General features: G+C 44.9%; 1 protein-coding gene across 1 annotated transcript; it reads right to left on the reverse strand.

The window, feature by feature from the left end:
• Window positions 1–24,530: 24,530 nt before the first annotated feature.
• Window positions 24,531–74,452, reverse strand: PIK3CB (phosphatidylinositol-4,5-bisphosphate 3-kinase catalytic subunit beta). Its single transcript, XM_062498897.1, has 23 exons — window positions 74,336–74,452; window positions 61,303–61,489; window positions 60,062–60,287; window positions 57,241–57,464; window positions 54,358–54,540; window positions 53,935–54,105; window positions 53,387–53,464; window positions 50,485–50,736; window positions 50,064–50,160; window positions 49,126–49,256; window positions 46,207–46,260; window positions 45,306–45,494; window positions 40,478–40,599; window positions 39,446–39,589; window positions 38,349–38,448; window positions 35,946–36,124; window positions 35,190–35,299; window positions 34,816–34,894; window positions 29,228–29,395; window positions 28,675–28,798; window positions 27,498–27,643; window positions 26,575–26,707; window positions 24,531–26,100 (listed from the first exon to the last, which is right to left on the reverse strand). The coding sequence occupies exons 2-23, from the start codon at window positions 61,453–61,455 to the stop codon at window positions 25,963–25,965; spliced, it is 3,201 nt and encodes a 1,066-aa protein (XP_062354881.1). The 5' UTR covers window positions 61,456–61,489; window positions 74,336–74,452; the 3' UTR covers window positions 24,531–25,962.
• Between the last annotated feature and the right edge of the window lie 69,727 nt (window positions 74,453–144,179).

Consider the following 144,179-nt stretch of genomic DNA (forward strand, 5'->3'; position numbering starts at 1 on the left):
GTACTAGAACAGACTCAGAGACAAGCACCAGAACCAAAGCACAAAAAGAAAATTAAAAAAAAAAGTTTTAAATTAAATGAACATTTGGCTAGTCACTGTTTAGGTTTTGTTAAATATTTAATATTTTGCAATATTTGGGGGTTTTTCACATTCACTCAGCAAAGTAAGTAAGGCTTAATTCATTGGGAGTTACCTTCTGAACTACTCTTTGCTACCTTTTATTTTTTTTTTTTAAATTTCATTTTATGCAATGCTACTGCAGCACCTCATAGTGAAAGCACCTTGTACAGAATGATTTAGCTCTGAGCTGAGCCTTATCCAGAGCCAGTAGCCATGTTGCTTCTGAGGATTTTGGATTTAACTTCCTACACAGATATGACTTTCTGGACCCCTTTTCCCTTTGCTGCATAGCACTTCATCTCCTAAGGGACTTCAGTACTTGCAACCGCTCAGTGCTACCAGATGTAGGATTCCTGGAGTTCCCTCACTTGATGCAAGACCTGCAGATTCCTCCAAGACTGCAGAGAGTTACTGAAAATCCTGGTGCCCCTTGCTCACTGCCAGCCCACAGTAACGGGGCTGTTCTAGAGAGGAACTCTGCTCAGTGCCTTCCCTGTTTCCTTCTCCAAGGTGCAGGCTCTCTCTAGATTCTTATGCACAAACACTCGGAGCTGCTCTTCCTTCTGCCCAAATATTTAATGTTTGACTCCAATTTTACATTTTACTCCAGGTGCCTTCTTTCTGCATGACAAGTTTCATCATCCAGGCTGCTCATGGAACAGGAGGGGCTGGGAGAGGCAGATCGGGACTGAGCAGGTTTTATCTACAAAGCTGTGCTGGTGAAGGAGCTCTTGAGCAAACAGCTCTCTGGGAGTCAGCAACAAGAAAAATACCCATTATTGTATAGTGCCTAACTGGCTTGGCCAGGTGAGGGTTAAACATAAAAAGCACCTGTCAGCTGTGATTTCTGTTAGGAGATCGTTCTGCTTTACTGCTAACACATCTCAGTCTGCACAGAGCTTAATCAAATCTGCTCGTTCTCCCCTAGAGTCAAGTGCATAAAACTGATTGTCACTGCAAGGACAATGAACATGCTGATGGAAAGGTCTTTGCTTTAACGTTGCTGCTGCTGAAGCCACGTATCAGTCACAAAGATGAAATACAAGAGACCACATGGCTTCACATACAAGAAGCAATGGAGACTGATGTGAAAAATGTGATTCCTGTCAGCATGCCAAGATGTGTGGGGCATATTCTGCCTCTTCACTCCCTCCCCCGTCTCCCTAAAATGTCCAAAGCAAAGAAAAAAGCATCAAGGTGTTAAGTGACTTGAAATATTTTTGTACTTGTATCATCTAGTAAACAAAGTTGCTGAAAAATGTCATTGTGTGATCTTCACATGTGTGTGGGAGACAGTGTCTCAGCTGTCAGGGAATGACTGTACAGCTCCCTGCTGGAAAGAAGAAGTCAAACATTTCACAGGCAGACTTTTATAGCCTGGTGGGATCTCTGCGGAACACTTGGGATATCCAGGCTGTCAGCTGCTCCCAGGAAGACACCTGCTGATTCATCCTGGCAGTTCCCATCCCAAGTGAGCTGTCCCCAGATGCCAATCAGCAGAAAGGCTCCCAACCACAACTCTGGCACCAACTCAGTGAATTCTGCCTTCAAATCCTCGGGTGAGCCAGTGGGATAAAAGTCCTCATCAAATCCCAGCTACATTTTGATGTGCAGGAAACAATCCAATACCCAAAACTCTTGGAAGGGCTCTTCTGCCACTCAGTGCACTCGGGATGGTTTTGCTGCTATTGATTAAAGCTCTTTGTACCTTGGCTTCCCTTCCCCTTTCCCCACCTGAATTGTCACCACGGGTGACAGGTGCTGGGTGCAGGTGTTTTCTCTGTGAACACCCTGCAAGTGGGTACTGCTGGAGATATGTGGAGGAAAGAGAAAGGGGAACCACTCCCTGTCAGAGCTAACAGCAAACCCAGCTGCAGTTCAGAAAGCTTTCCCACAAGTCAGCCTAAAAGAGGGGGGAGGAGAGAGGGGATGAGAGAGTTTTGTCTCTTCTTTTAGTGTTGTTCAGGATCACTGACAGCAATAAGGAACATACAGACTTAGAATCCCCCTCTAAACTCCAAAATAATGTACAAAACACTGACCCGTGCATTGGTCTGTGCTGCCAGCAGACCAGGTTTATGCTTTCCAGCAGCAGTGCCCTTTGCCTTACTGCAGCACACTGTAGTTAAGGACCTGCACAGGGCCAGCCACTAGCAAGATAAAGACGAGCTATTTTTGTATGTGAATTCAAATGAACAAATGCAATTTCTAACCATTAACCTCCTGAACTAAGCTTTATCAGCATCCTGATACTTCTAAAATGCTGACACATAGCATGAGCAACAAGTACATCACACCACTCCCAACTCCCAGAGCCAGCACCCCTGGCCTTGTGTGTGCAGGGGAGGTGCTGAGAAGCCAGGACAGCCAAGACCTTTCCTTCATGGATGCACACTTGCTCTTACATAGGCTCCATGCTTCAGCAGAGCTGAGTGCTTTGGGTGGATCAATCACAGTGAAGGTTCAAAGATTGATTCCAGTAAGAAATGCAGTTTGCATGGGAAACTCACTGCTCACCTCACTTCTAGAGGTACACAAAATCTAGTATGAGGAAGGAGATGCCTCTGGAGAGGCAGGGAAGATGCCAGGCTAGGGATCCATTCAGCCTCTGATGATGCTTTAAGTTTTTAGCTTTCATATTTTTCAGATCTTGCGCTGCATGAATGCATAACTCTGAACTCCATTCAGTGTGTTGGTGAGGTCTCTTCACATTTTGGTCAGACAAAACAATCCTTGCAGGCCTGAGATCCAAGGACACCCCATAGCCTCAGGCCCTAAATGTATAAACAAAAGTGAACTGGGAGGAGCAAACTGGGGGTAAATGACTTCATTACCTGAAGCTGTCATTGTAGGATTAACCCCTGATATGTAAATAAACCAAACTTGTATCTGTCTGAAAAACTCGTGACCATTGTCCATTTTGGGTGCAGCCTCTGAGGCTTCTGACTGCCCAAGGTGTATCTATTGAAGGCTTTTAATAAATGCCCACTTTATTCTCTTAACCTTGTCCAGCCTCTGCTCTAGGGAGCCACCCCAAGGCATCAACTCCTGCCTTGGGCAGCACACCACTCCTCACTGCTGTGAGCACCTCTCATGTGCTGCACGTGGCAGGGAGACTTCTCCTCTGGTGTGGATCTGAACACTCCCACTTGATATAAACATATATGGTTTTATTAAATTAATCACTCTGCTCTACTAAGGCAGCATTTACAGAACAGCACAATGGCTTTTTCCAGATTCTAAGGGTCTGGTGAGACATGGTGTAGAGAGCTAGGAGCTGACACCAAGCTGGAGAAGACTGCAGTGAAGATGAAAGATGAGAAAGCTCACTTGCAGAGAGTCTGGGTTTTGTTCTTTGTGGGAAGAACACAAACTTCTGCATTCAAGACAAATTTAATAATGCATTCCAGTGATCTGCATTTTTCAAAGCTCCTACATTCCCTCCCTTCCTGAATACCATAGGTTTTCCCATTCTATCAGAGGTGGCATCCACTGCCAATGGGTTGAAAATCAAAGTTATCATGGATGAAACATGAAGATCTTAGATGTTTGGGAAACAGCCAAATGTTAGTTTAATTAACTCAAACATATTCCATTTTGATTGACCTTTTCAAACAGAATCAGAGAAGCACTGGGGCTGGAAGCAACCTCTGGAGATCATCTAGTGCAACCATCTGTTCAAAGCAGAGCCCACTAGATGGACTTGCTCAGGACACCATCCAGTCAGATCTTTTATTATCTCCCAAAACAATTTTCAAAATATCTCTCTTCAACATAGGCACTGTGCAGTTCTTCAGGAAGTTATTTCAAACCAAATTTTGCAACGAAGAAGTCTTTTGACAATTTTATAACAACACATTTTCCAGAATAGGAAATAAAAAAAACACTTTTGCTACAGTGACTAATACCGTTTGCTTTTCAAATTTCAATTACCAATTAAATATTTTAAATTTCAATCTGAATCTTGTGTAAGCATCTTAAAAGAAAGCCAACACCTGTCCAGTATCAAGCACTAAGAAGAGTTCAATACAACACTTATCACTGTGTCTTTCTTCTCTCCAACTCTTTTCTAGACCATGTAAGGAGTTTTGGAAACTCTGTGGACATTTTTCTGCCTACTTGGACTCCAGTACATGGAGACAATTGGATGAGACAGGACCCATGAGAGCCTCTGGGTTGTTCCCACCACCCAGCAGTTCTGGTTCTGTCTCTGGGTTGTTCCCACCACCCAGCAGTTCTGGTTCTGTCTCTGGGTTGTTCCCACCACCCAGCAGTTCTGGTTCTGTCTCTGGGTTGTTCCCACCACCCAGCAGTTCTGGTTCTGTCTCTGGGTTGTTCCCACCACCCAGCAGTTCTGGCTCTGTCTCCAGCTACTTGCAAAGGCTGTTGTGGTTTCAACAGGTTTCAAAATAATGAAACCTCCAGTGAAGGTCACAGCACAGAATCCTCACAAACACAAACTTTCTGCTCTCTGCTCATTCCAAATACGCCTTGACCACATATTGGAAACTACTGCAATACATCTACTGGTTTACACTGAAACTGCACTGCAATAGATGAGAATGTACTTAGAAAACAAAACAAAACAAAAACAAATCAAACTAAACAAAACACAATTCCTGAAACATTATGGGATTTATCTTCTAAAAGGTGATCATAGGAGAATCTCTACTTTCCAGAAGAGTTCTCTTTTTGATGCTATGATACTGAGTCCAAGTGTAAGATAAAACACATGATAAATTAATTTTTTCTCTCATTTATTCTGAAATATAAATACTTTTATTTTTCTTATTAAATTTTTCGTCTGAAATTATCAAGAAACTGGACCACGTAATTCAGATTATTTGGTCAGAAACTTCCATTCTAAGTATATCACCCAGTCGAGAAGCAGCAATATAACTGCAATCAGCAAAACACTTGCAAAGGTACAGATAGCTGTATTTCAGTGAGTTACTTACTAATTTACACTGAAAAAACACAAAGTTGTCATAGCTGAGCAGTTAAACCCCACCTTGCAATCATTTGATGAATAATGGAAGAGGGTTTAGAGTGCTCAACGAAGAAAAGGAATTGCATCATTAAAGAAACCCAGGCCAGTTAATTGCAGGTAATGGCTACGAATAACGACAGCAGAGAGTGCTGAATGACGTAGGATATTATGTCTTTGAGTTGTAATTGCTTAACACAAACATTTTGGTCAATCTGAACCTGTTTGTGAGTGTCTGTGCTAGGACTGTAAACATTTGGCTAAAGCTGTCAGGGAACAGCTTCCATGGGTTCTGTATCCCACAGATGGTCACCAGGGAGCATGTTGGTTTTCAATAGTTCTGATTTCTTTGTCTGGTGATTAGTGACTAGAATGCATAGTTTGTTGGACTGGTCGCTCTCTCCTTTATCCTACTTCCACTCTTTTTCCCTGGATGTGGCTACTTGGTAGAAAGCCCAGTAGCAGTCAAGGAGAGGGAGAACATTGAGTTCCTTCCTCTCCTGCCCTCAGCCCTGCCTGTCCATCCCCCCACCCAGGAATGTTCTGTACACACCTGCACACAAACATGGCTTTGGCTGATGGTCTACAGCCTGATCACTGATTCTTCAGGAAGACATTAACTATGGAAATAGCTCCCAAAAAAAAGAGAAGTGTTCCTTTGCCAGACCAATTCGTCATCTACTGCAGCCACTCTCAGTGTCCTGTGAGTCACTGACCAGCTGGAACTATCTGTGAAAAATGCCTGGGAGTCAAGGGGAACAAACTGTGGCTGATGCAGAGCAGAACAAAGGAGAGCTAAGTCACAGGGAAAGGGACCACCAAACTGCCTGTATTTGAGTTTCATTACTTAATATTAGCCTGTTTGGAAAAATGTTTGTTAGGACACATAATCTTTGCCTGTACTTGTCACATATCATTCCCAGTAGCTCCCTATCTGAGATTGCTTTCTTGGCTGAGGCCCTCAAGACACCACACAGCTTGATTTCTACACTTTCAAACACCCATCACTCATCACCCAAATATCCAAAAGATTTATGACCTACTTGGGGCCACCCTTACCTCAAATGTCAAGTTGAGTGTATCAGGAATAACACTTTGTGTGAGCTGGAAGCATTTATTTCTATTGCAATATGAAGTTGATCTGTGTCTGCATGATGCCACAAGAGAGCAAGTGGAGGGAAGCAAACAATGAATAAAACACATGAATCCCTCTGGTGATGTCTCCAGGCAGCATATTAAACAGCAGCTCCTATTCTTACACCCTTACTTCAAGCTCTTACTCAGAGCTGTGGGCCTCAGAACCAGCACATATGTCAGAAGAAAACTGCTGAAAATGGGGGGCTTTCCACTTCTCATCATCTTCTTCTCACACACACAGCCCTGCTGCTCTGAGAACAGCCTGGTTATTTTCACTACAAGCTCCATTTCATCCCTTAGATGAGAAGAGCAGCCCACCCCTCCACAGCCATGGTTGTGTGAACAGAGCCTCAAACCATCTGTCCCTCTGGCTTGGCTGCAGGGAGGAGAGAGAATGCCAGAAAATGTCACTCCTGACCTTGGCCTGTCTGGGTCTGAGGCAGCTGCCACCAGGTGGAAAACCCCAAGAGCTCCAAGGGACTCACATCTTCCTGCAGAAAGGATTTACAGAGCTCTTGTGAAACATTTCTTAGGGAACACAGGCACAGCATGGAACAGCTGCACCATGTAGAATGTGTTCCCCTCCATTTCATGATGGTTGGACTTTCCTAGGACATGCACTGGCTGCATGCACTTTTGTAAGGCACTGAACTCCCTGAAAGCAGTAGATCAGGACTATGAAGAGGATTATACTGAATTGCTTGTCTCTGCTGATCAGTACAAGAGAAGGGCAGGGAGATCTTGACAAGTTCTATAAAATTATGCCCACAAAAGCAGGGCTAAGTACTGCTACACAAACAACAGGAGACAATGGTCATGACGTTCTTCTCAGAGAAACTGAATAAGACATTCAAGTAAAACAGACTCATTGCTACTTCTGCAACCATTTTAATCCCACCCATCCCCTAATTGCTGCTCTAAAACAGGCAGAAGGATTTTTAGGGAACTCTAACTGCTACCCTAGGATTGAGATGCAATTTTGCCCCAGGGAGAGCCAGGTGCTTTGCTTTGCTGCTTGTCTCACAAAAGTTGTTCCCTGCAAAGGAGCCCATTTGTACTGGATTAATGCAATCAGAGGCACCCTACTGTCTGGTCACTGACCTGGCTGTAAACACCAGATGACACAATGCCTTGAGCAGCTACTCTACACAGTTACTCGATGGGTTGTGACCATTGTAAACGAAACAAAACCATAAATTTACCTGCTGCTGTTGGCGTGTTTTCCAGCAAAAAACAAAGTTCAGAAGCACCTCAACTTTGAGCACCATTTTGACCTTCACTGTTTCTCACATGTCCTCCAAATGAGTTTGTGTGCTCTTCCTTACACCTGGAACAATTTTTCCAGCTGTACTAGCAGTTCTAACCTTTCTCTGTTCTTGCTTTAAAACCCTTTCATGTCCTTCTCCTTTCATTCAACCTTTTGAAGTTACTCTTTTGAGCTTCCTCTCCTCTGCCTGCATAAATGTGAAAGTTGCCTCAGCGAATCTCACCTGCCCTGGGTGGCGCTCACCCTGAGAGGCCACGGGGACAAGATTCCCACCTGATGTGAATCACGTGGGTCTGCTGGGGTGATACACAATCTTGGATCACGGAAAACATGGTGAATAAGGAACACTGTTCTCTGGCTTCCAGTACAAGCATGAGATCAAGCAGAATCTGCTCCAAACCAACAGGAAGCTGCTTCCACACGCTGTATGGTCCAACCACAGAGCTCCTCACCCCAGGACACTACAAACTGAGCACCTGGACACCTTACTGAGAGAACAAAACCCACTGGGAGCCATGAAACACAAAGAACTCTCCCCAGGTCCAGACATTCCCTAAGCTGGAAGTTGGGAAAGCATTCTGGGAGTAGCTCGCACACCCACCTCACTCTTCCTGAGCAAACCCTGCCAGCTGCTGCAGGGGAGAGCACACGGGTGGGTGGGACTGGCACCTGGCCCAGGTCAGGAGCTCTTTATCCCAGCAGTGAAGTCACAGCACCGTGAGTGTCAGTGCAGGTCTGGACAGGCACAGGAGGAGCCCAATACTCCCACAGGGGGAACAGCAGGAGAAGGGACCTCTAGAGTATTTGGTGCTCACTCACCTCTGCTGTTCAACACTAGCTCGGCAGTCCCTGGGACACCACATTCATGAAGGTGTTCGAAGGAAAGGTTCCATCACAACAGCTGGCAGTGAAACAGAAGCCAACTGACACTGCCAATGACAAGCGGCTTGTTTGTCTTGGCTTCCTTTCAATTATCAAACTGAAAGTCCATTTGGCCAAATTATACAAAAACTGTTTTCCTGTTTTCCTCTAATTTTTGTCAGAAGTCTGATGTAAAGCCCCTACAGAAGTATGACCAAGTTATATCAGTATCACCCTTTCTACTTCATTTACAAATGCTCTCATAAAAACCTACATACACCAAGACTGAAACACACACAGGTTATGTTAAACATTACCTGATTGTTGCTTAGTGTCAGAACAACTCAGGTTGTATAAAAGTGAAGCAGCAAACTCATATATTAATCATTGAAGAACAGCTCACACACAAATAGAAGTGTTTGATGTCATAATCTGGCTCAATAGAAACACAGCTAGGCAACAGGAGCCTACAGTGAACTGGCTTTAACTGACAGACTTTGGTGTTTGCATAAGGAATCTTCTATTAGAAAGTTATTTTTATGATTTCCAAGGAGTTCCTTGCTTTGTAAATATTTGGAAATATTTTGGACAACACAAACACAAGCTTCTTGTCTGAGATATTATATAGGAAAGAACATTAAACGCAAAAGCTAACATTTCAGAATATGTGATTTTAGACTCTATTTTGAAAATGCCTCCTGAAGAACAGTTGGTTATTGGAAATATTTTAGAAGTAATTTAATCACAGACTTCCTAGACAGTCTGCACTCCTCATGTTCTCTGAATCAACCAAGCTCCAGTTCTTACAAGATCACCCAGTACCAGCACAAATGATGGTTTGTTTGAGACATCTTCTTGGGTTCTCCCTTAAGCATCACTAGGAATGAACAAGGAATTGAGGCAATAATAAAATGATGCACTCATCTCCCTGAATCCTTTTGTGAATGAAGAGGGGTCTGATCAATTCGTATTTATCTCAGCAGACTTTCAGAATGGACTTCGGGGGTTTCATCACTGCCTAGTAGAGAACGTTAATGCTTCCCTTAATGTTCCATATAAAAATTTGGAATGCATATTTGGAGAGATGGGAACAAGAAGGAACAGATTACTATGAAGCACTGCTGACAGGAAGCCACTGGCACTGGAGAAGGCGAGGCTGGACTGATCAGACAGAAGCGTCTGAGAGCGAGCGTTTCATTGAGCACAGAAAACAAACAGGACCCGCTCGCTGTGGAGCAGCAGCGCTCTGTGACTCATGCTATTGAACAGCCCTGACTCGAACCTGTTGAGGATCTTGGCCCAGCCTTTCCTTTTCAGCACGAATCCGACTAGAAACCTGTCGGTAACCCCCTGGGCTGCTGGATAACCACAGAGAGAGCCCATCCGTGCGCTCAGGTGCTCGGCAGCAGCCCCAGCAGCAGCCCCAGCAGCCCCAGCAGCAGCATCAGCCCCAGCAGCCCCAGCAGCAGCATCAGCCCCAGCAGCCCCAGCAGCCCCAGCAGCCCCAGCAGCAGCAGCAGCCCCAGCAGCAGCATCAGCCCCAGCAGCCCCAGCAGCAGCCCCAGCAGCCCCAGCAGCAGCATCAGCCCCAGCAGCCCCAGCAGCAGCCCCAGCAGCCCCAGCAGCAGCAGCAGCCCCAGCAGCCCCAGCAGCAGCATCAGCCCCAGCAGCCCCAGCAGCAGCCCCAGCAGCCCCAGCAGCAGCAGCAGCCCCAGCAGCCCCAGCAGCAGCATCAGCCCCAGCAGCCCCAGCAGCAGCCCCAGTAGCCCCAGCAGCCCCAGCAGCCCCAGCAGCAGCAGCCCCAGTAGCCCCAGCCCCAGCAGCCCCAGCAGCAGCAGCAGGTCAGACGGGCGGTGCTGCCGCAGCTCCGAGGGTGGCACCTGCCGAGCCCCCGGCCTGGGAGCTCTGTCCATCCCCGGCCCGTGTCCATCCCCCAGCCCTGTCCATCCCCTGCCCGTGTCCATCCCTGGGAGCCGTGTCCATCCCCGGGAGCCGTGTCCATCCCCTGCCCGTGTCCATCCCTGGGAGCCGTGTCCATCCCCCGGCCCGTGTCCATCCCCGGGAGCCGTGTCCATCCCCGGCCCGTGTCCATCCCCGGGAGCCGTGTCCATCCCCGGCCCGTGTCCATCCACGGCCCGTGTCCATCCCCGGGAGCCGTGTCCATCCCCTGCCCGTGTCCATCCCTGGGAGCCGTGTCCATTCCCCGGCCCGTGTCCATCCCCGGGAGCCGTGTCCATCCCCGGCCCGTGTCCATCCCTGGGAGCCCTGTCCATCCCCCGGCCCGTGGCCATCCCTGGGAGCCGTGTCCATCCCCAGCCCTGTCCATCCCCCAGCCCTGTCCATCCCCAGCCCTGTCCATCCCCGGCCCGTGTCCATCCCCGGGAGCCGTGTCCATTCCCCACCCCTGCGCTGCGGAGGGAGCAGCAGGTGCCGGTCCCTGCAGCGCTCCGGGCCGGTACTCACATGGCGAGGGGCGAGGGGCGAGCGGGCTGCGCTGCCTCCCTCTCCAGCAAAGATGGCTTTCGGCTCCGCGCCTGCTGCCAGCCGGCTCCTACTGTTGTAGGCTCTGTTCTTGGGAGAGGAGGGGTAGGCACCGGCTACTGAGCATGCCTGCGCCTCGCATCACAGGGTGGGGAGCAGAGGCTCGGCTCGGGGTGCCCCCTCCCCACCCTGCAGCCGGCGGGAGCAGCCCCGCACCCGCCCGCGCCGAGCGGGGACAGCGCGCTGGGTGTGGCCCCGGAGCGGGCTCCTTGCGGCCGGCGGGGTTAGGTGGAAACCTGCCCGTTCTCTAAGCACCTTCTCTCTGCCTCTCCTCGCTAGACAGAAACATTTTTTACATTTTTTCAAAGGAAGAGAATGATGGAAGGTGTTGCCATTCAATCCCGGCTGTCGTGAGTGAGAGCTGGTGAATGAAAACCCCCAGAGCAAATCCAGACACAGATAAGATACCAGATCAAGTGCTGATTCTGGAAAGGTTGTGTCTCAGATGAAGTACAGCCCTTGCTTCTGGCTTAGACATCACCTCACACTCAACCTCAATCCAGGCGTCCAACCTCACCCTCCACGAACATCCGTGAACGTGCTGTTCCTTGCATGCCCCATCCCCCTGTGACTCTGAAACAGCACGTGTTCCTCTGCATTCCAACCAAGGCCTTCTCACACTCTAAAGAGAGGTGAAGGAATAAGTCTGCATGGTTTTTCAAGAAGTGGCATTTAGCACTGCTGTCCCAATGATACCTTGTTCACTTGTAAAAAGATGCTTCACCTTGTCACTGCCTTCACTCATTTTCCATGGGCAGCCAGCACTGGCCACTCAACCAGCTTTCACTTTGGGTAAGACAACTTGCTTTTCTAAGTATCTAGAGCTTAAATTTTGTTGGGAATAAAGTGCAACAGCATCATCAGATCAAATTGGTGTTTTCTGATGTGGAAATCTAAGAAAAGGAGGATTCAGGCAAAGATTCCACAGTTACTAGGGGTGAGGAAGGCATCAATCCTAATTTCTCTACTTGTTATCAACCAGATGAGTATTTTCATGCAGAATGTAGCCAGGGAATGTGACAGCACCCAGAACACAGACATCAGGACACTCAGCTATTGCCTGAATCCTGGCTCAGATGTTAACACAGGCTGATTCAGATGTAAGCCATGGGCTGTCAGCTCTGAAGGGATCCAGCTCCTTGGGGAGCTATGGAACTTCCCAGAGTGACAGTCACAGGAACCTCTCTCCCTTCTCTGCTGCCTGAGAGCTTGCTCACTGCATTAAAGTGGTACCTCCTGCCACTGGAGGGTGATTCTGCCTCTTGTGCTGGAGCCAATTTTCTGCACAAATTAATAAATGTCCCTTTGGGCAGCGCTTCCAGCCTTCATTTTTTTCTCACATATCACACTCATAGGAGCCTGGTCCTGAGAAACTTTTCCTGATGGAGGTAGAAAACACTTCAAACTGTGTTTTCTCTATGTAAAGATGGAGTTTCAACCAATTGGTATGCCCTGATGACAACCAGGAGATTCCCAACTACCTTCAAGTTTTATCTACCCACAGATTACTTAGCTCAGCACTTCTCATCTGGAATTCCTCTGTAACACTTCTCTCCCAAGGAGAGTTTACTTTTCAGATTTCCTCGACAAAGATACATTTATATCATGTACTATATGTGTCTGATAATTTATATGATACGTTTATATGATTATTTATGTGATGCCACAGCATCACCCACACTTAGACCTGCACCAAACACAGGCACTACCTGGTACCAGGGCCATTCTCACCTCATCTTCAAACCGAAGCCACATCTGAAGATTGAGAAGAGGACAAGTGATGCCTGGCTTGTGAGGCCAGGAGCTTCTGGGACAGAGAGACCTTGCACTAGACCTTTCCACCCTTTCTGTTGTCTCACTTCCAGTCATAACTTAACTGCATGCAGGGTGGAACAAGTACTGATGCTAGACCAAAGCTCACAAAACTCAAAACACCCAACACCAGACAAAAACCCAACCAACCAACCACCACCAACAACAAAACCCAAAACAAACAAACAAACAAACAAAACCTGGAAGATTCCAAACCCAACATAGTGAAACATTTTATTTTACAAACTATGCAGAGCAAATGATCCAGTGTTTGTGCTGACCCCATGCCAGTTTTATCCTGATTGAAGGGGAACAGAAAGTATCCACACAAGCATAAAGGTGAAATGGCAGTCAGGAAAATTAGAAATCAGAAATTAGCAGAAGCATTACAATACAGGGAAAATACCTCAAACCCTGGGAGCACAGTGCAGAATGAGCTGAAGCCATGGCCATAGCTCCCTCCAGAGTAGTACCAAAGAGCTCTTAAAAACAAACTGAACAACATCATTGCACCGTAGCTGCTAAAGAAAAAATTCCTACCAGCTAACGAAGGCATGACCATTCCAGTCCAAGCAAGGATCCTCAAGGATCTTGAGGAAAATCCGGGGGACATGTCCTTTAGCTCTACATTCCCTGGAGCTTGCAGACTGCCATTGAAGGCCACCAAAGCCTTTGGTGTTAGAAGAGTTGCAGAGACACCCTGTGGTGGCAAAAATAATAAGACCAGAATTAGTTCAAACAGCTTAAAATTCACTTAAGTCACAGAACTGAATCAGAAAATCTGCATCCTGGGGACTCAGAGAAATTGTCCCCCAGTTGCTATTCGGGTTCTTACCTCTCTCCAAACCTCCTTTCCTGTCTGGCATCTTTTGCTCTGTCTGTTTGCATTGCCACAAAGATTTTCCCTCTTATTCTGTTTGGTATAATACTAACAGCAGGATCAGGCTTCAGTTGGAGGGATGGCTATGGAAATGCTCCACTTTTGGAAAATAAATTACTGTATCTTCACCCTGCCCCTCTTGGGCAGGAAAACAGTCAGTCTGCTTTGTAAACTGTTGGTTTTCTACCTCATCCACAGTTTGTATTTTGTCCTGAAGCAAAATTTTGTCTATGGAGTCAGTTTCAGAGCCACCAATAGACTGCTGAGGATGTCCAAGAATGAAAGGCACCAACAACCATCATCAGTAGAAATCAATTCTGCCATCTGGAGTCTTGCAGGTACTAGAGCTTGCTTATAATTATCTAGGGACCACCTGGAGATAGAGCACTGAGGCTCTTGGAAATGTTCTATACTGCTCTTACATGATCTTCACCTGAGGGAAGGGTATTTTCTCACAGATCTGAAAGTAGGATCCCCATTCAGAAGAGTCATCACGTAGGTTTATAGTCATCCATAGGTTTATGGACTGCCCATATAATAGAGTAAATCTCAGGGCCAGCCACAGTAACACTGGTATTGGTCACTTTGGCTCACAAAACACCATTAGGGCTAAATAAGAAAGCTGAGAGCAGTTCATTGGTTTATAGACAGCAATGGTAATTAAGTTTCACAAGATTTAAGAAGAAAAGCAAGCCAAATAAATCAATTATTCAAAGGCTGCATTTTCAAATCTTCTGATCTGGCAATGCATTGAAACAAAGTATAGGAGGAATTCCCCCCAAATCATCAGAATTTATGACACTGGAAACTCAGCATAGCCAGACAAATTCATCTTTAAGAGAGAATCTAAATTCTGTATGTGTCCAAAGTACAATTTTTAAAAAACTATTGTCTAAATGTATTAAGAAAATATCTAGTCTAAGTATCTTCAACCCTTTGTCACCAAGTTTTACATGTTTATTTTCAATGCGTCGTTTTCTTCTCTTGATTTTTAGACAAGTGGAACTGAATGACCCAGCCTCCACAGCTCCCCTCTCAGAAGTAAGACAGATTCCTGCCTGCCCAGTTGCTGAATTTATTAGCCACAGGTGGTCTGTTTTGTAAAGCTTCACCTCAGCAGCATTGCATGCCTAAAATGGATCTGGAATTTGCAGATTTTTTTTGGTCACAAATTAAAATCCAAAATCTGTAATTGTGGAGTGCGTAATTTTCTTTCCCTCACAACTTCTCTTCGTTCCTTCACCGCGTATTAGTGCTTTAGTGATGTTTTCTTTTTACAGGTCAGTGAAGTGTTGGTAATTCCTTCCATAAATTGTCTTTTCTGTCATTTCTGTGAGACATCCAGGTCCACCTTACCTGGGTCCTGGTAAAACCCTGGGTAGCTCATTACCAAGCCAGAGTAGCAGGGGTGACTCCTTGTGACCCTGTGCTCCTTCAAGGTATTTACAGTTCCTTGTTAATGGGTATTAATGGATAATTTTGAAAACTTTGCAAGTGTGATCCTGCCAAGCGTTTGCACAGTGAGGCCCAGTCCTTCCTGCCTGTGTGTGTCCCTGTGGTAAAAACTGGGTACAGGGAACTCTGCTTAAAACTCTGGAAGGGGCTGAGTAGGGAGGAAATGAAGAATAAAAGGAGAAAAATTTAAAATGGTCACAAATTTTGTTTTTAATCCTACAGACTTTGTGTGGTTTGTTTTAGAAGATTTGTGGAAAATACTTGTAGCAGGCAGGAACAAGACAACAGACAGAGGAGGGGGGAACATGACCCTCCAAGTCAAGTAACCAAAAGTTAACATGATTACCAAATATCAAATGTGGAGCAGAGGGACTAATTCGATCAGAGAAGCCAAAGGGATAATTCTTGGAGACAAAGCATTGCAACGCGGAAATGCAGACTAATCAACTGCTTTATCAAAAGAAAAAGGAAACAATTTCCAAGCCTTAACTAAAATCCCCAGTTGGTTCTTCATCTTTTCAGGGGTCTGGTTTTTGCCTAGCAGTGTTTGTTCCATCTCACATTTATTTCACTGCTTCTGTTCCCTGCACAAAGTTGTTTCCCCAGCTCCTCTTTGCTGTGTCAAACAAGCTGCCTCGAACTCTTGGTTTAAGGAACTCCTCAGTCATGACAGAGGGAAATATTCATTATATTTAATGTCCAAGCCTACTTTCCATAATTACGTGGAACAGAGCAAGACTATCCAGAGTCCCTTTGTGCCTGCAGGATTTTTCAGAGCAGGTATTTCCTTCATCTGATGGCAAGCAGCTGCTCAGTGATCTCCACTGAGCTCCTGTGTGACCTGGACCCTCTCGGGGTTGCAGAGCAGCACATCCAGACTTCACCAGGAATAACCCAGCAAGCAGAGCTTTCCAGACTCAGACTCCTGTTTCCAGCTAAGCAGGAGCTGTTATGACAGACAAAATGAGCTGGCACAAAGAAAAGAAGGAACTCCCAGAAGAAAGCACAGGAGATGGAAAGCACGGCCGAAAAAAGCGAGAGCGGTTCTTCAAGAAGAGATTTTCTCAACTGAGCCTCTTCTCTGGGTCTCCCAAGAATAAACTGTAAGTACCCAAGATTATATTTTGCGTACATTTTCAAACAAGAAATTTTGTGAGTACTTCCAGAGCAGCTTTGGAAGAGCCACAGACCTGTTAGCTCTGCTGGATTAACAGTTTCACAAATGAGGAAACAGAGGCTAATTAAACAACTTGAACTAAAAACCAGTAAGTGACTGGCAGCACTAGAGATGAAATTAACTCCTTCAAGTCTTGTGTGTGTGTTTATCTTAAATCCATTTCCCTATGCTTCCAGTAAGAGATTAGCAGGGGAGGAATCTCTGTTTCTCCAGGTACACACCAGCACTGCCACTGGCACAACCCCACTGATTACAGCAGAAACTTTGCTGCAGTTTTGTTGCACCAGACCTGTAATTCCAGGGTGCAATGGAAAATGCCAATGCATGGGCAGCAGCAAAAATCACTGTTCAACAAAGTTAACGATACTAAGTGTCTTAAAATTCATTATTAATACTTGTGCTCCTGCAATAGCTCCTATATACTTACTCTTTTCAGTTAGAAAGGGAAACAAAAAAGACAAACAAAAAATAACTGTTCATTTTTTTAACCAAAAGTAAGCAGAGGCAAAAATTATTTTGAGCTTACTGCTTTGTGAATGTATTAATTTTGAGTTATTACAATCATTCTTAGGGGATTTGAAATTCTTTTCTTGGGTCTTTCTCCCTGGTATTATTCTTCCTTAACATGAAGTAAACTGAGTATAGGCTGAGGAGGGCTTTCCAAAAAGTGTCTTTTCTCATCCAAGAGCTGTTTTCCCTACAGATCTCCTAAAAGGAGTCTGTCTTTGGTAATTATCATGAAATTACTGTCTTAGCAGGAAGTGCACGCAAGTCTCCACAATTACTCAGCTAACTGCATTAGGCTTGATAGCCACAGCAGCTGGTTGCAGGCTCCACAGAAGATTAAAATACACTACCAAGAAATGAACCTGAGAGCCAGATTTTTCCCTCAGACTGATCTAATTGCAGCACAACTAATACCAAGGGCTTGGTTTTCAGATTTTTCTTGCTGCACTGCTGAGGAAGTGAACTAGAAATGCAGTCAAACATCCAAGAAGTGAATTCCTGCTGCAAATGTTCTCTGTTCATAATTTCACTGAAGAGTGCATTCAGGAGGCAGACAAATACAATTGAAACAGTGAAATCATGCTTTCTGAACACTGATCTTTATTTGTATGTGATAAATATGAATATCCCCCAGTTTGAGCTAAAAGAAAACAAAATTAAAAATTGGTAAGTAATCTAGTAACCTTCCATGGTACTCTCACATTAATGGAGAGAGAGTCAGCCTTCAGATTTTACTGGGTCTATTTCTACAGATACTGCAGGGCAGGGGTATTTAAATGCCATCAGGGTTCACAGAACTTTAACAGTGGTGTAGCCAAACCAGATCGTCTCTACAGGGAGCACTGGTTCACGAGCTCTGTGTAGGACTGTGTAGGTAAAAGGGTCCATACTTTGATCAGGAGACCTTTCCTCCTTTCAGCTCTTCCACCTCTGGTCAAGGCCAGTGCAAGGTTGGCCAGTGCTGGCTTTACTGGCCAGTATTAGTGTGCATTGCTGGTGCCCACAAGTGGGACAAGAACCTTTGTGATGATGTAGGGGAGCATTGGGTCAGGCACACAGAGCTCTGTGGAGTTTGTCTTCATGCAAACACACGAGGCTCATGCCACAGTCATGCACAGAAGAGTTGCATATTGAAGATCCTACCCTGTTAGCTGATGCCACTCTCACATGGTTTTGTTTAACAATGAAAATACTTTAATAATTCTGTGCTCTGAAACGAATGGCTTGCCACTGCCACCACAACACCAGAGCCTTTTTGCTTCCATCCCTGTTTTTTCAGGTGGCCACACCAGGCACCCACTCGTATCATGTAGAGCCCCGGGAAGGGTTCATCAATCACTCACTAATTGGCTGCCCTCTTCCACCCAGGAGTGCGCGGGCTGAGCTTGTCACCTCTCTCTGTCCCTGTCACCCTTCTCCCTGTCCCCTCTCTCCCTTCGCCGTCACCTCTCTCTGTCCCTGTCACCCCTCTCCCTGTCCCCTCTCTCCCTGTCCCCGTCACCCCTCCCTGTCCCTGTCACCCCTCTCCCTGTCCCCTCTCTCCCTGTCCCTGTCACCTTTCTCCCTGTCCCTGTCACCCCTCTCCCTGTTACCCCTCTCTCTGTCCCTGTCCCCTCTCTCCCTGTCCCCTCTTCTCTCTGTCCCCCTTCTCTCTGTCCCTGTCCCCTCTCTCCCTGTCCCCTCTCTCCCTGTCCCTGTCACCTTTCTCTCTGTCCCTGTCACCCCTCTCCCTGTTACCCTTCTCTCTGTCCCTGTCCCCTCTCTCCCTGTCCCCCTTCTCTCTCTCCCTGTCCCCTCTCTCCCTGTCCCTGTCACCCCTCTCCCTGTCCCATCTTCTCTCTGTCCCTGTCCCCTCTCTCCCTGTCCCCTCTCTCCCTGTCCCTGTCACCTTTCTCTCTGTCCCTGTCACCCCTCTCCCTGTCCCCTTTCTCTCTCTCCCTGTCCCCTCTCTCCCTGTCCCTGTCACCTTTCTCTCTGTCCCTGTCACCCCTCTCCCTGTCCCCTTTCTCTCTCTCCCTGTCCCCTCTCTCCCTGTCCCTGTCACCTTTCTCTCTGTCCCTGTCACCCCTCTCCCTGTCCCCTTTCTCTCTGTCCCTGTCCCCTCTCTCCCTGTCCCTGTCACCTTTCTCTCTGTCCCTGTCACCCCTCTCCCTGTCCCCTTTCTCTCTCTCCCTGTCCCCTCTCTCCCTGTCCCTGTCACCTTTCTCTCTGTCCCTGTCACCCCTCTCCCTGTCCCCCTTCTCTCTGTCCCTGTCCCCTCTCTCCCTGTCCCCTCTCTCCCTGTCCCCTCTCTCCCTGTCCCTGTTCCCTCTCTCCCTGTCCCCCTTCTCTCTGTCCCTGTCCCTTCTCTCCCTGTCCCTGTCACCCCTCTCCCTGTTACCCCTCTCCTTGTCCCTGTCCCCTCTCTCCCCGTCCCCTTTCTCTCTCTCCCTGTCCCCTCTCTCCCTGTCCCTGTCACCCCTCTCCCTGTCCCCCTTCTCTCTGTCCCTGTCCCCTCTCTCCCTGTCCCCTCTCTCCCTGTCCCTGTCACCTTTCTCTCTGTCCCTGTCACCCCTCTCCCTGTTACCCTTCTCTCTGTCCCTGTCCCCTCTCTCCCTGTCCCCCTTCTCTCTGTCCCTGTCCCCTCTCTCCCTGTCCCCTCTCTCCCTGTCCCTGTCACCCCTCTCCCTGTCCCATCTTCTCTCTGTCCCTGTCCCCTCTCTCCCTGTCCCCTCTCTCCCTGTCCCTGTCGCAGCCCCCAGGGAAGGAGCCAGCTCTCTGACGACCAGCGGAGGTGCTCTCCCAGGAAAGGCTGCGGGCGGCCGAGGGCGGCCCGGGAGGAGCCGTGCCCGCTGCGGCAGCTCGGGGCCCCTCCTCGCTCCGGGAAGATGTGTCCGAGCTGCGAGATCCTGCTGTGCCGGCCCTGCGGGACCCTGCACTCGCAGCGCGGCTTCATCGCCCACAGCCTGCTGGAGCACTACGACCCCGCAGCCCGGCCCTGCCGACCGCTCTGCCGGGGGCTGGGAGCTCTGGGGGCCTCCGGCACCTGAGCGCGCCCCAAAGCCCGATCCCCAAAGCCGTCGGGATGACGGATCCCGGCCCGGCCCCGGCTCCGTGCCGCTCCGCAGCTCGGGCCGTACGCAGCAGACGCGCTCATCTAACCAGCAGAAACCCGGCAAACACAGCTGCAACATAAACATTTCTCAGCTGTTAAGGTCGGGGAATTGTTTCAAAAATATTCTCCAGAGCTTTCCTTTTCCTCTCAAGGAAAAAAAAGAGCATCCCTTTGAGCTGCAAAAGCAATCATGACTACTACATGCAGAGAGACACTTGCAATGCCTTTGTTTGCTTCAGCGTTGTTTGCGGTCTGGAATATTAAACGTTTTATTTTTAAATTAACTACCTCAGAGATGCAACTTAATGGGGGAAAGGGGCTTCTAGCCACAAGGATTGCAGCTCACATGCCAATTCCCTCCTAGAATTGCCAAACTTCCACAGGCTTTCAACATCTCACTTGAGATCCTGCACCTTGCATTAAAAGGAGCAACAGCAATCCCAAATCACAAAGTATTTAAGCCTTCTTTGAGTTCTTAAACCCAGACCTGTATTTTTAAGGAATTCTTCAAACAGTGTAGTACAGCTCCAGACATCAGGCCGAGGCTCTGGGGCAGGGGTGGGTGGAATTAGGGTCCAGGCACATAAGACTTTAGCACTGTGGAATTCCCAAGTACAGGTTGAAGTAGCCTTGGGAACAGATGTTCCCAAGCAGCATGCACCTTCTCCTCCCATGCCAACAAATCTGTGTGCAGGATTAATTCCTTGCTCTTTGGTAGGGAACAGGCTAAACAGACTTAGTCTCTCACAGCCACTAATGTTAAGGGTTCTTTTATTTAGCCAAGCAGAAGAACACAGACTGGAACTTTTGGACCTTTGTTTCATCCCTCCTTTTCCTAAATTCAAAAGTAACAAGTCCATAGGGAAAAAGGACACACTGTCCTTCCCACTCCTCTTTTGGAGCTGTTCCACTTTTGTTCAAATGAATGTTTGGTAAGGTGACTGGAATCGACTTTTTCTATCCCTAGGGAATACTTGGACTGAGCTATGACAGCTATTCTTGTGTTTTGTTTCCACCCTCCCAGGAAGAGTTTCAGCAGCAGGAATTCAGAGCCACATAAACAACATTGCTGTCTTGAACAATAGTGCTCAGGTCCCTTTGCAGAATGTCAGACACTCAGTGCTCCTCATGCAAAATGCACAGAGAACCAGCCTGAGCTGCTGGAAGCTCCCAGGGAAAAGCCCATTAGGAATTTCAAGTAGGAGAAAACCTTAGGCAGGATTCACAAACTGGAATGAACTGCTGCCAGGTTCCTCCCTTCTGCCCAGACTTCACTGGTTCTCCACACTGCCAGCAAGTGCTCAGGCTTCCTGCCCAAATGCAGACTTCTAAAGTCAAAAATGAGATCTTACGAACATCATTCTGCTACAAGGACCGTAATCCCTCCAAAACCACATTTCCATGGTGCTTGATTGTCACTTCCATTCATTTTTAAAAGCCAACCAGGACCTGGCAAGCCAGAATTAACCTTTCACACTTCTCTGGGACTGCTATTCCTAAACTGGGACCCCTCACAGCTTTCCCAAGAGTAAGCTATACTAGTACTTTAAGAAATATAAATTCAACCCCAGCCCTCTTCATCAAGCAATCCAGAGGAGACTCCTCCAGACAATGACCTAAGGTGACAGACTGAAAGGATGAAGGACTAGCTCATCACAACAGCATTATTTTAAATCCTGCAGTCCTATACAGCAAAATCAGTTCAAATAGGTCACATCTGAGCCTTTAGCCAAGTGTTCCAGAGGGGACAGGACAAGGAAAGTTCTCTCAGCCTCTGCCTGGTAGGATTTCCTGTGTGGCTTGCTAAAGGACACCACAAGCCCCTCGTGTGGGTTATTAGGCTGGAAAGGCACCCAAATAGCTGCAGTGTGCAAACCCAGCTCATTGAGGAGAGCAGCTCTCTCTTGTCCCCTGTGAATGTTCAGCTGCTGGGGTCTGCTGTCTGAAGGACAGCTGGCAACGTGGGCAGGGTGAATCCATGCTCCTGACAGCAGCACCTCCCCTCTCCTCCATCAGCCATGAAGACACGTTTGGGGAGAGTAACTACAACGTTTTTGATATGCACTGAGGCAGTACCAACACTTTTGTACCTCTTTTCTGAGCAGCTGGTGAATTGCTGCACCTTTCCTGCAGCGGCTACCAAAACCTGCTGCAGAGATCTGCCTGGTGCTGCCTTTGTTCCTACCACAGCCAGGTTAATGTGTGTCCCATTGAGGTCAGGCAATGGAAACACACCTCGAGCTGAGCCTGGCTTTTCTCTTGTCAGCCACACCACAGTGAGGCCTTTTTGTCTCCAAAATCCCAGAGCCCCAACAGCACCAGGGCACTGTCCCCTCATATGCCAGCACCTGCTGACACTTGTGCACTAGAACAGCTCTGCTCCCTCAGCTCTTGGATTGTCATGCCAGACAAGTCATTTTAAAAATTACTGTATCTTAGCAGAAGATTTCAGGCTTAGATTTTAAAGCTGGCTCAGACACATAATTACACTAATACACTATATTGTGAAAGAATAATAATAGAAATACTGATTACACATTTAAAAGATTTAGGCTTGAAACCATCCTACAGAATAAAGCTATGATATAGCCTGACATACCAATTATTAAGAACCTCTACTATTTAATTATCTGATTTCAACAGCTCTGGGAGATTAAAGAGGAATATTGGACTCTTTTATATTAAATACAAGAATGGGCTCTGTCCAAGGCATTTGCTGGAACGTGAGTGACTTGACAACCAACAACACCCCACTGCCAAAACAACCAATACAAGCATGAGAGGGAAACGAAGCAGCTCCACAGCTGAGAGGCAAATCCACGGGAAATCTTTCCCTGGAAATCCAACACAGGACAAGCAGGAGTGTAAAAGCTGCAGTTGCCACTGTTTGTCACAAAAGAAATGATTCAAGGTAGAAAGCAAACCCATCAAGTAATCACGCAATCAGTAATAAACCAGAACAAATAAAGATCATTTACACACTGCATACACCCAATTTCAGCTGTGGTTTGAAAGCCCAGGCCAGCTTTCCCCTCTGCCAGATACAATGAAGGCATTGAGAAGGAAAATTCATTCTTCCAATGGACATATACAAAGAAAGGTAATTAATATGAGACCATGTGAACTGAAGGTTCAACACAAAATCTTTAAATTCTCTTATAATCTACCTGTTTGATGACTTCTGAATTCAGAGACTGGTCTAAAACACTATGTTCCAAATCAGCCCAAATTAACTTACCAATTTAGTATTAGAGCTGGATATTTAGAGGAAAGTAAGAAATAATCCATGGACTGATGTGCCAAAATCCAGTCTTCTCTTGGATGATAAACAGTGGAGGACATTCTCTCTCCTGTGACTTTTCACAAAGCAGTTCATTTATCTAGTTGTTTGTTTCCTAAATGAATGTCTGTATGCCACAGGCTGTAACAAGTATGATGAAAACCAGGGAAATTGGTGGTCTATGCTCAAAACTTAACATGAAGGGATCAAAATCAGCTTTGGTGACCTGGTAAATGCTGCTTCCTGCCAGGTTCAGCCCTGAGAGGTCAGCCTGGGAAGCACCCCTGTGAGATGGGATCTCTTCTCAGCTATGTGAAGATCAATTCACAGGAGGCAAACGCTTCCCTGTCTTTGCTGCCAAACACAAAAATAGACCATTTAACTCGGCTCTAACTTTCTTTCCCCATTCTTGTTAATTAATTGCCAAGAGTAAACACAGAGAATGTAAAGAGAACCAAAAACAACACAGCCACTGAAGGGCTATTAACCAACACAAACACTGAGCATAAGCAACATTTCTTAAACACCTCTAAATGTTCCTCAAGGAACAGAGGCAATGGGGTTTTCTCACCATCTCGAGTGCTTTTATAACCTGCATTAAAGTCGAATCCAAAATCCCCTCAACCACCACAAAACGTCTTTTCTCAGCGAGGCAGGGAAAGTGTTCCTACACCTGGAGGTCACAGCTCTCACCTGTGGAGCAGAGGGGGAGTCGGGCACAGCCTGAACCACTCCTTCAAGTCCCACAGGAAGCCTGGGGTGGGACATGGAACCCAGCTGCCCTTGGAGTGATGGAAATAAAGGAAATCAAGATGCCACTGTGCTCTCTCCTGGCAGAGCCCTGGCACATCAGCCCCAGGCAGCCAAGCTGCTCTCTCCAACTTCATCTCAAGTTCTGGAAAAGCTGATGTCTCCCTCAGCATGACCAGAGATATTCAAGTGCTCTGTCTCACAGAGAAACAGAATGTGTCCAGGAACAGTTCCTTATGCAAATTCACATGCTGTGAACTACCTGAGGATGAGATTAGTTTTTTCAGAGCTGTCACCTGCAATGTTGTTTTTTTTTTAACTTTCCTGTCATGTGCTACAGAAATAATAATTTTTTTAAAAGGACACAACACACTTTAAATGCTATTATATTGTATATACAGAAAACAGCCCTAAACCCAACAAAACCAACACACATACCACTTGTTACTTTTAGAATATTCTAGAAGTGGAAGTCTTTTCAGATAAGCCCATAGGGTGAGGACAAGAGAATCATTGCCCCACCCTGACTCCGGGTAATTTCTTAACTTCTAAAAGAAACAAGGAAACCCCAAACCAACAAAAATAAAACACTCCCAACAAAGTAAAACCAACTTTTAATTAAATTCCTACATCATCCGACATTTCTATGCAGAACAACTGTTTAGTCAAAAAGTAAATATATATGTTTAATTCTCTTTCAAAAGTCCAGAAGAATCAAGAGCTACCAGTGTTCCTCGGAGAACAAGCAGTAGTTAAACCTCTCTTGCTGATGTTCAGGAATGGTTTGTTACATCTTTTAACCAGCAGTTCCCTATTGCACGTAACAAATTTGCTCTCCATTTAAGCACCTAAAGCCTGGTACCTCACTAAATAAATTAAAACAAATCCAGTTTCTTCAGCAACCATCTTCAACATATATATCTTGGTAAAGCAACATTACTGCAAGCTTTTAATAAATACAGAGAGAAGATCAGTGACTGCAGTGGTGTTCTGTGGAATGACCTTTTCCCATAAACTCTTGCTTCTCCAACTGGTTGAGGTTTTTGGTACATATGCTCTAAAAAATCACTTTGTGTAGTATATTTGATGAGAACATCCCTTACAAAGGTCAGTACATTTTGCAGGGAAGGACTGATTTGAGATAGGGATTTCAGTGTAAGGCTGGAAGGAGCTCCTTTTTGGAACCAAACCAAATCGTGCCTCCCTGGGAGCTGAAGACAAAGCCCCAGAGGCTGAGTGGGAGGGAGACTGTAACCAACTAGGGACTCTCAGGCACGTTTGGAATTGGCCTAACCTTTCTCATTCTGAAAGGCTTCTTTTAAGTCAGAGGAACAAAATTGTGCAACCCTGAACATCTGGATGCTGCATCACATCTGTCGGAGGTCTCTGCCACCCTGCACACACCCACCCTTCCTTAGGCAGCAGCACAGACATGAAGCAGGTCCCTGCAGTACAGTGATACCATGGCTGCTATTTACAGTAGAATTAATGCATCTGTGGCAGTAGGGCAGAGGTCATGTGAAAAATATACACAATACACTCATTTTTTTTAGCCAGATTAAGATATTTAAAAAAATTTACTCTTCAAGTCCTAACTTTAAACACAGAACAGTTCTGTCAGAGGTCCTCAAACCTCCCAAGGATATGTTAGAGCACATTACCCTAACGTATAAAAACAAATATTTACACCTCCATAAAGTACCAAAGAATTTTTAAAAATGCCTAGTAGTTTTCAGCGTGCAAAGTCAGCAGGAACTGATTATCCAGGATGTTCACGAACTGTAGAGACAGTCTTGGAATCAAGCATTCAGAAGCAGAGTGCAAAAACTCAGGAATTATTTCAATGAATTTGTTTTCGCTGTCGTTTCCTTTTTTGTTTTGGATCAGTTCACAGAACACAGAGTGTGCCGAGTTGGAAGGGACCCATCAGGACCAGAGTCCAACTGCTGGCCCTGCGTGGGGCTCCCCAGGAACCACCCTGTGCCTCAGGGCCTCGTCCCAGCCCTTCCTCAAGTTGTGTTGGTCCATACAACAGAAACCCTTCACAAACACTTATCAAGGTAGCCTTCAGCTTAGTGCAAATGCCAGAATCTCCTAGGACCTGTAATCTTTTCTGACAGTGTGAGCCATCCAGTTCACTTTAGTAGTCCAACTTTCCCGCAGAGCTTCATCAAACTTCTGCTTAAACTGTTTGAGTGCTTCTTCCTCACTCTTCCCTAAGGCAAGGGAGTCCTAAGGCAACAGGGAAACAAGCACTGTTAGGAATTTTAGAAAGCACAGTAAAAACCTCCTTCACCTTTGAACACAAGCCACAGTGTGCTTTCTTCTCCTTTGACACTTTTTTGCTTACTACTCATTGAGCAATACGTCAGTTGGTTTAAGTAATACACCGTCCTGGGTTTAAAGATGAAACTGAAAGAGAATGAAGCAAAAAAATTTCACCTTTACAGGTCCATGCTTGTGCATGAGCCAAGATGTAAAATACCCCTGACATTACTCCATTTAAGCTGCATGGATCCTGAACTCACCCTTTGAGCACTAGGACTGACTACAGACCTTGTTCCACAGAGCTGAAAAAGAAAACTGTGTGGAAATCTTGACAGAAATGGAAAACAATGAAAATGTATTAATCTTGGAATAAAAAAAACCTGGAAACCACAGCCTGGAGAAATGCTGAGTCCTGCTGAGCTATAGCTCTTACTTTACCTTGAGATACTGGATGTCCTTGACAGAGGTGAGCTCTGGCAGCCCTGCAGTCAGCATCAGTGCAAAGAGGGTAATAAATAAGTTGCCGTGCTTGCGCAGGATCAGGTAGGCTTCCTCACAGTACTGCCGGAACCTGTGTGAGCCAGGCACACGCAAGGAGCACAACAGGGAGAGTTACACACATGGAAACCAGAACCTGTCATCTGGTCTGACAAATACAAATGTGGAACACAGCACAGAGAGGACAGAGATGCCTGCAGAACTCCAGTGCAATCACACAAACACGTCCCGTGTCTCCCCGGCAAGCCCTCAGCACAAAACACCACCAGCTGTTCTTCAGAAAGAACAAAAGTGCCAGAGGTCATGGTCCCACCTCCCTGAGAATTTGTTAGGTGAAATGCCCTGATTATCCTGTAGCATGGGCTACAGTGGAAAAGCCAAAGCTTTATTGCAATCCCTCTAATCTCTGTCATTTCTAATTCCTTCTGTGGTCAAAACTGAACCACCTGCCAGGGCTAGTGGATCACAAGCACGTGGCTCCTCGTGGCCAAGCATCCAAGCAAGGCCAGCATGGGCCAGCACAATGAACATGCCCTGATGGACAGGAAGGAGCCTGTTCCTAAGGGTAGTGCTTGAACAACAGTCTGGAAGCTGTGCCTGGAGCCCAAAGCTGCTGCAGGCAGAGCTGAGCCCAGCAGAACCTGCCTCCTCCTGCTGTGGAAGATCAAAAGCAACTGCGGAGCTGCAGCTTCTGTTTCTGAAGTAATCTGTGGACATTCCAGCTCATGGAGAGCAGCAGACAGTCCTGTAAATGTGTGTTGGCACACTTCCACACAAGTGCAAATGAGCAAACCAACTCCAGGTACGTTCTGGTACACTGGAAATTATCATCTCAACTACAAATAGATCAAAGTAACACTTACCGGCCAAATTTTTCAGTGTTCCCTGTTTTTCCTTGTTGAATAACATGAATGAAATCATAGGTGAGTATGAAAGGTACCCGTTCCCTTTTAATTCCAAACTTGGACTTAAAGTTTCCAAGAATATGCCCAAAATCTATGTGAAAGAGCTAAAAAAGGAAAAAAAAGTGAAAAATAATTTCTCTAGTGAAATATGTCCCTCTTCTTATACCTCAACAGGATGCTAGTATCAAGAACATTAACTCCTAATGTGACTCTCCAAAACCCTTTGGCAGTATTTGGTTCCAAAACACTTCAAGATTTAAAGTGTTTAAAGATTTAAAGTGTTCATCAATGCACTTATGAGTGACCACTGCAGCATAAGATTTGCTCAGGTTTAAGCTGTTGCCACCATGAAACATCTTGGTGGTAGTATCAGACAAAAATGAGCCCAAGGATGAGCCCACAAGGCTCGACATCATCACATCCAAGGCCTTCCCACACAAGGACAGAGGCAAAGGGAGCAGACCTGAGCTAATCTGAAGGACCCTGTAGCAGTTCCCCAAGTCAGAATTGAGCATAAGGGCATTCCAGCTTTCTTCCAGGAGGTACAGACTTAAAAGAACACTGTAAATGCCTGCAAAACTCTCAATTTTATGATCCTTGCTGGTTTTTCAGGCAGAATAATTTCAACAAAATTTGACAAGTTCCATTGCAGAGTGACAATTAAGAAAGAACATGTCTAGGAGCTCCCCTAGGTTCTGAGCACACAGCATTGTGCTGGTGCTGGGTTCCACACTGAGCATTTCTGCAGGGCTGAGCTGCACAGCAGACTCACTTCAGGGAAACCACACTGCTCCAAAATGCAATTCATGGATTTTTAAGGGCAGTCTCTTGCAAGATACCCAAAGACCACTTTTATTCAACGCATCTGAACCATTAAAAGGCCTCTTGGATGTTTTGTAAAAGCTCTGCAGAACAGCCTGTCTCCATACAGAACTGCTGATGGAACAGGCTTTGCTCTGTCCTTCCCCCAGCATCACATTTCCTTTCCTTGAAGATCATTCCAACCCTCAGTGAGCCACAGACATCACTTCTAAGCATGCTTGGCTTTCCTTTCAACAAGGCACTAAAGAAATTACAAGTTCTCCAGAGGACTCTTGCACACCAAAGGCCTTCTGCCTACAGAAGGGATTTTTACCTGCCCGTTTTTCCTGACCATGATATTGTCACTGTGTCTGTCACCAATTCCCAGTACATATGTAGCTACACAGTAGCCAGCACAAGACAGAGTAAATTCTTCAATGGCTCGATCCAAATCCTCCCTGTAACCACAGAGAAAATGGTATTAGTGCTCACTATTGGAATTCATGTCACACCTTTGCCTCAAAAAAGGATTTTTGCTTGTTTAAACCAGAAGTCCATTAGGACGCTGTAAAACCAGAATTACTTGAGAAAAAATACTGTAAAGGTAGCTATGGGGAACAAGCAATATGGAAGGTAACATCAAGGCTTGAGACCCATGCAGTTTCCTTGGGTTTGTTTGTGCTGCCAAATCTGATACAACTTACTCAAACAGCACACAGCCAAAATGCTGCAAATGCCAGGCTCAAGGGTACCATGACACTCAGGCAGAATTAGACACACTAGAAAAACAATTAGCAAGAAACCACACCTTCCTCAGCACTGAAAGAGAAACTTCAGAGGAATTTTGTAGCTTATACTATCGGTGAGAGAATAAGTGCAGAAATTACCCTAAATTGTATTCCTTCAGCCAGTTCAAGAGTGCATCCTTGTTGAAGGCAGCAGCTGCAGCAACGTTGCTGCTGTTTAACTGAATGTCAGCAATGGTTTCTGAACTAGAAACAGCCTCAATGAGGCCAGAGTGATCTCCAGTTGCTAAACAGCCATAGGGCAATATCCTGCAAGGAAACACAGAATCATGTCAGAACCTCAAAGAGCAAAGTGATCCTTTAGTGTACTCAATTTTTTGGAGATGGCTGAATACTCATTTGAACAGTAAACTCGCAAAGATTAACATACAGGAATTGCTTGCAAAGGTAAAAGACCAGCAGAACATTTAAAATGTTCATTTTTCCTATTATGTGCATAGATGCAAAACCCAGACATTTTAAAAAGCCCAATTTCTCCCTTTTATTGGAACCCAGTTTCTTGTAACTCCCCGGGACTTGCCACAGAGGGAGCCCTGTGCCTGCATTTGTGAATTCCTGCCCGGACAGACCCTGACACTCTCCATTCCCTGTAAATTATTGCTGGAAATGCAAAGGAGGATCTTATGCTTTTCCACCTTCCTCCTACTTCACACGAATATGCTAGAAATCCTTCTAAATATTAAAATAAAGAATGTTTTCCTGCCCCTACTTTCCTGAAGCATAGAAACCCAATGGAAAACAGGAATACATCTCTTAACTGGCCTGGTATCTCAGAACACTCCTGTGCATTCACACACTGGGGCCAGTGAAAATACCTCTTACCATGTCACTGCATTATGAGACACAGTAAAGATGGGAATCAAGGAGAGTTGTGTATGAATAGGTAAGTGAATTTTTTTCCAATGCATTTCCTCCCTCCAGATGCTTAAAAAGCTAAACAGAATGGCAACACCCCATGAGATGGGAGCTCAGCATGTGCAATGGAAACTTCAAGTACACTTTTCAAAGGAAATGCATCAAAAATTCAGGTCTCTGCTTTTTGCCAGGCAGTTCAGGACAAGAGTATTATCTCAGTTATGGTCATGGTCCATGGGTAAGAGAATGGATACCAACAAAAATCTGCACTGAAGCACATAAGGTATAGACCAGCATTCACTGACTTACAGAGCTGCATAGAACAATTGCAGGACATATTAAAATTGATGTGTTTGTCTTCAGACACACATACACACATATATATGTGTATATATATATATATATATATATATATATATATATATATATATTAAAAATACTGCTGGTGAAGCTGTCATTAGCATTTAAATATATATATATATATATATATATATGAAGTTTAATATAAGATATTAAGTTTGATTGCTACAAAGCATAACCACTTCTCTTAATTGACACAGCATATTATCCCAAGCCATGGAAGAAAAAGAAATAAAATTCCTTACAAAATCAAACACAACTATTTTGCCTTATAGCTATTAGGGAACTGAGCAGTTTCTCCACCAAAGGGATAACACAACTGAAGTGGTGCAAGTAGTGATGCATTGGAGTGGTACCTAGAACAGAGGCTGGACAAGGTTAAGAGAATAAATATTAAAGGCTTTCAACAGATACACCTTGGGCAGTCAGAAGCCTCAGAGGCTACACCCAAAATGGACAATGGTCACGAGTTTTTCAGACAGATACAAGTTTGGTTTATTTACATAGCAGGGGTTAATCCTACAATGACAGCTTCAGGTAATGAAGTCATTTACCCCAAGTTTGCTCCCCCCGATTCACTTTTGTTTATATTTTTTGGGGCCTGAGGCAGTGAGGTGTCCTTGTGCTTCAGGCCCAGAGGGATTGTTTTGTCTGACCAAAGTGTGAAGACAGTAACTAACACTTTATATGGCGTTTTAGACATATGCACTAAAGTACAGGATTTGAAAAATATAAAAGTTAAAATCTTAAGGCATCAGAAGCAGTAATGATACAGGCTGGGATTCTTCCCTAGTGGCAACAAAGTGCACTGAAAACCAGACAGGTTTTTCAACAGGGTATTTCAACTTCAAAACAACAGCAGAAGTGCTTTGAAACGTTCTTCCCGTTTCTATTTGGAGCCCTGCCCAGTCCCAGGAGCAGAGGCTCTCCAGGAGCAGGAGGGTGGCTGGGATTGCCCCTGGGCACAGGGAAGCTCTGCCCATCCTTATCACCACAGCACAAATGGGAGCCAAAGCCGGCCAGGTTAAAGTGCACGCTGGCCTCCTTGCAGAGCACTGCAACCCACCCCGCTCGCAGCTGAACGGGCACGCAGCCAACAGCTCCCCCTTCAAAAGCCAGCAATGATGAAAGCCTCCAGCCCCTGGAGGGCTGTGTGCTTACAACTGCAGGAAAAAACATCCTTGTCAGAGAGACAGTTTGACAGGAGTCAACTTAGGGACAAATCCTCTGGGCCCTTTCCATCTCATCCTGGTCTTTCTGACTTCAGCATCTGTCAGCAGGATATGCCCCCCGCTTTTTAAAGCCAGCAAAAGCCATGGACAGATCAATACTCAAATCCTGGGTAGGACAGAAAATTCTCTTCACTCATTTAAAACTGTTCTTTTAATTCACCAAAGCAGTGCCCTTCCAAACACACATGAAATACTGGTGATTTATCAACACATTCTCTGTAACTTCAGGTCCAACAGTTTTAAAAATGATGACATGTTTAAGAGTTGTAACAAATACATTTTTCAGTATGTGTGTGAACTCTGATTTCACTCACACACAGCCATGGAACCTCAGATCTCACACACGTAAGGGAAAACCTTACACACGAAAATGAAAACCTACTATGGACAGGCACTGAAACGAGAAAGCGTTTTGGACAATGTTCTGGTCAAAAAGTAACCAAGTATTAAATACTTTTATGACAATTTACCACAGCAAAGGTGTTGTGGCATAGATCAAACTCCTCAAATTCATGCTTCTCCATTGCTCTTACTTTACTTGTTTCTCCACTAACACAACTTTGATGCTGTAACAGAGGTAAAGCAGCCCAAACACTTAGTGACACAAGGATTTTCCTGAGAGGTGCAGCACCACAGGCTCCACAGCATCCTTGGGAAGGCAGAGGATGTGCTCCTCTGCTGTGACATGTATTGTAAATAGGCCATCTATTTTCTGCTCAGTGTTCAGGTGCAAGTTTGGTTTAGAAATTAAAGTGTGGGGATTAACTAAAAAGTATACTTTTTGCTTTGTTCATTTCTCTCTGCTACTTGGATGATGTTTGAGGTGAACTGACCCAAGGCAGACTCCTCCAAGTGTCAGTGTGTCTGGGTGCTGGTCCTGTTCTGAAAAGCAGATCCATCCTACACCCCAGGCTTTCCTCAGCTGTGCACATGCAGGAAGAGCCCAGGATGAAGGACCTACATGAGCACATGGTGCCATCCTCCTGCACACAGGTGTCCCCTCTGATACACCCCCTGCCCTGTTTGCCACCCATGAGACAAAGTAGTTGGCAGTTAAACAAACAAGAAAACATTTCTCCTCTTTCAGCTCTCAAAAATCAACATATATTTGGTGTTCCTCTTTAGAGCTGAGAAATCCTACCAGGAATATGGTGCTGGCTTCAGACACAGACTTGGCTAAGGTTTCATTTTCAACCACTGCTAGAGAACCGAGTGTGGACTGTGGTGCTTTTGGAAGGGAACTAATCATGTCCCCAGCTCAGTGGTGCATTGCCTGCCATTTGATCCATGCCCCATGGAAGCTGGACAATCTGCTTGTGGCAAAATACGACTGATGGGGCAGCAGTACTGACACTACTCTGACACTACTGGCATGAGTGAGGAGCCTTGCTTTTACTAGGATGGAATTACCAGACTCTCTGCAGTGGAAAAAAATTGAAAAGTGAAAAATCCATTGTGCATCCACAAATGCAAATAACCTCAGGGAAACTAAGGATGATACAGGGCAAGAAGCAAAGACTGCACTCATTAGTATGGGCATATGACATGGTATTTTTCAGGAAAGCAGCTCTTTGACACAACTTTTTCAGCTGAGACCATGCCTCTCACCCAAGCAAAACGTAACCACCGAGTTCTGTCTCATGAACGTGGCAAAAACCTCATCTCCACCACTGCTGGCTTGTGGATTCTGGAGTTGTCTCTCCTTGAGCGAGATGCAGGCTGTAAACATCGAGATGCCAAAGCCTCACCCTCATGGCTGCACCCTCATGCCCTGGGTGTTCTGAGTGCTGTTTTGTCCAATTCTTTTCCCAAGGAAGGTCATTTAGGAGCCTTCCCTCAGCAAGTGCCTGCTCAATCTCTTGGACGGACACTGAGCTGTAACCCTGCCTCAGTCCCAGGATTTTATTTCATAATGGTAACTATGACAGGATGAATGGAAGGAAGATGCTCCCAGTTAAGCAAACAAATCGAAGAGGCCAAATATAGAACTTCAATTCTCACTAGGAACTTCCCCTTTCTACTTTTTTTTCTTTGCAGAGTTTTAAGAAAAATCTTGGACATTAGAGCTACTTTTTGGTTTTCCTTTGTTGCATTTTGAAAAAAAAAATAAAAGCCTTAGTCAGGAAAAGCATATTTGATGACTCTAATCACTGTTCCTGTTTGCTAGGCACGGTGTGTGGTCTAGGCTGGAACCACAAACAGTTTCTGGGAAGACAGCTACTGAGGAATGCCTCATCTGGGATTCCACAGCTGCCAGAGGCTGTCCTTGCCCCCAAATGCTGGATCAGTCTCCTCACAGTCAATTTATAATAACATAAATGACCCAAGGGTTCCTCAAGTCAGTGTTCCACTACACACACACACTCAACCATCTCATCACAAGTGGACCTTCCCAGAAACAATTTGTAATTCACATTCCCACCTTTCCTTAAGCACTCAAAATAACAAGTTGATAATTTTACTTACCTGTGCTGATATTAGATGCCCCATGTAGTTTCCACTACTATATTTGAACCATAAAAAATTTGAAAAGAGCTCCAAGAATCTGAATGAAGTATTTCAGGCAATGTTTAAATATAAGCACTTCTAGACTTGTAAACAACACTTAAACAGAGGATTATAGCTCTTGCACAGGCATACAAAATTTAATTTATGGCCAAAAATGGTGTCTAATAATGTGGCACCCAGTACCTTCTTTAGGATTACTTTCCTAAAGTGCAACCAAATTTGTGAATTATATTACCTAAAACTGGTTCATAAATTTGGGTGGAAAAGTTTCCCTTGTACTGGAGGGTTATGTGGTAACAATGACTGATACTGCTCCTCTTAGTAATACTCTAGTATTTGTTCAGTCATGTTTACCTTATCAAGCATACGAAAACAAGAAAGCTGCTTTTCAAGAGATTTTGGAAGATACAAAGATATTTCAGGTTGGGAAAAATGCATTCTGGCATCCAAACAGTGTTTTACCAACAAGAGAAAGTGACTTCAGAGTTGCAGGTGTTCCCAGTGGCTGAAAGTGCTGAGCAGCAATGAGAACTCTGCTCACAGCAGGAAGGAGAGGAGGGAACACTTCTCACCTTGGCCATGACAGCTGAAACCTCTGGGTACCCCAACAGGTGCATAGAAAGAGGACAGTGGGGAAGGTGCTAAAAACAGGAAAGCTTTATTTCTAAAAGCAGACCCTCCATCCAAACAAACCAGCCCCTGGGAGATCCTCACCGGAGATCCAGGCCAGCCTCTTTCCACAGAATGTCCATCAAGCGCAGAATCTGGAGTGTCAACATGTCCTGTCGGAGATCTGCAACCAAAGGTGACACCACTGCTTCAGTTCCTCACCAACCCCCTCAAGTTTCCAAGGACTTCAGAAAAAAGGGATCTAAAAACACTCACCCACCCTAAGGGTTATTAAAGTGGTATTAATCATAATTACATCGTCCTGACCGGCAGTGTCTGTGTCAGAAGATGCTTAATTTGTTCACTGATATCAGAATAATCCATATTTACATGATGGCAACACAGAATAATACAGCTTGAGTGCAAACATGCCAATGAAGAAGGAAAAGGAAAAACTGAAAGTTTCTAGCATTGCTTACCATCACCATTTTTGAAGATGATCCCTACAAGATCTCCTCCAAACATTTTGTTGTTGTACACTATCCAGAGAGGCTTCATTTTAGAATCCATGTATCTACACTTCTCAACGCTAGAAGAAAACATGACAGAAGTTTTAGTCAAATAGGAATAATTCACCTGAAAAGATCTAAACAATGTTCAGAACATAAGAAAATAAGTAGATTTCCAGTCTGGAAGTACTGAAATGCTCTCTCTGTTTTCATTCTGCAGCTATACCACTCAACATGCACTCACCAAGCAATGAACACATTTGTTACATGTGGAATGTATTTGATACTGACTGGTAAATTAATCTCTACTGCATAAATCAAGCACCCTCATTTTCAGAGAAAATTGTTTTCTTTATATCCTTTCCCATAAATACCTAGACTTTACATTTAAGTGCTGTGAAAAGTTTTAGTGGCCTTTGTGGTTATTGTTAAAAACAGGAGCCAGGAATGCAGTCAAATTCACTTTTAGGCTTTCATTAAAATATATTTAGCCATGGCAATACATTGACTAATACAATATTAAGATCATGGTGAATCACAAAAATCTTCTAATTTAACTGGTATCTTAACCTCAGAAGATGCCCAGCAGAGCTTCTGTCACTATAGGAGAAGTGCCCTGTGCCACGTGCTGAACAATGCAGCCAGAGGAAGTTCAGGCACAAATGTGCTCCTGCTCTGCTGTTTCCATGCAAAGCTACAGTGAAATTGTGCTCATTTTTTACTTACTGCAATTCTGAGAGTATAACAGAAGGATTCAGAGGAGACTGGAGGTCAGAGAGTGCTTCTCTGTAAGCATTTTGTTTCAAACATGTATGCATTGCATCTTTGCCTTTTGCTTTGCTTTGCTTCATGGCATTCAGCTTAATTAGACTGTTTAAAGTCTTCATTTTATTGAGGGCTTCCACCTGAAAGAGATGTTTTATCATTAAGAGTTACTGCTCTGTTTTGAGATGTAGCATATTGTGAAATCCCATTTCACAACAAAACCAAGTATTAAATAATTCTACAACTTTTTAAAAATGGAAAAAATGGACAGAAATTAAGTCACTCATGTTTCATTTTCATAACTAACAGAGACATGGATGAGATGAAAGCTCTTAAGCTTTGAGTCACTTTTAAAAGCATGACTTAACATTTCCAAAAAAAATGAATGGGGCATTTTTAATGTATGACACACTAATACAAATTCCTTCTTCAAAGTACAATTTTTAGTTCCCTAATTCCACAAAGCACATAACATAGGTGTCCCTGGGCGTACTGAAGTAACAGAAATACTGATTATTTCATAGTCTAAGACATTACTTGAGCTGTGGATGCACATATTCCATTGTTCACATTAAGTTGCATCCAACAAAGCACAGCCACGTGACCACTTGCAGACAATTTTCACAGAGCAAAGTCTTAAATGTGTGTCATTAAAATCCTGCTGAAGTCAGGCAGAACACAAAAGCTTTAATTGGCTCAGGTGTTCGAAATCATAGCATCTCAATTAAGCAAAGTTTTAACCCTAGAAATGTATAAAAAGTCAAGGCAATCATTTGTAAAAATACTGGTGGGTTTAACTTCTTTTCCTTGTGTTTTGAAAAGTTTCTCAGTGTTCCAGAATCTCTAAGGAAACTGGTAATGTAAATGTCTAACATTGACAGAGCAAAGCCCTTTGACAAACCTGGATAGCACATACAGCAGATACAACTTCTGCACTTAAGTAACTTTTGGACCAAATAGTTCTTCTAACAATCAACTGTGTTTGCACCAGTAAGGTGCTGAGCAATGCACAGGTTCTCTAGCAAACAGCAGCAATGTAACAATTATGAAAGCTCTTTTCTATACAAGGAAGCTTCTGCCTGACTTACAAGGTGCTGAGTCAAAACTCACCCCTCCCACAGCCTGAACCCTGCCAGGCAGGATGCTGTGGAAATTGTATGGAGTTTGATTATATAACTGGGCAATGGAGAGCTGCCAGGTCAGCCATCTGTCAAAACCAAAAGCGCTCTGCTTTTCCACTATTCTAGGAGCTGTATAAACATCAGTGACAAGGGAACAAAATGGAACCTGTGTTGTACAAACAGGAACTTTTTGAAGTATTCCTACTTTGAATTTCTTCCGTGTTTGCACAGTTGGGATTTTTTTTGCCCCTTCTTTGATTGTACTGACATTTGCTTCCTGTGAAGTGCACAAAAACTTTACTGACCTTACGTCTATTGCTTAAAGCACTTCACCTCTTACTCTTTTCATGATTTTGACAATGCTAACAAGCACACATGGAAGAGAGGGTCTTTTCCATGTCCTGTGAGCTGCAGCAATAAGGAGCACAACAGAACATCCCTGTTCCACATGCTCCTAAAGCAGCTTCAATGCAGACAAATACCATCATCAGTTACTCATCCACTGAGAGAATCTCTGTGGTCTGATAGAGTAAATACTTTAACTGCAGAGAGAGACCATATTTCAAATATTTTTAAGATCACAATCTAAATTAACTCACTAAAGCTGCATTAGAGACTTCAAACATGATTTGTGAGTCTCTCTTAATGATCTGCTGATACAATCACTAGCACTTCCAAAAGCAAACCTCTCCTGCTTATTAGGGTACTTGAAAGCAAACATATCTCTCCTTTGTTCTCTGTGTGTGTGTGTGTGTGTGTGTGTGTGTGTGTGTGTGTGAAGGACAGACCTATATTAACTACAATGAGTCTTTGGGTGATTTGTAGTACCTTTTATTTAACAAAAGCCAAAGCTGCAGGAAGTAGTACTGGAGTAATCAAGGTAAAATTTAGAACACGCTACCCTTACAGAGAGAAAAACTTGAAATGCATAGAAGCCCTTCTTCAGTTAATTCAGAGAGTCTCTGTTGTGTCCAGAATACAGAGACAGTGCTGAAGGTGCCTCACAGCTCTTAGAGCACTGGAAAACCAGCTCCCTGAGGCCCCACAGCCCTGACTACCTTCTATGCCATGAAGGCTGTTCCATCACTCACTGCCCTTTTAATTGCCTGTGTCACTCACGCCACCTCCTCCTCAGCACTGCCCAACTTGGTCAAGGCAGCCAACAACCCCCCAGGAGCTATGGAATGAGGATGGGATCTCCAGGCTTGGATAGGTCAGGATGCCAGCAAAAGGAAGTCCCTACCTGTTTAGCCAGCACCTTCATATGAGCCACACTGCCCCTGCAATAAGCCTCCAGTATCAAACCAAACTGCACCGACACGGCGGGGATGTGAACCTCCGACCTGCAAGGGGAAAAGCTACTCATCAGACCACAGCACCTACCCACCTGCATCACTCCAGCCATTCCAAAACCCAAAACAAACACCCCCCCCCCTCCCCCCCCCAAAATAAGCATTGAAACACCTCGTGGTCACATCAAACATTGAAACACCTCGTGGTCACATAGCTGAACAAAAAGCCAGATTTCTTCGGAAATGCTAGAACCCCTCTGTGCAGGAGACAATGAGGACAGGCCAGGTTGGATGCAGGATCCTTGTTTCAAGGCCCAGGACAGCTCTGGGGGCAGCAGTGTCCATGCCAAGAGGTGGTGACTCAATACCTGCCTCAGGACTCCCTTTTATTCAGAGCAGCACTGAGAAGTCACTGAAGGGCTGACTTTAAACCACACATTCTCCAACCTTTGTAAGGGAAAAGCCCCATTTGCCTGAAGGGGAACACTTTGAAACAAACCACTGAACTTTGTATCAGAGCCAATTATCCTCCAAAACATTTTCATGTAACACTTGCTCTTTTTAGCTAGAAATATTAAAATTCATGGTGTTCTAAAGACAGAATCAACCAATCCAGTCTTTTTCAGTCCATTCTGCAAGGCTTCTGCCATTCATGAAACTGCTCATCAAAAGTAGCAAGAACACACAGAACAGCTTTTATTTTCTGTTAGACTTGCAACAATAATTTTTTTCCCCAACTGTGAGGTATAAATATTGTGCTTTTAGTGCACCCACAGCCAAAACAAACACATGGGGTATTTACAAACCTAACTCATCAGGTAGTGGGAGCTGAATGCAGTGTGGAATACTTCCATCCGAGGGTACATTACGGACCGCTCTAATTTATTTTTTAATGAGAGGTCTGAACTATAGATGCCAAAGATAAAGAAACAAAGGGGAGTTGTGGGGCACTATGATAATGGCTATTTTAGAAAACTTCTCCAGAAAGCATATTTGAAAGTCCAATCAAGCCCAATAGTTTCAGAAAGATGAAAGGAAAATCTCCTACCTCAGGTGCCAGAACAACATCTGTCCTATTCTCCTGTTGCCAAGTGCTCTTTCCAGGAGAAACCTGGAGAGTGCACAATCCAGAAAAGGCTCATACTTCAGGACTTGCACAAGTTGGAGAAGATACTGAGAGAGCTCTTCATCACTAGAAAGAGATACATAAAAGGAGTTAATAAGAGAGTAGCTAGATTAGTGACACCCCAAAAATTCAGGTGCATGAGACAAACCCAACAGTGACAGGATTTGGTTCAATACCAAGAGTGTCTCCCACTTGTTCCACCACACAGAGAAGGACAACACAAAACTTAGTGCAAGTTCCAGATGGAAATAATTCCAGATGCATTCTTAGGAAAGCCCAGCAGTCAAATTCCTTGTTTGGATTTGAAAGAAGTCCAAATAATTTTTTTTTTTTTTACCCCAGAAGTCTATCCTTGACCATTAAAAATTAATCACTTAACTATTCACCACAGAGAATTCAGAATTCAAGGACAGGAAATGTGCAGTAATGATAATGTTACACAAGTCCTACCCTAGGTTACAGTGGAGAGCAAATGAAATAAGGGAAGAACTGCAGAGAAGGAAGGCTCCTGTGAATCAAAACCAAATCAGTAATTTCCTCATTATTTATTACATGCTGCAGCTCACATTCCTATTCAATGGTACAGCCAGAGTGGAGGTGGCTGGGTGCCAGGTGTTACAGTATTCAACTCCAGGAATATTTCTCCCTTTGCTATTAAAATGTTTCTCTCAGAGTTACTTGCTCTCCTTTGCCCAAGAAAGGGATGAGCACCCAGCCCTCTCTAGGACAAAGGTGCATTGGTTCTCCTTGCAACACAGAAAATAATCATCATTTTCTGCAAGGTGTCAGAATAAGATGGTTTTATTTAGCTGCCAGTGTGCCTATCCAGAAATCAGATTGCTTTATTTGGCCACCTTTCCATGGCAGGCAGTGTGTTCAGCTCTTTCCTCTTGGGGCTGTTTTATCCTGTGAGCAAACAGAATGAAGTCTGGCACCCCAGAAACCCTCACCTACCTCATCTGCCTCAAACACCCCACTGCATATTCCCTGACGTACTGGTCGGGGTAGTTGAAATCCAGCAGCTCCAAAGCCTCCCTGGGCAGCAGCTTGGGCCAGATCTGCAGGAGGGCCTGGAGCTGTTCCAAAAGAAAGGTGACAGGTAAGGACACAGGTGGGTCTCACTACTCATAAAGGCACTCAAATGAACAGAAGAGGGTGACCAGTGGCCATGGGGGGTGTGGGCAGAAAGGAGAGAAATAACAGGGGTAACTGGGCCCACTTCTGATTAAGTTTCTCACTCTTTTAAATGATGCTGATTATTTTTAGTGTGAAGAACCTGTTTCTTCACATGCAGACACTGCATAATAAAAAAATTAATTAACAATTAATTAGTTTTGTTAATAATTAACAAAAATTAGTTAACACCAGATATGCATGGTTTAAAAACAGACATTCAATACAAATATGATGTTTTGTAAGTGGTCTCATAGATATATAACCATTTTGATAACAGTGAAAGCTTTCTACTAAGGATAAAAAAGAGTTTTTCTTGAGAGAGCTTTCTTTATCAGAAGTATCTGTCCACCTCAGCTGATGGAGCCTTTTCACACATTTACTGTGGATAGTAATGAGCTTAAATTGGAGAGAAAAAAAAAAAAGTCAGGTTAGATAGTAAAACAAATATAGAATTATGACAATAATGTGCTGGAAAAGAATTACAGAATACCGTGATGTATCATTTTGCACTACCAAAAAGAACAACATTTAGAAGTCTCACAAAACAAACTGATTTTACTATATTGTTATGAAGCTCACAGCTACCTGCTGAGAGCAGTATGTATAGAGTTGCAGCATTGAAACAGGGCACTATAAATACAAACACTTCAATGCACATTAATAGAAATGCAGTGTATCAACATCATAAGATTTTTTTTTCTGTAGGAACAAGTCATGACAATAACACCATTCCCTATGGATTAGATAACACAGGTTATTTCATATTTCAATAGCAATTTATAAAATCTGAATAATTAAGAAGATCTTGTTTTTCTCCTGATTTCATAATGACTTTGCAGCAGTGAAAAACCTTTATTTCTACTCTCTCACACATCAATTCCTGCTTCCAGTTTCAGTATGACAAATACAAGTTCACATTCTCAACCCACATTTCAGCCCACACAGGCATGTCCATAACACCATTTATACACCTTAGGGGCAGGTTCTGAACTGAGTCATCACTTTTGTGAAATCCAGAAGGCAAGAAATGGGCACGAATGACAGCTACGGCTGTGCTGCAGCTCCAGAAGTGGAAGAAAGGATCAGCTCAACTGTTTCCAAGGGCAAATACAGGTATGGACACATGCATAACTCTTGATAATGTAAGGTAAAACTAAAGGTGTTTTAAACACAGATGTCACAGTCCCACAGAAAAATCCAGTCCAAAATCTACTGACTCAGCAAGGCTCAGCCAGCGATGCCAGTCCTGATGACAAGGACTGCAGCCACCATCATTTCCATAGCAGGAACACTGGCACTGAAACTCTGCAGGAAATACTAACCCTGATCACATATTTAATACACAGAGCAGACACTGAAAATGCAAACAGCAGCTCTGCTCGTCAGACAGGCACAGACTCCAAAACAAAACTATCAGAATTTCTACACTATCTACTGTAAATCAGATGCAGAACCAGCAAAAAATATAGAGACATTTTATTAATACTGAATGATTGAAATGGAGAACCTGAAATAGTCTGAAAAGATGAGTTCAAGTGGCCCCAAATGCCTCATATATCAGGCAGTGAAAGTCATGGTCCACAGCATGCACATTTACTGGGAAGATAATTTGAAAATACAGAGCTCCTCCCTTGACTGGAATCATTGACAGGTGGTTACAATGAGAATGAGCAATGCATGTTTCAGAAAAAGCTCAAGTTTGGCCTCTGTGTATCAATACTTTCTTCTAAAAAGAAATAACCATCATTTCTTCCCTAACAAGGCTATATAAGACAATATAATTAAGTACAGGCCAGTATTTTTATTCTAGTTATTTCAAGTATTTCAGTTGTCCTTTCTCTACTTCTCATTAGTGATGGTATCACTTCACTGAAAGCAAGTAAATATTTTTTAATATATTTTAATTTTTAAAAATTCTGCTTTGAGAATAAATACTGCCTGTAAATTATCCTAACAAGTTCTGCCACCCTGCTACTCTGCTGAGCAGGGAGGTTATGGCAGCAGTAAGGGGAATTCCTTCTGTGCAACCATTCTTCTAAAATCCTGCAAATCCAATGAAGGCATGGTAAATAATTTAGGAAAGCTGCTTGACTCCACTGGACATAACTTCATGGACCACTGAACTAACAGATTAAAGACAGGGTACAATCAAATACGAGAGAGTCCATTTCTAAAAGAGCCTTGCTATTTTTAAGCTGCATTAATAAAAACAGGAATATTATTATTAAGTGCATTTGCTTACAAACAGCAGGTGTTTGATTACTTTTTCTTATAAACAGCTGGTGTTTGATTGCTTTGGGTTTTATTGTTTTGTTGTACTGTGTTTGGGAGTTCTTTAAACTTCTTTCTTGAAGTGTCAAGACTTTTACTGAAATACATCTAAAAATGGGCACTAAAACAACTTTCAGTATGACACCATGAACGTTGTAGCAGACAACCACAGCTAGTACAGCAAATATTTAATTTTAACAGGAAGTGAATTATGAATCCTGACCATTTTTGAATGCCCAAAATTCATGAGGCTGTCTTGCCTTACCTGAAAAGGTAAAGCATTAGGAGTACTGATATGTCTATGTACTACAGAAATATTCAGCATATTTAAGGTAAGATCTTATTTTCAGAGAGACTCTCCACACTGCCAAAACCAAGATTATGATATAAACTGCACTATTGTCTACAGATAAGCAAACATAAATACTATATTCCTTCCAGAAAAGTACCAAGACAACATCTTCAGCCATCCATTTCAACAAAAATGTTTATGCATATATATAATATTCAATGTTTCCAAATGTAAAGGACTTTGAGCTGTCAGCTAATACCCATACTCCAAATAACTTTTCAAAACTGCCACCAAGCACCATATTTCAAAGCACCAGCACTGAGAATGCCTTTTCCTTCACATATTTTAAGGAGCAAACAAGTGCCTGCTTGTATTTCTAGTTTTGATTTCCAGATAACTTTTAATAAAGAGCAATAAATTCAGAAGTAATAGAACTACTAAGGAACAGGATTCTTGCATGTGAAAGAACACAAGTGGGCAAGGAATGTGTGGGTGCTCTATTTTGATAGTCCAGTGTTCATGGCCTGGACAAGAAGCTGGGGTGAAATTCCATCAATTTTTAGAAGATCACAGAACATATATACTTAGCTGGTAGGAAGGATGTAGCAGAAAATGATCTCTCTGCTGGAGGAAACTAAGAGTCTGACTGAGTGGATAAATACAAAAACCATATAATGGATAGACAGAAGATGGATTTTCATGGAGTGGCTGCCTTTTCTTCCAAGAACACGGAGCTTGGAACAGGTGAAGGTCAGAACACTAAGGCCCAATAGAATTTTATACCATCAGTCATAACCCTTCACAGCAAATGCTTTTTAGCTCTTAGTTTATAAAAAAAATTTTAAAAGGTAGTTGAAAATTTTTAAAATGAGACTCAGGGAAAGACATAAACATTATCTCTGTGTAGTGGTCTGCAAGAAGCTGAGCATCATTAATATCTGAATTCTGTCAGGAAGACCAGAACAATGCCTGCTCCACCCTTGGAGTGAGTGCTGTGCTTGGTAGCTTTGGCCACACGTTTTAGGTCGGCCCAAACTTCACTGTACACAGCCTGGCAAAAACATTCCAAGACCAATCCAGAAACCTGTTATTTTATTACTTTTAAAATCAGTCTGTCAAGCAGGGATGGTCTTACTGTGAGCTCATACAATTTTTCCTGTGTTGAAGTTCAACCTGTTCCCAAAAAGTGTCCCAAGAGTTGGATTCTATTTGGGTAATATAGCAGCAAAAAGTAGCAACACGAATTTATTTACAGAGTAGTGAAATAACCTTGCACATCTGTGCAGCAAACCTATGAAACAATTTTACTGAAAATGCACCTTTTATCACAGCACCAGCCTCACATCCTCAGAAGTTACTTTAAAGAGACTCTATTGGGTCAGAGACAGGATGAGAATGATGTGTTTTGTAGCACTGGTGGGTCTGACATCTCTTTGAACAAAACATCTGTCTGACTCGGTGAGGTTTAATTACCCAGTCTGAGAAGTGGATTTCATAGCATTTGAGCAGCTTAACGATTTTTACAAGAAGTTTTAATTCAGGTCTTGATTTACAAAGTTTTTGGTTTTTTTTAGAATAGCTTTATATAAACATTCTTGCTCTGAGAGGGGTCAAGCACTGGACTTTGTTGCCCAAAAGCCTGTGGAGTCTGCAGTGGTGGAGACACTCCCACCCCAGCTGGACACAGCCCAGCTCAGGCTGGCCATGCTGAAGCACGAGGCTGCACTGGACGACTCTGTGAAATTCTTCCTTTCAACCTCAAATCTGAGCACAGCATTCACATTTTAACATTAGTCTTTATAAATATTCACTGTGCTTTTCCCATCATTCAGAGGACCTCTGAAATGCATTTTGGTTTTGGTTTATGGGGTTTTTTTTGAGAGATTAAGTTCTTCTTTACATGTCCAGGCTGCAGAAGTCATACACTGAACTCCAGCTTGCACAATAGCATCATTTCAAACGGGCTGCACTTGGGAAAGAAATCTGATTTACTGGTGATTTAACTGAAGCCTTTTTCCCCACCATCACTATCTTTTCCCTTACCTGTGCAACATCTTCAAGTTTGTTCCACTTTAAAGAGAGCAGCAGTTTTGGCAACGATTGTGGGAAATTTTCACGACAGTCATATCGCAAAGTCCAAATGAGATCCATTTCATTTTCACAAAGCTGAGATAAAGGATCTCTTTCCATTATATCTTTTAGCACAACATAAAACTTCTTACCACCTCGACCCTAGGAAATGAGAAATGTATGTGATAAATTGAGTAAGATTCTGGTATGGCAGCTCAAATACCAGCAATCCTAGAACAGAAAGAATATTAAATAAAAACTCATGAAATGAAGGGAAATTGCCACTGTGCCTTTCTTTCACATTCCTTACTGTAGGCACTGTAAGTAACAGATTTCAAATCCAGTGTGCAGAACTTTCTGAAAAGATAACTCAACTTTAGAGTTAAGGACACTAGATGGCAATATTTCTGTTTTCCAACTCCAACATGGAGCACACTCTCATCTAGGATCCATATACTTTCTCCTTCTATTTTTCAAATGAGCAAATTCAGACACATGGATAATTATTTCGTTTCATTAGGAAAAAAAAATGCTTTTGCAACAATCAAAAGAAAACACATTTGTCAATTAGACAAACAGTAATTTTGGTCTTCTAGTCCTAAATTGTTTTCCAGATCTAATGTAAACCTTAGCTGTCTTCAAAATCCAGAGTAAGTCCAGCTTTTTGACAAAATATAGACAAGACCAAATACACTGGAAAAAGCACATATATGTCTGAATTTTAAAGCAGTTCATCAAAGTGAATTATATAAGACAGAGCCAGTAGAATTGCTATTTGAGCAGTTGACTTATTTATTTCTAGATTGATGCAGAAAAATAAGAACCAAAAAACCCCAGAAAATTAATTCTGAAATAGTCTTTAGATGATGCTCACCGCCATTGCAGCATTGTCACTGTTCCTTGCAATCTCAGCTGCCTTTTCAAGTATCTGCAAGAAGATGGTTTTAAATATATCAGATTTAACCCCAAATCGGATTGCATTCCTAATATAAGCATTACAGAAATGAAGCAGATAATGAAATGCTGCTATCTTTAGGCAGTTTTATATATCCAGAGATATAACATGGACTTGTGTGCAGTGTCCCTTTTCTCATCTGCAGGACGAGGGAGATCAGGAACAGCAGTGCTCATGATTACCTCAATTATTTGCTTTTTCATCACTCATGGACTAAATTAAACAGCCTTCCTGATGACATCTCGCTTTCACCTCCTTATTTTTCACCACAGTAAAGTCAACTCTAAGTTATCCTTTGCTTTCTCACCCCTACTTGTGCAGTTTCCAAGGGCACCGTTTCCATGCCCATGAATCCATGCTTCCAGCCCTCAATCCCAGTAAGAATGTACAAGCCCAGTCCTTTCACCATGCTCTCAGACTGCCCATATCATCTCAATCAGTGTGTCCAGGCACTTCTCTAGATCTTGGACCTCCCCTCCTTTTTCCTTTTGAACATTTTACTTGGCTTTTGAGGCTCACTCAATAGCCCATAATGGAGAATTAAATCTAGAAGTAAAGGCAGTTCTTCAAAGTGCATCCTGCACATTACTGCAACCAAACCAGGTGTTGCCAGGTATGTCTATCTACAACTGCCAGGCGCTGCTGCTTCGAGGAACAAATCATAAAATAAAATCTCAATAAAGAAAAAAGTCTAAGGAACTCCAGCATCTTCTTTCCCTGAGAGCTCTGCCTCTCCCATCACCCAGGAATGCATATGCAACCCCAGGTCCAGCAAGACTTGCGTTGTCTTTACTCAGAAAACATGAGAAACAACAAAAGACTGCAATAATCACAGCATAAATAGCCAGCAGCTAAAGTTCTTAGAAAGGCATCCTAACTTGTTTTATTTCTTTTCTTTGTATGAAACTCTCATTAATATCATGTATTACATCTGCTCCTTGGCTACAAAGCTTATTTACATACTGTGTGTAAAAACATGCATAAACAAAACCACAGTGTCCTAATTCTATGTTTGATTCTTGCCTCCCCGTGCTTTGCAGAGTTACCCTGTTTGCAAATAAACTTTCAAAGTCTTTGCAAGTCCAGCTTTGTTCAAGTGAACCCTGAGCCCCATGATGTGCCTGCAGCACTGGCCATGGACCAGCCCCACACATGGCTCCTGTCTCAGACAAGTTTCTTTTCCACGGTCCAAGCACTTTTCCTCCCTCAGCCCCAAACAGCTCCCTGCTGTGCAAGCAGGTTGATGATACGATCAAAAAGATTAATCTATTTTTGCACATTATGTTTCTCAAAACAAAAATCTGGCATCTCGTTCTTTGTTTTCTTGGCAAAAACCAGCAACACCACTAGGAAAATGAGAAGCAGTCATAGAGCAAGCAAGTCTCAGCTGGAGCATTGTGAGAGACAGATCCTCAGCTGATGCAATTCCAGCAGATGCAATGTCACTCCTCATCCAACAGAAACTTCACCAAGAGAATCTTTAGGAGATTGAGTTGAATGAAGTTGGAAGTTACAAGGGATGAAGACCATTAGACCCTACCTTAATGTCATTACTCTCCCTGTCTCATCCAGTAAAATCTATTGGCTGCATTCTGCCCAGGGTTTTAACTTCCTGAGAACTTGGTATTGCAGGGACAAAGAAAAGAAACACCAGAGCCAGAACAAATACATGATTACTAAAGAGACACACTTACTTAGCTTGTCTGTAATATGTACACCAAATTTTTTCTTTAGAAATTAAATACATATAAGTATAATGAGCAAAAGAAAAGTATTACAAATAAAGCAATACCAAAACTGAATAAAATACATCCACTATGAAGCATTAATGGGTCAGCCATAAATAAGGCAGCAATTGGTCAGTACTGGTTTGGCTCTTACTGTATTTCCATTGCTGTTTGAATAAAAGCAAAAGTACTGTACTGACAAGGAGGGGAAAAAACAATTAACCCGAACTGAAACAAAATAAACCCTATCTTGTTATTTGGATTTCATTTTTATGAACCTTAAGTCCCAAATCTGCCCTTGAACAAGATGATAAAACTTGGTAATTTTCAGTCTTTTTGTTCATGCCCCCCAAAGATGCAAAATTCCCTAAAAATAGTTTAAAAACAGGCAATTTCTCTAGGTTGTTATCGACTTTCCCCATACCAAAATTCAGACTAATGTGCATATGTGTTTAGCCTGACTCTTATGAAGTATCACTAGCAGACTTATTTCATTAACCTGTTTCCAGGGTTCTTAGCTTTTTTTTCTTGTTGTTTCTGAACAACTTTCTGTCTATCTTTCACACTACAGGAATAACCACATGTATTCCAAATATACACTTCCTTTCTAGACAGATCCTTATCTTCATCTGTAGAAAACTGAAGGACCACTTCAGGGGGTTTAGTCCAAGAGCAGACCTTCAGAAATCCCTTTGCACACAGTATTAAGAGTCCATTTATTCTTTAAAGGTCTTGAGCTCTCAGGGAAGTGTCCCAAAGAGTGGGTGGCACACATTTGTACCAAGAAAGAACAGACCTTTATAGATCACAGGCAAGCACAGTTTGAAGGTTTCCATAAATTTAGCTTTTTTAAAGATAAATTTAGCTTTTTTTAAGATCGTTCATATGGGAAACTGATTTGCTTTTGGTCTTCCAAAGACCACTTTTAAAAGTGTGCACCTTCAGAACAGACCCTGAAGTCAAGCACTGCCACTCACTTGGTGCAAGGTGAACAAACTGCAGTAGGGTGACTGAATAGCAGGAAGAGAGGAATTCTCTGGAAAAGGCAGTGTTGAAAGGACAGAAGAAACAGCTATTTCTGCATAAATGCTCATGACTGGTCATCCCTTACCTTATCAAAGGGAGGGTAATTAACAGACTGTTTTGAATATTCCTGAAATCTAATGTGCAAAGCTGTTGCATTTTCAGTGTAAGGGTTGGTCTGGACGGTTCCCATGGGATTCAACATTTCTTCAAGTTCATCTGAAATACAGGCAGAACAGTTACTATTACAGGCCAGGCATGCAGTAAGAAATCACTTCCTTATAAAATGGACAGAGGTCATTTTGCTGCACAGCACTTTTAGTGCAACGCTCTGTACTTCCAGCATAAACTGCCTCCTACATTCCCAAATGTTGGATTATCACTCCATGAGAAAGTGATTTCCTTAAGTAAACATAATAGTCCAGGGAAGCTGAACTATCCCTACGCCGAAATGAATCTCAGTGAGATCTACAGCTTCTGCAAAGCAGGAGACACCCTCTGGATGGAAGGAAGAGCAGAGCTTCAGGCCAGCCAGGCTGGGACAGCATTCCTCAGGATGGGAGCAAGATTGCACGGAGGCTTCAGACTCTCCCACTAACTGATCTCAGGATCAGAGAAGAAGACAAGATTCTAATTCACAATTTTTGCTACTGCAAATATTATCACTTACATTATAACTGACCTATTCAATTTGGGGTACATGGCAGAGGGACCAAATGAAACCTAAACTGTACCTTAAAAGCAAGGAACACCAGATATAAGCATGCATCTATTTTATGGGGTTTTCCTTCCATAACAGATGGAACTTTTAGAACACTACTTCCAAGCAGGCTCTTGCTCTTCCTCTTTCCTGCTAAACAATACTTTCAGGAAAGAGATTAAAATGTCACATATTTATCCACATAAAAATTACAAGTAATAAATAGATTATTACAAGAGAACTGAACATGCACACAGTAAATATTCTGCTATTGGATCCCACGCTCTCCCACACTTCAAGTCCAAATCTGAAAAGCTGAGGTTTACCAGGAAATGATGACCAGCTGTGCAGTACCAGTTCTCCACTCCTCAAGTGTCCTTTATAATCAAACACCATGGTATTTACCCAGGCTACAGGATAATGCTGCCAAGGGAAACAATTGTTACATGGAAAGGAAGACACCAGCAAATGTTACCACACAGAAAACACTGCAATATACATTAGATTGAGAGGGTGGCTCAGGGGTTTTTTTTAAATGGTGATACCTTTCAGAAAAGCAATTAATTACTGAGAAGTATCCAAAGTTTTCATACCAAGATGTGCAATTCTTAATACATACGCTCTTTTTAATACCTTTTCTTTTCATTTTGCATTCTTGAGCACTAAAGTGAGGACAAGGAAAGATTTCTGGATGCTCATGTTGATATAATTAGGAGGTCAATCCAGAAAAACAAATTAAATAATTACCACTTTTCCTGCTTTCCTAATGGTTTGGTATTTGGAAGGATTCATTGCCTTGGTGGACTTTTTAGTTTTCATCTTATCCATGACAGCATAAACAGCAAAGCAGAGCCTTGCCATCCTTGGCAGATCACAGACATTGATTTCAAACTCCAGCACTTCATTCCAAACGTGGTCACTTCTCCCAGATATTTCTGTGCTTACAATAGTTTTACAAAGGAGCTCTGTGCCATGGAAGAGACCAGCTCTAACATGAACCTGGCATAAAAAAATGAGAGATTTTAAGTTTGTTACAGAACCTACAGAATTCTGCATAGAATAATGTACAGAACATACATATGTATGAATTTCACCAAACAAACAACTAAGCAGAATGAAAAAGACTAATTTTCTAAATACAAATTAAAATCTCCAGGTAGAACCAATTTGTGCTTCTAAACAAGAAACATTTGCGGGTTTTTTTCAGCTTAAGAAAAAACTCACTTTTTATCTAAACTGTATCTAAAAATGTATAGAGGGAACACTGCTGACCCTAACATCAGGGTAATAATAATGGCATTAATAATAATAATAATAATAATAATAATAATAATAATAATAATAACCCTAACATCACTTGCAATATTAATGGCAATGTATGTGATTTCCAGGGTTTGTTTTGTCTTTAATACCAAGAAACCAATAAAACCAGGTATCTTGAACAATGAAAATAAGGATCAGTTAAGGAGAAGGACAACTAGACAAAGAAGCTGGATTTACTGGCACTAAAATTAAAGTAATTACAGGTCAATGATAAGATGTTTTCCTGTTCTTTCTTCACTTTTCTGTTTCATTTCTACATTTCTGTTCAATAACATATACACACAGAAAACTGCAGAGTGAAATGTGCCAACTTCTTTCAGGTGGCCTTCCAAAATACCAGTGTGGGGAAGAGAGAGACAGAGAGAGAAAAATACACAAATGTAATCTTTTGATCTACACCAAATGAAGGTCTCAATGATAAATGTTAAATGTGTAAAAGTGATCTGATGTTTCAGGTTCCCTCGGCTCCTAAATTGACCTTCCCCACATTCCCTTTAAGCTATCATGTTATTGTTGAGCACTGCAAGGGAAAGAGAGAGATATTAAACCTGATAGTGGTTATGGGTAAAAAAAATAATTCACCTCTCTAATTCTATGACTTCTGATCCTGTCAATGTAACAGACTGGATCCCAATTTTTTTTCCCTTCATTCTGACACGCTCCTTTTATGAATGAAATGGTGTGTACTGATGGGGTGGCCAAAGACCAAGACAAAAGGAAAGCAATTTCCAATGTCATGTATTTGGAAAATAGGGTGTTGGACTGCTGGTGAGGTCCCTTGTGCCTTAGGTGGATGTCCCCAACCCAGCTCACTCTGGGGCAGTGCTACCCAGCTGGCAAATGTTTTGTTCCCCACCACAAACACTGCATTTATGAACCTTGGTGGCAGTGGTTTCAGCAGAAATGGATGAACATTGGCTTATCCACAGCACAGTGGGACTAAAGGAACAATGGCAGTGAATTAAACAGCCTTAGAATCAGGACTGGAAAACAAATACATTCTCAGTAGTGACAGTTGTGTAACATGTAGGCAGACAAGGCAGGGAAACATGCACAGGTTTGCAGGGTCACTGCATTCATTCTTGTTCTAGGTTACCCACAGGACTTTCACTTTTTCAAGACTAAAAAGCATTCAAAATACTAAATAACATTTAGATGGTGCCCACAGGTGCCAGTACAAAAGAACTGCCCATTTTTCCTGTTTCTTCTCAGGTTTAGAAAATGCTTTGATTGTTTTTCCCCTAAAAGCATACTGAAATTAACCAAAAGTCACTTTTCTAAGCATGAAAAAACCACCTTAGAAACTCCTGATAGCTATGTTGCTTCCAGAATCCACCAGCTCTTATATCTTTCCTTCTAAAAACTTACAAGTCTACAGAACAGTTAAGAAGATCCCTGACCTAGGTAAATGATGATTTAGACAAAGAAGAGGGAAGCATGTGGTTTTATAGCCATCCATTTCCACAATCACAGTGTCTCAGGTAACTATGTATGTAACCACAGCTCATCTATCTGTAATGTAGAACTTCTTTTTGGTGTTGACCAAAACGTAGGAGTGCTAATGTACAGGGAGGTTGTAATGACAGTTTTGAATGAAAAAAAAACCACACCAAGTATCCTGAATAAAGCATGACAACAGCAAGTATTAATGGTTAACTGGTATTTTCTATGTCTACAGGAGTGGCCACACAACTTACTGATTTTTAAACAAAATAAAGGAGTTTAATGTTGTTCCACCTCACAGGCAAGTGTTTTTTAAGGCATTAAAGTAGCTGTGCAGTGAATTCCCATGTGTTAACAACTTGTGGTCTGTACAGCAGTCAGTAGCCCAGTCATGTATATTTTTACAGGAAATGATACTCCAGCTTTGTGTTCCTCATATGTAGAAAATAAAAGACAGATTGTAAAGAAGCACACAGTCCAAGTTTAGACATACAGAATATATTCAGGACTACAAAAATACCATGCTGCACTTTAAAGCATTTAATATTTAATTCACTCGTGTCAGGTGTTTATGACAATCTATTTTAAATGAGCACATTTCACACCACTATCAGCACTTTTAAGAAACCATGTTTTAAAAAATCAAATACCAATGAACACTAATAGTATATTGCCACGATGATTGTAATGTTCCAATGCACATAGCCATCTCCAGGCAATAAAGGAATATTTTAGCAATAAAGCCAGATTTTGACCAATTGGGAATTGATAAATTTGGAATAAATAAAAATGCTGAAATCTGTATGATTTTAAGTTCGCTTAGCATTGAATATCATTAAAATGATGAACAGAATGTCTTCTGATACCAGACACAGTTACTTACTTTGGCATTTTCTTCTGTGTTTAGTTTATTACCCTTCAATAGAATAATCTTGAAAGGGTTGGAAATATCCCACACACTCTGAGAAGAGAAACAAAGAAACAAGTTCATTCTTCACCACTGTAACATTGAGACCTATTTTGTAAGCTAAGCATTTTAAGTAAAAAACATCAAACACAAACCAAAAAAATGCAATTAAAAATATAAATTTGAAATCTTCAAAGATAAATTAGTTATCATAGCTACAAGAGGAGACAAAGTAAAAACTCATCTGGAGGAGAGCTGGGGGTGAGAACATACATCATGGGCTACATCCTGTCAATTCAAAACTTATTGTTCATTCTGAATAACTCCAAAGTGTGTAACAGACCAAAGATGTGCCCACACTTCTGTTTCTGGAGGTAGGTGTCCCAAGCAACAGGAGGCTCTGAGTGCACCCAGGTGAGCCACACTGGACCCCAGCAGTCACAGCACAAATCCCAGGCACTGTGATTTATATCCCATGAGTCACTGTTTCCTTTGGGTGTCATACATTCTCCCCATGAACTTACAGTTGTTGCTCTTGTTTTTTTTGGTGGCAGAGGAAGAGGAAGGTTGGAGGATTTTCGGTTTATGGCAGCTTCTATGGCAATCATCTCCTGCTCACACATCTTCTTTATGGTGCAGCACTCCACCAGGGTCAGCTGGGGAAGGGTCCTGCTCATCACACAGCTGCGGATATACTGGAAGCCCAGGGAAAACAGCTGTTAGCAGCCAGCACACTATTTCTACAGCAGCTTCCAAACCAAGGAAACAAAGAATTTATTACAGACATACAAAGGGAATGGTGCTCGTGTGTTCAACAACTGCAGAGGGCTGCAGACATGAGGAGGGAGGTGGTGCTGTTCAGTAATGGGATGGGAGGGATGGGAGGAAGCACCTTTGGCCAAGGCAGTAGGGAACTATTACATCAAGTTCCAAAAAACTCTGTGTACCTGGAACTGAATTAATGGGTGATCACCAAAGACATATTCCAGCCTTCCACTAACTTGCAGCACATAATCAGCAGGATCAACTTCCTCATCTTCTTTTCCATGGATAGTCAAACGTTTTCGGATTGCCAGCTCATTCAGCTTGATGGGGTTCATGTTAGGAGACACCTGAAAACTAAATACATCCTAACAAAACACAAACAGGAATACTGAAGGTCAAACTTGCCATAGGCAGACATGTAAGGCTAAAACTGTAGCACACATAATAAAACAGATAGAAATAATAACTGTTAAATCCAGACTACTTTAACAGTTAAAGTCTACATGTTGAGGGCAATCAAAATAATAGACACCCTAAAAGCTGTAATATGTTAATTCCCAGACTTATATTATCAGACGTACATTCAAAAACATCAGTTTAAAAAGAAATCTTTATTTGATTTAGCAAGTGATTTAAAGACTACTAGAGAAATGTATTGATCTGTAAGGTTGTATTTTGGAACGTTGAATGAGGGAGACAATAAATCATGATGCATTTCAAGGTATTTAGCAGTACTAGATGTGTTAATTTTTCATCTTTCTGGCCACTAGCAAATTATCCTCTTTCTAAGTACAACTGAACTCAGAAGAAAAAGCTTCAAGTAAGAAAGTAGAAGAAACTGTGAATATGATTTATGTAGCAAACCATCACCACACTGGGAGAAGAGCAGAAAAGAGGAGTAGCAGCCAACACCTGTAGCATTCTGAACACAACATAGAAAGACTGCATTTTTAAAGAAAGTCTTTAATTAAAACGCTTAGAGGCTATCAATCTATTTCCAAAGTATCTCTAATTTTAATGTGTTCTAAAAAAGATGAAGATAGGAAGTTGCTCTCTTTTGTAAATTAAAAAGAAGGTTTAAATTAATTTAAAGTTCCTAAAGTACAAGATCTTCTGTGAAATCTTTTATCTCCCTTCATCTACCACATTATGCTTTATACAGGTTTATTTGCAAAGGTTGATTCCAGAGGTCCTGGGGTTTTATTGTTTTATTTTTTCAATAAAAAACACACCCAGTTCTGAAGATATGAGCATCCTAAACCCAGTTATTGACAAATGTGAAGTGTTGTCTGCTTAGATTCTTTTGAGCTTGTGCTTTATTTATATAGACTGGTAAGGAGCCTACTGCCCCAAAGGAACAAACAGAGTCTGCAGAATCACACTAAATTAATTCTGTGTTTTCTCAGTTTCTGCCTGGTTCACAACAGCTTCCCCCTTTCAGAAAGCTGACAAAGTGTGAAGGCTTTTTTTCTCCTTCCATAACTGCTACTGGTAGACAGGGAATAATACTTTTTCTTCCCAGGAAGCTGGTGCTCTCTGACAGCTGCCCTGCTCCCCAGATGATCCTAACAGATATGTCACAGACATGGGGAGCAGTCTCTCCTGCTCCAGAGACAGCCACAGAGCCCTTACAGCTCACCCACACTTTCCAGACAAAAAGTACTTTAGTATTTCCTTGCCTCAATCTTGCAGCTGCAAGAATTGACAGAACAGTCCTCACATCTTCCTTTTTCATTCTCCTGGGATGACTCCAGTGCTCAGTGCAAGGAGTAAAGTCTGGAAGAGTTTACTGCTCTAAAAAGCAGCTCAGATGTGAACTGTTAATAGCTCTGAAGGTCAGAGCTGGCAGCAGAAGCATTTGAAACATTTGAAATGTCAGCAGCCTAAGCTATTATAGTGGCAGGCAAATACATTCTGCACCAGAAAGAACTTTTGCACTGTTTTTGTCCTGTCAGCATATGCATATAGATGCTGCATTTAATCAAGGGCTAAAGATAATCTCACTCCTGGATAACACAAGTTCTCTGGTAAGATGAAGAGGACTGGAAAAGGTTTTGCCATAAAACACCTACGCATCCAATGTCAGCTGGGGTTACTGCTGACCAAATTTAGCTTTTACCTCTACATGTAACGTTTCCAGGGTCAGATGTGTGCACCATTTTAAACCTTTAAAGTCTAAAAGGACAGTGCTAGAAATAATTCAGCTCTGTAACTGAAATAATCTGAATCATTAGAAAATCAGCCTCTTGCACCTGGGTCAAAAAGGACACCAAATTCAGCCTGATGTATTTACACACATGTAAGATTCTTAAGGTTTCAATGCTGATCATTCATGGTAAACCAAAAGAACAGAGTGCAAAAAATGGTAATGGGAATACTGGATGCAAGCAAAGTCAGAGCAACTTCAACATCACAAAAACTGATGCTAAAACATTTCTGATTTTCCCAGTAGAAACTAAAGGGAGTTTTATTTTAAAAATAAATTATGGCTTTGCTAGCCTAAACAAAAAGCTAACACTTAAGTCTCAGTGTTTAGTCTTCTATGTACATTTCTGGTAAAGAGAATATTAATTCTTATTTCTTAAAAAAAATAATTTCTCAATCTATTAGCAGATCAAAACATGAACCCCAAAGATGTTCAGTGAGCCACACACAGAAACAAGTGTTTTGAATATGGTGCTTCCCAATTACCAGCAATCTCTGATAAATTGAGCTTAAAACTGAATGTAAGTGAAGCAACACAGGAACAGTTGGCCAAAAAAAAAAACACCTGACAACTTTGAATCACATCTTACATTTAAACAAATGTGAAGTAATCTGGAAGATATAAGTTGTACATTTTGCCTTTAGAAGTTGAACTGTAATTAGACGTTAGAAGTTCAATTAGCCATAGGCTCACATCCTCACTTTCTTTCAAGAGTCAAGAATCCTGGTGAAAGACTTTGCATTTTAAAACAAACACCATAATGCAAGTGTTCCATTTCATTTGTATCCTTGAGCAATCCATGCCAATTCAGATCTGGATCAAGAAAAGCTTGTGAAACATGATGAACAACCATTCCTACCTGGCAGTTATCAAAATGAACAGCCACTACAAGGTTTCCACTGTAGAGCTTATCTTGGAAGCTCTCTGGGATAACAGGCTCCTGTTCTGGTGGGTAAGTGTGCTTCAACCAGTCCATCCAGGAGAGACCCACAAGTGACTGAATCTTTTCCTCACTGATTCTCCTCATTTTAGCTCGGAAGTCATTCACCTCAGGATCTTGTAAGGCATCGAACTCATGGAGACCTGAAAGAATTCAAAGAAGCAAAAGGATACACAGCTGTACAAAACCCGCCCATCCCATCTAAACCATTACTAGCTTTAAGTTAGGGTGACACAGGTGGTTTCTTTCAGACATCCCATCAAAATGGGTGCTCACAGTTGAGTTGGGTTCTACATTGTCCTGGACACTGGTGGACTTCCCAAGGTTACTTGCACAACTTCCATGCAAGCTGGCATGAGTGTTTATTTTAAACAAGAACCAATGTATCTCTTAGATATATGAAGTGGAAAATCCAATTTTACATGACTTCAAGGTAGTTTGGAAAGTTTAAATCTCCCCTCACAAGAGCAAATTTTTAAAAAGCATAGCAAATGCATCATAAAGAGCATAGAGCAGAAGTGCTTGCAAGCTATGGGGTTTTCAGAAAGTTGACATCATCCTTTTAAATTTTGCTTAAAAGTCAAAAAAGAAAATCAACTACTCAAGTAAAAATGACATGACTGAAATTTCTGCCAATTCAAGATCAGTAAAGTTCCTTTTCCCAAAACATTTAAAGAAAGAATACACAGGGCAAGTCCTGCCTGACCAACTTGGTGATTGACTGACATCAGTGGACAAGGCGATGGCTGTGGATGTCACCTACACTGACTTCTGTAAGGCCTTGGACATAGGCACCATGATGTCCTTGTCTCTAAATTGGAAAAAGATGTATTTGATGGTGGACAGTTGGGTGGGTGTGAAAGTGGTTGGATGGTCACATCCAGAGGGTCATAGTCAACATCTCAGTGTTCCAGTGGACATGAGTGGTAAGTAGCGTCCCTCAGGGTATACTGGGACCAGTGTTACTAAATAGTTTCCTTAATGACATGAACAGAGGGATTGAGGGCACCCTCAGCGTCGCTGCAGATGACACCAAGCTGAGTAGCATGGTGACACACCCAAACGATGGGATGCCAGCCAGAGGAACCTGCACCAGCTCAAGGTGTGGGCACATGGGAATCCCACTGAGGTTCAACAAGACCAAATGCAAGGTCCTATACCTAGGTCATGGCAACCCCCAGTACCAACACAAGTTGGGAGAGGAGCAGATGGGGAGCAGCCCTGCCCAGAAGGATTTGGGGGTGCTGGTGGATGAGAAGGACAGGACCTAGCTATGAACACTCAGAGCCCAGAAAGCCAAACGTGTCCTGGGCTGCACCACAAGCAGTGAGGGGATTCTGTCCCTCTCTTCTGCTCTGCTGAGAGCTCACCTGCAGTGCTGCACCCAGCTCTGGGGCCCTCAGCATATGGGGGACAGGGACCTTCTGCAGAGACTCCAGAGGAGGCCACAAAGAAGCTCAGAGGGCTGGAGCACCTCTGCAATGGAGATGGGTTGAGAGAGCCTGGAGAAAAGCAAGCTCTGGGGAGTTTTTCAACTAAAAGAGGGTAGATTTGGATTAGATGTAAAGAAGAAATATTTACAAGGAGAGGGGTGAGCCACTGGCACCAGCTGTCCAGAGAGGTGGTGGATGCCCCATCCTGGACACAGTCAAGGTTGGATTGGACAGGACTCTGAGTAACCTGGTCCAGTTGAACCTGATCCTATGGCAGGGAGGTGGAAAGAGATGACCTTTAAAAAGGTCCCTTTCAACCCACACCATCCCACGTTCCTATGATACAATGGAAAGCTGTGACTTTTTGGTACTTCAGGACTTGTAGGGCTTGCAAGAGTCTTTATCTTTACTTGTGAACTTTGTCCAAATCACACAAAGCACCCAGCACCTTTTGAGAACAAAGCACTAAGTTTAGAAGCTCTAACAAAAGCACATTTTTGATTCTGCTAAGGTACAGAGTAGGGGCTGCATAAGGCAGGGTCTCACACAGCCCTGATAAACCAAATATTCAATCACAGAATGTGAATCTCTGCGATTCTGTGAGGATCTGTCTGAATGGTTAAACTGACCAACTGTTCCCATTGTCAGCTCTAACAAATAGGCAGACAGTGTACTGCTGAAATCTAAACAAAACCTGCAGTCTCTGTAAGAGACCTAACAATGGTTCATTGTTTTAAAACAAGAGGTATGACCTCATATGACCCTGTCAATCTTGATTGTATAACCAAGCAGACTAGATTTGAAAGCTGAAAATTCTGAAATAACATCAAGAATAAGTTACTGTGAAACCTTTAAAAATAGCTTTTCATTGTTCTATGAAAATCAGTGTCATTATTGAGACAAAAACAAGAATTGTTGTTAACCAACTCAAACACCATGTATAATCAAATCATAATTTCTAGTTCCTTCTGAGTACCCAGTTTGCTAACACTGCTCAAGGATTATACTGTTCTTCACTTCGTAATAATAATATATATTTTCTCCCCATCTACAAAATAAAATTTGTTTCTGACTGATGCGGCAATACAATGCTGAAATGCAATACAGAACATAGCTTTAAACAACTCTCATGTGTTTCATCTTGAGTATTTTAATTCTTTCCAACTATTTCAGTATTCGTTTGACAAAGGGAAATATCGGATTTTATTTTTCTTTTTTTAATAAATCCAATCCACCTGCCCAATTAAGACCCACATACACAACAGTTCAACCTCATTTAAAAAAAATAAATAAATAAATTTAATTACCTTTGCCTATAAGGACACCTATTTTGGAATCCAACTTTTCTCCTGGATCACAGTTCCTCGTCACCAGTTTAAGGACTGGAAGAAAGGGTCTAACATCACAAAGTCTCCGTGTTTCATCCTCTAATTCTTCATGTACAGCAGTCTGATTCACACATGAGAACATGTAAGAGTCAATCTCCATGAGGAGATGAAAGAGTGGGTAGGAATGTGCCTGCTTCCATAACAGCTGCAATGAAAACAAAGAAATACATTTTTTAAAAACCCCAGAAAACAGGGACATATCTTAAGGCATTGACGGTAATATTTATTTCCATTTATGTTCCCAAAAAATAGAAAAGAAACATGTTTGCTAACTTGGTTAATTTTTATCACTATACATCATTATATGTTTATTTGTCTCACTTTTAGTCTCCACTTGAGGAGGTACATACCAGCACCAGGTACAGTTCCAGGACAGACCTCTGTAGTTAGCATCAGCATTCCTTTTCTTTGGAAAACAGCTAAATATAAACAGTACATGCTTATGGCATGTCAAGTTTCCATGTGCCACAAGCAGCAAGAAAACCAGACAGTTTAGTTCAAATCACTTATTGCTGTCACTTACACATTTGTTTTTAAATTCTTTACTAGAAATCATTTACTATATTAGGAGTAGGTTAGTTGGTGTTGTAATTCATTCACTGCCTCATTCCTCAGTAACTTTTTCCAGTGTCCTTGGTTGGCCATTATCTAATCAAAGGACAGTAGATTGTTTTTTAGTATTTATGGTCATTTCCTTACATTCTCCCCTCCCTTTCATTTGGATATTCCCTCACACTTTAAGCAATGCTCCAATCTGTACAAAACCTTTAAGAAGAGGCAGATGTAGTTTTTACAGCAATTATCTTTGGTGCCAGTCAACAGAAGCAGGAACCCAATCTGTGACCTCTGCACTAAAAATCTAATCAGAGAAATGTTAGATCAGCAAACAATAGACAACCAATGTGTTAGAAAAAGGTTCAGAGTAGCAATACAGCATTAATATAGAGCTGTTAGGATAATCTCTGCTGAACTGTAACTTCCCAAACCTTGCCCTCGACCCAAACCCCCTCACTTCTTTATCAGTCAATCTGCTGGGCACGTGCCTTCAGTACCTCATTTCCACGCCTGCTAAAATTCATTACTTGATTTGCCAGAGGGCATGTCAAAATCAGAACCAGCCCTCATTCCAAAACTGAAGAGAACTGCCCATTTGGTGTTACCTGTTTAATCTGAGATATGGTGGCATCTCGAGGGACATCCAGGTTGATGTAGATTCCAGTGGGCAACAGGAAGTCCACAGATATTGAGCCATCAGCACCAATCTGTGAATCCACTGCCCAGATGTCAAGGCTGTCTGTCACGGCAGGAGGCATTATGGAATCTCAGTAATATCATAACCATATGGCCCTAGGGGGAAAAAACCCTAAAATTCAGTACACTTAACCTCCTATAATTAGAAACACATTTTAAAGTCTTTGGAAGGTTTACATAAGCCTGCTTTGTACAGCTCAGCTTACAAGTCTGAGGTCTCAAATGCCAGTATTGCAAACACATAAGCATAGTTTTATTCATTAATGTTATTTAATATAATAAAAGTATTTGCCTGGCAAAGCACTGTTGTTTAGATGTTTATATCATTAAACCTAAGTAATAAGAGAAAAAACTAATTAGAAATTAGAAGTTAGCTGAAACAAAGTAAGAAATTCATTTCAAGTTCTCGCTAAAACTTTACCTGTGTAAAAGACAACCAAAATAAACTCCTTGGATGAAGAATAGCAATATTTAATATGAAAACTCATGATCAGTCTCATTATTTTATTTTTTGCAAATTTCCTGTTAGCTGTTCATGAAAGTGGCCAGTGAAATTCAACTTTAAAAACTGTCTTAATAGCAGGAAAAAATTCTTCAACTCTACTAGAAAGTGTCCTTTTCCTCTAAAGACACTTATCTCAATTTGTTTCCACGCTCAGAGAAGGATCACTGAACCCCACCCACTGTGGGAACTGCATCCACTGCAGGGTAGGAGGAAACCCTGCCCCTGATCTCCTCCAGCTCACTCCTCTGCCTTCCTGACTGTTTGTCCTCTGTATTTCAGCACATTTTTATTTACTCCTAATGCTACCACCCGTTTTTCTGACCTTCCAAGTCTTTTTTTTTTTTTTTATTACCTCTCTAAAGCTGAGCTTTCCCTTCAGCCACGGCTCACTGAATCATTTACCTTCCCCCACATCCAGACAATGCTCTTCAGCTGCCAAAGCAATGGGAAGCATTGCAAAACACTATTATAAAGCACTTTAACAGACAAGTTACCTCTACATCTTTTGAATTCTTGTTGGACAGCATAAGATGTGGGAAATCAACCTTTATAACAGAAAATGTCAGAATGATCAACTCCACTTGCAGCTTTCCAGTATTTCAATTAGTCCTTCCCTTCCCCACAACAGACAATAGATGATGCCAGCAGCACAAAAATTGCTAGTTCAAAGCTGCCTCAGGTATTTGACAACAAACTCCATCCCACCTACAACTGCCACGTAAATACACTGAATAACAAGACCCAAATCATTCCAACACCTTTCCATCTGGCCTTAGCAAAGCTGTGAGGAACAGCACAAGCTGCCAACACATGTTGTTACCACACTAATGCATGGATCACTTTATATTTTATTTGTACTAGATAAAAATATAGCAGAGTTTTCATTAATGCCAAATAAAACACCTTTAAATTTTAGAAAGCATAAATACATAAGGAAAAATATTTTTTTTTCAATAGAAGCAATAATTAGGGAGCTCCTACCATCATCACTATCAAATAATACTTTTACCACCATTATGTCCACATTTTCCTCCTAAAAAGTCCACTACACTGAGCAGATTGAATTAAAGCAAAAATTACTGGATGTGGCAGTGTGGTAAAAAGAAGAAATCAGATATGAAGATATTTTATATGAATTACCACAGTTTGCAAATCCATCCATTCATCATTGGATGTGTGAAGTTCAGCATGGTGTGTGAGCTCTAAGCTGCCTAAAGGAAAGAAATCAAATGTTTCCCCATCACTGCACCCAGCACAGACTTCATTATTGGAATAACACAGCATCTACCCAAAAAACAAACTCAGACAAAATGTGTAATTCCTCACTACCAATCAGTATATCTTCCACAAGCTACTATATTAATGGGATGCTATTTGTTTTCCACCATCCAGTTACATGCACTCATAAAATGCTGGCTGCAATTCTGTTCTAACTGAAATTAGCACTCAGCAAAAAATAATACCACTACACATTTTTCTTATTTGGATGCACATATTTGCAGTTACTTTCTGTGGTCATGAGGGTAAAAATAAAGAGATATTTCCATTACAAAGCCTTACTTGGACAGGTACAGCTGCAAGGAAATCTGTTTTATGTAGTTATTTTGTATACAGTTCGTTCCTGCTTTAATTCAGTGTATCTTTTCTATTTTCATCCACTTTCAGATGTTTTTCACAGCTGCGGTTGTTGAAACCACTTTAGTGGATCAACAAGAGTTTAAAATGTTCAAAGAAACAAGAGTTTAAAATGCTGCTCCATATCCTGGAGCCCAAACAGCACAACACAGAGTTAAAAAGCTCTTGTACTTGTTTATTACACTACACCGATTTCCAGCACAGACACCAGAATCTTTTAAAACTCCATTTGCATTTTCAATTAAAAAGGGAAGAGAGGCCAACTCGCCAATCTGAGCATGCTGAACAGCTATTCTTGCTTTCAGGCACTTACTTAATATTTCCTTCCTCAAGGAAGCAGGTCAGTGTGTTTTGCAGTCAGTGTGCTTTCTGCCCCAAGAGCTGACATCACAGGGGCCCAGAGAGAGCCAGATTTGATCCTGAGAAACACAAGACTGCCAACCCACAGCAGCTCTGGGGATGAGTCAGGCCCCAAACTGGGACATGTGCCACTGGTGGCACTGGTGACTAACCAACAATATCACATCTAGGAACTAACTGAAAGGCAAAAAGCCATCTGGACTGGGAGCAACAGCAGCAGAGACATTTTAAACAACTTCCAGGTAAAGGAAAAAAACAACAATTCAAATAATAATAAAAAGCTATTTCAGGCTGTTAACCTCATAGCTATTCCTGCCCACTGCCACATCAACAACAACCTCACTTACAAAAGAAGGAAGTAATTAAACCAGCACTTAACCTTGGCTCCTCAAGTGTCTAATCAATGACTTTGAATTTCACAGGAGCAAAGCCCAGCACAGAATGTTTTTCTAAGGCACAGGTAGTTTTGACAGACAGCATTCAAACCTTCCCATGTAAAGTGTAAATTCTCTCTAAGCTTTAACCTGCAAATTTCAGATTCATATATATGTGTGTGGCCACACACTCACCCTCCTTATCAATTTGTATTTTAATATACCAGTGGTTCTGCCAGAGCTGCTTATACTAATGGAAAGAAATGGAACACAGGTGAGTAGAACACCTACAGAAAAAGGAAATTTATCACTCATCTTCACATTTATAAATATAATATACACAAAGAAGAAGCCCTAAAAGAGGATTTCTCATTTGGGTGTTGCTGTTGAGGTTTTTAAAGGACTTGCCATCTCTAGGCAGACAAAATAATTTGCTGTGGTGCTAAAAACCTCATTGCAGAAGCCAGAAGACTTTACAGCTTTCCTCTCACCTCCCAGCAAAAACACATCTCATCATTTCCACCTGGAAAGGATAAAAAGCAAAAACAAAGAGAAAGAAGGGCTACCAGAAGCAGGCTGCTTCTTCATCGATTTCTCAAATAGTTTAAGGACAGACATAGTCAAAAGTAAGCTGCACATATTTTTGTGTGAATTGCAGCCCACTCATGTTTTGGCCCTAACCAAAACAGAACTGAAATCATAAGCCCTGGGTGCATTCAGAACATCCCCAGGAGTTCCAGACTTGTTCTTTAGACCAAAGGATCAGTAGGATTTCAGAAAGCATGGTTACATACTGGGGCTGTGTTCTCTTTCTAACTACCCACCCATTTTCCTGAAGGCAGGCAAGACTATCTTGTGCCAAGCTCAAATCCATCGTGACCTGTTCAGGACATTGCTGAGAGCCCAGGGCCACCCAGCTGCAAAGGCTTCCCACCACTGCAGCCAGAGCTGGTGAAATCAATTTTACCTGTGCTGGGCAGTTGCACATCTACAGGAGTTAAATCCAGGGGGTGCAAATATCTGACATCAGACAGTGCCAGCCAAGGATATACAAAGGATAAGCATGCAAGAGAGTTTGTAAGGTTATCCTGAAATTAAGAGCTGCCCAAGAACATGCTCACAAAGAGCATGTCTGGAGCACTGTAAGAAATGAGACATGGACTAACAATGCAATGAACTCTCCATTGAAAATAATTTATCATATCAGCAAAACACTTAGACATTAAAAGTACCAAATCCACTTGAATTGTCAACACTCAGCATTCATCTGCATCAGATAAGTTCTTCTAAAACCAACTTTTTGAAGAATGCAGCAATTACGAAAACTCACACTGTGTCATTAAATCCTTTACTTCTGAACTCACCACAAATCCTTTATCACTCATCCTGTGAGATCTGTTTTCTGTTCTTAAAAGAACACCAACATGAATTCCAAGGCAATGTTAAATGTCTTTTTTGAACTATAATCCAGAAAAATACCGATAAAACACAAATAAAAGTAGCTGCAAAGAAGGTAGTAATTATAAACGTACATATAATGCAGCACCAGAGGAAAATGTTGATGCCCTGTTATCTCTCATAGCACTTATTATTCTCCTGAGCAATTCTTTGGAAAAGTCTTCAGAAGAGCTATTTCACATCTCAAATTATGTCACTCACCCCTGAAATGTGGTCAGCTCTCTCAGGATGAAATCAGAAAGCTATCATCCAAAACAGATGGGAAAAAGCTAGAGGGGAGGATCATTTATATATTAAAAAGTAATTTTCCTTAAGAAATAAGTTTCTTTTATACCACCTCTTCTAAATACAGGTGCATTTTAAGGGCACATAAATATTTACAGCTCAAGTTACATCTAAAGCTGGATTTTTCATTAAACCCATGAATATTTACACAAAGGACAAATATCAAAAGCTAACTTTTTCGGATACACAAAAAACTAAGGGCACTCTGCTTTATGCAGATTTTTGCTTTATGTAATAAGTTGTTACAACTGTTGAGCACCACATCCAAGACAATAATCACTGTGATCAATGCAGCTCTTTATTTACTGCTTGCTCTGCCATGTGGCAGTCAAGGGGCTAAAAAAAATCCAAAAGTCTTGCAGTAGTGAAAAGGGTCACCCCATCCAGACACAAGAGCAGTGTTTAAACAGTATCTTACTGTCCAGAACAGATGGGATGACAATCAAACCACAGTCATTTTCTAGGAAACAGCAACAGCACATCACGTAGTCTAAGTAGGAGTAACACTAAGCACTTACACAATACAATTATTGTAATCGTTTTTCTAACCATGTAAACATCTAGTACTATAAAAAGATGAGCAAGCCATAAATGAAATATTTGAGAAGAAACAAGGAAAAAGAACCTAGAAGAAAGATGTAAAAGGAGTCCGAACATATGCATTAGATCAGGGCCAATTCACAGCTCTGTAGAACTGCATCCCCTTCTGTTCCTCAGTTTGTACCAACTTCCCGGGAGCTGTTCTGGAGCCCAGGACAGCATCTGAGAGCTGCCTGTGACTGCCACAGGCTGTGACAGGGGCACTTAGGGCAGCAGCTCAACCTCGTCACCCCTGTCGCATCCCCTCATCATTCCCATTCCCATTCCCATCCCCTCGTCTCTCCCCATCCCCTCGTCTCTCCCGTTCCCGTCCCTCGTCTCTCCCGTTCCCGTCCCCTCGTCTCTCCCGTTCCCGTCCCCTCCTCGCTCCCGTTCCCGTCCCCTCGTCTCTCCTGTTCCCATCCCCTCCTCGCTCCGTTCCCGTCCCCTCGTCTCTCCCGTTCCCGTCCCCTCGTCTCTCCCGTTCCCGTCCCCTCGTCTCTCCCGTTCCCATCCCCTCGTCTCTCCCGTTCCCATCCCCTCGTCTCTCCCGTTCCCGTCCCCTCGTCTCTCCCGTTCCCATCCCCTCGTCTCTCCCGTTCCCGTCCCCTCGTCTCTCCCGTTCCCTTCCCCTCGTCTCTCCCGTTCCCGTCCCCTCGTCTCTCCCGTTCCCATCCCCTCGTCTCTCCCGTTCCCGTCCCCTCGTCTCTCCCATTCCCATCCCCTCGTCTCTCCCGTTCCCGTCCCCTCGTCTCTCCCGTTCCCGTCCCCTCGTCTCTCCCGTTCCCATCCCCTCGTCTCTCCCGTTCCCGTCCCCTCGTCTCTCCCGTTCCCATCCCCTCGTCTCTCCCGTTCCCGTCCCCTCGTCTCTCCCGTTCCCGTCCCCTCGTCTCTCCCGTTCCCATCCCCTCGTCTCTCCCGTTCCCTTCCCCTCGTCTCTCCCATTCCCTTCCCCTCGTCTCTCCCGTTCCCGATCCCTCGTCTCTCCCGTTCCCGATCCCTCGTCTCTCCCGTTCCCGATCCCTCGTCTCTCCCGTTCCCGATCCCTCGTCTCTCCCATTCCCGATCCCTCGTCTCTCCCGTTCCCATCCCCTCGTCTCTCCCATTCCCATCCCCTCGTCTCTCCCGTTCCATTCCCCCACACTGAGGGCAGCTCTCTCTGAGCTCTGTTCAGCTTTTCCCATCGTGGCCATCCCCTCCCATCCCGCTGCAGGCACACAGTGGAAAACCCTGGGAACAACCATCTCCATTTTCCATGGCCCCGGGAGCAGCCGCACCCTGTGAGCAGCAGGCCTCCAGTGGAGCAGGGTGTTGTGATAGCACAGCCCTCACCCCACACAACAGGCACAGGGTGACACTGGGGTTAGCAATCACACAATCACCTCGCTGGAAGAGACCTTCGAGATCATGGAGTCCAACCCCTGCCCTAACACCTCAACTAAACCATGGCACCGAGTGCCACATCCAGTCTTTATTTAAACACACCCAGGGATGGTGACTCCACCACCTCCCCAGGCAGACCGTTCCAGTACTTTAACACTCAGTAAAAAACTTTTTCCTAACGTCCAACCAATATTTCCCTTGGTACAGCTTAAGACTGTGTCCTACCACTGTGTCAGCTGCCACCTGGAAAAGAGCCCAATCCCCTGCTGAGTACAACCACCTTCCAGGGAGTTGGAGAGAGAGAAGCGCAGCCAAGGTTTGGTTAAAAGTTTAATGTGACAGGAACAAGCACCACCTACACCAACATGAGCTACTAAAAACTGTGTTTACTGTTCACTCCTCCCCAGTGACACAGGACCAGTAATGACCTTTAAAAACCAGAACCCCATGCACTGGTAACTCAAATGTGATGTGTGCCACTGCAGAGCGTGCCATGGGAATTCTCATTTAGCCCTAAAGTGTGAACTCACTTAAGGTTCTGGCCTTCTACAGCTGCACAGGTAAATTTCTATCCAAACTGCTTCCAAATCTGAAAATAAAATACAACCGACTTGATGATAAATACAAACGCCTAAATCAGCAAAGTGGGGGAAAAAATCATTTCTACTCCACAAATGTCAGGGGTATCTATCTACAATAGCAAAGATTTTAACAATCCAAGACATCTATAAAGTAGACTGGAAAGTTACTGTTAAAGATCATGTGGTACTATAAATATTTCCCAGCAGTTTAGTTCAGCTGCCACATGCGCTGGCCCTATGGAATGGAAAATTAAATGTCCGTTTAGTCAGGGTTCCTCCAGAAATCAGAATAAAAATATCACCATTTAGTTTGCTAAAAATATCTATGTATAGAAAAGATGAAAGGCCTTTTTCAAAGGCCTCCTTCTCTCACAGTGCTCACACTGGTACCAAGAGTGGCCTCTCAGCCATCAAGTCTAAATTCTCTCATTCTCCTCAGAAATACAGCTAATTTTCCACAAGCAGAGATTATTTCATTAGGGATTTTTATCCCAGATCCCTCATTATTTTGCCTGTTCATCTCCTGTAGCTTTATTCCTCTGGTGTACCCATAGCATTATGCACTGGGTTTTAAAAACTGAAGTCAGGATTTTAAACCCACAATGAATGCAGTTTCTACTCAGATATTAATGCCTCTAAACCAAAGTGGCCCAGTTTTCAGAAATGCTGAGCACCTGAATTTGCAATTGACTTACACAGGACTCAGAGATATGAAAAAAAAAAAATGGAGACATGTTAACTGGTTACAAATTAAAATTTAATTTAATTTTAAGTAACTTCATTTGAACAAATGGTTAATTTATGAAAATTATTCTATAATTCAATGAAAGTACAGTTTAAAAACTAGTTGTGAATGAGACTGCCTTCAGAATTTTTTTCCTGGAGAACAAGTCTACATGTAGAGAACACACTAAAATGGTATTCCAGACTCAGAAGAACTTGAAGACTTGACTTGAACAATGAGGATAGAAGGAAATTTTACTTCCTGTTACTTTATACTAAGGCAAATACACACATCTGCTGCTCCCTCCAAAGAATACTCATGATGAACTGAACAAGTGAATAAAACTTAAGTCCCAGGCTTCTGACAATTCACAGGCAGCATGTAATTTGTGATGAGCACAAAACCAGCTTCTTACAGCTAATTCACAGCCATCCTCTTCTCTACCTTGAAATCACTGCACAGAGACATTAAAATATAAATAAAGAGTTTCAGGCCATCCTTTTGAATTGTAAAGTGAAGGAAAGTGAGCTGCATGGAGAAGAAAAACTCCTTTCACATTTCAATATTGCTGTTGTGGATGTATGGATGTTTTTAGAAGCATCCAATCATGGGATCACACTGAAGCTGGGAACACCATGATAAAACATTCCTTTTCAGCTGGCTGGAATGCATTTCTGCATGGTTGAGGAGGAAGGAATAGAAAGGAATGGAAAAAACCAGCAGATTAGAAAAGCACTGTCATATGTAACAGTTCATTTGATGCCCTGACCGACAGAGTCAGGGAGAGAAAAGGGAGAAAAAGAAAAGCTCAGAGGAAAAAAGCCCAGGCCAGTTATTCAGTATTCTATTGTAACTGGGCTGTGAGAAAACATCTGGTAGAAACACCTTTAGAAGCATTTCTAAACAGCTCTCTTAGATATTTTGGAAAACTTTCAACAGCAGCAAACAGAGTGGGCCCTGACACAAAGGGCAATGCATTTGTACAGCCCACTCCAGGACAGAAAGGTGGGACTGAAGATTTGGGAAAAGATCAGAACCGGTGAGTTCCCAACCCAGCTAACCCCCTTCTGACCCTACACACACTGTAGATACTTCAGGAACTAGAGGGAGTGCTGCCTTTTTCTCAGCCTGGAAGTGAAACTCGAGATAATTTTAGTAAGGAGGAGCAGATAAGAGCAGATCTTTATTTGAAGGTCTTCTGGGGACAGTTATGGAAAGATCATGTTAAAAAAAGAAGAAAAAGAATAAAAAGGCAAAAACCAAATGGCATCAGGAGGCCAGCATGAAATGTTAGGGTATGCTGAGTTCCAAGAGTAGACTAAACATCGAAATGATAGCAGGCTCACTTGGATATTTTAAACAAACAAACAAAACCAAGCTTAACAAAACAGCTGAATGGAGGGGGCACAAGGGAAGGAGGAGGACTGGACAGTCAGACTGAGTGGGAAAGGAGGAGAAGGAGCTGAACCAGAATAAAGATGCCATTTGAACCCAGGTGAGTCAGGTGCTTCCCTAAAGCTGCACCAGTGCTTGTGCCAGCACTGTGAGGGTGCAGAGAGCACGAGGAGTGGCAGTGACAGATCCTCACAGCCTCAGGGCTGCCTGGCCACTTGACAGCTCTTAAGATCGTTTCAAAAAACGTAGGCAAAACTACAGCCTGAAGACCTGGTTTTCTAACAGCCCAAGCTATCATCAGAACTAGTGTGCAATGTCTCTGTCCAGAATCTGAAAAGATTCATTAACAATCTGTGCTTATATTGATTTATTGTACTAAGTAAACTGTAGGAGCCTTGTCCTCCCACTGCTAAACAAGAATTGTACCTGACTTTTCAACAGTCTGACAACAGAACTAGGAAATAATAAAGCAGGATTAGTTCTGCTCTCTGGGATTTCCTTGCCTGTTCCACCACTCAAAATATTTTTTTTATTCCACTGTAAACACAAAGGAAACATTCCACTTATAAGACATTTAAATACATAAACAGTTAATATTTCCTCTCCTCTGGAATTGTACAAATGGACCTAGACCATCAAATCTCACCAGCAGCTATTACATCTAGATAATCTTCTACTATAAAAAAGAGTTAAAAACAGAAAATGAGTTTTTCCTATAAGTAGATACCTCTTCATACAAGGACTAAAAGATTCATCTTTAAATTATTTATGGTATTTTGATCAAAACTTCTAGGAAAGGGAATTATTCTCCAGCAGACAGATTGCATGCATCTGCAGAGGGAGGTGAACTAGTGAAATAATTAAAACCAGTTGAATATCAATGAGGAGTGAAATTTTCAACTACAGGGAGGGCACACAGACCAAAACACACAAGCAGACTGTGCTTAAGTCTCATACAGAGATGCCATGGATCCTATGAAGTAGAAAGATACCATTTAATGGAAAAAAATATGAATTTTACATGCTTCATCAGGCCAGACATTGCTCATGATGGGGTCTGTTTCTTACATAATCTGGTCTGGATTTTTGCAGTTATTTTTATTCCAACACCAGCTTCAATGGCCCCATCACAAGATTCAGAGGTGGCTGCTCACAGCCCTTTGTTGCATGGACAGGACTGGTCAAGGTCTGACCAAGCACTGAAGGAAGTCCAACAACTCAATTCTAATGCAAATATTCAGAGGTATTTTATACATATTTTTCAAGAAACGTATTTATAAATATAATTATTATATTAATAAATATAATTATATTTAGAAATACAATGCCACTCAGTAGAAAAACACAATCCTAAAAACCCGTTTTGTTATGAAGTTAAAGATAATAAAGCCAAAAGTAGCCCTGGCCATTCATCACAAGGACCAAAAATGTTTTAAGATTATGCAGGAATTACTATTTAGCCTGAAAGGGGCCTCTGGGAGTCAGCTGGTTCCAAGCTCAGCTCCACCACTGAAGTTAAAGGATGTTGCTTAGGAGTCTGCACACTTAATTTTGCAAGTCTCCATGGATGGAGGCTTCACAGTGTCCCAGAAATGCAGCAAACCTTGGAGCCTTCAGCATCCCTTCAGCAGGGCCTGACTGCTCCTGGTGTTACTTTTCCCCAGCTGTGAGATTCAGCACGTGCTTCTAAGACTTCACGAGAACTCCACCTGGCTTTTTAACTGTGGATAGAGATGCTGCTCAGGCATTATTTTAATGCTCTTAGTACTTTAATTTAAAAATTCCAATTGCAAAATACCTTGTGATGATTGAAAGGCACACAAGTACACACAAATATCCAACTAAAAACAAACAGATTGCAAAACATTTCCCCAAAAAGGATAAAATCTGAATTAATTTCCAGTTGCAACAATGGAATTCTCTGAGTCTCTTAAAAAAAAAAAAAAAAAAAAAAAAAGAGTTTGGGAAAGGGAAGAAAGACAAGTTTACTGCCTGCTGAACACACAAGCAAGTTTTGTGTCAGGTATAAGCCTAAATACAATGATTTAAAATGACTAAAGCTGTCTCCAGCAGACGTTCTTAAATTTATTTGGGGAGCTCAGTCACAACTTTATTGTGTATCTGTTTTAGTAACTTGATTACCAGAGTCAAGAATTAACTTGTCAAACTAAGTGCACAGACAGCAAATAGGTTGGTTTGTTTGTTTGTACTGGGAGATTGTGAACAGGTGCCTATATTTCTACTGGGTAATCTAGTAAGGCAGTGAAAGACAAATAACTCCACATAACACAGCTCCTGAAAACTTCTGGGGTCAGAATTCAGACTCAGGTGCCACAAGAACGTTGCACATAAGTATCTACCAGTCACTTGACATTTGGCCTAGATCAGGAACTGATGCAAATTTAAATGTGCTGACTAAAAATTGTAGCATTTCTTTCAAGTACTTAGAGAAAAGGAACTAACACACATTAACTTCTTTAAATCCACACTGAATTGAAAATTTTAGGGTTTTTTTAACACAGGAAATCAATCAATGCAAACATGTTATTCTGACCGTTAGAAACACTGTGTTAAAAACACCAAGTATGAAAAGCTTTTTTTGGCCTGATTAGGTTCCACAGACATTTTTCTACCCAAATTATGACACCCTCTGCACATCCGTGTTTAAAGAAGAAGCTAAGAGGAGTCATTTCCTCTTGCTAATAAAGCAATATGCCAAAATATACTTCTTGTAAACTAAAACGACTTCTCGTCCCTTTCAGTTTTCATGGCCAGATCTTTTTCATTCCCAAGCAGGCATCCATAACTATTGCCAGAGACTCCTGCAGAATTACATTCACACAGCTACATAGCATGAGTAAAATGCATCAGACATAGGCAGTGTTTTTCTCAAGTTCCTAAGGAGAATATGTTTAAACATCTGACAATCCAATGCATAGTGACAGAAAAAATATCTCTCAACTCAAGCACAGGAAGTACACAGAAATTAGGAATTATACTGTATCATGATAAAAATGCTTATTTATCTGGTAGCAGAAAGTATAATTCACAGTACCTGCATTAGGTAGAGAGGCTTCTTTTATGAGAAATGAGACACACATGTGTCAGCCCACAATTCACAAAAGCTGGAAGTGAACTACAAGCAGTGAAGGAAAGATGTATCTGACACTGATAAACTGAAAACCTAAGCAAGTGTAATGATGGAATTTTAGTACAGGACAAATAATAGTGGCAACAAAAATATTAAATTCACTCAGAAGAGCCATGACTGGAGAGTTACAGACAAAAAAAAAAAATTAAATTCCCTGGAAAATATAAGCAGTGCTTTAACTTCTTCCAGCAAATAGGGGCTTATATGTAATCACATCTATACCAGACAACCTCCTGCTCAAAACCATAGCCAGCATACACAGCAGCCAAGAGAAAAACCTGAAAGCCATCTCAATGTCACAATATACAACTACTTCCAAGAGGGAAGATGGTTCAGTGGGAATCCATGAGTCCATCACCAGATGATCAGCTGAAATGAGTACAGAGTCATCCATTTATAGTTTTAACATTAATATAACAAAGTTAAATACAGTGAAAGCCTAATAACCATGCTGACTTTACAAGCAAAAGATAACAGAAAACCCCAAAAAATCCCAGCCCTGTAATACTTACTCCAATGAACCTTTCCTGTTTCAGTTTGACTGTGTAGCGAAGATACTTTTATTAAACATTTTCTTCCTATTACTCCTGTTTTTTCAGAAGATTGCACAAGATGATCTCAGTGTGATCTAAAAAAGGCAAAACACAACATAATGAAATTGACCAAATGAGAAAATCAGCAGATTGTATTTGGTTTAAAAGCTGCACCAACTTTCTGTGCAGAAATACCTAAATAATCACCATATTTTACTGCCTTCAAATACTACAGCACCACATCCCCATTACACAGTGTGATTAATCTAACAATTAAATGAATGCCAAATCCACAAGCACCCTGCTACCAGAAAGGAAAAAAAAGGAAGGAATAATTTGAATATGTCATTTATTCTAATAAGTCTTATGATTATGAATTAGTCAAAAGCATTCTTAGCTGTTACAAACATGTTCCAATTTTTGTGCACTCAATTTGAATCAGACTAGCAGATGTCCATTGCAGTTAAAGCCAAAAGAAAGGGAGACAGAGTTGCCTTCATTATCTTAAGCACATTTTCTCTTTTTCCTCTGGGCTGTAAGCTGATTTTGGTGGAGGTTTTTTGTTTGTTTGCTGTTTTATGGGGGGTTTTTTAAGAGTGCAGTATCATTTTAGTTCTACTATGGAGAAGCTGAGTTGATGACACAGGTTACCCCATATTCCTGTTCATAGTTCAATGTGTGAAAGGTTCAGAAGGTCTCTGACCAACACCCTGGAGATGTACAGGGCAAGACATCTCCACAGAGCCAAGACATCATCCTCCTTAGCTCTACCATGCAAATCAAGCTCTCAATAAAGAGAACAGACAAAACTACTTCAGTCCCCCTGAGCACCAAGCAGCACTGTCAGTTTGCACCGATGTTATCTCCAGGTTTGTAGGCTAAGCCACAGAGCACAAAACATGTTAACTACACTGCACTTCCCATAAACAATTATTTTTCTCAACCACATCAAGTAGGTCCCACTGTGCTCGTGGGAACTCAACAGCATGGGGAGGGAGGGAGGGCTCTCACTGCCCGGTCCCACACAGAGCAGAATTTCTCTAGGAACTGGCATGTGGAGACCTCTGAAGCAACTCAGACTCTTCAGTGGCTTTGAGGGGAAAATACGTACTGCCCCACATAGTTAAGTCTAAAAAAATGTTAAGTTACTGCTCCATGCACAACCTTTTGGTGTATAAAGGTGTTCTCCGAAAATGGATTTTCACCTGGTGTGCAATAAGTCAACCCACACGCATTGAGTTATCTGATTTATTTACAGAGGTATGAGTTAGTCCAAAAACTTCGCATAATTAATATCTAGGAGCCTGCAGCAGGCAACACACACAAGAAAAAAAAAAAATACTAGAGAAAAATGAAGACAGTATTAAGTGATTTGGAAATTGCAAGGACAAGGCAACAGTGTGAATCTCACAGAACCAAGACTGGACTACCAGCCTGGAGTTCATGTTTTACAGCCATGTCAATATTTGTGCTTGTGGAATCAGAAAAATCCAAATCAAAAGCGACTGGCCAGCAGGAGGCAGGATCTTAGGAGGGGGTGTGAAATGCATCCTACTATAGCTAACAGGCATGAGAACAGAATTCCACCCAAGGAAGAAACCCTGCATGACCTGTGGCCCCTCAAACAAGAGGCACAGTGTGTGACTGAACCATACCCCGTGGCAGGAGCAGGATACTCTTTGACTAAAAGTTGGATATCCCAAACTTCTAGAGGTTCAATGGCTAACCAGACATATGATGACAAATCAGATGGTGGGTGCCCAGAAAATATCCAGGGTCTATAAATTGCACAGCTTAAACAAACCACTCCTGTCACAGTGCCTGCGTTCACCCCAGTCTCTCGCTTTGCCACAGCTCCCTGTCCTGTCTCCCCTCTTTTCTCACAGCACTTTGTATCTCTGCAGATCACACAGCACACTGACAACAGGCTGGTCCTCTACAACCAACTGTGGGGGATCAGCCAGCCCTTGAGCCCTTAAACTACTTCTAAAGTACACAAACAAAGCACCCATTGATATATTCAAGCATGAGAAACAAACCCTTTATTAGAGGGTGAGGGTGTGCAGCCTTTTTTTTTTTTTCTCACCAACCAACTTTTCCCATTTTTCAGAGCACCAGAGCAGGGGGTAAGAGAGGTGGTATCATTGGGCTACAGATCACACCATAGGCAGCCAGAACATTTTACACCTTCATACCATGAGTGGAAAATGTTCTGAAGGCTGGTTACACCCAACCAACATGGTACAAACTCTGCTGGCCTTTTACTGACCATGAGCAGCCACCAAGGACTCCAACTACATAAGAAACATGCCAACATCATCTTTGGGAGTTCCATCAAGATCAAAAACATATGAAGGAACTGCCTCCCAAACTGGACTCTCTAAGGAGGACATCTCTTCCCCACTGCACCTCTCTGGGGAACACGGGAAAAACAGAACTGGCAGCTGGACATTACAAACAGAGCCTCTCTTCTGGGTCTGCTGGGTGTGAACTCAGCCAAAAACACACCACCAAAGAACTTTGGGCCCACAGCCATAGGACTTCTGACAGGATGCACCAGGGACCCAACAGAAGTCCTTTTCTATTGCAGTTGAAACTTCTGCATGAGAAGTTGCATTTGGCAAAATAATCATTCTCATAAATTCTTTAATTACACCCTCATTACAAAGATACTGATTTTATATAAATTGTTTTTTTTAAGCATTAACAACCTTATGAGGCAATTCAGCAATCATAAAACTGTGTGGTGGAGATCAAAATGCCTGTGACAATACAGTAACATTTTTTACAGTTCTTCACCTACACTCCCTATGTCCAAGGAAACACTTATGAATGTATGACCAAAAAGATTATATCACAAGGAAAGAAAGGGGAAGAGCTACAAGAAACTTCTGCCTAAAACTCCTGTGTGGCATAATGTTCAAGATAAACAATTACAAGCCAAGGAAATAGGCCATTCAAAGACAGAGCAAAGGAAAAATAGAAGAGAAAAAAAAATAAGTAATGTAAGATGCCACATAGAAATTACTGGGCTAATTGTGGCTCCATTGTCTTCTGCTCTATAACAATTTCATCACACAGGCTGCTGCTCTGCCAATTCTTCCAGCGTACACAACAAATCCATATGTTGGAGAGGATGCTCCAGGTTTACTTCAGGATAAGGAATTCTGAGTGGCTTGAGTGACAGAACATAGCAGTTTCTTGGGCATCTTCTCTGTAATTGAACCTCTTACTCTGGAAGAAAGCACTGAGGCAGACATCAGGAGAGCACTAGCAGATGTTCAGGACAGTGATACACAGCTGGGGTATTTTAGACCTTTTGGTTCACAGCTTTGGTCACCTCAAAGCTGCCTTGAGCATTTCATGCTCTCAGTAGTGCTGAAGATTAGGCAAGTGAGTATCACACTAAATTAGCTGCTGTAGCAATGAAGAAACCCACCATTTCACCAAGTCAGAGACAAAAAAAAAAATTAAAAAAAAGAAGTAAATATGAAGCATCAGTAAATACACCAAGTATCTTCAATGTCAAAAGATACTCAAACATATAAAGCCACTCAGTCTTAAGTTCAAATAATAGCAGACATAAAATTATTCTAGAGCATTCTCTGTCAGTAATTAGCCCATCACAACTCAAGCCCAGGAACTAAAACAGTGAGCAAAAGAAACGGCAGTGCCCATCTACCTAAATGACAGCAACTTCCAGCTTCTAGATGCTGCACACCTGAGTGCACAGGCTGAAAATGCAGCTTAAAGCCTAGATCTGAAAGAAGTATTTCATATCTATTACTTAGTGTTGTGTGCCAGCTGACCCAGACAGCAGAGCTGTATGCAAGCACTGTCCTAACAATGCAGTGCTCAGAGTCTCTTCAGCAGCACAAACCAGTTTTGACCTTCTAAAGGTGGCACTTATTTCTACAATGGACAGCACACTGTTACACACAGGACAGCATTCTTCTTCGTGTTCTACTTTCTCAGGTGTTGGTGCTTGCCCAGAAACCAGTAATATCCTTTAAAAAGCCTCAGACTTCTCTGAAATGTGAAACCCATCTATCTTGTACAAAAATCTTTTAACCAGAACTGAACAGGCATAGAGTTACAAGTTCCCATTGCACAAGAACAGCCACAGAAAAACAACAAAAAGGCAGAGAGAGGAATTGCAGAACACCAAATGAGTTCAAACAGACATCCATGTCAGAACTTATTCCTGAAGAGGGGCAAAGCAGAGACCACTCAGCATTTTTCAGTATTATTCTTTAAGTTAAAGAGATAGCAGTTAAAAACGTGATTTGAAGCTAGATTCAGTTATACCTTCATCAAGAACTCGACACCATAATTACATTTATCCAGTGGGTGACTGAGGGCAGGAGCCCTGTCTCCCAGCACAGTGAATCACAGTGTGAGGAAGCCTTGTTCACTCTTCCCAGAGCACTGCCCCACTGGGCCCTGGCTCACCTCTGAAACCCCTTCAGTGCCCAACAGGCTTGGTTAAAACAAATTTCTACTCACACAAGCACAGACTAATATACTTTACAATGAATATTTTTTTTACTCGGCTACACATGCTGCTGAGCTCCCTTTCAGTTTAGAACTGCAAGACAATATCAAAACAATCTTGCAAGCTTTCACCAGGTCTTTATTTTGAACATAGAGATTTTCTAACAGGGTGCCAGTTCCTGACATTTGAATTTACCTGGGAGGAAGGGACAGTGATGTATCCCACCTGATGGTGCTCAAGGTTCCGTAACCCAGTAAGCCTCCTATTAAATGTATCTTTGAACTCTATCTGATTGGAGTTGTGAGGCAAATAATCTTTTTGCCTTACAATAAAGTCAAACTTAAGAGCTAAAGACCGTTGGCACTTACTGGCACTGGAAAACGAAGGACTTTCCATTAAAGCAGCAAGGAACAGATAGTTCCAGATGAGAAGCAATCACCCGCACTATTTAGGATCAACAAACAAACATAGACAAAAATAATAATTTTTTATTTTGCCAGAACGCTTCAATTGTTTTTTTTTCCTGCTCTGTCACCTTCAACAGAAACGCCTCCGGGCAAAGCAGAAGGGGAACGCATCCGTGTTAAGGAAGCTTAACAAAAAGAGGCTCCCAGACAGCGCGTTTTCCTGCCACAGTGTGCCCGGCGGGCAGGCGGGGCAGTCGTTCCCTGACCGGAGCGCCGAGATGGAGAGCGGCGCTCCGGGCTAAGGCACCCCCTGCCATGGCCCGGCCTGCGAGCTGGCAGCGCCGAGCCCTTCTGCCGACAAGGGCAGAACGAGAGCACGTCCAGGAGAGGCTCTGCGCCGGAGGAAGGACGCACTCTGTCTGGCACTCTACAATTCAACGAGCACGGAGTTCAAGGCTGCGTGTGAGAGGTGTAGAAAAACAGCAGCGTTTACGTGATTTCAGATGACTCCCAAAGAAGCGCTTAGATCTGCTTGCTCCTGCTCCACAAACAGGGAGCCGGAGCAGACAACGCTGGGCCAGCTCATTTGCAGTCCTGACCCAGCGCAGGGCACAAGCCATCGCCCAGCCGGCACAGCAGCCGCAGAGCTGGGGCGCTCGGGCCGAGCACGCTCGTCCGTGCCAAGACGGAGCTGCCCCCGGGGAGTTCCGCACGCCAGGGCTGCGGCATCCCCAGCACCGCGGTACCCCCGGCTCCGCGGCACCCCCGGCTCCCCCGGCACCGCGGTACCCCCGGCACCGCGGCACCCCCGGCTCCGCGGCACCCCCGGCACCCCCGGCACCGCGGCACCCCCGGCTCCGCGGCACCCCCGGCTCCCCCGGCATCCCCAGCACCGCGGTACCCCCGGCACCGCGGCATCCCCGGCACCCCCGGCTCCCCCGGCTCCGCGGCACCCCCGGCTCCCCCGGCACCCCCGGCACCCCCGGCTCCGCGGCACCCCCGGCACCCCCGGCTCCCCCGGCACCCCCGGCACCCCCGGCACCGCGGCACCCCCGGCATCCCCGGCTCCGCGGTACCCCCGGCTCCCCCGGCACCCCCGGCACCCCCGGCTCCGCGGCACCCCCGGCACCCCCGGCTCCGCGGTACCCCCGGCACCCCCGGCATCCCCGGCTCCCCCGGCACCGCGGCACCCCCGGCACCCCCGGCTCCGCGGTACCCCCGGCACCCCCGGCATCCCCGGCATCCCCGGCTCCGCGGCACCCCCGGCTCCGCGGCACCCCCGGCTCCCCCGGCTCCCCCGGCACCCCCGGCACCCCCGGCTCCGCGGCGCTCACTCCCCGAGGCTGACAGCAGCGAAGGACTGGGAGCCCTGGTCACAGAGCAGTGCTCCCCTTCCCAGAAATCTCCACCCACACGTGCGTGTGTGTGAGAAACGGGTCCTACTCCTTAAAACTTATTAAAAGTTGAATAAGGATAAAAGGGACGGTTACAGTGTTGGGTGAACTTAGTTGTAGTTAGAGGTATTTTGGTTAATTACAATAATTTTTTGTACTTTTTATTGTATTGGTTAAATGTACATATATAAAGATTATATATAAACATTTTTAAAATCTGTTTATATGTTTTGGGGATTCTTTAGTTTGGTTTGATTTTTTTTAGAGTATGTGTAGTTTTGAGGGTTTTTTTTAATAACAACTTATTTTGTGGTTTTAGTAGGTGATAGCTATTGACAGTTGAAGGGTTAGAAGCAGAGATATTTGTTTTCTTAATGTTGATTACGTAGATGGTTTTAGTTATTTTTGTTATTGTGCATTTGCTTTAGCAAATTATTAACAAGTTTGATATAGTACAGTTTGTAATCACTTTGAACTGCTTTTGATACAGTACAGTTTGTCAGCTTTTTATGGCCAATGCTCTGGCCCCTGTATAACTTGTATATTTTAGTGTGATAAACATACATTATAGTTTAGACTTTCTCAAAATATTAAAATGTGTTATTATATTAAAATTGTATGTGTTAACTCTTCCAGTGTGCAAGAAATCCCACCCACACATGAAGTGTGAGGCCCAAAGGCTTGAGCTGAGCCAGCCTAAGCACTGAGCAGCAGTTTAGGCAGGTGCAGACAAGCCCAGCACCCTGCACAAGCCCTTGTGACACTACAGAGGTGTCTGCAGGAGTCAGTGAACCCCAACCAGCCTGTCTGCCATCCCTGCACACTCTCAGCAGCCCTGCCACCCAAATGCAGCTTCCCATATCCTAAAACAGGCTGCAGGCAATCATAAAATATTTGATTCTGCATGGATTTTCATTACATCCAAAGCAGTATTTGAGGACAGAATTCTAAGGGGCAGGGGCACTAATTGCCAGCAGCACAAAAATTCCTGTACCTGTTTCTTTGATCTTCTATCACAACACAATTACATTCCATACTTTTGTTTTTTAAGCTGCTCCTGAATCTAGAGTTAATTACTGGGCAGAACACAAGCACTTGCTCTTGAACAAAATTACCCCCACACCATCACTTTTAATAAATCTTATATTCATTCAATGACACATTTTCAGCCATTCTGAAGTTTGTTATGTCCTTTTTCATGATTTCTCTCTGATTGCCTTAAACTCTGAAAGGCCCAAGGTACATAAGGACTGACAAAGCATTTCCTCTGAATTCAGGAACACCTGACATGGCCCTTATTGCTGATTTTCTACTGACTACTGTGTCATAGATATAAAAACACTGAAAAACCCCAACTGGTTCCACCCAAAAGTTACTACATGAATGAATATTTACCTGTACTTTAAACACAGAAATAAAGCACTGAGTCTTCATCCTGTTACTGTGAAGATCCCATCACGATTACTGAGTTACCTGAAATGTTACTGGTAGCACTACTTCTGTTTCTGGTGATCTGCATAGTCTATTTTCTGCACTACTTTCATGTCCCCATATTTCACTTCCCAATTACATTCTCTGAAGTGCCTAATATGGTTAAACTATGCAAATTTACTTCTATTTCATTCCCAAATTCTGCTTTTTGTTGTGCTCATATTTGAATTTGTATGAGAACACATAATTTAAAAGCAAGACTGAACAATTCTTCAGTAATTAATTATTATGAGCCATTATGTGAAGGTACTGCCCACCCTGCTCCATGTATCACTTGAAAAGCTTTGCTCTTTATTAAAATGAACTCCCAAGTTTTTGCAAGAGTCTACAAACCAACACAGAAATACCTAAGTGTATTTTACAGACATGCTGCTGCAGTCCAACTTGCTGTTTGATTCCAAATATTACCATATAATAAATAATAACAGCATTTCATAGCTAACAACATGCATACAGTAAATACTATCTGAAACTAAAAGTAATCATTAAGAATAGTTCCAGTGCTGAAGAAGAAGTACAAGCACCTAATATAGTTTACCTCCAGCTATATCCAACACTCAAAAGCAAATGTATTAAGCTCTTTTAGATAAAAGTGTGCATTTTAATCTGCTCTTGTTCCCCACTCCCTCCTCTTTCAGGCAGTGAGGTCTCATAGAAAAAATATTTAAAATATTAAGCATAATTTCAGCACGACAATTTATAATACAACATAATTTAAGAACTCCAAATCTGAATTAATCCCAGGCTAAAAGCAAGGGAGTGCTTGGTTTCAAAAACAAAAACAAAGCAAAAATAAGCAAACAAAGCCCTAAACCCACTAAAACAAAAAACACACCACAGAAGAACACAAACACAAAAGACAATCCTCCTGTCATCAAACCAACAGTTTAAATCTGAATTTGGATCCAGAAGTCAGACTTGAATAGTACTCACATGTTTTACACTGCCTTTGGACATAGCACCTAAAATTACAGAATACTTGATGTAAGAACAAACCAACCAACCCAAATCCTTCAATTTTCCTCAGCTGCAGTGCTCAGCTCAGTAATTTAGACCACAATGCATCTTCAGGCTTCCTTCATTAACAAAAGGTTTCAGTCTGTTCAGCAGCTACCTGTTCCACAGGCCTGCTTCTGAGAGAAGCAAAAGTGTTTTGTGGTGTCAGGAGCTCTTCAGAGAGAAATTCCCTGTTCTGAGAAGGAGCAGAACGTGAGCAGTGCTGGAGCTGTGACTTGCCCCAAGAAATGACAATCTCTAGCACTTTCAGATGCAAGGTGCAGAAGGATGGAGGAGAGGCAGCAGATACATTATGGCCAATGCATTTCTCCTCCTGCTGTCACTCAGTTATGACACCAGTACCCACACCACCTTCTGGAAATGGGCATCTGAAACCCACCCTCTCCCTGATAAATGAACATGAGCTCCTCCTTTTCCCACAGCTGGTCACTGGAGACTTCCTTTTGACAACTTCACTGCATTCTGCACCCCAGCCTGTTGATTCACTTCCAAGCTGCAAGAGGAGTAGGACACAAGGGATGTAAACCTGGGCACACAAAATAGCTGCTGCTGCAGCAGCACCTGTATTTAAGAAAGCGATTACTAAAATATGACAAAAATCAGACACCAAGAAAGTGACTCTTGCAACTGAAAGCAAAGGCTTTTCAGTTGTCACACAAACAGTGATGGCTTGACTAAGACAGAAATTTCTCAACACCATACTTGACAGCAGAAGAGTGATTTTCCAAGAAAAAGCTCAAAAAATATTTGTCTAAACTAATTTCAAATTTTCTCCCAAGATAAGTGAGAAAGAAAACAAAGCCCCTTTAAAATCACATTTTACTTTTCACTGGTACATTTCAAGAAAAAAAGTACATCACAGAAGAACAGAAAGTTTAACAACAAACCATTTCATTTGCCACGACACCCCAGTAAATCTTTCTTCAGCTTAACTTGGTCTATTCATCACCAAAATGTAGATGCATGAGCCAAAGGTTTCAGGAACACTGCCATTTCTGAAGAACCCTTCTTATACAAGGGGTCTAACCACTGCCTCTTTTTCAAGAAAATTGTCATTACATAGGTAGAAACTCTTTATCACTGCACAAATAGAGCTACAAACAACCCAAAGAGTAGCGTGCTACTTTCCAGGTCCCAGTTAAACCAACAATGAAGAAGCAGCTTAGGGCATCAAGAGATGGGAAAACTTTCACAGAAATTGGTATAGATTGTCTGGTTCCTTCAAGCTTTATCAGCACAGCACACAAAGCCTCCATCTCTCATTCTCTTGAGGCAATACCCCCAGGAATTCACCCCTAAGCAGTCATATACCATGATTTAAAAAACTGGCAAGTAGCAATGGGAAGACAAAAGGAGCCACCAAATGCTGAAGGCCTCTATAAATCCTGTAGTTGCACACAACAAAAGTTGACAAGTTTTCAAACTACAAATAAATCTGAAAATTCAGTTGTTGTTTGTGAAATTCATGTGAAAAAGAAAGTAATTTGAGGATACTAGAATGATGAGCTGCAAAGATAGAGTAAGGCAAGAATTGCTCTGCCTTCTCATAAAATTTACCTGGAAGTTAACTGGAACAGAAATAACTCTGAGAAAACAGCTATAAATAGAAAGGGGTTAATCAATCAAATTTCTATTCCCATGACAAGAATACACTAAAGACTAACTTTTTAATCTTATGATATGATGCTTTAAAAATACTTTAGCTGCTGCACTACAATCTGTCTCTACCTACTTTTTAAGAATAATTTCTCCTTTATTTTTTTAAATGCAATAAAGGAGATTTTCTTTCGACAAAAATAATTTTCACTGACAGGCATCAAAGTGAGCCTGTGCATCTGCTGGAACAATTACATGTGGTCATTTAAATGGATCTTTTTTTTAATGGGGCCCCTAAAAAATACATTTACCTTTTCTCCATCCTAATATAAAGAACATAAAACTTATTTGTCATCGATTTCAACTACCAGAGCTGCTACAAAGTATTTTTCAATTAAGTGATTGCATTTATCCTAAAGCAGCAGTGAAACTTAGAATCATTAAGGTTGGAAAAGGTCTCTAAGATGACAGAGTCTAACTGTTCTCCCAGCACTGCCAAGCCCATCACTAAGCCCTGTCCCTAAGCATCACATCCATTATATTTGTTCAGGGACATTAATGCAAGTTAACCATAAAAAGACACCAAAGAAAGAAAACTGCCTCACCCTCAATGCATGGATAAAAACACACCAGGATAACCCAACGCCTCTGAACTCACACAGAGCCTGTGACACACTTGGAAACAGAATCTAATTATTACAAATCCCCAGCCAGTGCTTTACTCACAATATTTCTCACCCAATTAAATTAATATTGAAGCTTTTAAGTTAAACCAAATGGAGTACCAGAAATAATACACAGAGAGAAGTTCTTTACCCAAAATGTAGAAACAGGTAAGGACTTCTGTCATTCTGTGGTGTCCACCAAGTTGACTAAAAAGTAGTTGTAATACAGCATATTTGCAGTGACAGGAATTAGGACAGCACCCGAGATATGCATTCAGATTCAAGAGATACTGTGCTGCTGCAGATCTCCACTGACATTACAAGAAACTGTGAGCAAAAGGCCTGATCATGGTCTTAACATCACATCCAGCTCTCTAAGTTATATCCTCACATTCTTTCAAAATTGCTTTCATTGAAGAACTCTACTAAACATCCCTTCCTTTTTATTCAGAACTTTTCTTCTCTTCCCTCTCACTGCAACTTTTCATGCACCAGATTTATTTACAGCATCCAAGGGAAACAGAAGCTCCCAGTTATCAAAACAGACTGCAGAATGCAAATAAACAGTTGTTATGTATTTATGTTAGCTGGACTCTAATTTGTACAGAATGACACTGAGTATAAAAATAATGGTATCCTAACAGTTAAAGTAACAATTCCATAAAAAAAAATGCTGCTGTTATTATTACTCAGATAAAAACATAGTTAGGTCATTATTCTGAGCTTACTGAAATTTTCAACATAGCTAGAGGTCACCTAATTCGAGTGTAAATAAATATTTTTATTAAAAATATATTATCTCCCTACATCACCACCACTAGTAGCAAATGTAAAGAAGAACCTCCAAAATGCTGGGGAAGTAAAACTGGCCTGGCATGAAGACACTCAGTACTCTATACAACTGAAGAATGATATCTCTAATCACATGGGAAATCTCACAATTGGTTGCACACCGTTTGTAAAAGTTTATAAACTCAATAAAATGATTTAAAGCTAGATACGTAATCAGATGCAGATTATCAGTATATTATAAAGTGGGTTTTTATTTTTAATAAAATATAAAAGTACTTTTGTCAAAAGCATTGTTATCTGTCTTGCATGGATATTAAAAAGAAGCAGAACAATATTAGCTACCAAGCAGTAGCAGGTAGATAATCAGTCCCTCCTCATTTTTATTATTAACAACAGAAAGGAAAGCCTCTTTTTTGCTAGCAAGTTTTGTGCCAAAAATTAATGTACCATTTGCTGCTGACAATCTGCCAGACTAATGATGTTGTTTTCCTTCACTCCAGAGGGTTCAGAAACTACTACTCACTTTCCATCAGCATTCATCACAGATTCCTGCCATGAAAAGAAAAACAAGACAGCTCTTCTACAGACAGACACACACCTCAATCATTACTACGTGTAAATAATTCACAACACTTCAGCAGAAGTACACAAGTGTTCTTCACCTCCTGCTGCTGTGGCTCAATCCACAATTCCTGGCATAAGACAGAATAAAACCATAGAATCATTTAGGTTGGAAAAGACCCTTAACAGTAAGTTTAACCTTTAACCCAGTGCTGCCAAGCCCAGCACTAAACCTTCCCCTGAGTGCCACATCTGCACAGCTTTTAAATACATCCAGGGATGGTGAGAGCACCACTTCCCTGGGCAGCCCATTTCAATGACAGATAACGCTTTTGGTGAATGAATTTTGCATAATATCCAACCTAAACCTCCCCTGGTGCAGTTGAGCAGTTTCCTCTCATCCTGTTACTTGGTGCTTGGGAAAAGGTTGACCTTCACCTGCCTGTAACCTCCTTTCAGACTGTTGTAAAGCTACACTAGTGTAAAATTGTAAAGCAAGTTGTGGCTACCCCACTCCTGAAGTGTCCAAGGCCAGGCTGGATTGGGCTGGGAGCAGCCTGGGAGCACAGAAGATGTCCCTGCCCATGGCAGGGGAGCACAACTGGGTGATCTTTAACCTTCCCACCCAAATCATTTTGGGATTCTACATTTCAATTTTTACTTCCTGCTAGGTTTGGACTTGGTTTTGGGGATTCAGTCTTGTCCATCTCCATTAATTAGTAACAGGACTAACACTATTCCCATGCCCATATGGACAGCATACACACATGCACTTCCACTGCTTTCTTTTCTTTCACTGCTCTCTTTACACCAAGCACTAACCCTTCTTTGTTTAGAGGATCCCTGGCTAGGACTGGGACAATCCTCCTTAAATATCTTATGCCTTGAACTACATCCTTAGCAGGGCATAACCAAATAGTAAATTCAGAATAACCAGATAACCAAATAGTAAATTCAGAAATTCTTGCCCTGAATCAGAAACAAAGTAAGATGCTCAGCACTAAAGGTCAGAAATACAAATACTCCAAGCCCATGTGATTTTCAAACCCCAATACATAATGTGAAAATCCCAAAGGCCTTGCCTTCCTCAGCAGCACCTTTTTAAATTAAAAAGGTAACTGGGGGAAAAAAAAAACAAACAAACCACAAAAAACCCCAAACACCAAAAGTATCCCAACACCAGCAGAGAGTAAATAACATTGTCACATATGGTTAACACACAAATTTTTGGGGAGTTGGGAGGCAAATAATCGACGATCTCGGGAGAAGGATCCAAGAGTAGCAAACGTAGTGCAACACTGTACAAAGAAAAAAAATAGTTAAAAAACTGGGAATACTGAAAGGTAGATTAAGTGGACAAAAAGTACAGGCAAAAGGACCAAAGTACTCTTCAAAACCAGAAAAAGCAGTCTGAGACACGAAGCCAAGCAGAAAGGGGATTCAGTGCCCAGTGCCATTTTCAAATAACATTTTATGTTATTTCTACCCAGTCAACTTCGCACTTAGCTTTTTGAGTTTCTGCTGGCAACACTGGCCTTTCTTTACCTGGTTCTCCCCTGTAGCTGTGTCTGTACCAATGGTTTCTACACACAAACTACACACCAACCTGCAGCCTTCTGGAGGACTAAACAGCAATGCTCACACCACTGACTGAAAACCATTCTTCTGCAGGACTCAAAAACAGTGGGTTTGGCTGTTATTTGTAGTGACACAAATGTAATCAGTTTTTTTAAATCACATAGGCTTCATATACTTCAGTTGTGAACATTCTATACTCAAACATCAAAGTGTTAACTGAAAATAACAGCAAATTTCAAAACGTTACCTTCACTTGTTAGAAAATAAAATTATACAACAATATCAAAATGTATCTCTCAAGCATGGCATTTACCAAAGATAAAAAAGGTATTGCTCAAGAATTAGCTCCTATAAGAACCTGAAGCACTAAAAAAATGTTACCAGTTATTCTATTTTCTAGAGATTTCATACAATGTTCTCCAAACCACCTACCTACTCTGATTTTTAAACTGCTTCTGATACTCTGCAGCTGCACACAAGCACAGGCCTTCCACGTTAAATCTCAATTAAGTCACAAAACCACTTGACAGCAGGACTCTGGGCCTCTTACAGTGTCAGGCTAATGGTACAGACCACTAGCTATTGCACAGTCCACATAACAGCTTCCATAAACAACTGGCTATTCATATGCTTATTTTTAAATTATTTTATTGCCCTGATACCTTCTGTGCACACAAAGGACTTTCAGAAACACCAAAGAATTAGCAAACACTTCATAGCAACACTGCACCATAAAACTAAAGGCACAGCAATATTTTTACAAATTCTTTAAAACAGACAACTTTCACCACAGAGCCCCACATGACTTCCACAGAACTCTATCTACCTCTGCCAGCCACATGAACTCATGCCCACATTCTGCCAGCTGATGCCAGCTCCAAACTTATATCCTCCAATCAATCTCTGAATTCTCACACAGAGATTTTTTTTTTTTTTTTTTTTTTAACCCAGTGGATATACGGTGCCTGGAAGCAAGGAGAGGATAGGAATGACCTAAAGTGAGAGCAAGCAGTGCAAGCCTGTGATGGGCTGCACATCACTTAAAACTGTCCATTAGTTCCAAATTAATGCTTCTGCTTTCTGCTTTGCATAGAGAAGATATGGGGGGTAAAGCGCCAGAAAAATCACTGCGAAAATAAATTTAAGATCAACCTAAACCTTCAGCAGCCCCTAAAAGTGAACCCAAAAAAAGCAATGAGAATGCACTGGTTACTTGTGTCTAAAAAAAGGAAATTAGAAATAACAGTGATGTCACTGTTCCTCCCCTTACAAGTAAATTCATGCAAAGACAAAACATAACATCACATACCAGCACAAAAATTAAACCCCCAACACAGACTTTACTCCCAGTCATCACAGAGTCTGGAAAACAGGAATAAAAATTTTATTTATACAGCCAGTAGTGAAGTACTAAAAGATTGTTCATCAACCTAATACGGGAAGTAAAACCATTCAGCTTTACAGCAGCGTATGAAGCTGAGCTACACAAGCATAAAACTAGATATCAATACCTCTGATGGAGCTCGTTTAAGACATTTTGATGCTTCTATTTTGATGAATTCACAAAGCTATTCTAAAAAAATCAGAATAACTACTTTTTCAAACAAAAGCAAAATATTCTAGAACAGAAAAGCACCCTTTACAATTCAATTTCATAGCGAAAAGTAATGCAACACTACTTATGAAAAATGCATGTTTAACAAGCTTGATAAAAACAAAAGGAAGCCATGAGCAGCAATTTCATGTATTTTGTGTCAGAAGGAAGTTATATAGCACTTCTTATTCTTATGCTCTTTTAAAAGTAAATACAAAACATAATTCGATATACACAGATGTAGCTCCAAAAACAAACAATTACTCCCGAGTTCAGTTAATTAACAATTTTAAGCCAAGAGCACCTAAGGTAAGAAACTGATACCGCTGCCCTTCTCCCTTTTTAAAGAGCTGACAAGGGTTTGGCCAAAAGCCAAAGCCAGGAAGGAGCGAAGGTGGGCGAGGAGAGCCCGGATCCTCTGTTTGGGTACAACCAGTTTCTGAAAGGCTGCGCCCTGCAGCACGCTAGAATTAAACTTTGCCCGAAAGAAGCCAAAATCAAACCGAGTAACAATGAATGCACACACACAGATTATCGATGGGGAAGCAGAACGGCCCCAGTCCCATTTCTCAAAGGAAGCTAGTTTTGACACCTCGGTGTAACTCTTTGTTTCTTTAATCTTCTCAAGCCCGTATGTAAATTCAATTATGTTGGTACCTACTTATCCACAAGCATTTGCACATGAGGGCCTCCTCTGCAGCTCCTAATGTATGCAAATGAAACCGCATTCCTGAATTTCTTCCCACCAAAGGCTGAGATAAAAGGATTTACCCCTGTCAATTTGACAGACTAACACAGACTGGTCCATGCTGCTTTATGAAGTACCTGATATTTCAGGGGTTATCCAGATCCACGTAACCTTCACCTTAAAGGTTCCCCAAATTGTGATTATTTCAAAGGTTACCTGCTGTTAATTCTGGATTATAAATACACACCTTGTCACCCCAAAGCAAAACCCTTTGCATTTAGCTACAGCTACAAAAAAAAAAAAAGTTTAATTTTTAACACAACATGATCTTTGCCCCCAGATCTGATTTAATTATCAAAATAAAAAAAACACTGAAACTTTCACACACGAGTGACTGGAAGGTATCACTGCCACAGAACTAATTGTTTCATGCACTCAGGCAACAGTACTGAATTTCTGGCCTACATGATTCCAAGTCCTCATAGACTTTGAGGGAAACTAGTTGTGATGTAGTGTGTAACACCATGCATGTCAGTATTTGTTTGAGGAAAATACATATTCTCTTAAAAAAAAAAAAAACAAAGAAGATTCTCTATGCAACTGTGCAAATGATGCTTATTTCAGATTTTTCTGTCCTGGACTGCTTCCACAGAAACTGCCAGTTGGGAAAAGAGGCAAACTTCTTATCTTAATGGTCTGCTGCTCCCAAGAGTGGCAAGTCAGAAAGTCCAGCTAAACCAAAGCAGCCTCGTGGCCTTTGGATAAATACAGCATCACATTCTACAGCCCAACAAGCCCTGCATTTATTTTCAGGTAAGTTTACTGATGGCAGCTGTTAAAGAACCAAGGGCAACAGTTCCATGTGTATCTTTAGACCTGTTTAAAAAGCACATAAACTGCCTGAACTGTGTGCCCTGGTCACTGAAACACAACAGCAGTTTTCTAGCTAAACAGCCAAAACACCAGCCTGCATTTCCACACAACCTGTAAATAACAACATTCCGTCCTCTGCGCCCTCCTTGTACATACAGCATTCTAACAGCTTGGATTTTCACTGGATTTTGGGCTTAAATTATTTGCAAAATAGACCATATAACAGACACATGCAAACTTTAAAGGGAAAGGAATAGTGGAACAGGACATGTTCCCTCTTCACTACGTCAAAAAGTAAAGATTTTTTTTTTTTAAGAAGGCTTTCCTGCGCTAGAATTTGGAGCTCTGCCAGAAGTCCATAGAAAATTGGAGAACCAGTGAATTCATGACATCAGATATTCCAAGGAAGTGAAACCTGGCTGAACGGAAGTGAGTTTTATTCAAGAAAAATAGATACTTAAGTAGGCAAACAACAAAAATATTTTAAGACTGTGTATAGACGAGGTCTCTTATTTAAAGAAAAAAAAAAAAAAACAACACACACACACAAAAAAGCCCCAAAAACCAAACTGCCCCAAACATTTAATCAATGTTAAAAAAACCTACTTAAGCATGTTTCCAAGGCAATACATATCAAAACATTCTTGATCTTACCAATATCCCCAATATTCTTTTTAAAAAGGTCAGTAAACCAGTTAGCAAAGAATTTTTGTTCGGTAATCCCTTGCCGAATCCCCACTCTCCCAAAAAGCACTGCTTGCTGGCATGGAAATCCCAAAGCCTGGAAACCAGCAGCAGTCTGAACTAAAGCTTCCAGATCAAAGTTTCCAAGTGACCTGGTGATTGATTCCCCGGCCACCTCCACGCATTCCACTAGGCTTCACAACCCTTTGCCAAGCCTACGGATGTTCAATATTCCTTTATATGCAATTTTCCTAAAAGCAAGCATGCTCTGAAGTTTCATTCCACCTTTTAATTAATCTTTGAAGGCATACATCTGCAGGAGTCTCTAGCTAATACTGCAAAACACAGGCAAATCAAATTTCTCTAACATGCTTCATGCATTCATCTCACTTCAAACCCTGAGCTATAGCCCTGAAAATATAAATCCTATGTTGCTGGGGTTTCCAGCTTCAGGAACTTACTAAGCTTGAATGAAGTTCAATATCAACAGAATAACGGCAGCACGGACATAGTACCCAATATTTACAATTATGGCTACACTTGTCAATTCCTGATGAACAGAACTTGTCAGTGTATCTAGTGACAAGAAAAGCCTGTAAGTGCATAAAGTTCGGGGGAAAAAACAAACATCAAAAACAAAACAAACAAAAAACCCCCTCTACACCCCAATAAAAACTCATCTTCCCAGATTTTGGAAAGTGTCCCACATGAGTCTAAGCACACATGTGCTGGAGCTAGACAAACCAGCGAATCTGGCATGAAAGATCTGCGTTTCTCTTTCAGGAACTCTTTGGGACTAATGAAGACTTATTTCCCCCTTACAGAGAAGCAGTATGTGCTCGAGCGCCCCTCGTCCGGGGAAGTCGGGGGGTTTGTTAGGAGAGCACACGATGACAGCAGTGCCAAAGCCACCGCTCTGTGCGCCGCCTGCACAGCGCGCGAGCAGCTGACTGCAAACACGTTTCCCAAAAACTGCTTTGCCATACAAATTCCTGCGGCTCCGAAGGAAAACAATGCTCAGAAATCTATTTTAAAACAACGGGGTGTATCGAGTAGTAGAAACGCCACTTAAAAATCACAGAGTAATCACCGACGGGTCTCATACGGGGGGGGGGGGGATGGGGGAAATAAAAAAAAAAAACATCAGGCAGAGAGCAAAGCTTGTCCGGCGAATGTCCGGGGGGGAGCAGGCGCCGTGCACCCGGGGATCATCCAGCCTCTCCCGAGCCCCGGGCAGCGGAAGGGGCCGGGGCCGCGCCGGGAGGGCTCACCCGGGCCGGACCGGGCACTTGTTGCGGAGCCGCTCCCGGCGCGGTCGAGCACAAAGGCGCCCGTCCGCCCGCCGCACCGAGCCCAGCCCAGCCCGGCCCGGCCCAGCCCTGCCGGCCGCCCCGGGCCCCCTTCCGCTGCCAAGAGGCCACGTCCCGCCGGAACCTTCCCCCGCGCGGGCAGCGCGCACGGCCGCCCGCGCAGTTGAGCAACCGCGGTGTCGCAAGCAGCGCGCTGCCCTCTTCCTGCGCAGCCCGGGGCTGGGAGGCACCGCCAGCAGCGAGCTGGAGGCCGAGGGCAGCCCCGCCGAGCCACGCCGGTACCGAGAGGGTGTCGCTCGTCCGTCCGTCCCGTCCCGCTCGGAGCGCAGCCCGCGCCCGGCCCGTCCCGCATACCCACCCGCCCGGGCACGGCACGGCACGGCACGGCACGGCCCGCACACCCACCCGCCCGGGCACGGCACGGCCCGTCCCGCACACCCACCCGCCCGGGCACGGCCCGGCCCGGCCCGTCCCGCACACCCACCCGCCCGGGCACGGCACGGCACGGCCCGTCCCGCACACCCACCCGCCCGGGCACGGCACGGCCCGGCCCGGCCCGTCCCGTCCCGCACACCCACCCGCCCGGGCACGGCACGGCACGGCCCGTCCCGCACACCCACCTGCCCGGGCAGCGGCCGCCGCCGTATCCGCGCCGCCCCAGCCAGCGCGGCGGCGCTGGCGCCAGCGGGGAGCGCTCCCTCGGCCGCCACCGGCCCCGGCGCTGCGCTCCGCCGGGGTTACCAAGGCGATGGCTTCGCCCTCGGGCCGGCACCGCCAACCCGGGCCAGGCTTTCGCTACCAAAGCGCGGGTGGCGGCCAATGGCGCTGCGGGTGCCGCCCCTGCGGCCGCTCCGCTTCCCCGGACGGGTCGGACTTGGCCGCGCCTCCGGCCGGCGCCAGCGGGGTGGGGGTCGCCTCTGCCCCGCCCCGTGGCGGGGGAGCCCCTGGTGAGACCGCGCTGGCGCTCCGGGACAGGCGGGCAGACGCGCAGTTCCACTTCCCTCCACGTCTGCTGCTCCCCGGAAAGCCGCTACCGCACCCCCAAGCAGCCTCGGACCGTGGGCAAGGGCAGCCGCCCCCGGGGCACGCTGGAAAGGCTCATCCTAGAGCACCTTTCCCGAAGCGCCTTTTGGAAATCAGCAGGGTAGAGCTCATTATAGCAGCCTATTGCCTTGCCAGTGAATTCCCTGATACGCCCTCATTTCAAGAGTCTTGGTGCTGAGCGGTCAGAAATAATTGCATGGAAACTGGTCGCTATAAAAGGGGGTTTTCTGAGGCTTGAAAGAAGCAAAGGAAGGCAAGGTAGAATGTAACCGGTAACGAAACAAATTTTTAATGCAGCGGGCCCGTCCCCACCCACTGAAATCAGCAGCAGCATTCCTGCCGCCTTTAATGAGCTCAGGGCGAGGTGTAGCACATCCTTGTCCACAAAGAGTATAATCATACTACGCATATTTTAACATCCCTATGCTAGTAATCATGCTGCATCATTAAGCTTGTCTATTTTAGTCTGTTCATTTTTCCAGTTATTCCAGTTTTGAAAATGGATGGATGGATGGATGGATGGATTTACTTCCTCAGCTTAACTTGCCAATTCTCAAGGCACTAAAAATCCATTAAAATTGGATTAGAAATTATCTAGGAAATGCTTTGTTGTTTATTCCACACCACCCAGCCAACCACAACATGGTTTAACTGGAAATCTCTGAGAAGGACAATGATCTCCCCTATTACTTCAGCAAATGGGATTTTTGCATGAATGGTGATCAAACAATGCTACCTCTAGGCAAATCTCAGTGGCAGGGCAGAAGTTAATGAGAAATCTTGCCTACCGTGTGTAAGTTGCCTTCACAGCCTGTCTGTCGTGTATCAATTAACAGCTCCCCTTCCTGCTTTCAACCAGTGCCTTAAGTCTGCTCAGAACCACAGGCATTGCTCCTGAACACCATGCTGCTACTTCACACTACAGATTGTAGTAACTTCACTTGACTTCCCTTCTTCCTGGAGAAAAAAAAAAAAAAAAAGACAGTAGAGTTCAAATGTAACTGGTTTATCAGGCAAATGTGCAGCTCATACAAATAGATCATGTTCTGCATTACAAAGTTCAGTTCAGCATGTTGAGCCACTTGTTTCTTCTGTTTAAAGTTTACATTGCAATTGAAGTATATTTCTGAACAAATAAGTTATTAATGAAATCCAATAGTGTAAAAAGTCCCAGATATGCAGTTTTTCTAATCATTCTAATACTTGTGGTTTTGACATTAAATATTCCAGATAGTCTTGTCTTAGGTACTGCAACCTTGGCTCAGTAGTTGGCCTCAATGGTGACTGGAAAGGCTTTTTTTTAAAAGAGCTATTTACTCTGGATCTTGTGACATTAGGTGGTTGCTCTACAGGACCCAGTGCCGTCTTTGCAAAGCATAAGCCAAGTATGGAGTGAGTGACTTACTGGACTGAGCAGAGGACTACAATCCAAAGGCTTAAAAATCTGTTTACTGTACTGCCATCTTTTCAATTGAATAATGATGATGAACGGTCTATCATACATAAAGCCCCAGGCACTTTAGAATTGCCTTGTATAAACAATTTTTGTGAGTATACTTCAATGAAACCTGACCACACCACGCTTTTCTCCAGGGCTGTAATCCCTGATTTTAAATTTCCTTTCCGTTTTCTGTTTTATGCCTCAAAATACAATATAAGTATTTTGCAGGGGGAATAAGGAGACCTCAATCAGTAGTTATTAACATATTTCAGATTACAGTTGATCATCTTGCATGATATTCATGTTCTTGTCACACATGGAGTCGTTACAGACAGTGTACAATATGGATAGGAAGTTGCCTTGAAACATCTTAAAGAAACACTTTTATATCCTATGTGGCATGCAAAAACAACCCCACCAGACTTCAAACGTAATTTTAATTTTCAATTTCCTTATCCTTGGATTCCCTTCCCACCCCCCTTCACAAAACAACAAATGTTCTATTATTCTCCCCCCCAGGCTATTGTTCCATGTGTTCTCAGTATAACGAAAGGGCTTTGTCTAAAGAGCCTGGATCTGAGTCATGTCTCTGCATGTGAAACAGCTGTACACCTAGGGCACATTCTTGGTTGCTTGAAAATGTGTAATTTTCGGGTCTTTGTGTTAACACTCTTTGAAACCTGTGTCACTGCAGCGATCAGAAGAAAGGAACTAAGTTTTCACTGTATTTGCAAGCATCACAGAACCATGGCAGCAGACACAGACAAGAAAAAAAGGCAAGTGGAAATGCCATGGCAAGGATCTCTGGCCTGAAGCAGAAAAAGCCACTCTAAAAAATAAATAAGTTATTAAATCTAAAGGACAGTGATTCAGAACACAGCAAAACACTGGGCAGAAGATGCTTAGAAAGAATTCATTAGAGAATTAAAACACTTAATCAACTTGCTACTCTCCCATCCTGTGATACAATGGCAACATCTACAAACCAAATGAGCTTTGGGCAGTTAATGCACAGGAATGTTTTCTGGTGAATACAGAATGACAAGAGAATATCTCATCAGTAATTCTTTTCATTAAAAAAAAAGTTATATTCAAAACTCTGTGAGCAATAGTAGAGAGAATAATGACCACTTTACACTGCATGGTCATCCCTTTGTCAGCTTGCTGCCTACTGCTGTCCAAGTAAAAGGCTTTAGAACATCTTGTATATGACAAATAACATGTCACTCTCCTCAGCAGCCACTAGAGGAAAGCCAGTTTGCTTCATAACATTCAAAAAATAGCTTATCTGTTAACAAAACTTTCATCTCCCCTTTGAAGGCTCTCCTTCATCTAGAGTAGAAAAAAATGTCCCGTTTCCTAAAGTAGCAGGTTGTTACCATTAGGAAGATAGAATCATTATTCACTGAAATTTAAAAAGTGTTAATAAACAAGTGAATAATACTGGTTGTGACTATTTCAAGCCATGAGTTTAGTTCAATAGATCCCAAGAATTAGGTTTAACTGTCAAAGTATATTTAATCTCCTGTATGGAAACACTAAGAGATTCCAAATCCATTGTTTCATACCCTGGATTAAAGTACTGCAGCTCACATAAATGGTATGACAGAGTGGATAAAGTCTGTGGGTAACATGGTCCTCTACCAGCCCCAGCTGCATAGGGAACAAAACAGAGTACAATGGAACTGATAACAGGGCCTGATATCTTGGGCCTGATCGAACAGAAACTGGGAGAGACAGACACAGATAAATGCTCCCTGGGCAAGAAGCGACCAAGAAACATGTTGTGAAACTTTGTGATAAGATAATGTTACCAGGTGACGTCATGTCATGAAGCATGCATAAGCAATGGGAAACTGTTACCAAAATTAGAACCCTATATAAGTGCCATACAAGTAAAACCCTATATAAATGCACTGTATACTCAATAAAATTGGCTTCTGACCCAAACTGCGATGCCCCCCTCTCTCCATTGCCAATAAGAAGATCAATAACTGTTTGCTCCTGGACTTGCCCATCTCTGCAGCTGGTAGACAGCCCAGTGTGTGAAATCCAAGCTGGCCACTGCTAGCAGGGCCTCTCAGGGCACATGGAGAAGTGGCAGGGGCACGGTGAAGGACATTGTGTGACACACCACCCCGATGCTGTGAGCAGGCAGACCCGCAGAGGTCTCTGGCCAGTGCTCTGGTCCCCGTGCTGGCTCCAGGGTAGACTCTGACCCTTCCTAGCCCGGCTATCAGGCCCAGAGGCTACACTGAATTAATTGATTTTATGCAGAAAGACAATCTGACCCGATTGCTCAGGAACTAAAAAACTTTAACACTAGAAAATAACAACCAGCAAACCGAACAGTTTGTACTGGACAAACTGGGAAAGATGGTAGAGGAAGGCTGGTTCCATGCACGAGGGCAAGTGGACAAAAGCAGGTGTCAGGGCATGTCAGGGGTATTTATAAACTTGGAGGAGGGGAGGAATTAGAGTGGAGTTTAGGGAGGGGGTCCAATAAAGAAGGGCGATTAGGAATATTAAAATCATTGCATGAAAAAGGAACCAGTGATAACAAGGGAAGCAGAGAACTTTCTGGCCATGATGAACATACTGGAACTGCAGGATTCTGGGGGTGATTTTTTACTCACTACTACTGCAGGGTTTTCCCAAAGCCTTAAGTCGTGGTCATCTGTACTCCTATTGGAGCTAACTCCACCATTCTGGCCTGGGTGTGTAGAAGCCAGGGCTGTCCTTTGTGTGCCCTGCTGGCTGCGGCGCAGGGCAGGCAGCAGCAGCGGAGCTGAGTGATGTTCAGTACCAGACTGCAAACACACACATCAGACAAAACAAATGCTGGGTTTGGTAATGAAGCAACACCCTGCAGCAAGAACCAGCAGCTTTTAACAGTGCTTTGCTAAACCAAGTTATTTAACACGAGAAAGATTCAGTAGGAAAGTTTTCTGGGAACCAAGAGCACACGTACAGGAACCAGAGAGGCAAACGCCTCTGCCAGCTACAGCAGCCCCTCAAATCCAGCTGCAGCAGACCAGGTACTATCCTGGCACTTCATTGTTCTGTTCCCCCCACTGAATTCCGTGTCTGAGACTTCTCATTTTAAACATTTAAACCTAACTTAAATGACACAGAGTCACTTGAGATACAGGGCCTCTTCCTCACCCTCCCTGACCTCTGAGGCTGCTGTGCCACACCAGGATCACCAGCATGTCAGCTGATGTCCCCATCAGGGCAGACACAGCCCTGCTGAGAACTGCCGGGCTCAGCTCTTTCTGCTGTTCCCTGCTCAGAGAAGCTGTGTGAACAGGTGAGCAGCTGGAGGGAGGCCTGACCACACCAAGGCTCTCCTTCTGGAGCACTGTCTGTGCTGGTGGTCCCACAGAGCTTCCCTGGGGTTCTCCAAACCTGCAGGGTCCCTCTGCACTGAGGCTGCAGCTGTGCCAGGGAGGGCTGGGAGCTGAACCCCCCACCCCAGCATGGAAATCCACAGCCAGAAGGCACATGGTCCTGTTGCTTCCAAAGCACAGACACCCCATGGGCAGGAGCTCCTAGGCAGGCACTTTTAAATGGTGGCATTTTGGTCAGTTCATGCAAATTCTATTGTAATAAAGCAGCAAATTTTTAATAGCATTAATCTGTAGGCAAACTGCCTGAAAATACTTATTGGCACTAATTCCATACCATAGCAAATATATCTTTTTCTGTGTTTGTTCTGGTTTCTAGGTATGGTCACACTTTACAAGACAGCTATTTCATGAGGTATGTGGACCTACATCTGTATCAGCAAGTGATGATTTAAAAAAAAAAAAAAAACTACTCAGAAGTAGGAAGAGTAAGGCCTTTACAGCATTTTGAAGTGGCCAACTGACTTTCCTGCTACATTCTCCCTTTATATACAGATAACTCTATGTCATCTTTCATTTTTCCAGTTTACTAACACTGACTTTGTAAAAACAGTTCCATCAATACAAAACAAACTCTTTCATCCAAAAGACCAATGCCTGCTAGAAGAGGACATCCCACACAGGCAAGTCTCCCACCAACTATCATTTCCTCTGTGTATTTTGTGGGCCTGAACTCATAACCAATATTAACATTTTATTAACATAACTGGATTGTTAGAAATGACAGTTTTTAGACGAGGCACCAAGTTCCCTTGTGTTATTTCTACCGACTTTTCTAATCAAATACAAAGATCCCATGACACATTTTGACAAAAAGTAGGGCACAGCCAGCTTATTTATTCTTTTACTAAAAATAGGCTTCAATGTCCAGCAGGTTGTAATGTGTGAGACAGCACTTCAAGTGTAACAGCTGCTCCTTCTGCCTCAATACATCTGTGTTACCAGCCCCTCTTTGCAATCTGCTAATTACCAAAATCAAACATCAGCCTTCACAAGGAGTTCCCTTTTGCTGAAACACTTACTATGATTAGGCCAACCAACAATTGGAAAAGCAATAAAATATCTTCTCATCCTTACAGGAGGAGCTTCTGACACCCTTCCAAGCCCAGCACAGCATGTTTTACATCTCTTGGGTTAATAGCATATTACTATTCTCAGCCAGAGGCAAAGACTAGAGAGAGATTCATTACAGGAAATCCATCTCTGTTTCAGCCTCTTTGCATATTTATTTTCTAGCTGGCCTTTTTGTTAAGGCAATTCTGATAACAGAACAGATGTGACAACTGTGAAAACCAGTAATGATCAAGAATACTATTGAGGCTGTCACACTTTTTAATGACTGTGGATATGAAACACTGTATTATTCAGAATTTCACCTTGAGGAGACTTTCAACTGATGTTTTGTCAAGTTTTCTTAGAGGAGATCATTGTCCAGCCACAATGGTGTAAGTCATGGTTAGCAAGACTTTGTTTTGTCAGAACTGCCACAACAGAGAAAACAGAGCCTTTATCCCTCCAAGTACACAGATGTAGTTATCCTTTGGTCAAATACATTTCCTGACCTGCAGTGCACAGTGGGCATCACATCAGAATTTGGCCATGTGGCTTTGCAAACCATGAAAGTATTGCTCCAAACCAAATCTTTCTTTACCTCGCATGAGTTACATGTGATGTGCAAACCAAAGAAAGAGATAAAAGTGAATGCGATATATTGCTGCTACCATAAGACACAGGTACTGCATTAACATTTCACTATCCCATGGAAAACATCATCAAAACAATAATTTCATTGCTTATAACCACAACACCTATATAGCAGAGCAAACTAAAAATGTTGTCGTGAAATTTAAAAAATCCATAAGCACTAGAAAAATGACAAATACTACATGCATCATCATTCCTCAAAAATACTAGTTCTAACTACAAATGGACTATTAGTTTGAATCTCTAGCTAAAATCTCAGATTCTAACTTCTTCCCTCTGGTGACTGTTGTAATTTTAATACTACTGATGAGTTTCTATTTTTAAAAGGACTACAAATAATACATATATATAGCAGGTTTTCAAAAGGCATTTACAGATGTCTTATTAATGATGTTTCAAGTCTAATACTAATTCATGTACAACTAATTTCAATGTTTATCTTTCTATAAAACTAAATCAAACAGAGGCATAAGTGCACATTGAAATTGGTGAGAAGCAAGAATGTCCAGTTCCCTGCTGCAGCAGACAGAAATAATTTCATCTCAAAGTTCTACTAAACTTCTGATAATCCAGAGCCATGAGTCCCATCCTTGGAAAAAAAAACAACACATTACAGAGCAGTGTTATTAATGGGCATTGCACAACCAATGCAGGAGAGATTCCTGAAATACTCCTAAAATGCCAGTACATTTTTTGAAGCATTGCTCTGACAGCCTTTCATTGCTAGACAATCCAGTCATCCTGAAACAGAAAGACTCATGTTATTTATAGGAATTATATTTTAGACTGTTTTTTTTTTTTTTTGAGCTACAGATGTATCATCCTAATTTTTAGTCTACAAGAGCTAAAATTACAAAGTCTGGCAAGATGCCATCACAAAAAAAATCAAAAATTGTTGCAGTATAAGAGTACAAGTATATTATTATTCTTTTCAAAACTAGAAATTAAGCCTGCCTTACTATTCTGGGAACTCCGGGCTTTGTGCTGAATCTCTTTTTACGAAGTTTCCAGGTATTGATTAACCAAATCAAAAACTGTGTGTTTCCCCCACTCTGCCTGGCAGTCTATCACAACATGCTGGAAGTTTCATTTATATGACTCATACACCTTCAGATTAAACAACTATGCAAATGATGCCAAGTCTTTGTTTACCACAGCTTTGTCAGCAAAACAGAATCATCCAGCAGGTGAATCATGAAATTACTGTCTGTGTGGATGAGGGAAGCAGAGATGCCATCTGAACTTCACGCTTCCCAATCTATTCCTCCTTCTCCTCTCCTTCACTGTGTGACCGCCTGTTCATGTAAGCAGAACTCGCCCTGCCTTTTCCCCAACAGAAAGGCACAGCTCACTTGGCTGCAGTTCATAAAGCCCTTTAGGCACATCAGGAGAATTGCAGCTTAAGTGGCTTGCTCAGGAAAATGCACTTGCTGCCTCCCTCTGTGTGGGAAAGTGGGGTTTATATCCAGAATGAGAAGTGCATCCATTTCGGTAGCTCCAGCGTTCAGTGTGGAGCTCCCCTGCTCGGAGAGGGCTCACAGGGGGCTTTCATTGCAATTCTGTTCCACTCTGGAGAAAGACTGACAGGGTGGCAGTGCTCAGAGAAGGGGCAGCCACCTGGACAAGGTTAGGTCACCTTCACAAGAGAGCACATTCCAGCAGCTCATAAAAATGTGGCTCAAGAACACTTTTTCTATTCCTGGAATGTACCTCATTGCCAAAGAAGGTAGCTACAACCAGGAAGATATTCCATAGGGAGCAAACAAATTCTCCTGCCAAAGCCATTCCTCCCTGCTCCACCCCAGCTGATATTACCCAAGTTGAATAATGCATGTCAAGGTATTAAGTAACATGTAAACACTTCCAGTAAATGTTTCTGCTGCAAGCCTTGCCTTAACTGGCACTGCTTCCCCCCCTGTGATAATGTAAAAACATCTTCCTCAGTTCTTCTGCACCTAAAGCTTATTATTAATGAGGCACATCCCACCAAATCTGGTCATCTTCCTCTTGCCCCATCTCCAAGGTAGATTTTAAACCTCTAGAAAACTTAGCTAGCTCAGAGATGGCCTTCTCTGAAAGCCTCTGACTGGCCTCACAGCCCATGCAGTGGGGAAAGATGACGTCTCAGGAGTATTGGATTCTGGTAATACTCTAAAGAACAGATGATAAATGCCAAAGGAAGCAAGTTGGGGATTTTCTCCTTCCACCAAGGATGTTTTATATGAGCCTTGTCTTCCCATTGTGCATTGCCCAACAGTGTTCCCCACCCCAGTTTTGAGAAGATGTGTTTTCACAACTTTTCCCAAGGGGAGCCACAGTTCTTTTCAATCTGGTAGAGGAAATTTTGAAATTTAGTGTCACTGTAGGCGTGCCCACTGCTTGCAGAGCATATGGCAGTAATTCCTTCTGCTTTACTGCCTGGGACACTCCACAACAGGGGCAAAGGCAGTTCTGAGCCAACTGACCAAAAGGGGACATGGTTAATCACATCACTGGGATGAAGATGGGCTCTTGAATCACCTCCATGAGACTGAGAATCATTAGTCCAAAGGGAGAATTGCCCAAGGAAATTTCTGGGATTTTCCACTGGCATTTGTATTTTGATGAGGCTTTTCTGTAGGAGAGACTGACCTAGGGTCAAGTATCCAAGCAACTGCCAGGGAACACCACCAAATTCCACTCTGAAAAATACCTGGGCAAGAAGTTCAAGCAGAGCTGTTGGGTAAGAAGGTAACCTCATGCATTTTCTGTAACTTTTTCCAAGTATAAATTATTTCATTCAATGTCTGTTAACCGCACAGGGCTGAGGAGCTGTGGATTGAGTTGGATTGTTTCCTTTCTGTAATTGTTCTCCTGACAATTGATTGCAGCCCAGCTGATGGTGTGACACCAGCACTAAACACTACTTAGATCCAAGGGTCTAAGTCACTGCAATTGGTGAGAAACATGCTCCTGTTTGGGCAATAAATGGAAAGCAGAAATGCCAGTGAACAACCTGCTCAAAGCCTTCTCTGCCCCCTGCTTCCAGCAGCAGCCTTTTGTGCCTGATCTCCCACTGGAAGAGAAGTAATGGGAATATCACAACTCCCAGCAGCAAGGCCTCCCACCTCTGTCTGACAACGACAACATTGGCACCAGTGACTGTTCAAAGACCATAAAGCACAGGGGAACTGAAATTTCACCCACTATGGTAAAATCAGGTCACAGTTATGTGACAACCGTTGTGCACATCTCAGGAACTGATACGGGCTTATTTTTTTGTCTGGGCTGATCAGGACTGGCACAAAGCAAAACCCATGTCAGAAGGAGGCCATCCTGCTCAGAAGATTGTTCAAGAGATGGTTAATGACTGCATTACAGCTATCACAGAAATGCCAGTGCTCAGTAAGGAGTGTTTTGAAGAACAGTTTCCAAATGCTACTCCCAGCTGCTTTTAGTTCCCCTACAGAAGAACTATTGGAAAGACCAAGCCATCTGGAAATACCTTTGGAGAAAGCTTTGTCCAGCTACTGCTGCTTTCCTAAGAAAGGGTAACTCACTGAAGCCTTAATTGTTCTTTATGCTGTGAAATAACCTTTTTTTTTTTTATGAAAGACTAATAAAACTACTGATTTACTGACTTATAAAAGTGTTAGGGCAGAGGGAACACTCTGAAAGACCAGTGGTGTCTAGACTTCTCAAGACCTGAAAAGCTCACCTGAAAACCTGTTTCTTTTTCAGCCAGGGCACGGAGGCCACTAAAGCTCAGGTATAAATTCCTGGTTCAGAGAGGAATGTGATGACAGCAAAGGAAATGCATTTGCACCGTCCTTTTCCCCTCCACCCACCCACCACCTGCAAAGCAGAACTGTACTGCCCAGCTCCTGCCCAGCTCCCTCTCCACAGGGACAGGGGAACAGGCAGGCACCTGCCACAGCCTGTGTGTAGGATAAAGCAGGACACACAGAGCAGGAGAGGCTTTCTGAGGGGGCATATTGCATATGTTGGTGTGCATATTGCACACACTTACAGATGTATGTAATCCATATCTCCTGCAACTCCACAGCAGTTTGGCTTTCTAGCTCTCAATACATGCAAGAAATGCCAGAGCTCAGTCTGTCACACGCCATAAACTCGTGGTTATGAAGCAGGAAGGCCAAGACTGGATGGCAATGATAGTCTGTACACATTTGGCATATGGAAATGTTTACATACCTGACTGCACACAGGCCTGTATCCTTATTGCTGGAGCAGAGCACTTTGGCAAACCTGTTTCAGCTTCAGTGATTCATCCAGGCCTTACACTGCAGAGAGCTGCTAAAGCAGAGCTGTGATATAAGGGTCCCACACAAATCCTATCTAGCCTTTCTAGTGCCCCCACACAATGGACAACAACACTGAATCATTGAAACTGAAACTTCAAGTACATCCTTACCATGTCGTTGAAGTATATTTAGAATTCCTTTTGTCAAGTACAATTTTCAGTTACAGTGACTCAGTTATGGTGGGGACTAGACAGGTGTTTCAAAACAGCACAAAAAGTATCAACTATCCAGCACCTTTGTTCTCAAGCACCATTAACAACAGAGCAAATCCCTGGAGCAGTCACAATACAGGGAAAGAAATCTCTACATCCCAGTGAAAAAAGTCTCAATTCATGAAATAGCACCTGTAAACACCCAAACCATCCTATGCTAATTCCTTCATATAACAGATCCAAAATAACCCCTTAAAACACTATAGTTAAACATTAGGGGTTTTTTTTCTTTGATAATTTAACCTAAAGATGTTTATTTAACCTTTAAATCTTGACTTCTCTGCTAAATATTCCTCTGAGAAAAAGTCTGAATAAAGAGGGATGCATATTTCACCTCTTTTTATCCTAGTCACATCTTAAACTACCATTATCACAGATATATGTTAAATACACACAGATATGAAAAACAAAATCCTGTTGCTGCATTTCAGGTTTTCTCTCAAAGAACATGCCATTACACTTTGTGGCTTAATAATTTTCAAACCTAAGAATTGATGACACTCAGCATGCTTTTGTTTTGCTCTTTTCTCTCCTTCCTCTAAAACAACAGCTGGGGGAAGAATCATTCAGTTCTGTAGTGGCTTGGCCACATGAACTCTATTAAAAAACTTATTATTTCAAATTGTTAAAGATCAGGTGATAACCTCCCTCAAAAGATGAAAAAATGTGAACAGACATAATTAGTATCTGATAGAAGCGGGGCTGTTGCACTGTGTAAACGCTGAATTAGAACGATAATGCAGGGAGGCCCAACAAAAGCAGCTTTGTGTTTCTCCCTGCATCCCGTAACAGCTCCTGCAGGGGCTGTCCCTTCGAGAGTCTGGAACTCTGCAGGAGCGGAACACCGGGTTTTCCACACCCTGCTCAGATGTACCCGGCAAGCGCTTCTACAGAGCAGCCAAAGAGAACAAACCCGCGTCCCGTGCTACACATCTTGTCCGGGACAAAGAGCTTTTAAGTAAATCCTTCTGGCTGACTAACTCAGGTAACTAACTACGGAACTGAGGTAACTCTTAGCTCTCAAACACACCTACCCCGCGCCTGTGGCACCGCCCGCAGAAACCTCAGCGTGCCCCCACTGCTCCTCCTGCCCGAAGCCGAAGCCGAGCTCCTGACGGCGTGTGCTGCTCCAGCGGCACCGGGGCTCGCTCCGGAGCACGGAACCGCTCCAGCGGCACCGGGGCTCGCTCCGGAGCACGGAACCGCTCCAGCGGCACCGGGGCTCGCTCCGGAGCACGGAACCGCTCCAGCGGCACCGGGGCTCGCTCCGGAGCACGGAACCGCTCCAGCGGCACCGGGGCTCGCTCCGGAGCAAGGAACCGCTCCAGCGGCACCGGGGCTCGCTCCGGAGCACGGAACCGCTCCAGCGGCACCGGGGCTCGCTCCGGAGCACGGAACCGCTCCAGCGGCACCGGGGCTCGCTCCGGAGCACGGAACCGCTCCAGCGGCACCGGGGCTCGCTCCGGAGCACGGAACCGCTCCAGCGGCACCGGGGCTCGCTCCGGAGCACGGAACCGCTCCAGCGGCACCGGGGCTCGCTCCGGAGCACGGAACCGCTCCGCACATCGGGGTCGGGCTCTGCCTCCGCGGCGCTGGCACCCAAACGCACCGGGCTCACAGGCGAGCTGCCTGCCAGCTCCCAGGGCCTGCTTGCCTATTCAGGTTCTCTGACGGATACTGAGGCTCTTCATTAGCAACCTGCCTTTTTCACGCCCAGAAAAATCACACTGCATTTGGTACTCTGGGTCCCACGTACCCTCACCTGTAACCTTACACGCGCACTGTCGGATCCTGCCGGGTCCGACACTCTTTCCAAGCCAGTCTGCCCCCAGCATATGTCAGCTTCTGTGCGTTTTGCCCTATTCCAATTCATCCCACTGTTTATGGTCTTTCCCTCTAGTTAAATATGATTTTCCAAGGTTTCCAATCCATCTTTTCTCTTTTATTTTCCTATTTGATGTCCAGTTAATGATATTAAAGAGAAATTTATTAAAGAACTTTCTTAGCTCCATCTCTTTCCACATTTTTTCTCTGAACTGGCTGAGTGTGACCTTTGCAAAGGTATTTGGCAGAGTCAAATTATTTTTTCCAATTTTCGTCAGCATGGATTTTGAAATCATTATCGAATTATTTTTGTTACGTCAAATTTTTTAAAAAATGTTCTCTAGCTAAGCTGACATATTTTAGTCTAATTCCTTAAAAGTGCATGAGATGAAGTACACAGTGGAAAAGAACCCACAAAAGTCTGGTTTGTGGCCAAAATTCCACCTTGACATAAAACAGAAGGGGAAGAAAAATTGAATCTCTAGAATAGTATTTCCCAAGTGTTCATTAAGAATTACTTTCTTTCTTAGTCTCAAATCCACAGTAGTCTCAAGTCAACAATGCCACATCTGGGTTTGATGACGTCTGTTGAAAATCTGTTGAGACAACCCCTCATTCTGCTGCCCTGCCATCTCCAGTAGGTTCTGCATCCATGGCACACACACACAAATTGTTTATTTCTCACAGCTCACATTAACCTCTGACTGCTCTATTGGTTCTGGGTGCCAGGGTGGAATCAGGAGACCCATTCAAATATCTTCTTACAGTTGCTGCTAAATTGTAACTGTTTGAGAAGATTAAGTGTGACAGGTCAGAGAGAGGAACAAAGAGCTTTATTCATGGAGAATCTTACTAGCCTTCAAAGCCAGTCATATGAGAAATATATGAATACATATGTTTTTATAGCTAGTGCCTAAATTAGAAACAAGATCAGCAATCTCAATGTCCCTCATGAACTCCTTCCTGTTTCCCCATGCTCTCCTATTTATTTTGGATGATACACTGTCCCCTTTCTTCTTCCTCCTCTTATCCCTCCTTGTCCCCTGTCACCCCTCTTTGCACATCCTGCTCTGTGACTCTGTGTTCACTTGTAAGCGTGTGCTGGATTCAGAGGTGCAGCATCCCAAGATCTGCCACTCTGGAAATCTGGGAATTGCCAGCTGTGAACCTCCCATCTTGACTCCCCCAAAGAAGCAAAGTGAGTCTGAAGCCAGACTCTAGCCCTCCTTAACAAGTGGTGCTCGAATACACTTCACATCAATGTAAGAAGCAAGCAATTTAATATGGTATGTGACAGAAAAATTGTCACATAAAAAAATTGCAAAATTCCTGAGGAAAAAGGCCACTTCCTTACCCTATGGCTTTGCAACTAGACCAGGGTAAGCGAAGTGGCTGAGACAGAAGTGATTCCCCCCTCAAGGGGGAAAGAAAAAGGTTAAAAAAAAAAAAAAAGACAGGAAACAAGTGAAAGCTGCACATGAATCTTTAGGGCCATCCAAACTGGGAAGGTATGTTAGAAACTACTTCTGATTGTGGGATTAAGGTTTCAAAGTCTACCAGGGCAATAATTTTCGGAGATATAGTAAAATATAGATAGTTCCTTTTGACTCAGAGAGAAGACAGAGCAAGAGACAAACTTCTGGCTGGACAAAAAAACTCTTCCTGCAAGAACAACCACCTCTAAAAGGGGGAAAGAGAACAAGAGCAGCTGCTCAGATTTACATTGATGTCACAGAACAGAATTGAAACCAGCCAGTATCTCTAAATGGTACCAATTGCTACATTGATGGGTCTAAACAAGTTTACAGCCTCAGAAGACTGCAATCTCCCTTCCACACAGGAAAGGAAAATTGTTTCTTTTAGAGGAACTCAGAATTGCTCAACTCTAATTAATCTTCTAAAGCAGGAAATCCCTGCTAGCACAGGTGGAACTGTAACACACTGGCTGTGCAGCTGGGGAACATGAAAAATGGGATTTCCGTGTTCCCGTCTCACCCACCAAAAACACAGTCAGTTGAACAGGCAGCTGAAAAATCTGAAAAGAAGAATGCAAGTAAAAAAATGAGAGGAGAATTTAGGAAGTCACTAGCTCATTCCTATAAAAATTCCCTCCAGTATCAAGGATGAGCCCTTTTGAGGAAGCTGCCATCACTGAGAGCTGAGTTTTAGAGCAAAGGAAACTCATCTGAATCTGGTTTAGGAACCAAAGTTGAGAGAGCACTCTGCTGCCTTCTGAAAGAGCCCTGTAAGGTGCATGGACAAGTCCAGCTTCCCTCAGCCACCTCTTTGTTCTCTGTAATTGCTATGTTTAAATACAGCTTACACTGTTACTCACTGGACCACATCACAAAAGATGAATGTCAGAATAGACATTTCTTTGCCATTGAAATGTTACTTGAGTTAAAAGTCAAGACAAGAAATAGATATTTCTTTTTGATATTTACTTGTCTTCAGCATTATAATTGTGGAAGCACATAGAAAAGAGGGATATAAGCAATTATTTACACTGCTACACATTTCTGTCTGTCCAATTGAAGCCAAAAGACTTAGAGACAGGTGGAGATGAGATGGGTGCTTGTAGGGTATGCCCTGCACTCTGCTCTAAGCACTAGGACTGTGCTTAAGTTCACCTGAGGATAAAACGTAGTTTTCATGGCAGCTTACATTATTCTATTTTATTTTTTGAACAATCTGGAAGTTGTCCCTGCCCATGGCTGTGGGGGTGGAACTAGATGATCTCTAAGGTTCTGTAAGATTCCTTCCATCCCAGACCATTCTGTGATGCTGTGATTTGGATCACATTAAGCACCACAAAACCATCTGTATCAGAAGAAAGACACAGGGCAGATTTCAGAGAAACTGGGGGAAAAAATTGTGTCTCAAATGAAAACAACTAACACAAATAGTAGCACCAAAGCTTTGTTTAGACTAGGCAAAGTCCAGCAAGCCAGTGCTAAAAGAACTGTCAGGGTGGGGTACTGAAAGATGTGTTTTCACCAGAAGAGCAGTGCTCTCAGCATAAATCAGCCTGAGTACTTCCGACCATAGGAAGTGACCCTCACTCATCTGATGCGCCAAACCAAGTGGGTAACAACCAAAACCAGATGAATTTCCTTTACTGCAAGTACATCTTCAGCATTTGCTCACTGGAGGAAAAGATAAACATACTTACTATTAATAAAAATAACGCTGGGGGACCATGACAATTTTTTTCTTTCCTACACACATACACAAGTTTTCTCTATTTAGGCTCTTAGTAGGCTAACTTTTCTCACACATACACTTCAGTCAATATAACCAGTTTTTGCATTGTTATGTTACTTTCTCATGAATTTGTTTCATTTCTCCATTTCTAAAGGCCATTGAGCCCACCGGACACTGTTGTAGTCAATGTGGTTTTGTACTGCACAGCAAAGGAAGGCATGCTTGGAAATGACCTGAACACATGCAGTGGAGGCAGTAAAATGAGCAAGATTACTCAGCTGGGCTTTCATTTCAGCCTGGATGCTATGTTCCAGCTAGAAAGTAACACATATTCTCCAGAACAGATGTCAGTCAGAGCCACAGAACCTCGGCTGCTCACAATTTAACACTTTCATGTGCATTGCCAGCACCATGTCAGAGCTGTTAGTAGCCTGACACAGGAGGCTGCAGGTATATCAGAAGTGCAAGCTGCTCCAAAATGTACATGTGCCCTTCACCAGCCTTACAGCCATTCTCAGTCTGACCTCTGTGATTCAGGCTGCTACACTCAATATTGAAGGTAAATATATAGGAACAACTGAAAACTATTTTCCTCCTGGCCTGTTTGTGAAATGCTTAATTAAAGGAGAAGATAAAGATTTAACAGACATGTTCTTCTTCTTTAGATGGATTGGTAAAACAGAATTTAACGTTAGGTAACTGCAGAACTGAGATAATGTCACAATGTTTTGCTTTCTAGAAGATAAAAGGAAAACCCTGGTTGCTATATTAAGAGGGGAAATTATTTTAAATAAATATCTTAACTTCCTGGCAAATTACAATGTTTAGGTCAGCTCTAAAAGGAATTTATGTCAGCAGGAGTTTGTGTGGCATCTATGTGAAAGATTAATTAGAATGCAAACCAACCTCTTAAAAAAGTAGAAGTGATGCTTGTTGAATTTATCATCACCTGTAAGACTGGTTATGTTAATAATCCTTCACGTTATGCCAAGTAGACTGAAAATAATTAATAGTTCACAACCTTCCCACAGAAGTTTCAGTGCCAATGTTGTTTTGACTGTTGACAATAAATACAAAGTATAATCCCAAATATTGAGACCTTCAACATAATTTCCTTATATATGAGCAACTTCCATGGAAAATAATAAGAAATCTAACATTCCAGCACTACCCTGTGAGTTCCTGGACCACAGCCTCATTGGGGAGTTTCGGCCTCACTGTTCACAGCTCTTCAATGAAGTCCACCCTGCTCATGCCCTGGAGAAGCAGATCTGACGTGTGCACTCAGGGTTCCACAGCTGGGCTCTGCTGAGCCACCACAAGTGCTCAGGAAGGAGTAAGTGATGAGAACCAGGGTGCTACCAAAGCTTGGCTGATTGTGCTGTTCAGGGGGTGCTGTTAAATCCTGAGGGCTCTTTGACTCACGTGCAAGCTTTTCCTCCTCGTCTGAAGTAGCTGTGAAACAATGTCCACCTCAAACCAGCAATAAGGAATGTCTGCAAGGACACAGCACCGTGAGAGAGGATGGAGAGGAAGAGAAGGAAATGGAGAATAAAGCAAAAGATGGAAGGGAGGAAGGTCAGAAGGTTGTTTATAAGCTTACAAAATCTTTAAAATAAAGCTACACCTCAGAGAGATGCAGGTGGCAAACTGATCTCATTAGAAAAAACACAATGGTTCAGAGATGAGGTTGGTTTCTGCCAGGATCCTGTTTCCAGTACTGCTCATACCCAGATGTTGCACAGGAAGGTTCCCGGCCACACTGACAGACTTTGATGCGATTCCTGAAGGATAAGCCAGAAATATTTGGCTAAAATTCATCACCAGCTTAAAGAAACACTATACAAGGAAGAAATAAAATCCACTATTTAGAACATGGTACCTATGGCTATCAAGTTTAGAACCCTCTCATGACATTTTTTCCTTGGAAACAGCACTTGGTGCAGCACACAGCATCCCTACAGAACTTCCACAGCCAAAAAACTCTGACATAGGCCTTGAAAGTGTGAGAAATGAACCTGGCTGCTCATGGCTCTGTTAGCCGAGGAGCTGGGCAACTGGTGTGCAAACAGCACCAAATCCACCAAAGCATGAAAGGACTGCAATACCACCTACACCATGCAGACTTCTGGGGCAAAGCAGAAAGATTTACACATCCACCTACTCTTAGAGAAGAGAGTGCCCCACCAGGATGACATGGCAGTCAGTGTTTCACTCATGGATGCTGTCAAGGCAAGAAATGGACAAGATTGACTGCATTCATTCCTCATCCCTCCATTAATACTGGATCTTAGGAAGTGCTGCCCAGGGCTAATCAAAAAATGTCCCTCATGATGTTTTTCTATTGAAAATTTTGTCTTTCTCCTAGGGAAAAAAACCCAAAATGGTTTCCATTGAAGGGCCTCACTGTCTAGTATTTAATTTCTAAAAACATCATGACCTACTATGTTTTTGTTTTCAACAAAAAACTTGTTTTTGAAGTGGTGCTTCACCAGAGCTGTTCAGTTGCCAGAGCATAGCCCCCACAAGACGTGAGATCACTCAGAGGGGAGGTGATGACACCACTGGGCAGATGCAGCCTGGCCAGGGCAGCCAGGCTGCAGCTGAGTCAAAGCTGTCAATCAAAAAGTATTCACGATTTTAGAAAGTCTACTGCAAATGGTGACAAAAGTAATGTGCTTCACTTTAAATTTTTCTGCAAAGTAATGTATTTGGTGATCATGCCTGTTCCTCACCATTTCTGGGCACACCTGAAGCTGCCGCTCACAAAAGTGGAGCAAGCAGGACACTGGAGGCTCCAACAACACCACTGCCAGACTCCTTTCATGCTTGAAAATTGCAAGGGAATTCTCCCCCTCCTCAAGCATCTCAGCTCCGGCCACTCACTGCCAAAAGGGACTGAGCTCCCAGGGAAAATGCTCTGACGATGTCAAAGATTAATTCACTGACCCTCGTCACAAAAACCCTCACTGGAACACTGCGTGTAAGCCTTTAATATAGACTCTGATCCGAGGGCAATGGACAACCCTAATAGCAAAACTTGGTGCCTCCACAGCTGTCTGAGCTCTCTGACGGGATGTGAAGTCTCCGAGAAGCAACCCAAGAGTACACAAGCATTTGCAATCAATGCTCCGCTCTTATCACACCACTCCCAGTCTGCTCCAGCTTTAGCTTTACGAGATCACTCATAAACTCCCTCGTGTTTGCCAGTAAAATACAATAGCCTGAAACTGGAAACACCTCCGGTCTACCAAGAATCCACTCTGAAGGGCAAACTCACTGATAGTGCCGAGCCTAGCTCATAGGATGAGACACCACCGATTGTCTCAGTGATCTAAGTGAGCAGCTTAATTGGAACAGAAAAACAGGGTGATTAATCACAGCTAAGGAAAGCACCTTGCTGAGGAAGACACACAACATCAATGCTTTACATAATTTTTTTTTAAAAAAATGAGGTTACTCTTTAGGGAAGCACACTTGGAAAACATTTCAGGAAAAAAAAAAAAACAAAAGATGAAATGTTGTTTAACTGGCGAATTCTTGCCATTAACACCCTAAACGGTCTGACACATGCTGGCGGGCAGGAGGTGTCAGCCTCAGACACGCTGCCAGCCACACTTCCCCACTCCCAGCAGCTGCCAGACCTCGCTGAGGTTTGAAAGTTTCCCCACTGGAGGCCCTGTTCCCTTTACTTGCTGGTAAATTAGCCACTGTAGTCACATCTCCTTGGTGGGTTTGATTTTCTTTTCTTTTCTTTATTCTGCTTTTTTTTTTCTCCTGGTTTCTTTTTGATGCAGTAACATCTGATTTTATTCCATCCTAACCCCGTTCTAATTTCCTCTGCCCCCGAAAAGGGAAAGAGACCCCAGAAGCACCCTAGGGAGAAGGGGTTCACCTAGGACTCGGAAGCTGCCACTGCAGTGGGACGGGGGAGTTTTTCACAGCACGAAAAGCGCCAGCAGCGAGAGGGAGAGGACGCGCCCGAGTGCTCGCCCAGGAGCCGGCGAGGAGCGGTGGGCGAGCAGGAGCGGGAGGGGCTCGCAGCCAGCGGGGCCCGGCAGAGCTGCAGGCGGTGCCGGACCCTCGGCCGGGCCCGGGGCACAGCCGGGAGCGCGCAGCCGGGGCATCCCGGCCCGGGGCACAGCCGGGAGCGCGCAGCCGGGGCATCCCGGCCCGGGGCACAGCCGGGAGCGCGCAGCCGGGAGCGCGCAGCCGGGGCATCCCGGCCCGGGGCACAGCCGGGAGCGCGCAGCCGGGAGCGCGCAGCCGGGGCATCCCGGCCCGGGGCACAGCCGGGAGCGCGCAGCCGGGAGCGCGCAGCCGGGGCATCCCGGCCCGGGGCACAGCCGGGAGCGCGCAGCCGGGGCATCCCGGACCGGGGCAGAGCCGGGAGCGCGCAGCCGGGAGCGCGCAGCCGGGGCATCCCGGCCAGGGGCACAGCCGGGAGCGCGCAGCTGGGGCATCCCACTCCTGCGAAGGGGTCGGGGGAGGTCAGAAAAGAAGCGAAGCAATAACGCGAGCCGCGGTCCTACCCGGCCGTGCCGCCGCAGCCTCGCACCGACAGGGCGTCCCCGGCTCTGGCTGCTCCAGCCCGCCCCGCCCCAGGCCGGCCACCGCCTCTTCCTCCTCCCGTGCCTCGGCCCGGCCCCGAGCGAGGCACAGGGAGACCGGCAGCCGTGCTTGGTGCCGGCTGGCCCGGGCCAGGGGGCTCACACGCCCCGCTCCCCTCCCGCTGCCGCCCGGGACAGTTCCTCTTCTCCCCGGGAATTGGCGCTTCCCGGGGCCCCGCTGTCCACCGGCTACCGCCACTGCCACCGCCGCTGCCATGCACAGCCTGGCACTGCCCCAGAGCCACACTGTACCTTTGGCCCGGGCAGAGGAACAGCCAGCCCCCTCAATTTACAAGCATAATCTTTTCAGCCATGACTTTGCACTTAGTAGTGAAATACTGAGTCACGCCAAATGTTACCCAGCTGTTCCCTTATCTCCTTCTCTGAGGAAAGCTGATAACTGCAATAAAATCTGCTGTTTTGTTTTATGCCAGTCTCCATTTCCTCAGAGGAGCTGCCTGGAAAGCACCAGGTAACATGGGGGGATGCAGGGCCCGGGTCGGCCACAGCCAACCAAGGGCACTGCTTCCTTGCCCCCCATCTCCTCCTCCTCCCAGGCAGCTCCCAGCACGGCCTTCAGCCAGCCTGGCACCCACAGGGCCCGCCTTCCTCACAAACATCCCACACCCCACAGGCTCCCACCTACCACAGAAACTCCCGTGGAGAGCCCTGCCGGCCCCTCAGGCTGACACAGGACATCCCCCAGGCACGCCCTGCCACACCAGGGACACTCTGCCCTGCCTGAGCCAGCCCAGCGCTAACGCACAGCAGAAACCAGCTGCCCGCACAGATGTCTGGCTGACCTCCAGCCAAAAAAAAGCCTTTCGCTCTCCTCTGCACTTCAGCAGCACCTTGTGTCAACCTTCCCCGAGGTTCAGGCCGCTGCCTGGGAGATGGTGTTCTGATAAATCAGAAACTGTAACTTCAGGAGTAGTGGTGACGGATGTGCAAATCCAGTCATCACCCAGGCAACGTGTCAGGTGGTAAAGCACAAAGCTCTGCTCCTGTGGGCTGCAGCTTGGATTTGGTGGGAAGGTCAGCAGACGTGAGGCAACTAGAAAGTTAAAAGGAGGATAGTGAGCAGAACCCACAGGAAAAGTGGCCTTAACTTCTGAACCAAACGAAAGCATGCTCTCAAAGAAAAGCCCGAATCCAAAAGTGCCCTAGTAGGAGGCCTGGAACATCCCTCCAGGGCAAGCTGAACCTCATATTCCTGTTCTATTGTCTGCCAAAAGCAGCAAGAGTGGTGTTCAGCAGCAGAGAAACTTGAACTCTTGTTTACAAGACGAACTCTTAAAAATTTTAGTACTTGCAAGAAAGGTTTAATGAGAATTTTCAAACCTGCAAAGTTGGAATAGATGCTGAAAGCATGGCAACATTATATTTTTGAAGCCTGACATTCTTTTAATGGATGCATATAGCTTACAATAAACAATAGGAATTTCAGACCCTCTTCTGCAGCTGTGCTAGCCACAAATTAAGGTTCTGAGTAGGGCAGGAAAACCAGTGTCACAGAACAAAGGAACCTGAAGAGCCCTCCCACCTGGAATTTCCTTTTCCAGGCTCCTGTCTATGCATATGGGTGTGCTTTGGGGATCCTCAGTGCCAGATCTCCCCCCTGCCCTCTGGAACGAGCAGAGCTGTCTCTCCAAACTGACACAGAACAAAACCCTTGCCGTTTCTTGCAGGGTGCTGGTTCCCCTCCCCTTGGACAAACATCTGTCCCTACCAGTTACATGAGCACATTGCATCACCCTCACCTGTGGAGGAGTGCTTGGGGCACTCTGTACACACAGCTTCCACCTGGAGTCACAGAAACTGGAAAGTCTGAGTTCAATCACAGTTTCACCTGGCATAAACCCACACCACAGGAAGACAGCCCCTTCCCCTCCCACTCGCAGTGCTCTTTGCATGGTCCCTGCCTTCCCACCACTGCCAGCTTCTTTCCCACTGGATATGTGGGATGAGTGAATTTATCCAGGCTAAAACACAGTGGTTGGCTTCTTTTCCCAATGTACTTGTGACTTCTTAACAACTGCCTTCCTCAAGGAAAAAGGATATGTTCAGTCGATTTTTTTTAAAAAACAGAAGGTACACTACTTCTGTATCTGGAAGTTGTAACTTAATACTCTAAACTGAGTCATCTATCCAGGCACCTATCCTAACACCTGTATGAATTAATGGCAGATGTGATGAAAACCTAAGCAGCTGAGAAGGAGCAACTAGGAAAACAGTCAGGACGTTAGGAAGTCTTTTGCACTAGTAACTCTCAGCGATTGTTGATGCTTTTGAGTTTATATCTGCATCAGAATTTACAGATTTGGAGGCATAGTTCTCCAATTGACTTTTGCCAGCACTCTATCAGTAGCTTTTCTGGCATGTGTAGGTTAAACCCTGCTTTGAAAGGACTCTACTTCCTTTGGACATTCTGGTATGACCATCTATGTCAAGGGAGCTAATGTGTCAAATTTCAGAGAACAATGAGCAGCAAGGCACTGCTGGCTCTAATTCTTCACTGAGTGTTCCTGAGATAGTTCCTTAATCCGAATTCCCAATTTCCTCCCACAGAGCATGGCTAATGCTTCATTTTTTCCACCCTCTACCAGCTCTCCCTGTACAGATGATGCTGTCCAAGTAAGGCTGTTCCCCATGCACTGAACACAGCTGTGACACCTAAGCATCTCCTGAAAGGGTAAAAATAGCTACTGAGGTACTGCAGAGAAAAATCCCACCTGCTCAGTTTCTTGCCCTTGCCATGAAGGAGTCTTGTTTTGTATGTCCACTGCCACAGCTGGATTTTTCAGCCTGCAGACAGCTTGTCTGCCTGGCCTAATTTACAGACTGCTGGCCAAGGTTTCATCTCACCTTCAGCGTATTCAGCATTCTTCAGATCCTGACAACCCACTCCCCTCCCTCACTGCTTCCCAGGATCCCTTTGTATTCCTGTCCTTATCTAGTGCTGCCTTTTATCCTTCTTGCTTTTTCTTTTTACTATCATTTCTCACCACACACCTTGAGGAGGGTGAGTTTCCTGGAAGAAGGCTTATGGAAAAGGTCTTGCCTCCCTATCTGAGCAAGCAAGGGAGCCAGGAGCTATTTACTTATTTTCTGATAAGCAGTGAGAATAACCTGACAGTCCTGTGAAGTCCACAAGGAATTGGCTTTGTGCTGTTCTGCATTTTCTGCTTGTCTATGCTTGCCCAATTCTAATGAACTAACAGTACTAAACATAATTTACATATTGTTATAACATTATTTGGAGGAGAAAGCAGTATCACCATCTTGAATTTAGTCATTTAAGGGATGATATTGGCAACACTTAGCATTTAAAATAAAGAAAATAACTTCTAAAGTATTTTTTTCTTTGTTATCAGTTAATTTCTGCCTAGAGAATTAGGTTACACCTGCATCTAGTTTCTAGGGTTTTTCTCGTGCAACCATTAGGGCAAAAATTATATTTTTAATATATTATTAATATAAATTCTTCGCTTTTTTTAATAAAGACTAAAACTGGGGCAGCACTGAGCTTTTTACAGTTGACATTTTCTTTTCTTAATGTGATGTTAAAGATATGGAGCCTCACAAGAAAACCCCAGAGCAGCCAAGGCTCCCCTCACAAATACACACGAAGTGTTAAGACTGCTGCCTTGCAATAGCACCAAGAGCTCTCACTTCCCTGGCACTGTGGGGTAACTGTGGGAAAGGGGGTGCTCAGCATTTTGCTTTCACTGTGAGGAGAGGAGAAGCAGCCCCAAACTGCCCATTCTCAGCCAGCAGCAATGCTCAGGTAGTGAGCAGGCCTGCAGGAAGGGTAAAGAGGAACCCAGGGGCTGACCCAGCCAACAAGGGGACAGAGGGGTCAGGCTGAGGGGCTGAGCTGCCACCGCTCCCCAGGGCTGCTCTGGGAGTCCCCTGTGCCTAGGACAAGTCCTGGAGGCAGGGGGAATGCTTGGACATCACTCTGAAACTTTTCCTTTTCACTAAGTGAGCTTTGCATGGTAAGAATGCAGCAGATTTCTGAGTATTTTGTGCTCTGTAGCTAAGACATAAGAAAGGCTGGGCTATGAGGGAACCGACTACCAGAAGAGAACTGTTTGCATGATCACTTCTGAAAACACAGCTGAAACTCTCCTGCGGGCAGATCCTTAGACTGTAACTGTTTTCACTGGGACCATATTCAAATCAGCCTGTACTGCCACAAACAGAGTGAAAGCGAAGCCAAGCCACAGTCTTGGGAGGAGAGGAGAAGACGCAAGCAGCTGTGAGAAGGGAGCACACGAGCTGCTCCTGCAGGGGCTGCCCGCTGCTCTCAGGAGACTCTCCTTGCTCTGGTGAGAACTCTCCTGTTCCCACTAATTTCGTTCTTTCATTTTTCATTAGATACTTGACCTGTTATGACTTTCAAAGTGGTTAATTCAAAGTTTCATCTTACTCACAGCATCTATCAAGCCCTAGCACTTTGCAAATACCTCAAACACACCTGCTTTGAACCTGGCTTTAGATTACAATAGAAAAACTATCCATTTGGTCAACTAAAGCTGGTTGGTCACCTGTCAGTCCCTGACAGCCACACCCACCCTGTCTCTGACAGTCACCTGTTGCAGCACCTTCTGCAAGCAGAATAAAGGATTATCTATTAATTTTTGCTTCTCCTAATGGTTGCAACAAAATCCTGTGATGGTCAAAATTCCTGACTTTTGAAAGTCTTTTTCTATAGGTGCAGTTTGGCACAACACTGACTTTTTAAAGCAATACAGACATGCCATTTGCAAAAAAGCCCCATCCACACAGGGAGAAATCAGATAGCAGGCTTCCTTCCAAGGAGCAAATTCCACCATCCCAACCCAGATGAGCTTGACCCTAACATAGCACCTTGAAAACACAACTAGAGGCCTAAAACACAATTCCACACATCCATTTGCTGCCATTCCAGATCTCAGTCCAAACACTCACATGTGAAAATCCCTTTTAACTGGGTTTTTAAACAGTTGTACTCATTCTCATTTTGGTAATCTTCTGATGGAACAGGGCAAGTTCTGTGTGTGATACTTTATTCAGCTAAACTTGACAGAACTTTTCCTTCATCTTGCTGTGACTGATGCTGGGGAACCAGCAGCAGGGCTGACAGAAGCACTGAAGTCACATGAACTGTGCTGCTGCTAGGCAGGAGGAGCGAGTTGCAGGGAAAACAACATTTCAACGCAGCAAGTACAGCACAAGTGTGTCGGAAATAATCACCCTATACCACGGGCCTCGCCGTCTGAGAGGCAGCGCTGCACTCACAGCACTGCTAGCAGCCTTGACCTTGGAATGGTCCTGAAAGCAGGGCTTCAGAGGAAGAAGCAGCAGGACATTTGTAAGTAACTGCACTCAGGCGGAAAGACAAGCCCGCGGCACGTCTGCCACGGGATTGCTGCGGCTGCACAATTCCGCCGTGCAGCCAAGCGTGAACCCTCCGAGAGCCGCTCACCTCTGCACGACCCGGGGCTGGCTGCAGTGACTGCTCACCTGCCCATGACACAGGGCTGGCTGCAGTGACTGCTCACCTGCCCATGACCCGGGGCTGGCTGCAGTGACCACTCACCTGCCCATGACCCAGGGCTGGCTGCAGTGACCACTCACCTGCCCATGACACAGGGCTGGCTGCAGTGACCGCTCACCTGCCCATGACCCGGGGCTGCCTGCAGTGACTGCTCACCTGCCCATGACACAGGGCTGGCTGCAGTGACCGCTCACCTGCCCATGACCCGGGGCTGCCTGCAGTGACCGCTCACCTGCCCATGACCCGGGGCTGCCTGCAGTGACCGCTCACCTGCCCATGACACGGGGCTGGCTGCAGTGACTGCTCACCTGCCCATGACACGGGGCTGGCTGCAGTGACTGCTCACCTGCCCATGACCCGGGCCTGGCTGCAGTGACCGCTCACCTGCCCATGACACAGGGCTGGCTGCAGTGACCGCTCACCTGCCCATGACCCGGGGCTGGCTGCAGTGACTGCTCACCTGCCCATGACACAGGGCTGCCTGCAGTGACCGCTCACCTGCCCATGACACAGGGCTGGCTTCAGTGACTGCTCACCTGCCCATGACACAGGGCTGGCTGCAGTGACCGCTCACCTGCCCATGACCCGGGGCTGGCTGCAGTGACCGCTCACCTGCCCACTCCCTGGGGCTGGCTGCAGTGACCGCTCACGTGCCCATGCCCACGGCCCAGCTGAGCAGCCCCAGCTCTGCAGAGAACACTCTGTACACTCTGCCCTCACTGCACACAGAGCCAGCCAGCCGCTCAGCTGAGAGCCTTCACTGGCAGGATCAGCATCTTCGTGAGGCACCACGACATTCGTCCTGACTGACACTAACAAGGTGTTTCCCGGGGAAAAAGCAAGGATGTTTATGTAGCTTACTTTAAGAGGATCATTGTATGCAAAATCACTGCAATGCTTTCTAGAGTCCCTGGGATATTTTTATACTCATTCATTACATGATCTACTAACTGCTACAAAATAGCAAGGGCTGCAATAACAGCATTACACGTTAAGGATGGCTTTAATTATGTACACAATACCTATGCAAATGCCAGATAGCATCTTCTGCATGAAAGGGTTGGTTTGTTTGTTTCTTATCCTCACAGTATGGAATCTTAGTGCTTCTTATGATGCAATATTAATTTGGTTAGACTTAATTTAATTACTTTGGTTGGTAATTAAACTAGCATGTCTTAAATTAAAATAACCAGTATCACAATGAAATATTTCTGTCACAGTGGCTCCTAAAGTATTTCAGTCAGGACTAGATCCCTATTGTTCAAGAGGCTGTGAAAAAATGCATAAGAAAATGGGGCCAGACAAAACCATCTGCCTCTTAATGTGAGGAGGCTACTGCTGAATGGCGGGCACCTGGCACAGTACAGGTCCCCCTCCAGCACCGACAGCAACTGTTTTCTAAATCTCATCCTAGTTTGAATACCTTGACCCGAGTGTCATGTCCAATACACCAGAAACCACTAAAGCAGTGCTTGTTTCATCACTTTTCTTTAGCTATCTCAGTGTGTTTGGTTAAACCCTCAAGCACCAGAGAGCAAGTTCACAGTGATGATTTTCCTGTACACCCCAAGTCACTGAGAGGTGAAGTAGCTTGACCAAAGTAGTGGTTAACTCAGTGGCTTGGCCTTATTTGTACTGCTGCTGTAACTGTGCTAAGAAGTTGGGCTTCTGTTTGAGCAGGAGTAAACAGATCAAGCCCTTGTTGAGCCACTGGAACAGGCAGAAGAACTCCAACATCTTTCTATCGGCAGTGATGCTTAAGGCACAGCACACCAGGCAATGGGGGTCTTTGACTTTTCTGCTGGAGCAGTTTCCCCTGATGTGGTCTGGCCAAACAGGCTTTTGAGGCTAATAGCAAGCATTTACCTGCAGTAACACAGCACTCTGGAACTACACTGTTTGCTGAACTATTACTATTACAGAGTATCATGAACAAGGCACAGAGTTACATGTACACTGAAGAAACAGAAACAACCCCCCGCATTGCCAGGACAAAGGCTACCAACACAACTACAGCTCGGTCCTCTGCAGGCCATGTGGCACAGTCTTGATTCTTTATTTCTCCTGCATTAATGCATCAGTGAAGCTCAAGCCCACTCTCTCCCTTGGAGCTCTCAGGAAGAGATTGCTTGCATATTCTCTTTCAGCTGGATGACAAGGGAAACATTCAGTGTTAGCCAGGAGAGCACATACCCAACAGTGAGTTACACAAGCAGTTGTGAGACAGTACTGGAATGTCAGCAAACAGGATCTTTGGGTCCAGCTCCAGCTCTGGAGGCAGAGAGCAACCTAAGTCATCATAAACAAGAGGCCCCATCACACCAGCAGGTAGATTTCCTTCGAAAGGTGATATGGCAAAGCAGATGAGCCCTGCTGCTCTCGAGGCCAGGGCTCCATTCCCAGCTCTGTACACAGCCTGCATACTGCATACATATTTTGCAGTTTATCTGCAAAGCAGGTGCAGGACCACTGCCTCCCACCAGGAAGGGATAACTGCCTTGTGGGAGTGCATGTGCTAAGAGCAGTAGTGGAGCGTGTGGGATCACACATCACAGATTTCTGGGCAGCAACAAGCAGCATTATGACTGTGTCTAACTTCTCCCCCTGTACTCGCCCTTCCCCTGGCATTGTGTGGGCTGGCAGGCTTGCCAAATGTGTCAGAGCCACGTGAAATGCATGACACTTGTGACCCTGCCCTCGTGGTCCCCAGGCTGACAGTCAAGTCTGAGACACAAACCAACCCAAAAGGAAATGAGGAAGGTCCTACCCATAACATAAAGGACTGCAGGAACAGTCTCAATGTGTTTGTTTATTCTGCAAATTTTAAGATGGAAAAAAACCCTGTAATAGCAACCAAGCTTGTGAATTCTGTGCTATGTATAGCAATTCTCTTAAATGTGAGCTCTGCATGTGCTTGTTGATGTCAATGCCCTGCAACCAAGAGCCACCGCTGCCCATCACACACAAGTCCTCATTATGTTGCATAACAAATTACCTTTGTTGCCTCACAGAATGGCACAGTAGATTTTGTTGTTGCCTCATGTAAACTTTAGTCTTGTGAATTCAATTTTGTACTGACGCACTGCTGCTGCCTGACAAGTGCTTTATTTCTGTTGTTAAGCAGCAAGCTCCACGATATGCAGGCGGCCACAGAGCCTGAAAAACAAGTTCAGAAATACATAAATACACCACCACTATGTCTGCAAAACAATTGGCCACGTGGATCCTGGCTGCTGTAACACTGGGCTTAGAGGCTGCAGCTACACATCCTGGGAGGCAGCACCGCTGCACATTCATCCCTTGTGGTCATCTGATGTTTACAGTTACAAGGAAAAACAGGAGCACAGAGAAACAAAGAAAGTGGCAGAACAGCAAAGGAATTTTAAACTGACGAAGAATTCATGGTGATGGCATTTTAATGCTATACTACTGCCTTTTTAATGGATTTATCCAACTGCATTACACTGTCTCTTGTTTTCAGTGTTTCAAGTACTGTTTCTGACTAAAAACCACTAGTTACAGTGTTCATCTCTTAAAGAACAAAGTGTGAAAATGTTTACAAATTCATCCATATGATTACAAAATGTTAAACCTCACTAGACACACCTGAGTCTTCCCTCTTTATATATGTTCAGCACATATTTCAGGGGAAGGAAAACATTTACTGTCAGTCTTCAAACACTGTTTCCTTTCTTAAAATGTTTTAGTTGGCAGCTTGTTCTGTTGGCATATGACCAATACTCTGGATAAGTGGGAAAACAGTGGTAATATCTACAGGCCAGATTTTGCCACTTCTTAAAGTGAGCAATGCTATCTTATTTTCATATGTCCTGGCCATTCCCTCTACTCAGAGCACTACTGGGAGCTCACTGATAGCTGCTCCCTACTTTCCCTGGACAAAATCCAAAGAGGAAGAAAATGTAGGCATTACAAGGGCAAACTTCAATAAAGTCTGAGAGTTGGCCTGTTGGGATAACCCTAAATAAGGCTAACAAAATCTGGATGCTAGCTTATTTAAAACCACACATTTTTCCATCCCCTCCTAGTCCTTTGAGAAATGTATGTTCCAATCTCCAACACACACTCATCTCCCATGCACTCTACAAATTTTTTAGCTGCTTCTTTATTGAACCTGCCCTTTCATCAGTGCTCCTGTCACTCCACTGCTCACCCCATCTCCTCCACAGCCAAGCAACAGTCACCAAATAAATCACTGGAGACACTGGTGTACAATGGGTGAATGAATTACTGCTGTGGGATTGGGGTTTGACTCTATTTACTGGCTGAAGTTAGAAACACTTGAAGTCAAATTTCAATTACAGGGATAAAATAAAGGCCAACCCAGGCTGGGCATTTTAAGAGATAATTGTACTTACTAAAGTGCTAAGGCACAGCTGTTTTCAGACATTGCTGCTCACAGCTAATGGTGCTGGTACAAAATCTACCTGGGGTATGACTGCAAAGAGCTTTGGAGAGCCATCATGGGAATGAGTGTGATCAATGAAGGCAGCAGGGTGCCTGGATGCTTGAGGACAGAGAAACAACAACAAAAATATCTTTGTAGGAACCTCAGGTATTTGAGCACTGTACAGCTGTAATTATGTCGTTATTATAACAACTACTCCTTAGCTTGTGGAAAAATATCATAAGCAGTGTTAAGTGGAAGGGAAGGAGATTACAGCCTGCATGCTTCAGAGTAAAACACCAGCCCTGAAGCTGGTGAATTCTTCACCTTCACAACATGCTGGTGACACAGGGCCCAGGAAACTTCAAATGATGGCCAAAAGACCAGGATTTCCCAGGAGAGAGAATGGGTCAAAGAAGACTTGATAGAAGCATTCAATACAGGAGAAGTCCTGACGTTTGAACACAGGGATCTGGAAGGAAACGGAAAGGGTAGAAAACTCACATCTGAAGAAAAGGAATACCTTTTCACAGCAAAACTTAAAGTGAGTCTAAAGAAAGTTTGGACATTAACAAGAGTAGACAGTAACCCAAGCCCTGTTTATGCTTCACACATTTTGACACTAACATGTATTGTTCAAGTCCTGCTGTCAGCTCTGGACTGGTTACCCTCTTTTAATAATGCAACAACATGACTTCAATGCAATTTGAAAGGCAACATTTTAAATTATAAAATAATTTTTTACACAGCACATAATTAACCTGTGGAACTCATTCCCACAAGATTTCAACAGAGCTGAGACTCCTCCAAAAAGGATTACACTTGTATTTATTAGCTGGCCCAATTCCACCTAGGGCAAGCGTAGTAAACATTCAGTTGGGTATTTGTGAATGATCCTTTTTAAGTCCCCGTGGAGAAGGTGCCAGCAGCCCGAAGGACCTCAGCAGAGGGAATGATCCACCCAGGGGCAGGAATTCTGCAGGGCTGCACTTTAACACCTGATTTCTGCTCAAAAAGAGATGAAGCTGAAAGCTCAGCACCACTGCAGCTGCAATAGCGCCTTCAGGACTTGACTGCAGCCTTGGCAGTGGGAGTGCACAGGTGACATTGGGTGTGCACAAGTGACAGTGACATTGGGTGTGCACAGGGACAGTGACTGTACACAGGTGACAGTGACAGTGGGTGTGCACAGGTGACAGTGTGCACAGGTGACAGAGGGTGTGCACAGATGACAGTGACACTGGATGTGCACAGATGACACTGGGTATGCACAGGTGACAGTGACAGTGACTGTACACAGGTGACAGTGACTGTACACAGGTGACAGTGACAGTGGGTGTGCACAGGTGACAGAAGGTGTGCACAGGTGACATTGGCTGTGCACAGGTGACAGTGACATTGGGTGTGCACAGGTGACAGTGACATTGGGTGTGCACAGGTGACGGTGGCTGTGCAGGCACCCCACAGTGACCGTACACCTGCAGTGACCACTGCCCACACACCTGTGCATTGCTGAGGCCTCCTCACCTGCCGAGCTCTCCGAGTGTTCCACCCGCAGTGTTTTTGTCGCTCACCGCTGCAGCAGAGTCAAGTCCAAGCACAGCCGGCACTTCACAAACACCGGTCCGCTGGCACCGACTCCTGTCCGCGCTGTTTGCGATCTCCGTGCCGGCAAAGCCCCGCTCCCCCCGGCCGCGGCGGGGCGGGACGGGCACGGCGCCGCGGGCGGGCGGGCGGGCGGTGCAGCCCGTGCGCCTGCACCGCGCCTCTCGGGCCTTCCCGGGGCCCCTCGGGCCTTCCCGGGGCCCCTCGGGCTCCCTCCGGCTCCTCGGAGCCGCTCCGGGCCCCCTCAGGCTCCTCCCGCCCTCCGCCCGCCCAGCGCCTGCACCGCCCTCAGCCACCGCGCCGCCCCCACGGCGACACCTGGCGGCGGCGACCGGGACTGGCGGCTCGGGCACAGCGGGATGGGAACAGCTCGGGCACACCGGGATGGGAACGGCTCGGGCACACCGGGGTGGGAACAGCTCGGGCACACCGGGATGGGATCGGCTCGGGCACACCGGGATGGGATCGGCTCGGGCACACCGGGATGGGAACGGCTCGGGCACACCGGGATGGGATCGGCTCGGGCACAGCGGGGTGGGAACGGCTCGGGCACACCGGGATGGGATCGGCTCGGGCACAGCGGGGTGGGAACAGCTCGGGCACACCGGGATGGGAACGGCTCGGGCACACCGGGATGGGAACGGCTCGGGCACAGCGGGATGGGATCGGCTCGGGCACACCGGGATGGGAACGGCTCGGGCACACCGGGGTGGGATCGGCTCGGGCACACCGGGATGGGAACGGCTCGGGCACACCGGGATGGGAACGGCTCGGGCACAGCGGGATGGGATCGGCTCGGGCACACCGGGATGGGAACGGCTCGGGCACACCGGGGTGGGATCAGCTCGGGCACACCGGGATGGGAACGGCTCGGGCACAGCGGGGTGGGATCAGCTCGGGCACACAGGGATGGGAACGGCTCGGGCACAGCGGGGTGGGAACAGCTCGGGCACACCGGGATGGGATCAGCTCGGGCACAGCGGGTTGGGATCAGCTCGGGCACAGCGGGATGGGATCAGCTCGGGCACACCGGGATGGAATCAGCTCGGGCACACCGGGATGGGAACGGCTCGGGCACAGCGGGTTAGGATCAGCTCGGGCACACCGGGATGGGATCAGCTCGGGCACAGCGGGATGGGATCAGCTCGGGCACACCGGGATGGGATCAGCTCGGGCACAGCGGGTTGGGAACAGCTCGGGCACAGCGGGTTGGGGACGTGGGGCTCCGTTCTTCCAGCTGCCCTAATGCTAACACTCCACCTGTGGAGGCGAGACTGCCTACAGCCCTTCTGCAGCACTGCCCCAATTTGCCTCTGCGTTTCAGGGACAGGGACATTTGGATGGGACTGCACCTCAGGAGGGGACACATCCTGCTGTCGCTTGGCCTGAGAAGTGACTGAATTGCAGAATTTTCTCCCAGGAAAAGTCCAGGGAGCTCTGGGCTTATTCAAGATGCTAATTTTAGCTTCATCAATTTAAAAAGCTGTGGGGCTTTTGGAAGGAGAAAAGCGGTTCAGCCTTGGAACCCTGCTACCTGCAAAGGCAGCCTCAGCAGCCTGTGCTGGAAACAGGGCCCTGTCAGAGCAGCACAGGGGCTGAGCAGGCAAAGGACACCTGGAAGCTGATGTTACTCTTAAAAAAGACAAAGCAGAGCCTGGGCAGGGGCAAAGACATTCAACTAGAAAGGAAAGGTAATATCCAGACAAGTTGATTGAGAAGTACAGGAGAGGAAGGGAAGAAAGATTTTACTGGTTTTGCCTCCGTGATTGATCTCTGCTTTTTATGGCACAAATATTATCCTTACACAAATCTACAAGGAAGGACCCTCTGCACCTTTTGTTGAGGTGTTTATTCACCTCTGGACAGAGCTCAGTTTCTCTTGGGGCGAGTTAAGAATTAGGCCCATCTCCCAAGACCCATCTTCCACATCAAAATGCAGTCCAGGCTGCTGGTTCCTCAGTGTTGCAGCAACATGCCAGTCCCCTCCAGGTCTCCCAGGCAGATCCACAGTAACAGGGCAGGGTTGAGACCAGGCCACCATGTCAGTCTGCAGGTTGGGGCCCGGACCTGACACAGCTGTGACCATGGCTGGAGTTGTCTTGTAGCTCAGGTCAAGGCAGAAAGCTCTAGGGTGAGCAGAAAGAGGCTCCTGGGCCATGGACAGAGGTGTGGCTGGAGGGCCCAGGGGAGGCTGTTTAGGCTGATTGGAGCCTGTTGGTGCCCTCAGGGCCCTGACACATGAGAGACACACCTGTACTGTCTGAAGGCTTGTGGTGATATCAGGGACCTCACTGCATGGGGAAGGAAGGTTCTAACAGCAAACTGCTGAAAGAGCATGGGGAGAGATTGTGCTGATGTGCAGTGGCAAGACAGGGATGTCTCAGGGCCCTGCCAGGTCTCAGCAGTAAAAACCTGGTTTCCCTGAAAATAGCCCTTCTGAAGCCACCAGCCAGAGGGACATCGCCCATAGCTGAGGGGACAAGAGGAAGGAACAAGATATTTTCAGAGTAACTGCAAAAATCAAACACACTATTTCAGTATTTTAAAATGGTATCTGTGATCCCACCATTAAGTGGGTTTGGAGAAGCAGCTACAAATTTCTACAGTTTTCAGTTCCGTCTCAAAATTCTGACTCCATGCATTTGTAGCCTAAAGTTTCAAGACAGCTCATACTTCACTGTGCTGGGTTTCCTCAGCCTCCACCCCTCTGGAAAACATTCCATGTGCACATTGCATCTCTCCAGATTTTATTCTCATTCCAAATCTGTGAGTACAAATATAGTAACATTCCATTCTCCTAATGCACACTCACAAGATGTGCTGAAATGTCAGATGCTAAAAGGTACAAAAAAGCACTTTAGCACGTTCCTGTTGATACGCAATATAAGAGAGGAGGCAGAAATTGCTTTAACATCTGTTGATTTATTAGATCTGAATACTCCCCTCCTTTCATCTGGCAGCAGCAGAGCCATTAACGCTGCAGCAACTTCTTCAGAGCTTGCAGCAGAGCACAAGAGAACGGTCCGGTTTCGGTAGGATTTTGATCCCGGCTCACTCTGTCCCAGTGAGAGCTGAGGGATTACAGGAAGCTGACCCCAGCAGAGAGGAGTGGGCAGGCAGGTAATGCCCCTGCTGGGGGAGGAAGAAGGGGGGAGGCTGGAAAGCTTCCTACCGCTGTAGCTATTGTGTGCCTGCTTCCTCAGCTGCCCAGGCAGGGACGCAGGCGGGGATGGAGCTCACAGCCCGGCGCTGCGGGGCTCTCCTACCCCATCAGGACCGGCTCCTGACCGGAGCATTGCTGAGTCATTCCACTGGGACTGATACAGGGTCGTTCCCCGCCGCTGGTATTGTTTCTCATGCTGCTAAAAACAGCCAGTTGGAAATATTCCTTCTGCGCATTTGAATTTACCCAGCAAATTCAGCTCGGCCAAAAATGTTGAGATAACGTGATTTTCTTCCTGTTTCTGGATGGGAAACTGAGTATTTTGACATATTAAGAGCCTTCAAAATAAAATAAAAAAATTCAAGGTTTTGTTCTGATATATTTGCATTTTCTCAGGGAGCAGAGGGCCAGGGAATCACTTTGTTAAAATTTCCCAGTCAGCTTAAGAATAAGGATATGACCTTGTAGAAGTAAACTGTGATATGAGCATGTTCTCATAACAGAAGACACAACCACTTCTGTGCTGTGGATCAAACAACGTGGCTGGTCTGTTGAACACTGTCCAAAGGAGGAAATATGTGTTCAAACAGGAGCATCTTGTCCAAACCCAAAGCTCCACGTAAAGGCAGCACAGGCAGAAGCTACGTGTCCTTGCCCCACCTCTGGTCCTGCCCTGCTCTTCCAAGAAGAGAATTGGAGCGTTCTGTGGATTAGGGACACAGCCTGTCTCAGAGAGAATTTAAGAGAGGAACTGTTAGCACAGCTGGCTGGTGTGCTGGCTTTTGTCAGATGTCCTCCAAACTGGCCATTGCTCCCTTCCCTTCCAAAGCCGTGGGCACAAACCTCTGAGCATCGATCCAGCAGCTGCAGTAGCTGTCAAAACCCTTAGGCCAAAAAGTTGTGAGGACCAATTTGCTTGGAATCAAATTAGAACTTCACCATGGAATAAGCATCGGGTTAAGCTGAGCTACCTCAGGGGCATCATTTAAACAAGCAGACCTCAGTTCTCCTTTTCTGCTGGCAGGAAGCTTCCTGACTTCAGTGTATTACTTTACCCAAATATGCTCATATTTTCCTAATATTGGAATTTCAAACTGCCAGAGCAGCTAAATATAGGAACAAAATCAACTGCAGGAAAAATAAAAGCTTATTTTGTGTCTCTTTTGATTTTGTTAGTAATGTTTCTTTCCTTTTTCTGAGTACCTTGCTGAGATGGAAAGAAAAAATCCTAGTTGCCAAATCTGTATTTAATGTGATGCTTCTTTCTATACACTTGTTATATATTCTTTCCTTTTCTTCAGTCAAGGTTCCTATGTAAATGCAAGGTCTCCACAGTGTCCTAGTCAAAATATCTGCTGTATTAGTGGAAGCTAATCTCTTTGGTACTCAGGGAGTGGATCTCAAGGGATTTTTCTTCCCTTCTGCTTTCTGTCATACCATGAACACTAACAAATATTGCAGTTTGTGTTTCCATACTCGGTATATAAAATTTAAACTTCTCTCAGCTGCATTTCTGGCTGTGATCTCCATGGAGATGTCACAGACAATTCCCACCCCCTGAGGAAGGGAAAGGTGCAGCTGAATTTTGGTCTTGCCTGGTTCCTGGGGAACTGCAGCTGAGCAGCCTCTGCTGCTGCCTGAGCTGCATCCCAGCAGTGCTGGAGCTGCAGAGCCTGAATAAAGCTGCTCAAAAAACCCCACTTAGGTCAGGATCAATCCCTCCTGCTGCCGCATTAAACCAGTGGTGACCTGAAACTGGGGCACACAGCCCTGCAACATTTGTCTCCCTCTGCCTGTGTCAAGTCCAGCTAACTTTTGCCATCTTCTGGAGGAAGGGAATAAAATGAAGCTGCTCAGTTATATTTGTGCTTTATGAAACTTCAGACAATAATTAATCTGGGTTTTGCTGCTCTTACAAAGACCACTAAGTTTGTAAAATTTTTAAGGAGCTTTTAACTATTTCATCCCCAGTTCTCCAATGCAGTTCTGATTCTGCCGCAGACTCTAGAGGCCTCATGTTCTTCAGAAACACTCCCACAGTTCACATATGTGGGGTTTCCTGACAAGTTCTTTTCACCATTGCAGCCTGCTGAAAAGAACTGCTCAGTACCAGACCAGTGGTGCATTTCCCCTCGACTGAAACAAATATCTCCTTCACAAGAGAGCTGTGCTTTCCCGTGGATAGTGAACTCACTTCCTCCTGTTTTGTTTATAGCCCTATGTGAGCTTTTTCCTCTTCCATTCCCTTTTCCAAAAGCAGTAAGACAATAAGACATTGTTAAGTGTTAAACATCCATGTTTCTTTTTCTTGTCTTCATAACAGGATTATTAGAATGATGAGAAATGAAACAGGGGAATGATAAGGAGAATGGCAAAATTTAGCTCTGTTTTTTATACAGAACAGCAGAAAAGACATCCAGAATTGGTCCAGTACTGGCCAGAGGCCTTTTTTGTTTCAGAAAAATTACAGATTAACCATGTACTGTTAATGAACCTGGGATCCATGCTTGAGCTAGAACACTTTGTACCCTGGAAAAAGTGAACAGTGCCAGCTGTGACAGGGCATGGGAATGAAGCATACAAGTCCCTAACAAAATGCTGAAATGCCACTTCCAACAGCACTAGGAAATAAAGTATCCATCACTGAACTACAAAATCCTTGGACTCCTCAAAAGAGCCCCTCCCTGGAGGGATGAGGGATTAACACAATCATGGGAGGACCTGAGAATACCTATGGAGAAGAGGAAACTCTCCAGTGTGTGAGAGAAAACTGGAGGAGAGTCGGACCTTCCTCATATCCTGGGGAGAATATCAAATAGATAATTTCAGTATCACTCAATGCCTCTTTTAACCCTAAAAAAGCAGGAAAAGTTATGCTATTTTACTAGAAGCTTACATGCACAGAAACAGACAAGGCAAAACAAATGACACTAATTCAATTAATAACTAATTCAACAACAAAATGCTTGATATGTTTCGGATCAGTCAGTGCAAAATGACAATGTTGCCATGAATATCAACAGGAGGAAACATCAATGGCAAACAATTGATGCCTCAGTGATACCTCAGTGGACAGCCCTGAAGTTAAGGGCTGCAGGACAGGGGAGCCAGAGCCCCCATTTCCAGCTCTCAGAGGGCAGGACAGAAGCAAACAGCAAACTGGAACAGAAGGCTTTGGCTCACAGCATGGCATGGAAAAGGGCATTAGTGCTGCTGGACATGTGGCAGGGTGGGAAAATTGATAGAATGGGGAACAGTGGGAGAGCCCCAGGAAGGCTGAAATTCCTGTGTCGTTTTATGAGCGCACACTGTAGATGTAGATGTAGATGTAGATGTAGATGTAGATGTAGATGTAGATGTAGATGTAGATGTAGGTGCAAATGTAGATGTAACCAATAATCATGAAAAGAAAACCAAACCCCTCCCACATACTTTCAACATGTAAGTAGTAACCTTTATGCTTAGCTTTTCTGAAGTAAAAGCTGACCGATTACACAATAAAGTATCATTGTTTTTCTTGCTGTTCTCCTTCTCTTTCCTATCCCACTTCATTTTTTTTCTTTCTCCTTAATTTCACTTCGTTCTTCCCCCCTTCCATTCCTTGCTCTCCCTACCCCCATATTAGCATTCCACCTTTCCACTCATTCTTGCTCTTTTCCTGCTGCTTTTGCTCTTCTGTCTTCTTCCTAGTCATTCATTTCTTTCATACTGAATTAACTCTACCCCTGCTCTATGAATCCTGACAATCTATCTGGTTTTAATTGTTGCATTGAACTTAGCTGGACATTTCAGAGAGCCATGTACATTTAAACTGAAGACCTTTCCAAAGTCTTCATAATTCAAGTTGATCCCACGTATTTGATACAAGAGCCATATGGTTTTGTGGATCACGTATTGTTTCGCACATGTGAACACTTACAGAGCAATCCTGGGTTTGGATATTCAGTGCTTTTGCCTTCTGAGTTGTCAAGTAATTCTGGGCTATGTAATAGCATTGATACTTTGAAACCTGCAGAGGTTTTCTCCACACTGCTAAAAATACTTTTTAAATGAAACAAATGATACTCAGCACTGAGTCTCAGTGGGTGGAAAAGGAGCCCTCCCATGCAGCTCCTGGTCAGGGCTAGCAGGGTGGTAGCAGCAGGGTTTGAGCAGCATCGAGATCACCATGCTTCTTCACCACCATCAGTCTTGTTAGCACCTGTCACAGGTGTTAACTACTGCTTTAAAGTTTTCCTGATTCATCCCAACAAACTCCCTAGAAATGAGCAATTCATCTATTGCATTCTCAGAGCAGACCTAGGAGCCTTTACTCATACAAAACCCCTGAGCCTCACCCTGATGTTAAATCTATAAAGAAGTGGAGAGAAGAGGGGGAGCATCCTAATGGATTCTGGCAAAGGCATGCAAGAATTGACATTTCCTTCTCAGCATCCAACTCAATAAACTGAACGTTAAATCCTACCCTAGGTGTGAGTGTCCCTGGCACATCTTTGGATCAAATGTGTGCATCTCCAGGGAAAAGTGGACAGAGACTAGGAATGATCTAAATGGAGGGGAAAAGTTCTCACACTGATTCAATTAGAGCAGTAGATGTTGTAATATAGCTTCAAGGGATAACTGAAACTTTTGGAGAGTGCTTCTTTTTTTTTCTTTCCCTTTTTCTTTCCTTTGGCTGCTGCCACATGGAGCTCATTTCACATTTCAACTATAATGTAAGTGATACAGAAAAACAGTTCTCACATTGTGTCAGGTCCACTCGTGTTGAATCCACAAGCACCCTCCTTCAAGGAGTCTGAGAACACATCCATGCTCAGAGCTTTACCTTTTTCACCCTGCTCCTGCCACACCTGGGCTTTTTAGGTGGGTGAATTTTACTTCTGACTGGCAGCCAGAAAATATTGAGTGACCACCAGAAAACAATCCATCTCACTCAGTTCTCTAGGAAAAAAAATCACAAAAGTTAAATCATGGCAGGTGTTCTGTACTACAGTGACATGAGGCACACAGGACAAATGAAAAAGTGCCATTAACTGACTGTGTCAATAGAAATCTGTATTAACACCATGAGGGTGCACTGGGTTCGTTTCTGCTGTGCTGATTTTCACCAGGTGAGCATCAGCCCTGGCAAGTTCTCTGGGAGCAGGGCGCCCTTCGGTCTGCGATAGCCAACAGCCTGAAAACATCACTGAAGTATTTTGTCTGGGGGCTCTCAGGAGCTGGGGCTGCTTTGTGCGCTGTGGTATTGCAGGAACACCTCAATCTTGCTTGAGCAGTAAACAGATACAACCATAGCTACCAATATAAACCACACACACAAAAAAAAATCCCACTCCTGGAATTCCCAGTGCAAGGTGAGCACCTTCCTCCCTGAAGTAGCCAGCACCTCATTTTCCCACTGCACTAGTTCAAGCTGTCGGTGCTCGGTGAGTCCAAAATTCAGCTGTGCTCTAGTCTTTGATGGCTTAGAAGTTGAAAGATTAGAGAAAAAACAACCCTGGAAATTAAGGCAGATAAGTTTGCTCACTGGAGGGAGCTGCCCTAGCTCAGTCCTTGCCACTCAAACTCTCACCCTGCCATCAGAGCTGGCACACTGACTGCAACACTGAGCCAGGACGGTGGCTCCACCACGGCCAGGCTGGGCAGCCAAAGGGTGGATTCATTCACAGTCTGTATGTCTGTGCTGGCACTGAGCATCTCAGCTCATCCTCCGGCTGGGCTGGCCGCTGACACACAAGGACTGGAGTCATCTTCGTGATTTTCCTCATCCACTTCAGCCCGGGGGCTGTGGGAAGCCCTTGCAGTCCCTCTGCCCCACACAAATCCCTCTGCGCAGCCCCCGTGCAGAACTGAAACAGGGCAGGGAGCTCACAGCAGCGCGGAGAATCCAGGGCTTCTTTCTAACTGCAGCATCATTTCACTGGTCCTTACATTTCTCTAGGATCCACCGGACTTGAGTTTCTTCAGCAAACCCTGTTTTCTCCTAATTCTTTTTAAATAGGTAGCTCCTTTGCGAAAAAAAAGGGGCAATAGCTGATCATATAAAGAATATTAGAATTCATGTAGTATCTAATAAATTGTGAACGCCTTAAACTCTGTGAAGTTGGGAACTACAGAACTTGGTGATTTTGTTGCATAAATTACAAACTGCTGCTATAAGCTAGCAACTATCCTGTGTCCATGCATTAACACATGAGAGTAATGAAGGGAAAGGGATAATTCCTTAGCCCCATACCTTTATCTTTTTTTTCTCATTTCACATTTTGCAGTTACAAATGTCCTTTTGCTCAAGTTCAATGGACTACACAGTGATTTTTTTGGGGTCTGAGTAATATTAAATGAAGGTTTACTACCAAAAATATCAGTAAGTGTGCACACACATATTTTCTGTATTTGTAAAGTCTCAGTTGCCAAAGAAGGATTGTATCCTGCATATATTTACATGACAATTTGGCTGTGAAGATTACTTGACACCTTCTAGTTCTGCTAACCAAGTGCTGCTTCCCATAACACCTTATTAAAATTTGCACGGGACCACACTCAAGAAAACAAGAACTCAGAACGATTTGTTACATGAAGGGAATTTTCCTTAAAGGAGAGATCAGTGGTTAAAAACATAGAACACCAGAGCGAAGATAAAAGCCTGCTGTCAGAAATGAGAGTGAGAGAGGTAACAGCGAGAGGGGGAGAGCAGCAGCGAAGGAGAGCCGGGAAACGGAGCCGGCAAAAGCAGAAATGTTCAACCGCGCATTTCTAGAGCAGGAATTCCCCGCATTGTGAGGCCGGCCCGCAGGCTGGGAAACACCTCCCGCCCCCGGGGCATTGCCGGGATCTTTGTGGCGCTCGGCCGCTGCGGCCGTGGGATGCGGGAGCCCCCGGGCGGGGGGACACGGAGCCGCTCCCGGTGGTGCGGGGGGACACGGAGCCCCCGGGCGGGGGGACACGGTGCCGCTCCCGGTGGTGCGGGGGGACACGGAGCCCCCGGGCGGGGGGACACGGTGCCGCTCCCGGTGGTGCGGGGGGACACGGAGCCGCTCCCGGTGGTGCGGGGGACACGGAGTCCCCGGGCGGGGGGACACGGAGCTGCTCCCGGTGGTGCGGGGGGACACGGAGCCGCTCCCGGTGGTGCGGGGGACACGGAGCCGCTCCCGGTGGTGCGGGGGGACACGGAGCCGCTCCCGGTGGTGCGGGGGACACGGTGCCGCTCCCGGTGGTGCGGGGGACACGGAGCCGCTCCCGGTGGTGCGGGGGACACGGTGCCGCTCCCGGTGGTGCGGGGGGACACGGAGCCGCTCCCGGTGGTGCGGGGGGACACGGAGCCCCCGGGCGGGGGGACACGGTGCCGCTCCCGGTGGTGCGGGGGACACGGAGCCGCTCCCGGTGGTGCGGGGGACACGGAGCCGCTCCCGGTGGTGCGGGGGGACACGGAGCCCCCGGGCGGGGGGACACGGTGCCGCTCCCGGTGGTGCGGGGGACACGGAGCCGCTCCCGGTGGTGCGGGGGGACACGGAGCTGCTCCCGGTGGTGCGGGGAGACACGGAGCCCCCGGGCGGGGGGACACGGTGCCGCTCCCGGTGGTGCGGGGGACACGGAGCCGCTCCCGGTGGTGCGGGGGACACGGTGCCGCTCCCGGTGGTGCGGGGGGACACGGTGCCGCTCCCGGTGGTGCGGGGGGACACGGAGCTGCTCCCGGTGGTGCGGGGAGACACGGAGCCCCCGGGCGGGGGGACACGGTGCCGCTCCCGGTGGTGCGGGGGACACGGAGCCGCTCCCGGTGGTGCGGGGGACACGGTGCCGCTCCCGGTGGTGCGGGGGACACGGAGCCGCTCCCGGTGGTGCGGGGCCGGCAGAGGGCAGCGCCGGGCCGGGCTCGGACACTCACTGCCCTGGACACTGCTCCGGACACGGCCCCGACTGCAACTGCTTAGGGCGTTCTCCTGCCTCAAACCCCGAAACGTGTCATGTGCAACATCAGAAAGGAGCACTGGTGAACTCCCCGCCTCTAATGGGAAACACTTGAGAGTTCTACCAAATCTGTCACTTTTTAAATGAAAACATGAAAAGGGCCGTGATAAAACAAAACAACAAGGGGGGAAAAAAGGAAAAAAAAAAAAAAAAGAAGTTGGAATCATGCACTTTGATTCAGATACTGAAAAATTTTCCCCAAGGAATGGAAAAACTGACGGGGAAAAAAAATAGGCAAACCAAAATCTTCTGGTGCTTGCAGCAGCCGGAGCAGACATTCTTCGTTATAATCCCCTCGCTCCCTTCGCGCTTCGGGAAGGGGAAAAAAAAAAACACCGAACCCTTCTGTGATGGTTCTTAGAGATTTTGGGACCTCAAGATGTTTAAACAAGTGGTTCTTATTTATGTTCCAATGCAACTGGTGACTGTCCCAGACACCACTGGCTGCTCTGGGTTGAACTGAACTGTGGTTTATCAAAAAAGGCGAACCAAGAGGCTTCCGAAGCTAACTCGTTGATTTTGGGGAAAGAGTAGGTTGAGAGGACTGTTCCCTGGGAGTGGAACTACAACAGGCCGGGCAGGAGGCTGCTCTACAGGAGATATCATCATTGATGTGTATTTTAAAAAGCCTTACTGCTATTTTATAAAATCTCCTGTTTCTCTTTTTTTGAAAACGTCCCCGTATCTCGGGAGCTTCGTAGGAAGCAGAAAAGCAGCTTGTCAGGCCGGGGACTGAGAGGCCGCCCCTTCCCATGTCCCTGCCCCTGCCCCTGCCCTTGCCCCTTGCCCTGGCCGCCCGGAAGGGTGGCCGCTGCCCCGCGCCCTCCCGCCGCTCCCTGGGAACATCAGATCCACGGCAGGATCTAACGAGGACATGGACTGAAGGACATGGTCTTGGAGGCCCCCCTCCCACTGGTACTAGCGGGGATCCCGGGGCCGTTCCCTCGTGCCCCGCCTGGGGCTGCTCTGAAGGCAGCGGGGGCTGCCAGCAGCTCCGCGCAGCGCCCGGCGGGCACGGCTCCAAAACCTTGGCGAAAACGCATCAAGGCAGAACTCCGGCTGCCCAAACCTCAGGCTCTCCCCCGAAACCCCTCCCGGTGTCACCCCGCACCCGGGGCTTTTGTAGTAGCTGGGCAGCCAGCGGCACTGAACATTTCTGGGGGTTTCGTTGTCTGGGCTGCGCGAGTCGATACCGGCGCTGCTTCTGATTCTCTGATGGGGCTGCCAGAAGCTCCTCTGCGGGGCTGGATAAGGGGCTGGATGAGGAGATGGATGTGGGGCTGGATGAGGAGCTGGATGTGGGGCTGGATGAGGAGCTGGATGTGGGGCTGGATGAGGAGCTGGATGTGGGGTTGTGTGAGAGGCTGGTAAGGGGCTGGATGTGGGGTTGGATGTGGGGCTGGATGTGGGGCTGGATGAGGGGCTGGATGAGAGGCTGGATAAGGGGCTGGATAAGGGGCTGGATGTGGGGTTGCATGAGGGGCTGGATGAGGGGTTGGATGAGGAGCTGGATGAGGAGCTGGATGTGGGGCTGGGTGTGGGGTTGAATGTGGGGTTGCATGAGGGGCTGGATGAGGGGCTGGATGTGGGGCTGGATGAGGAGCTGGATGTGGGGCTGGGTGTGGGGTTGAATGTGGGGTTGCATGAGGGGCTGGATGAGGGGCTGGATGTGGGGCTGGATGAGGAGCTGGATGTGGGGCTGGGTGTGGGGCTGGATGTGGGGTTGCATGAGGGGTTGGATGAGGGGTTGGATGAGGAGCTGGATGAGGAGCTGGATGTGGGGCTGGGTGTGGGGCTGAATGTGGGGTTGCATGAGGGGCTGGATGTGGGGCTGGATGTGGAGCTGGATGAGGGGCTGGATGAGGGGCTGGATGAGGGGCTGGATGTGGGGATTGATGTGGGGTTGCATGAGGACCTCAGTGCGGGGATGGATGCGGGGCAGCCTTCGTGCCGCAAGGACCACTCGTACCCGAGCACGGGGAACAGTCATAAGCCACGTACCAGATGCCTCAGACGTTGTGGCTGATAAGCACCAAGCGGTATCACCTCCAAAGCCAGGAGCAGAGGAAACGCAGGTCCATATGTACCTGATACCATTTTTTTTCTGAACGTCTTGTAAAAACCAACACCTGAAAAAGAGAGATTAGTAGCGAGTGACTCTTTTTGGTTTATTTCCCCTTTTGATAACTTAGAACATTACGCCTCATATTGTGCTCAGCTTCGCCTTGTACTTTTGTTTGGGTTTTCGAGGAACAAAACCACAGTAACGAAAAGAATCACAGTTATCGCTGGGAAAAAACGGGGAAACGGGCGACATACCTGAAACTCTTACCTCAGTAACTCTTCTCTCCGGCGGGGTCGGCAGCGTGCCTCCAAACCCGCACCTTGGCAAGCACTGCGTGCCCCAAGAAGTGGAGGCTACCCCGGCAGCCCACAAATCCCGAACCTTCTCTTCTCCCAGAGCCCATTTACCGATGCCCCGCGGTTTTTCTTCGGACGCCCCTGCCCCAGCCAAATACCAGATTGCCCATCAGTTGTCACTGACGTGGCCCTCGAGGGCCACTCCGTGCCCACATTCACCCCGTGCTGCCTAGTGTCATTGAAAATGGTCACTGTGAACAAAAAAGGTGAAATTCCGTCCCGTTATTTCGTGATCTCTCCGAGCTTGTTATTGGTGTAGAGCGGGGTGAAAGCTCCTTTTGGAGGGAGAAAGAAATTAAACGAAAGTAGGCGAACAATTAATCTGCCAGCAAAACAGTAGGGTTTACAGGGACCAGCTGAGAAGCCAGGAGCTTCCGCCGGTGTCAGGAGCCACCTGTGTGCCCGCACCCGCATGTGCCCTCAGGGAAAACCGAGTTTGGCACCTCCGGCACGGCAGGGCAAGGTGGCGTTCCTCCTGCCGTTATTTTATAACGGGAAAGGCCTTGCACAGCTAGCAAACCCTCTCTCAAAGGCAGAGCAGGGAGAGCCGGGGTTTCGCTTTAAAATCGCACCTGATGAGATTTCTCAGGGTATTTTCTCACTGTGCAGTTTGAAGGAGAGCAAGGCTCTCCTTCCCTGCCAATGCGTTCCTGATCTGTGGTCCTCGCCTGCCTCTTTCCTGCAGCGGGGGCAGGCGGGGGCCCGCGGGGCACAGCCCTGCCCGGTGCCCGGCGCCGTATGCCTGGGGCGGAAACAAGCACGAGGTTTTGCCGAAAGCCAAATTCTTCTTTAGGAAACGTTCAGCTGATTCTCAACGAATTCCCACCAGCCCACCAAATCCTGCAGCTGCTTGTTAGGCCAACAAAACCCCGTGTGGTTTCTAAACATACGGAAAGAAGAAGGAAAAATATGTCCATCCAAGTAAACTATAAGTGAAAACTCATTGATTACCTCCGCCTTCCTGTCTCTGATTTGATTAATCATTTGCCATCATGCTTTCCGAATCACTTCTGTGTTGGTTTCCCTCCGCCTGAATCCTGTAAGACTTTTCCAGAAGGGAGGCTGTGATGTTGAGACCAACATACTGTAAACAACCACAAGAAGCAGAGCGAATGTTTTCAATACAGCTCGAGGACTAAAATAAACTCATTGGATTAGGCCAGCCCTAGCGATTGTTTTGGTGAATGCTTCCCAGGCCCGCTGCTGAGCACACCCCGAGGGCTACCTGGGGCGGGCGGCGGTGCCGGGCGAGTCCCCTGCCCTCCCGCCTGCCTGCGCTGCGGGGCAGATGTTACACTGGCCCAGAGCAGAGCCTGCCAGGGCGGCGATGCCCCGCAGACCAGGGGATGGGCTTCTGGAGGGCTTCGTACGGGTGGATGGAGAAGCCGCAGGAGAACCGCAGGGCCGGGAGCCCCTCTGAGGCCACTCTCCCTGCGCCCCTCCCGCCGCCGCGGTACGCCCAGGGCTGCCGGGGCGGCTCCGGGGCTCGACACTGGTCTCTGCCGCGCTTCTCGGCTCTCTCCAGACTGGTTATCCCGGCTCTGTCCGAGCCTGTTACAGCGTCGAGCTTTATAGCCCTCGCAATATTTTCTTCGTCGTCTTGTATTGACGAAAAAAAATACCGCGCCGGCTGCCCGTGCCCGCCTGGTCCCCCGTGTTTGAGGCTGGCCGGCCCTTCCTGCGAGTGGGCAGGAACGGACCCCGCAGGGCACGGGGATCTCGGTCCCCGCTGTGTGCCCGCCGCCCGCCCCGTCGAGCCGCCCTCCCGAGCCGGGCCCGCCGGAGCTCGAAGCGCTCCCGACTGTCGCACACGCAGAGCGGAGATTTTTTTAAGTAACAAATGTAGTTTTTTTTATTTTTGAAACAAAAATATCGTTTTCGGCTTAACAATAGCCGGATCTCGCTGAATGAAGCCTTTGCATATTTTCCTGTTTTAATTGGTTGTATAATAAACAGTCCTGACCCCGCACTCTATTTTCAATGAGTTCAGGGTGAAACGCAGACCATGGGACTGGAAATGACTTTTTCACCACTTAAAACACTGACAAGAATACCAGGAATCAGGCGGTATTAAACAGCCGCTCCGGCTGGGGCGAGAGGGAGGGCGCAAGGTAAGAGCTCTGTGTGTGTCTCCTCACGGAGCTTGGCTCTGCCCTGCCCGCAGCCACCGCCTCCTGCCCGGTCCCGGCATGGAGAGAGGAGCCGGGACAGGTCCATCATTCAGCATCTCGCTGCCGGGCGGCAAGCAGAGGGCAGCCGTGCCGTGCCGTGCCGTGCCGTGCCGTGCCGTGCCACCGGGAAGTGCTCCCGGCGCCCAGGGCTCTGCCAACCTCCGAGGCCGGCCAGGGCTTCAAAGGACCGGAGAGGACGAGAAGGCTGCGGTCGCAAAACACCCCCCGGAGCTGGCACTGCCCGGGGGCTGGAGCAGCAGAGGGGCGCTGGGAGTCCGCTCAGGCTCGGGGACCAAACTCTGTCCTTCCCCGGCACAGGCAGGCTGCTTCCACACCCGCTCCGGGCAGAGAGAAAACACCCCTCGCTCTTCTGCTTTCATCTCTCGCCAGCGTTGTATAAGCCCGGGGCCGCTCCGAAAGGCAGCGGCGGCGGCTCAGCAGCCCTGAGCCCCCTTCCCTGGCTCTGGTCCCCGGAGCAGCCCCGCGGCGAGCAGCGGCCCCGGGAGCGGAGGAGGCTCCGCGCCGAGGTGCTGTCCCGGGGAGCGCGTCCCGCTCCGTGTGCATTCCTCCTGCCGTCATTTATATAACGGGGAAAGACCTTACACAACGCTCGAACCCAGCGCTTGCCAGGAGTGCGGCGCTCGGCCTCTTGATTTTGTGAGGGGACAATGGGGCCGGGCGGCGGCGCGGCCGGGGGCAGGTGGGAGCGGCGGGAGGAGACGGCGACCCAGGGCGAAGGAATGCTGAGCCACAGCGAGCACCACTTGGTCCTGTGGTGGCGTTCGTACCCACGGAGCTGCCTGCAGAGGGGTCTGTACAGGCCCTGCTCCAGCTCAGTCCTTGCCGTCCCAAGTGCCGCTGTCCCGGAGCGCGGCCCGGTCCTGCACATCACCCGGCTGGGAGCGGGCCCGCGGGAGGCAGAGCTCGGACAGGACACTCGGTCCCTGCGTGCCTGGGCTCTAGGTAGCCCGCAGCGCGGTTCGTGGCGTCTCCCCAGGGGCCGTGCCCTCTGCCGAGGCAAGCACCAGCCCGCGGGGAGATGATGGCCACCCCCTCCCCAGGCCGAACGCGAGGCCCCGCCGCGGCGGCGGAGGCCGAGCTGCAGCCGGCAGCGCCAGGCGGCCAGGGACGGCGCCCGGGGCTCCCCCAGCGATTTCTCTACGAGTTTACATTCGGTGCTTACATTCTGTTTGTAAAATACAGAAAACGATCGTGAAAACGTCCTACAGGAGCCACGGCCGCCCGGGAGCGGCGCGGGGAGCCCGGGCCAAATGACAGCAGAATCCCGGCCGGGCACAGGGAGCCGGGCAGACGGACAGACCCCCGGCCTGGCAGGGAGAGCGGCTGCACGGCCCTGCCGGCCCGCTCCTCTCCCAAACGCGCGGCTCCCTGCCTCTCTCTATGGGCTCCAGGGACCGCTGGTCAAGCACAGCGGGACCTGGGTGGAGACCACTCGGGGAGTGGAATAGCCCCAGGGGCCGCACGTCCCTATCCGGTCCCGGCCTGCCGCCTCTCCCTGCACCTCACGGTCAGGTATCTCTTCACTCAAAGCTGGAGAGCCCCAGCCGTTCCCGGGGTGCTTCAGCCTTCGCTTCAGGCCGAACGACGGCACAGCCCAGGAAGGAGCCCAGGGAGCCACCGGTGGCCCTATGCGGG

Source organism: Cinclus cinclus, chromosome 10 (genome assembly GCF_963662255.1).
Source record: "Cinclus cinclus chromosome 10, bCinCin1.1, whole genome shotgun sequence".
NCBI lineage: Eukaryota > Metazoa > Chordata > Aves > Passeriformes > Cinclidae > Cinclus > Cinclus cinclus.

What these genes read in the sequence shown, in the direction of transcription:
- PIK3CB (XM_062498897.1), bottom strand. Translation starts at nt 61,455, where the DNA reads ATGCCTCCTGCCGTGACAGACAGCCTTGACATCTGGGCAGTGGATTCA. An exon ending in AAAAAACAAGAGCAACAACT is followed by an intron (nt 53,465 to 53,934) that starts GTAAGTTCATGG and finishes TTCTCTTCTCAG; the next exon opens with AGTGTGTGGGATATTTCCAA. An exon ending in ACACAGAAGAAAATGCCAAA is followed by an intron (nt 50,737 to 53,386) that starts GTAAGTAACTGT and finishes TTTTTATGCCAG; the next exon opens with GTTCATGTTAGAGCTGGTCT.